Source organism: Pleuronectes platessa, chromosome 2 (genome assembly GCF_947347685.1).
Source record: "Pleuronectes platessa chromosome 2, fPlePla1.1, whole genome shotgun sequence".
Lineage (NCBI taxonomy): Eukaryota > Metazoa > Chordata > Actinopteri > Pleuronectiformes > Pleuronectidae > Pleuronectes > Pleuronectes platessa.
Window position 1 is genome coordinate 13,169,447 of NC_070627.1, and position 142,493 is coordinate 13,311,939.

At 41.8% G+C, this 142,493-nt stretch overlaps 9 protein-coding genes across 15 annotated transcripts; 5 read left to right on the top strand and 4 right to left on the bottom strand.

Annotated features, from left to right (window-relative positions):
* The first annotated feature begins 1,523 nt into the window (after positions 1-1,523).
* si:dkeyp-67f1.2 (uncharacterized protein LOC556106 homolog) lies at positions 1,524-4,798 on the top strand. The gene is made up of 9 exons (XM_053440068.1): positions 1,524-1,677; positions 1,927-2,019; positions 2,094-2,135; positions 2,489-2,612; positions 2,705-2,763; positions 3,161-3,202; positions 3,328-3,409; positions 3,495-3,621; positions 3,716-4,798. Exons 1-9 carry the CDS (start codon positions 1,665-1,667, stop codon positions 3,866-3,868), a joined length of 735 nt encoding a protein of 244 aa, XP_053296043.1. The 5' UTR covers positions 1,524-1,664; the 3' UTR covers positions 3,869-4,798.
* Positions 4,799-11,161: 6,363 nt separating this feature from the next.
* On the bottom strand, positions 11,162-25,558 carry camk1a (calcium/calmodulin-dependent protein kinase Ia). The gene is made up of 12 exons (XM_053439955.1): positions 25,305-25,558; positions 23,668-23,786; positions 15,997-16,128; positions 14,899-14,973; positions 14,213-14,351; positions 14,014-14,140; positions 13,682-13,757; positions 13,475-13,587; positions 13,291-13,369; positions 12,728-12,815; positions 12,445-12,616; positions 11,162-11,265 (listed from the first exon to the last, which is right to left on the bottom strand). The coding sequence occupies exons 2-12, from the start codon at positions 23,751-23,753 to the stop codon at positions 11,162-11,164; spliced, it is 1,191 nt and encodes a 396-aa protein (XP_053295930.1). The 5' UTR covers positions 23,754-23,786; positions 25,305-25,558.
* Positions 25,559-27,358: 1,800 nt separating this feature from the next.
* Positions 27,359-39,409, top strand: pbrm1l (polybromo 1, like). Of its 3 annotated transcripts, none has more exons than XM_053436606.1 (30): positions 27,359-27,491; positions 27,808-27,974; positions 28,097-28,194; positions 28,351-28,498; positions 28,800-28,949; positions 29,220-29,336; positions 29,559-29,627; positions 29,712-29,810; positions 29,896-29,981; positions 30,103-30,194; positions 30,269-30,485; positions 30,616-30,757; positions 30,915-31,000; positions 31,187-31,466; positions 31,564-31,669; positions 32,244-32,883; positions 33,067-33,290; positions 33,377-33,568; positions 33,752-33,909; positions 34,006-34,248; positions 35,224-35,369; positions 35,465-35,622; positions 35,720-35,903; positions 35,987-36,191; positions 36,320-36,518; positions 36,605-36,760; positions 37,498-37,659; positions 38,050-38,114; positions 38,242-38,455; positions 38,977-39,409. In XM_053436606.1, exons 2-30 carry the CDS (start codon positions 27,834-27,836, stop codon positions 39,138-39,140), a joined length of 4,941 nt encoding a protein of 1,646 aa, XP_053292581.1. In that variant the 5' UTR covers positions 27,359-27,491; positions 27,808-27,833; the 3' UTR covers positions 39,141-39,409. The 3 variants fall into 3 exon arrangements, with proteins under 3 accessions (XP_053292581.1, XP_053292598.1, XP_053292590.1); XM_053436623.1 differs by having other exon boundaries at positions 36,605-36,676; XM_053436615.1 differs by having other exon boundaries at positions 30,112-30,194.
* Positions 39,410-41,620: 2,211 nt separating this feature from the next.
* stau1 (staufen double-stranded RNA binding protein 1) lies at positions 41,621-48,219 on the top strand. Of its 3 annotated transcripts, none has more exons than XM_053443857.1 (15): positions 41,621-41,833; positions 43,508-43,827; positions 43,993-44,114; positions 44,236-44,392; positions 44,522-44,678; positions 44,771-44,942; positions 45,056-45,151; positions 45,486-45,698; positions 45,776-45,919; positions 46,035-46,181; positions 46,252-46,327; positions 46,414-46,724; positions 46,809-46,931; positions 47,293-47,372; positions 47,478-48,219. In XM_053443857.1, exons 2-15 carry the CDS (start codon positions 43,635-43,637, stop codon positions 47,563-47,565), a joined length of 2,079 nt encoding a protein of 692 aa, XP_053299832.1. In that variant the 5' UTR covers positions 41,621-41,833; positions 43,508-43,634; the 3' UTR covers positions 47,566-48,219. The 3 variants fall into 3 exon arrangements, with proteins under 3 accessions (XP_053299832.1, XP_053299847.1, XP_053299840.1); XM_053443872.1 differs by having other exon boundaries at positions 44,236-44,380; XM_053443865.1 differs by having other exon boundaries at positions 43,512-43,827.
* Positions 48,220-49,810: 1,591 nt separating this feature from the next.
* rdh20 (retinol dehydrogenase 20) lies at positions 49,811-52,555 on the bottom strand. The gene is made up of 5 exons (XM_053446105.1): positions 52,103-52,555; positions 51,223-51,321; positions 50,940-51,085; positions 50,042-50,173; positions 49,811-49,928 (listed from the first exon to the last, which is right to left on the bottom strand). The coding sequence occupies exons 1-5, from the start codon at positions 52,553-52,555 to the stop codon at positions 49,811-49,813; spliced, it is 948 nt and encodes a 315-aa protein (XP_053302080.1).
* A 2,717-nt stretch (positions 52,556-55,272) lies between these two features.
* si:dkey-7k24.5 (somatomedin-B and thrombospondin type-1 domain-containing protein) lies at positions 55,273-59,418 on the top strand. Its single transcript, XM_053446167.1, has 5 exons — positions 55,273-55,519; positions 56,224-56,415; positions 57,547-57,628; positions 57,753-57,935; positions 59,282-59,418. The coding sequence occupies exons 1-5, from the start codon at positions 55,273-55,275 to the stop codon at positions 59,397-59,399; spliced, it is 822 nt and encodes a 273-aa protein (XP_053302142.1). The 3' UTR covers positions 59,400-59,418.
* A 305-nt stretch (positions 59,419-59,723) lies between these two features.
* Positions 59,724-90,871, bottom strand: kcnb1 (potassium voltage-gated channel, Shab-related subfamily, member 1). Its single transcript, XM_053447469.1, has 3 exons — positions 90,661-90,871; positions 87,543-88,191; positions 59,724-66,364 (listed from the first exon to the last, which is right to left on the bottom strand). Exons 2-3 carry the CDS (start codon positions 88,116-88,118, stop codon positions 64,445-64,447), a joined length of 2,496 nt encoding a protein of 831 aa, XP_053303444.1. The 5' UTR covers positions 88,119-88,191; positions 90,661-90,871; the 3' UTR covers positions 59,724-64,444.
* A 1,455-nt stretch (positions 90,872-92,326) lies between these two features.
* On the bottom strand, positions 92,327-97,503 carry ptgis (prostaglandin I2 (prostacyclin) synthase). The gene is made up of 10 exons (XM_053438326.1): positions 97,329-97,503; positions 96,729-96,852; positions 96,351-96,526; positions 96,107-96,253; positions 95,892-95,989; positions 95,619-95,800; positions 94,155-94,317; positions 93,669-93,850; positions 93,172-93,323; positions 92,327-92,626 (listed from the first exon to the last, which is right to left on the bottom strand). The coding sequence occupies exons 1-10, from the start codon at positions 97,397-97,399 to the stop codon at positions 92,467-92,469; spliced, it is 1,455 nt and encodes a 484-aa protein (XP_053294301.1). The 5' UTR covers positions 97,400-97,503; the 3' UTR covers positions 92,327-92,466.
* A 5,935-nt stretch (positions 97,504-103,438) lies between these two features.
* On the top strand, positions 103,439-132,717 carry LOC128458819 (SLIT-ROBO Rho GTPase-activating protein 3). 3 transcript variants are annotated; one of them, XM_053443818.1, is made up of 22 exons: positions 103,439-103,913; positions 112,472-112,667; positions 116,205-116,367; positions 117,776-117,838; positions 121,093-121,284; positions 121,583-121,711; positions 121,845-122,066; positions 122,147-122,248; positions 123,081-123,278; positions 123,370-123,454; positions 124,793-124,820; positions 125,877-125,979; positions 127,356-127,416; positions 128,344-128,421; positions 128,754-128,888; positions 128,981-129,086; positions 129,158-129,385; positions 129,752-129,825; positions 129,926-130,106; positions 130,893-131,042; positions 131,150-131,465; positions 131,996-132,717. In XM_053443818.1, the coding sequence occupies exons 1-22, from the start codon at positions 103,847-103,849 to the stop codon at positions 132,458-132,460; spliced, it is 3,342 nt and encodes a 1,113-aa protein (XP_053299793.1). In that variant the 5' UTR covers positions 103,439-103,846; the 3' UTR covers positions 132,461-132,717. The 3 variants fall into 3 exon arrangements, 2 of the variants coding, with proteins under 2 accessions (XP_053299793.1, XP_053299802.1); XM_053443827.1 differs by lacking the exon at positions 125,877-125,979 and adding an exon at positions 126,977-127,007; XR_008342060.1 differs by lacking the exons at positions 128,981-129,086; positions 129,158-129,385; positions 129,752-129,825; ... (2 more) ...; positions 131,150-131,465; positions 131,996-132,717 and adding an exon at positions 126,977-127,007 and having other exon boundaries at positions 128,754-128,815.
* Positions 132,718-142,493: the final 9,776 nt, after the last annotated feature.

Sequence of the window (142,493 nt, forward strand, 5' to 3'; positions counted from 1 at the left end):
ATTTTCTATATGATCAGTTTATGGTACATGGACACTCTCTGCTGGTTGTATGTAGTATTACACCAGGTAAGGAATTGAAAGCTGCTAAAATCTACAGTCGAGATGAAAAGCTCCTCATATCTTAAAATCGATCATTATGTGCACTAATGTTACTTTTGCCAGTTTTTTGTGGAAATGCTGTGTTAATTTGCCTGAATTTTTTTTTTTTTTTTAATAATAACCATGATTGCTCAACCCTTGAAATTACCAACTATAAAATACAATTTGTAAAATGTCTAGGACCTTAATTCATGTATTATTAGTTTGTGGTAATAAGATAAGATTAACAACTTTTGAGAAACACATTCGTAAAATAATGAATAACTTTGTGTTTGACAAGTTTAAAATGAAGGATTAAAGAGAAATGAACCAAACGATTAAAAAGACTTTGAAGATTACACAACATTAGTATATAGGAATTAAAATGTTAAAGATAAGAAAAGAGAAAAAACTAAATTAGCAAAGATATAGTTGGATCAAAGGGGGGGGGGGGGATTTATGAATAAATAAGATAGTAATACTTTTAGGCTAATTATAGGTATAAAATGTATATGTAAAACAACAGTTTAAATATCCCTTTATAATATAAGCTGCTTTGTAGCCTGGGTCCTCCCTTTAGTGTGTCCTCTGGAAACACTTCTCCTGTCGTCCATGCTGTCCGGATATGTGGTTTTCTAGCTAGTTTTTCCATATGTTTTCTTAAGCTGCAGTGTTTTGAGCTCACAGGGCCACAATGATACTCAGCTACACGTTGCACTTGTCGCGTCTCCATTGTTTGCGTCATTATAACAACAAGTCGGACCAGCTTTAAAAATAATAATAAACATTTGGCTATAAATAGAAAAGTACATGCCATGGGTTACAACAGACAAAGACCTCAATCAATAGTGTCTCTCATTCATTTGTGTCATTTGAGGTAAACTGTATGCTTTGGAATTCTCATTGTTAGCTCAATACAAAAAAAAAATACTTTTTCATGTATACATTGAGATTTCACAAAATATTTGGTTGTGGAAATTTGGTTTAAAGTTAATGAAAAGTTGTGGAAAAGTCATGAAATCCATTGGTCAAAATGTGTATGAACCCTTTAAATTGTATTTCTTGTTTCTTATCAGATTGTGTCTTTATCATGAATATTATTTAGCTTTTACTGAGGTTATAATGTTATTTTTATCATCTATCTTCTGTTGCAACTTCACAGGTGATATTGGATTTACAAAAGAAACATACACCCATGGAAAACTGAAAAATGACACAGATTCTTTCAAGCTGTTAATTTAATTAACCCACCTTTTTTTTTTTTTTCGGTGACCCTTCTCCCCCAAGTTTTTATTTGCATTTGCCCGTAAGAAAAGATGGTGTTTCTGAATCAGCATTTTCCAATATCTTAAGACAGAGAGAGAGAGAGCAACCGGATCATCTTTTCCATTGTGTGTGCTTGTATGCAGAAGGCTGCACCCAGCAGGAGAATGAGGGCTGCAACATTTTTTGTATATCCCAACACAAATACTTGGGACAGGTTTAAGGCAGGGAGTGTCCTCACAGCTGAGATGTCACCCGGGTCAGTTGCGTTTCACAACGTTTCCTCTCACGTACGGATAGAAGGCGTCTGATTAGTCGCAGATATGAAATACAAAGGTGAGAGTTTTACTGTATTTACAAACAGGTCATTTCCACCGGGGGAGTTGTGTTATCACGGTGTCGATCCGGACCAATGAGCAGATCCAGAATTATTTTTAGAGAAGTGATATATATATATATATACATATGAGTGTTTGAAATGTGGTGCAGCTTGATTGAATTCAAGGTGCCTGCTTGAACTAGGTGGAGGCACATTGTCATTCCTTTATCGATAACCATCGTCTCTCTACTCTTTGTGGTCGACAGGTGTTTTGAACCTTGTGGCTGGACTGATTATCCTCCTAATAATATGGCAACTCACTTCATTTAATTCTGTTGATATAGCAGCAGAAGTTGATGGTGAGCTCTTTTTCTTTTTTCATATGTTCTCTGTTGCATGTCGCAATGCAGTAACACTGTCTCCGTTCTTTCAGGATATGATGACAATTATCACAGCAAACTAAAGGTGAATGAAGGTAAGTCCACTTTTAAATTTGTTCATGAGAAAGGTTGCTTTTCTTCTGGAAGTTGAATTCCCCCTTTGGTAGAGACTCAAAGTGCAAAAGTCCAAAACCACAACACACAGGGAAATAACACCTGGGTAATAATGTGAATAAATAGCCCAAAGCTACTGGGTTGAATTGAAAGGGGGGGGGGGGGGGGTCTGTGTGTCTGTGTGTCTGTGTGTGTGAGGATCCTGGGTAACTGTGGCAGAGGAAAACTGGCTGAACTTGATAGACAGCAGAGTTGGTGAGACGTCCAACACAATACCAAGCGGTGAGGTTTAACTTTCACAATGTCTTTCTCCCTCTCCCATCTGCACTTTCAGGGTTGGATTCTGTGAAGGCAAAGTGCGGCGTCTCCAAACCCTGTCGGCCGGGTCACTTTGCCTTTCGCATCCGGAGCGGAGCCGCTAATACAATCGGGCCAAAGATCTGTTTCGAGGGTAAAACGTACGTGTTTCTGTATTAGTGCCTGAGGGAACCAGAGATGGAGATGATCAGCTCTGGGAAAGGGAAACTAAACCTTATCAGTATCTCCACAGTATCATGAGCACGGCGCACAATAACGTGGGAGGAGGACTGGACATCGTGGTGGTAAATGGTGAGTACAATTCTCTCTGATTACCTCATCAAGACACTGAAGAACAGATCCTATACAGAACTGGAGGTTATGTTTTCATACCGAGACTGTTGTGGAGGTGGTGGTGGGGGTGGGGGTGGGGGGGGATATTATACCCGAGAAAGAACCTCTTTAGATTTCAGTGCGGATCCACTTTCTTAAAATGTAAGATCTTGGACCATTGGGCCTGGGCGGAGTTTAGCTAAGTGTCCTTCTAGTTAAAAGTGTTTATTCGATGGTGTGAACACTGGGGATGAGTGTGCAAAAGATAACAAAATAAAAATGTAACATCCGAAAGAGTTGGTCAAACTCCATCTACTCCTGAAGAGGATGTGGGCAAATGTTCCTTGAGATTTTGAACATGGCTTGTCTACCTCAGGTCAAACTGGAGTTGTGGAGAACGCTCGCATTCTCAACGGAAGTAAGTGTTTGGTATTTGAATCATTCTCACTTCTGTTTTCCATTCGAACGTTTATCGCTGATTTTCAAAGTCATGATCTTTATTAATATTATTATCTTTATTGTGGTGAATTACTCTATCGAAAGGCCCGCAAGAAACCTTGTCATTCCTGAGAGACATTAAACCTGGGATGATTGTTTTGGTGGCCTCTTTCGATAATGCAAACGGGTGAGTCAGAAGCTCAGTGGTTCAAGCTGATAAATCTGTTAATGTCGTGGGACACCATTTGACCAGTTCTCTTCTCCTGCGGCAGAATGACGGATGAAATCAGGAACATATTCTCCGGAATGGGGAGCTCCAAGGCCAGGTCTATCAAGTTTCGGGACAACTGGGTGTTTGCAGTGAGAACGGGGTTGGACAGCACGCTGCACTTTGAGAAGGTCAGTGATCCTGGTCCCTGCAGTTGGATTTGTTCTGTGTGCGTTTTAGTATATACCAAAAAGGTAAATGTCTTCTCCTCTGTTCACCTGTCAGATAACTGTCACTGATGAAAAAAACAACCTTTATGAGGGATGGCCAGAAACGGCGGAGGTGGAAGGCTGCTTCTCAAGTATCGTTGGACAAGCATACTTGGGTGAAGTCCGATCGGATGAACGGCAGGAAAAGACTTTTGTGTTGGACTTTTAAGACCATTGTGACGCCACTCAAATGTGTTACCCTCTTTCTCAGACTTAACATGTTAAACTTGGGGTGGCTGTGGCTGCGGGGTTGAGCGGTCGTCCTCCAACCTGAAGCTCGGCAGTTCAATCCCCAGTCTTACCCATCTGCACGCCGAAGTGTCTTTGGGCAAGATACTGAACCCCTTAATGACCTCAGATGTTAAATACACCAGCCGTAAGTCGCTCTTATCCAAATGAGGTGTAATGTAATTACATGTCTCTTTTATTGTTGTTGTGTACTTTTCCATTGACCCTGAAGATTCTGGAGAACTCTGAATATTTTTATTGAATTACTTATTTATTTAAAAAGTGTCTTCAGCAAAAAAGTGTCCCACATTAAATGGTGGGAAAAGAGGGTTTGTCAGGATTTCAATATTTTAGCTATAGTCTGTGTCTAACTCAACTCTAAATGAATAAAGATAGAAGTAGTTTGAGCCAGATAAGGCCTTCACGCAAATGATTAATAATAACCCTTTCCTTCCAAGTGTTTAATCTTGAAAATTAGAATGTGTCTGCGTCACAATGCTGTTTCGTTGTTTTGGTTAAATTGTTCTGAATGTCTATACAAACAGAACATTGTTTTGATATAGCAAGAACACAATAATCTTCTCTCCAATTTTCAACACCGTTGTCCCACATGCCATCAGCTGTGTCAGGGCTGGTCAAGAGATGAACATTTTGAGACTTGTCACTTCCTTATTCCAAAGCCAAGAAGGAGGGCCTACGCCTGCGCACTTTCGAGGAGGAAGAACCAAGATCTACGGTTATAAAATAGACAGGCGCCGGCTGTTTGATGCGTTCTGATTGGTCTCGTGTTCTGATGCGACTTGTTGGATGCCCATTGCTTTGCTGATTGTTACCTTTCATTGCTTTCTAAATAAATACTTGATTGAACAAACCGAGTTTGGCTCATCTTCTCATATTTAGGATAAACCGACACGCCTGACAACTCTGTGCACTCTTTTTATTCCTGCCACTGTTTTCTCTTTCCTCCTAAAGGCGGAGAATTCTTGAACCAAATGCAAACAAAGTCTTTAAAAAAAGACAGGCCTTGGCAGCACTGTGGAGAGTCTTGTGCCTCTGAGACTGTTTATCCCATCACGTCCTATTAATTCTTCCACGCACAGTCTCCAAAGTGTCAGATTTAGCCAAACAGCAGGACTCTCAGCTCATCGACCAAACAGCAGCAGACTCAGACTTGTCGTCTCAAATGCCTCATGTCGTTCGCATTTCAACAGCCGTTTGCTGTTTTTCTGAGCTCGGGTGAATAGAGATGAAACTTTTATACAATTATCACTTTTTTGCAGCTTTTTTTTGCAACTAATGCAAATGCAACATCGAGACGTTATGGTCCTGCTGAGAGCACAGATTATAGTTTAACACGACATAATCATACAGGTAAAAATAGAAAAAAAAATTATTCAGCGGGGGAATAATTCCTGTTTGACAACTGTTAATGCTTCAGCAAATGCGTCACTCAGTGGGAGTAGAAAGTATGCTGTGATTAATGAGATTTGTTATTTGTCAGCTTTGTGTTTGCCTGAAAATGAATTGTTAGCCCTGCATCACACTACATGACACAAAGCACAATGTGTTATCTCCGTTCAGTGAGACATGCCTGACTGGGACTGATAAGGAACCTAAAAATATTCAACGTGGCATGTGGGTTTCTGTGCCAGTACAGATACCGGTCAAATATGGATATTGTGAGCAAAAGGTGCAACAATAAGAAAAGGGTCATCAGAAGTTCTAATGTTCTACGATACTTTAATTAGTCAGAAATAAAGTGTGCCCTGGTGATTTTCAAATAAAATGTTCCCCTGGAAGCAGCATATGAAAAACGAGTGTGTATTTTTATACAATCCTATTGGGTGATTAATTGTGGTCATTGGTTCACATTAGTGTTAAACTGATTTTGAATTAATTGTTTGCTAAGCAAGACAATAGGAAAAACAAGATAAGTGGTAAAGATGTAGAAAGGTCACAAATTAACATTGTTTACTCTTTTGTATTTGAGTTCCTATTCATATTTAGCGAATCAATATGTGTTCTCTGAGAGCACCCTCCCGCACTAAGATGTTGAACATGTTAAACAGGATGTGGGATCGGCTCCAGCTGCCATTAGGTGTCCTGCTCCCACTCCCTGCTTACTGTCAAAGGTGTGTGTGTGTGTATATATATTTGTGTGTGTGTGTATATATATTTGTGTGTGTGTGTGTGTGTTTGCTTTTAGGTATGACTCAATTAATTGCTCATAAAAATCCTTTCGGTAGCAATGTCTTTATACATTTGCACATGGCCATGTTTTTGTTTTGAGCGTCTGGCCCAAGAAAATGACCAAGAAGACCGTCTGTCCTCTGCAGAGGGAGCAGGAGAGAGGAAACCTCATCAGACACAAACAAGCCTCTCAATCCTTCAACTGTTTCAAAGACAAGGGCTGGGAAAGACCGAGCCCACGATGGGTTGAAGAGACACGCTTTTCATGCCCTTTCATTTTGTTCACATTCTGCAAATCATTCAGCCAGTCGGATTATCTATAAAAGAAAAGCTTGCACTCCAGCGAGTTCTTAAAAAGAGGGAATGGGACCAAAAGAGAAAGGTGAACAGGGAGCAGGAGGAGGTAAAGGACAACAGACCACACCACGACAAACCCAGAACAAGAAGAATCAGATTTCCTTCATCAAGAGTTGTTGAAAAGACATCATAGCGCCAGTCAGACCAAATGTTATAGTGGTCAACTTTGTCAGAATTAGTAAATCAATGACTGTTTTATATGAAAAAATATGCAAAATTGACGCACAGGAGACTGGTATAAATAAAATAAATAAAAATAAAGGTGTCTCACAGGTTGTCCTGCAGCCAGTCAGTCAGCAGAGGGCAGTGTAGTAATGGTTTTGGACACTGAAATTCAAGTTTCACCTCCTGCACCAGATACTTTAAAACATGGGTGAGTTCCATCAGCATTTATACAACTTAAAGTCATCACAGAGATAACTTCAAAGTTTTGGGTTGGACCATTGGCAGTTTTTTTACCAATGGATTGTCTCAGAGGCTTTTTATCTGCAGGAGGAGAACATGTCAGGCACACATATTTACTCTCATCATAGATAGATAGATAGATAGATTACTTTATTCATCCCCGAAGGGAAATTAAGTCGTCATAGCAGCCGGTACATTTGAATACAATAAAATACAATACAATAGAATAAAATAAAAAATATTGAGGTAGAAAGAATAAAAACAGAAACACAAGATAAATAGGTAGATAAGGTGCAGTGGCAAGATGATGGTAATAGTACTGATGATATGCTGGTAATGTTATTGTTAGACAGTATATAAAAATAGTACAGTATATATAGTATATAAATATAACATAATATATATTTATATATAATAGTAATTATACCAATATAATAGCAGTATATAGTAATAATAATAATGGCAGCAACAGTATATATAATAATAATAGTAAATATAATAATAATAATAACATGTACACATGTATAAATATGTGTATATAGACTTATATATACAAATAATATACAAAGAGTATGATATAATATGATATGATATATAGTAGAGGTATAAATATAAGTATTTGACTATACAATAGATAATATAATATACTATGAGTGTGAGAATATGTAGACAGTGTGCAAAAGACAATATTATGTATAAAATGATATATAGTATAAATATGGTTTATTAATATGTTTTGCACTTAAAATATCAATTTGTCAAGGATCCTGTAACCAAAGCAGTCCAAAAAAATCCATACACTATTTATCCCAGCTAACAATGGGTGAGAGAGGGGGCTACAGGGCCGACATGCAGAGACAAACAACCGTTTAGACTCACACCCACAGTCAATTTACACAGTCTAATTAACCTAACCTGTGGGAGGAAGCCAGAGAACCTCTCTCTCTCCACAGCTGGAGAGAGAGAGAGAGAGAGGTGAGAGACCGAGGAGGACAGCAGCATGATGCAGGACAAGAAGAGAAGAGTGACGCTCATTATTCATGACTTCACGACGTGGAGAGAGACAGAAATTATCTTCACTGTCCGAGCTTCAGTTTCCTTTGTTTACAAACCTGCATGGTCAATACATAGAAACAGATCCAGTCAGGAAGAGAGAGATCCCCAGGTGATGATCTGACCAAATGTGCAATAAATACTAACTGATCTGTTGTCAGATATTAAAGCGTGCGTGAATGGAAAAATGAATTAATGATTTCATGCAGCAAGTGCCATATGAAACAGGAATAACCGGAACACCTTTGTGTTTTAATACAATCAATGACTGTGGTCCTTTTTTACTTTTTACTTTACAATAGTGCAGTTTGGGCTCCATTGCTTTAATTATTACTGTTTACATTTTGCGTTGTTTAACTCAGTGTCTCTGTCTCTTAATATGGTTTTAATATTTGTTTTTATTTGTATTTGTATGTTTATATATGATGTATTGTGAGAATGGCACCATGCAATTGAATGGATGTTATCATTATTTACATGTGTTGATTGTATCTATTACATATTTACAGGTTCTTTATATTTATATTTAATATGTATATTTCTTATATATATATTATGTTATTTTGGAGGTAAACTGTAATGTGCATATTTCCATGTTTGATTATTTACAAACCAGTGTGTGTTTTCTGTGTCATTTATTTTCGCATAACGACAGAACACACAATGCATAGACAAGGAAGTTTTATTTCATTTCCTGCAATCATATCTCCGTGGGTACAAATCATTGTATTTTCTTACATCTTGTTCAATAACCCATGATGCATTGCATCCATTCATTTGTAGCTCAAAAACAGCTTTTACAAAAAAGGATATACAATATATACTTATATTTATATATATATAATATACATGTGTTTCTTTATGCATTTAGATGTGTTTGTTATGGTTAAAATAAGCATTAAAAAAACAGCCAGGTGGAAACACATCCCATGTAAGATTCAACACAAGGTCGTTACCAAACAAATGAACCACAGCCAAGTTATCAAAGTCGTATATTGGCTAGCTAACAGTTAACATGAAGCCCTTCACACACAGTTTGCATATTTTCCACCATTACAGTCAGGATTTCCCTCTTTTACTCTCCTATGGACCTACACGTGTCAATGACAGATTCGGGGGAAATTGGTTTTAATGTCGTCAACTAAACATCATGGACTGGTTCTCTAATAATACAGTATTATGTCATGGCATACCAATCAATAATGGTACGATGTAATTTAACAAATTTGAGCTTGTGGTCTCATCCATTTTTTTAACGTTTTTATCTCTTTCAGATTTCTCCATCTGATTTATTTAGAGTCGGACTGAGTCTACAGTAAAACATTCCCACTTCCCTCTATGGCTTTAGTACTGTCGTCCTTTTACTCAGATGGACAGGTGTCATCGCTTCCCGCACCATCATTATAATTATTAATATTTGTCATGTTTTGTTCTGTGGCTGGCACATGTTTTAAATCAGGATATGTGTGATTTGAGAGACACTACAAAAGCAAATGGCAAAAAGTAGAAAGAAATGTCTGAGTTAGAAATGAACATAGTACAGGAGACATGTCACTCAGGTAGAGGCTTGACCGTCACAGTCGATGCAAATGATAAGTCCACTGTGCTGTGTTGTACTTAGTCAACAACATTACTTCTGGTGTTACTCACTTCACATTATATAGCTCAATGTTACAGTATTACATATTTTTTTTCTCAATACAACAATAATAATAATCATGTGTGTTTATACTTATTGATCATCATTCATGTAAACATATTAAACCAGGTCATGCAAACATTAGACCAAAACTTCTTCCACTAGAGGTGCACAGCACAGAGCAGGCGGAGCTCCCAGACTGAGATCCCTCTGACCCAGCGTGAGGCGGGCCCCAGCCAGAACCACAGACCGACGGCCGACTGGGTAGTTCCCCGCCCGTCAGGGTCAGAACAGGGAGGATGAGCGAGACGTGAACACGATCTGTCTTCTCCCCCACGCACAGTGGACTCTCTGCGTCTTCACAGTTCCTCTCCTCTGACCGGAGAGGAAGTTTAGGTTCTCGTCTTTTCACCAACTAACAGGGATCTCAGTTTGAGCCTCTGGTAACGAAACAGCCATAAAACAAAACAAAAGAAGTCTCCTTTTGGAAGTCGTCTCCCCCCCACCCCCCCCCACCCCTCCCCGACAGAAGCATGCACACACTCCAGGTCAGTCTTCACAAACCCAGTCTGAGCCAGAATATAGAGTCCACGCCACTGAGACGCACGTTTACCTCCCCAGCTTTCAAGTATCTCCTTTTCCAAAATAGGGTTTAAAACAAAGGGAGCAAATACTGAAACACTTATTCATGACGATATGAGAAAAAGAAAAAGCGATCAAAAAGAAGTGACGGGCAGGTAGAGGTGGTCGGTGACGACATGCCGTGAGACCTATTTTACTGACCAGCTGGACTGGGTGAGTGGCTGGACTGAGTCACATTGACGGGTAAAGTGAATAAAGACATGCAGGAGTAGCTTTCAGCACTCTTTCCCTTTTTTAAAGTGTTCCCCCTCTTCTTTGAGCCCTGTCTGGCCAGATATTTGGAGAGCTGACAGTAGTGTGACATGTAGTGTGTGTATTTGTGTGTGTGTGTGTGTGTGTGTGTGTGTGTGTGTGTGTGTGTGTGTGTGTTTGGGCCGGATGGATGCAGATGTGCAGTAATTGTGATCAGAGGTAGATGTGACAGATAATGCCAGGACAGAAATAATGGAGATGACTGCCTTTGGGCCTCTGCCTCCTCTTTGATTAGGACTCCAGAGGTTTTGATGCTTCCTGAAGGTAACATCCAGAGCGACTTGTTGTGATGTGCACGTTGTCCGAGTGACCACTGTCTGCTCTGGCTGCACAAAGGACAACTACATGTGAGGTTGCTATGGGAGGGAGGGGGGGGGGGGGGGGGGGTATTTCAGGGTCATGCAGACAGGCCCTTTTAAACAAATCTAACTCTGTCCATTTGCAGCAGCCTTGAGAGCTTTTCAACATCAGTATTTTTAACGTAGGGTGTATCTTGAGTCAGGACGTGTTTGGTTTTTTGGACAAAGACTTACAGTGCGTTTCTCCTCGTCACAACAGCAACCTGCTCGCTGTGGCCGCACTCGGGTGGCACACCGCCTGATAACTACTCTGCATTCCTGGCCAGACTGGGCGGGCGGGCGGGCGGGCTCTGGGCGCTCCGGGGATTACCATGTCAGCGCGGCGATGAGGCTGTGCTCAAACGCGACTGGCTGGCCTGCAGCAGTAGGTGCAGCTCCTCAGGCTGTCCCGGTCTGTGCTGCCCTCGTTGCTTCCACGCCGGCCGTCCTCGTAGTGGGACACTGGGTGTCAGGGAAAAACATAGGACATGTGAATTTAAAGCTTTAGTGTCATATTTACCAGCTAGGGTCTTATTCCTGCACTGGGCCGTAACTTTAATTTTGAAATATTTGTTGTGCTGCCCAGTGGCACCACATATTAAAACTAGACAGGGTGAAATGGTATTTAGCCATTATTAGCCCTTTTTGACAAAAAGGTGAACCTGGTCCATCCCATTCATCCTTCCATCCAATCCACCCATCCATCCATCCATCCATCCATCCATCCATGCATCTATCCATCCATCCATCCATCCATCCATCCATCTACCCATTCAACAACCCACCCACACAACCATCCATCTTATCCATCCTTCCTTCCTTCCATCCATCCATCCATCCATACATCTATCCATTCAACAACCCACCCACCCATCCATCCATCCTTCCATCCATCCATTCATCTATCCATCTATCCAACCATCCATCCATCCATCTATCCATCCTTCCATCCATCCATCCATCCATCTATCCATCCATCTGTCCATTCAACAACCCACCCACACAACCATCCATCTTATCCATCCATCCATCCCTCCCTCCATCCATCCATCCATCCATACATACATCCATACATCCATCCATACATCCATACATCCATACATCTATCCATTCAACAACCCACCCAACCATCCATCCATCCTTCCAATCATCCATTCATCTATCCATCTATCCACCCATCAATCAATCCATCCATCCATCCATCTATCCATTCAACAACCCACCCACACAACCATCCATCTTATCCATCCATCCTTCCATCCATTCATCCATCCATCCATCCATACATCCATACGTCCATACATCCATTCATCCATACATCCATACGTCCATACATCCATACATCCATACATCCATACATCCATACATCTATCCATTCAACAACCCACCCACCCATCCATCCATCCTTCAATCCATCCATCTATCCACCCATCCATCTATCATTTCAACAACCCACCCATACAACCATCCATCTTATCCATCCATCCACCCATCCACCCATCCACCCATCCTATCCATCCATCCATCCATCCATCCATCCATCCATCCATCCATCCATCCATCAATGTTCCCTGTTAGTTACTTGAGTCATATCTGATTCAAAGCGAGTGTCTGTTTATTCACTGTGAACTGCCAACTCACAGCTCTCCTCTTCTCCATTCCCCAAATCCTCCTCCTCCTCCTCCTCCTCTGCCTCTGGGAGCAGATGCCCATGGCAGGGACTGGTGGGAGTAATCTGACTGGGCCCCTCAAGACTTGTCCCCAGCTGCAACTTCCGCATGTGGCGCACCACCGCTGTGGCATTGAACGCTTGCTACATGGACACAGAGAGGGTGTGACAGCCACAAGGAAAACAGCACGGGTGTACAGAATGTGCTGCCAATCTTCAAACTGCTCGTTCAGCAGGTTGTGCTGTGACACTGACCTTCCATTTGCTCTTAGCGAAGTTCTTCTTGATCTGAGCACTGACAGATTCATGGATATTCTTGTCCAGAGCTGTGTCTCCACAGATCCTGCAAAGACAGCAAACACGAGAGAATTTACAGGATTTACATTGTACATATTAATCATTGATCCTCAACAATTTTTTTAATATCTGTTCCATCATTTTTCAAGTAAAAAACAAACAAAGATTAGTTCCAGATTCTTAATTCTAGTTCACACTTTCCTTTGTGTCACCTTTGGCTCATAGAAATTATAATGTTTTTATCTTATAGACAAAAAGATCCATGAGAGACTATTAAACACATATTGGATATTGTAAATAATTGTTAGCCTCAGGATGACTGAAATATGTAATATTAAGCACCTAAAGATGATGCAAAGATGAACAATTAACAATGATATAAAAAACATTTAATGTTTGGTATGGTTGCTTGATAAATGTCGATCAACCTTTTTCTCTTTACTGATGGTTAATTTCATTTTTTTTTTTATCAACATATTTCACCCACAGTTTCAGCGCCACACATCTCCTGACTTTCTCACCATGGATGTTGGAGCGCCTGGTCGCATGTATATCTCTTCAAAGATTCTTTCTCCATCAGGTGACAGATGAAGTCTTTGGCTGCCAACAAAAACAAAGTCACGTTATAAATACCTGACCCCGCTCTGACGTGTGTTTGATTTTCAAGTTGGATCTCTAGAAGGTACTTGAAGTAAGCCACAGTACCTGAATCTGAGATGTCGTCCCAGTACGGAGAATCAAACTCGTACTCTGCTTTCAGAATCTGCTCAAACAGCTTTGCGTCGTTCTCATCGTAAAACGGAGGATATCCACACAATCTGCAGGAGGAGCACAAGGAACTTTTCTAACTTTTTTTTAAAGAAGGTGACTTTTCGGTTTAACCTCTTAGGAATGATTGAGTTCGTAACTTACAGGATATAAGAAATAACTCCGATGGACCAGCAATCCACTGCTTTGCTGTAGGGCTTCTGAGCGAGAACCTCTGGAGCTGTGACACACGCATCCAGCACATTCACAGAGCGAAAAACATATGAGCAGCAGCCGGAGTGATTTCAAGTTATCTTGACCTTTCAGTAATACCGTGAGATCTGCCGGGTCATGTTAAACAGGTATGGAGAGCACTTCTGAAACACTTGCAATTGACTCAGTCACGGATGAGAGAGCCTCTCACACAAGGCGGTGAATAAAGAGAGGATATCAGCTGAACCTACAGCCAGGCGGACCAGGCAAACAAATGCACCTACCCACGTATCCAGGAGTGCCGCAGGCTGTGGACATGACGCTGCCCGCTCCCTCGATCTTTGACAGGCCGAAGTCGCTGATCATAATCTTGGAGTCTTCGTCCATGCTGTAATAGAGCAGGTTCTCCGGCTGCAAACACAAGGAGGGAGGGTTTGAAAACTGGAAAACCCCCAAAATTCGGTCTTTCCTGAACGACGGTACCTTCAAGTCTCTGTGGACGATTCCCATATCGTGGAGATATTTGACGGCGTCTAAGATCTGGTGGATGAGCTGGCTGGCATCTCTCTCCGTGTAGAAACCTTTCTCCACGATCCTGTCGAACAGCTCGCCTCCGGAGACCCTGGCAGGCGGAAGAATCATGGGGGACAAAAAAACGTTAAGAGTTCTGCACCTTTAAAGGTTTTCTCTCTAGCTTTGATTGTGTATTCATATTTGTCTTCCACTGAGGAGGTTATGGTTTAGTCTGTTTGTTTATTTGTGTGTTAGTGGGATTGCACAAAAACTACCCAACCAATTCCCATTAGAATTTGTGGATGGGAGCGATATGACCCAAGGAAGGAGGTATAACATTTAGGTTTAGATCCAGGATTTCTTTAACATTGTGAAATACGGTGTTATTCAACATTTTAATTTGGATTACAAAAAAAGTGCCTTTGGTGCAGATCCAAATGATTTTAGTTTTTTAGGTAAATAAGTTTATGAAAAATATATTTTCTTGTAACGCTCTCTGTGGAAAGAAATGTGCTTGATAAAATTATGCATAACCACATTTTCTGTCATTTAACTAATTCATTAATGACATCAATTGTAATTTACAGTAAACATTTGTATAATGCATTAAATTCAGGCTTTGACTTTGTGTGAGAGAGAGAGCGAGGGGAACTCACAGCTGCATGATAAGATATAGGTGAGATGTACTTTCAAAGATGTCCTCCAGCGTCACGATGTTGGCGTGCTTGATTCTGAGGAAGATGAGTGGACAGAAAATCTGCAGTGCATTTCATTTTTTCTACGTGCCATATTTCTCTAACGCTCACTGTCAAACGGTCACCAGATGGCATTCTTGTTGCATAATTCAGATTTACAGGGTCTGTTCCTTCTTTTCTTTTTTTCTTCTGTAAACTGGGATCAAACCTATGCATCTGCCCTGTTCCCTGAAAACACAAAACGACAAAGCTTCAGATGGATGATTTGTCAGGAACAACAGTGATTGTTGTCGGCAGCTAGAACTGTTAACAAAGACCGGCTTTGGATATTATAGCTGGGGCCTGAAAGGAGGGCCGTGAAAATTGTCATTCAAAGACCAGATCTGGATGATTTCTTTTTAATGGGCAGTCGAGCGTCTCTCTCTTGGCTCTCGAGTTGAGCTGCGAGCACATGAACTCGCCGTCACTTCGGCACGGCAGCAGCTGAGAGGGGCTAATGGGACTTTTATGAGAATGAGCCAGAAACGCTTCTCTCCTGCTTTTTCCCTCAAACTATTTTTTTCAACTTCCTTGACGTCTCTTGTTCTCAGGAACGTCTTATCTGTTTCCAGGAGACTTTAAGCGTTTGGCCTTCCATATCTTTAACCGTCCATCATACCCAACCCCCCTCCTCCTCCTCTCTCTCTCTCTCTCTCTCTCTCTCTCTCTCTCTCTCTCTCTCTCTCTCTCTCTCTCTCTCTCTCTCTCTCCCCTCTCCTCCACCCTCTATGTCTCTTTCTCTTTCTTCAATACACTGCTGCGGGGAATTCCACACCATCTCCGCCTCTGTGTGCTGTTGCCCTGGCAACAGGGACACTAAAAATAGGTCTATCTTCTTTACTCCTGACATTTCCGGTGCACAATCCCACTGTTTCTACTGACACCATGCATTTAGTCACCCATTCAATTGACCCCTTGCATGTATATCTTCTGCATCTGCACGGGCATTGTTTGCCAGAGGCCGCGCTGAGCCTCCTGCCGGACATGAGGCGACAGCTGAGGCGTCTCGGGAGGCTTCACCTGTGTAGTACTGCGATCTCATTCTCGATGTTGTTCTCTTTGCCCTCCAGTGCTTTCTTGGGGATGCACTTGATGGCGACCAGCCGCTGGGTCCTCTTCTCCTCTGCTAGAACCACCTCAGAGAAAGCTCCGCTAGAACACAGGCAGAGGAAACACACACACACACACACACACACAAAGGTACATTAGAGAAGGAATGTGAAATGTGTGGGAGTGTGAGGTGAAATGCACAAGAAAAGATGGGGAGAGAGAGGAGAATGCAGGACAAAATAGTGTCAGACAAAAGCAAGATCTAATGAGAAATCCCCAGTGACAGGTTGTCAGTGCAATGTCATCTTTGGTTGATTGCAGCAATATCTTAAAAATCTCCTAGTGCATTACATGCAACCACCTTTCTGCGTGTCTATGTGTGTGAGTGTGTGTGTGTGTGTGTATAGATGAATAATTGAATATGGTGACATAACTGCGAGGTTTTGGGAACCGAGATAAGGCTCAGGAGGTGAAGCCACAGTCACAGTGAGACATTTAGAGGAAGGAGCATTTGCTTTATAAAAAAAGATAAAACCAAAAACTATTTTTAATCCATTCAATAATAGATGCAGTAAAATGTAGTGTGGCTTTTTCTGGAGACTAGACTGCATTATGGATTATGGTCTGGTGGCAATGACAGCGGGAAAAGTGTGTATTTACACAGTCTCCCCACCGGGGCGTGGGAGGGGGCGAGCGGGAGGAGGCCAGCAACCGCAGGGATCCTTTACATGCATGGGAAGCAGCGCTGTCACACGACGGATGTCCTCTTTCTCATTCGTCTCCCTCACGACCGTGTGAGCAGAAGTCACTGAGGTCTGCAGCCCCAAATGAAGGCATGCAGACTTAACTGTGCTGTTACCAGTAGCAGCCATGTGATAAGAAAGCCAACATCTCTCACTTCTCTCGGTTTATTCTGCTTCTAGTGGTTAGCAAAACCTGACCATCTCCACTTCGTGAACCTTTTCTCCCGTTATTGTGTCACAGTTAATGCCCCGTGTCAATCCTTGAGACGGGGCTGTACCACGGCCATGTTGTGCTCAACGAACCGGAGACATTTGAATACCAGTGAAGCAGATGCACAAGAGGAGGAGTGCGGATTCTCTTACACATCTCTGGTTTCCTACTAGAATAATAATCTCAAAGCAAAATCTCATAAAGCTCCAGTTCCCTTCAACCCATAAAAGCATTTTAATGTGTTTAGGTCCACAGCTCCTGCAGCCAGGGTCTCAGCGCCGGTTCAGGAGCTCTCATCTTCTGTCAGGGATCAGTGGAAATCTGTTTTCGTCTTATTGGCTGTTTAAAATCAGACGCTGAGACCGGGACTGTGATCTATTTATTGTCAGTTGAAACAAACCAAATTATGGGACGAGAAAAATTGTGTCAGGTTCACTTGATCTGAAAGTGTCTCCGAATCTGTGTTGCTTTTGAGTAGTGGTGGCAAAATGGCTCTCGAAAAAAAGATATGTATTCGACAGATCGATACTACAACACTTTTATTACCTGTTCCAAAGAAGTTACGTTTTTATCTTTGTTTGTCTGCAAGAATATGCAAAAACTACACAATGATTATAACAAAACTTGATGGAAGAAGTATGCATCAAGGAAGAACCAATAGAATTGTGGTGGTGCCTTTATTTCAAATTTAATATAAGTGAATTTAGGTTTTTCGTTTGTAGTTCCATAAGGGGGCTGTTGGTCCTTGTTAGAATACTAGGCTACTTCTAAAAGAAAATTAAACACATCAAAAGAAATACATTTTTGAATGACCGTGCGCATGAGCTAGAATGACAGGTGTAAATATGCCTGCATCATCTCACCTGATATTTTTGACTCACAGAATGACTGAGAGCAAATGAAAGAGCCGGCAGATGCACACACATGCACACACACACACACACACACATTCATGCACACACGCTTTAGTACTGTTGCCGTGAGACCCATTGTAATTAACCATCCAGTTGCTCATTTCTCCTTGGAGACTTGGCAGGGGAGGACTCTCAGGGTTTGGGAGCAGAGGAAGGAGAACGAGAGGAAGCTACTGTAGCTGTGGATTTTCCGAAGTGCTAATGTGTGGAAAAACTCTGACGTGGTTATTTGCTTCTGTCCAATTTGACAGACTTCAGTTTCTTCAGTCTAAGATTCAAGCACAGCCTTTCTTTTATTCCCTTATTTAGACCACTGACATCTTGACACATGATTAGATCTATTTAATTCCAGGACATAATTCTGGCAAACACACGTTAACCTGCTGCTGTCGAGTTAAAATGAATAAGTTTCATATGAGTCACTGGTCCCAAGATTCATAACTGACGCATTTGTCAGCTCGGCTGTTTTTATATGATCAAGACTGTCACAGAACATCTGACATATTCTCATAGATAGATAGATAGATAGATAGATAGATAGATAGATAGATAGATAGATAGATAGATAGATAGATAGATAGATAGATAGGTATGTAGATAGATAGATAGATAGATAGATAGATAGATAGATAGATAGATAGATAGATAGGTAGGTAGGTAGGTATGTATGTAGATAGATAGATAGATAGATAGATAGATAGATAGATAGATAGATAGATAGACAGACAGACAGACAGACAGACAGACAGACAGACAGACAGACAGACAGACAGACAGACAGACAGACAGACAGACAGACGGATAGATGGATAGATGGATAGATAGATAGATAGATAGATAGATAGATAGATAGATAGATAGGTAGGTAGGTAGGTATGTATGTAGATAGATAGATAGATAGATAGATAGATAGATAGATAGATAGATAGATAGATAGGTAGGTAGGTAGGTATGTATGTAGATAGATAGATAGATAGATAGATAGATAGATAGATAGATAGATAGATAGATAGATAGATAGATAGATAGATAGATAGATAGATAGATAGATAGATAGATAGATAGGATGGGTGGATGGATGGATATCACACCCACACACACTCACAGAGGGAGAGAGTTGTTGAAATCGCTGTAAACCCATCTGTCCATATGAGCAAATATTTATTCACACATTCTCATGTCGCTATCATCTCCCACTATTTCAGTTACACTATGATCGTTGTGCTCTTATTTCTGTAAACTACCAGGGCTGCTGTTTGTGAATCTATTGATTAAGTTAAAGTTGCACCATTAATCTAGTTTGAATCTTTGAATTGTTTGTCTCTATATGCGACCTGTCCAGGGTGGACCCTGCCTCTCAGGGGCCCACTGTCAGCTGGGATTGGCTCCAGCCCCCTACACGACCCTAAAAGGAGAAGTGATATAGACAATGGACAGTTGCTAGCACTGCAACAGCAATCGACTATACAAACAAATTCACTGCAATTGCCAATCATGTGTAAATGTAGGTGTGACTTTCTGTTATTTATGCGCAGTGTGTATTTTTTAAGCCTATCCGTGCAATTTAAAGCAATCGTGCTAAACTAGCTGATGTTATTGTCATTTAGCAGAAGGTTATTAGCTTAACGCTTCTAAATGCGAATGACGTTATGTTTTTGTTTTTTTAAAGTAATTTTTTAATCTTCCCAATCTGACACTGAAACTAGGCTAAGGTTAATCTTATGAACAGCTGGTGTGACGGTGCAGCTCGTACACCAGTACACGATCCAGAGTGCGATGACCGCTCACACTGATGGATGTTTTGCTGCAATGGAAAATATTATTCATAACATTCAGGTTCTGATTTTATTTTTAGCGAGATGCACTATCAATCAAGCCGCGTCAACCCCATTGGACCTGTTGTGAACAGCTCGGCCCATCCATCAGTCGATCGATCTCACCTGATGGAAGAGCTCGCTTCAACCCAGACGTGCCTCCAAGTCCAAAAAAAGCTCGCTCGTTTTAGCCTAATCCATTTTGTGTGTGTGCTTGTGCTTTATCTGTGTGTTTGACAGAGACACAGAGAGAGAACGGGAAGAGTGCAAACTGTGTAATCCCATTCCAGCCCATCTCCACATCTCGCTATAGGGAAATTAACATATAGAAAAAGCTTGAGACTGGATCGTAATTGTACAAACGGTTACAGCTGAAGTCATGTGGAGGTCAATCCTCTTAACCTCTCGGCTTCTCTCTATAAACAATAAACCAACCTGCACAAGTGCTTTCCATCTGTGATTGGTTCTGCACAGTCACAATCTTTATTACCCTCAACTTCTATGCTTGCACCAAAGATCTACTGCATTCATTAAAACCATCCGTTTAACCATAAAGAAATTTAATATTGAATCCAGTAGCACCGGGGCCACATTCAAGAGCTGCTAATATACTGCTGCTTCTTCAGCAATACGCAAAAGAAGTTATTTTACTGATGAGTCGTGATCTGAAATTATTTGTTAACTGGCCCAATGCTCTGCATCTCTGTAAGACTCACTCGGATATCTCCATCCACAGAACTCATAAACTGAACTAATGTCTATACTCATCAATATAACGACTCCGAACAAACCCCCAAAGAACATGGAAACAACCAACCCTGGACAAAGGAGTGTTATCTCAAAGTCATTTCAATGCATTGTGAATACGTCATGTCGTCTTGTTGCAGAAGCTAGCACTTTGTGTTCTTTCACCAACAACACAGAGCAGCTGCGGTGAAGTGAGCTGCTCTCCTGACTCTTACTTCTGTGTTTCGTCATCAAAAACTCTTCAGATCACATTTAGAGAAAAAACATGTGTTACCCAGAATCTCCTCATATTCGTTAACCAAAATGCTTTCATGACTCAAAAGGGACCATTAAAGGTTCAGTGTGTACGTTTTAGGTGAAATGGATCTATTGGCAGAAATTGAAAATAAAAATATATTTCTTGATTTGTGTGTTTCATCTTAATTGCACAAATGTATGTTTCTTTACCCTCAGCTAACTCCATGTCTTCTGGCAGTGGGTTCATATTTACCTTATGAAAATGGCATCAATCATCTCAGATTGTTTACAAGAGAATGACTTTCCCACTAAATCAAAGAAATGTCAAACTATTCCTGTCACAGCTCAACTATTGAACATCTTTATCTTTAATAGAATCATATTTCTTCAGGTGTCGATCTGAACATGAACGGTTGTTCTTGTATGTTGGCACCATGACGGACTGGCAAAGTGTTGACCTGTTGTGGCTCGCTTCCAGCCCCAAAGTCAGCCGGGATTGGCTACAGCCCCCCCCACCACCACCAAAGCATAAGCAGTGTAAATATTGGCTGAATGGAAGGTCATTTCTGCACTTTCTTCCTTTTAGTTCTTTTCACTTCAATTAAAGTCAGAGCAGATTCGATCACAGTCGCAATACCTGAGGGTTGGGGGTTGTTTAGCTGCAGACTTTAATGTAAGGACAGCTTGTCCTGAAGTGGACTCCAAACAGTGAGAACACTTTCAGTAGCACTTAAATGGCACTTACTCATAGCACTTTGTAGTTTTGTTTTATTTTGAAGAAATTGTACTTTCTTGACTCTTGTTGTTCTGGGTCTGTATCCCTTGGGGTTGAATGCACTTATTGTAAGTCGTTTTGGATAAAAGCCTCAGCTAAATGAAATGTAATGTGATGTAATGTAACAGTGAGGTTGAGGCAGATCTGAATACAATATTTCAACACAAATCAATTAACTTCACACTCTGAGTTCCTGGATAAAGCTCCTCTGTAATCTTCTCTCCGAGCATAAGGAGCTTTCCGTCAACACATTAATTCTGCCCTCAGTCAGGTCCAGCTATACTGATAGAGGGGGGTGGGGAAATATTACAACAGCTTTTTCTCTCTTTTTCTATTTTTTTTTCCTGAAATGAGAACATACTATCCAGGCAATTGTCTCCTTCAATCCTTTGTTATATAATCCTTAATATCATGCCTAGAAAATTACAAATCACTGTTTTGAAGTGCCTGTGAAGTCTCGTCGGAATCACACCAGAAGTTATCAGCCCTCAGCAGCAGTCGTGAGTCCTCGAATATGCAGGCTGCGAGTCAGAGTGCACCGAACGCAGCATGTTCAGCTCTGAGACCAAACCGGAGACGTCCTCACACAGCACTGAGCACACACAGCCTCATCATCTACCCACTGCTCGCTCGCTGTCTTGGATGTGGCCCAGAGTTCTGCCGCCATTTATATCTGATCATGTGCAGCCTCTCTGGGGTAGCAGGTGTGATTCCAAGAATGAGGAAAAACAACCACACTCCGTATGGCACACTGGTGTCATCACAGGTGAACATGTGCTAGGTCACTTGTACTCAGTTTGGGGGTGGTGGAGAGTTGGCCCCTGACCATCTGCACTCGCTCCCTCTTCCCTGGAGCTTGCAGTCATAGGTCTGTGTGCGTCCAGCCGTCGCCATCAGCTGCTTGAAGATTCATTTAGCAGTTTATTTCAAAGCTATGACAACTTTGATTAAAAAATTCATCCATCTATTATCTATACAGCTCATCCTGTGAAGGACGCAGTAAATCCAAATCATGTGAATGTAAATATGATCCATTATTGGTTTCCAGACTATAGTCTTTAATAAAATGTAATCAGGATTAACAGTAAGGGCCACAGGAGATACAAGCTGCCACCAGATTCCTCATGAGCGGTTTGAACTTGAGCTTCCACAACACTGAAACCAGCAGTTGCACATTTTCTATCATCATAAGTCAACAGTTTTCTCTTGATTATCTGTGACCTCCATGTCACTAGTCCATCATCAAATAAAGGGGATTTCCAGATACAGTGAGGGGGGATAGAGAGATGAAGAGATGTTCAACACTAGTGCTAAGAAAATAATTATATTAAGTCTCTCACAAGAAAAGTGGCAAAAATGATCAAGTCTATTGAGATCAGTTCATTTTACTTAATAAAGACTGTTGCTTATCTTCACAAATACTAATGTAATGTCCAAAGAAGAGAGCGAATCTATAGTGCAAGTGACCACACACACACATTCGCAAACACTTTTTTCATCTCCCTGAAACGATGTCTTCTTTAACTCTCGGTCAATGGCAGTCAGGGTAAAATCCAATCGGCGGATAATGTTATGATGCTGCCATTTACTTTAGATTGACTTTGACCAGTCAATCAATAAAACTTAACTGCAATCCCTTTAAAACAGTTTTGTATTTCTTAGAGGAAACTCGAGAAGGGAAAACTGATGAGTGTGGAGGCGGCATCCGACAGAGAACAGTGTCCAGACTGACGCTCTGCAGCCTGGCAGCATGTGGCGATGAGTGATTGGCCCGTTTTGACCCCTTGGGTTTTTATCAGCACTATGTAAATGATGTACTCCTGGCAAGACGACACATGGCAGCTTCACTGTTTGGCCTCAACATTCAGAAACCAACCAGCTCCCAGTTGGTTTGGTTCTGTGGTAATGTAGTTTATACATCATGTAAATTATGAGTATAAGAAAATATAGGATTGATATCTTCTAAAATAGGGCCAACAGTCAAACCCACGCTTAAGGTCCAGTTCAAACCACACAGACCTGTGTCCACAACTTGATGAAACCAATCCATTTGATACAGAGTGACACCTTTGCTGAAATATTGTCCCACTATGCAGTGTACTAGCTGACACACAGTTAAACTGGTCTGGGGGCTAATGGTACCATTGCCTGGTTGATAATCCGGCCTCATCCTGGTGCCACACGTACAGTGTAAACTTACGTTCCCAGTACTTCTTTGAAGTCATAGTGTTCTTTGATGTCTGACGTCTTCTTCTTCCATCCATTTCCATCCTCTCCAAGAGGCATCCTACAACGCTGATCGGATTCGCCACACTACAGCTACAGGGAGAAAAGAAGACAGGAAAATACATTTTATTGACCCACAGTTTGCACAATTAACCTTAAAGCACCGCTCAAATAAATATATTTTGATCTGGACAATGGCTGGATGAACTGAAAGGAGCATTTTTTTTATTGAAAGAAACATTGGCTGAGGAGGTGGGTCGTCCACTAACCGGAGGATTGGTGGTTTGATCCCAGGCTTATGCAATATGACACATGATGACGTCCATGGGAAAGATACTGAACCCAAAACTGCCTAAAATGAGCAGCAGTAGCTCTGTATAAATGTGTGTGTGAATGGGTGAAATTGGCTTGAAGCCCTTTGAATGTAGAGAAGCATTATATGAACACAATACATTCACCGTTTAAAGACAACATTCCCCTCAGGAAAATCTAGCGTCTCATCATAGTGAGTTGTTTAATCACATTCTGACAAACATCAGTCCAGCAACACGATAGAGAAATAACAGACACACAACCTCAGTGGAAATACTAGCACACAATGGCTCCAGCACTGTTATTATTTCATTGAGAGTACTCGGGCTGCGAGAGACAGTGCGCCTCTGCAACAGTTCAATCGATCCGGTACAGTTTGGCAGGCCAATGTGACTGTTGCCTTCAGTCATTAAATAAACCAATGATTTTCCTGATCAAGTGCTGTGTGGGTTGCAGCGCTTGCTCCAAACCAACAGAGTAAAAACCTGAAGCAGTGGAGGGGCCTCGAGCTGCAGGTTCATATTAGGTGGTCTCTCCTGAGAGACATGATGGGTAAATTAGAAGGATAACTTTTAAAAAGGCAGAGCAGAGACAATGAATAAGCCAAAAATAAGATATGCTTGCTCCCTGATATTAGGATATTAAACTACAGTGCATGGGGGACTACTCGCTTCTCTGCTGACATTGTCTTGCACAATAAGTATCAACGCGTAGCAGCTTGAAAGTAGGACAAACAGTGCAGCAGAGACAAGAAGAGGGACCATGCCTACCGTCGCAAAAACAAACGCATGGTCAGTGGAGGCAGATACCAGCCGGGGGGGTGGGGGTGGGACTCGTGCTATATTTAACATCTGAAGCTCTACAGATTCATGGCTTCTCTGAAGAAAGACGAATAATCTGCATATTACAACACTGGCGTAAAACCGCATTCCTCATCTGATGACCTGCTCTGCGTAAAGGCTGCAGGGCGTGAATGACAAATCTGGAGGATGAATGGGAATTTAAATAAAAAAGGTTTTGCTGATACAATATGTCTGCAATACTGAAATGTGTTTGTCCTTCATCGTAGCGGTGATGGTGCATGTGCAAGCGTTGTGGGTGTGCGAGCCGGATCCTGCGCTGCGGCGCTCAGCTCAAGGGTATATGGCAGTCGGATGAAACGAAGGCAGCATCCTTTAGGTTGGATCTGGATGCTGCACACATGCGACACGGGCGCGCACCAAGTTTGATCAGCCTAAAGGAAAACAATACTCGCAAGTAAACGGAGATAAACGTGGAGGGGGGGAAATATCCACCTACCTAAATGGCGATCTGCAGCTGCGATGCGCGTCTCCTTCCCTGTGGGAGCGATGTGGATGCTGAGCTTGTGCGCAGCGCTCAGACTTTCTCCTGACGTCAAGAGAAACCAGTCGTCTGTGGACGTAGTGCAGCATAAAATCACCCTGTGTTCTCTCTGCACAACGTGATCTGAGATTCACCTCATGATGCTCGAGCTGTTACATGTGCACGGCTCCTCTGTACAGCTGTCGGTTTCCCCTCTGTCGGTGGGTGTCAGTGCTCCTGCAGGGAATTTCGGGCCCCTTCCAAACAGGAATGACAGCACCGGCAAGGGACACACATGCAGTGTTTAATATGAAAATTAAAACAGATAGTTGAATTGTACCGATAGTGTAAGTAGTCAACCTTTTAAATCAGTAGGCTTTAATAAATACACTTTCAGGGTGTTACATCTGTGCCCCACACTCCCACATGTCCACCCTCATATATGACAATAGGATAACCTGCTACTGAGGATGGAAGAATACTTTGAACAGCTAATAATATAAATTCATTCACATTACACCAACAATTGACCTAAATATGAACAACAAGCTGGATTCAATATCTCTCTGATACCTTTACCTTGTTAAATAATAATCACAAATAAAAAAATGAATAAATGTGAGCAGAATCATTTGGCTACGAGCAAGTTGTTACCACAGCACTGCCTCTCTATCAAATGGTCCATGTATGTCATGTATGACGCCACGCCATGGTCACACCGTGTGACGAAAAATTTGTATTTGTTTGTATCTTGTGATGACACTCATCTCATTTGGAGTTGATCTGATGTAGTTCCTCAAAGTAAAAATGTGGAATACGGCCAAAATGGCCACTAAATGCAAAATAGCAGGCTTCCTGTGGCGTTTTTCAAATTGTACCCATAGACTTTTGGTTTGCCTGGTCATGATACACATGTGTATACACTTTTGTGAAGATCTCTCAATTTTGGTAAGAATAATTTATAATATATAATAACAATTATAATCCTTACAATTTCAATAGGGCCTCACAGTGCTCGAGCCCTAAACAATAAAAATATAATACAATTAAATACAATTAAATAAAATTAAATAAAATTAAATAAAATTAAAAAAAATCCTGCACAGTCCTCTTCTGCACAGGAGATGTGCAGTCCCCTTCTGCGCAGGATGTAAATATATATTTTTCAAATTAAATTATAATTTAAAAAAATTCATAAAGTTGAGAAAAGGAAAAAAATTAAATATCATAAATTAAATGAAATTAAATTCAAATAAAAAAATGTGAGCATGTTAAAGCCCTCAAAAAGCCAATTCATTTGCCTGGAAAAAAAACAATAATAATCCTTAAAATGTCAGTACACTGTCTGTCAGTGCCCAGTGCTCGGGGCCTAATTATACATTTTAAAACTGGGCTTTTCGCAATGCCGTCATTTCTGATATTGTGTCCATCCTTTATGTGATGGTAGCTCTGGTAAAAGATGAATACCAAGTTGTGATCATATAGAAAAAATGCCACTCCTTGACTTCTGTATAAAGCAAATAAAGTTCACAGCTGTGGTCTTTGTTTTGAAAAACTGTAGAAAGTGTCCAGTAGAGAAGCAAAGGCAGTGAACCCTTTGGTTATGTTTTTGATAAATAATCATCAATCATTTTAATCATGACTAACAAGTTTGTTCTTTCTAAGCTCATCATGACTCAGAAACATTCAATAAAACATTAACAATGATAAATAATAACACCACGATATATAATTATGGCTATTTTAATAAGTATAATCATAATCACAATAATAATAAGGCCTTTTTAAAGCAAATCACTTTAAATTACCATGTTTTTAAAGTGTTATCTAATAAACTACCTTCCGTACAATGTCTCATGGTTTAATAGGCCAGAATTATGCCTCGGTTACAGGCTTACATTGAATGGCAAACTAGGAACTTCTTCTCTCGAATATACATTTTCATTATGTTAAATATAAATAATTGTCTATTTGTAGCAGACGTTTTCAAAGGAAGCGTATTCTCTCTGGTGCAGTCCTTCTCCTGAGCTCTAGAGGGCAGCGCTGTTCCTTGTGGCGCTTGCGCTTCTCTTCCGGGCAGGAGTTTTCAAACAACAGTGGCTAGCCAGCTAGCCGCCACACATTTGAGCTCAGGGATCTAAGACAAACTTTGCTGCGTTTTGGGTAAGATTTGTCATACTCGCATAAATTATCCATTCACCCCAGAGCTTATGTGTTTTATTATGTAACTTTCTAATATTTCCCTTCGCTGTGTTTGTAGGAAAGCGACAGCAGCTACGATAACATGCTAACTTCTGCTCGGCTCTCTGCTTTGTTTCATACATTCATGCTAATGCTAACGCTTCACTTCACACTACTACTCCAGTTGATGATGAACAGATGAGCGGCCGTTGCTCCTTTTTAACCTTTTAAATCAGTCAGGTCTAACCCGGGTCAGAATCCACACCGAGATAAACCCCGTTCTGTTGTATTTTTGTAGCTAGCGGGCTAGCTTGTTGGTTAGCAATGTCGGCGAGCTCGAAGAGGAGACGGGCCACTTCACCCTCCAGCAGTGTCAGCGGAGGGGGAGACCTCGACGACACCTCCTCTACTCCTGGAAGTGGCAGGAAGCGAAGAAGGATCTCCAATGTCCCTCCTGTAGATATGGTGAGTAGACTAATATGTATTGTATTGGTTTTATTTGCAGTCGGTGTTTGATTGCGTTATCGACCGTTAAGCGATAACATTGTGGAGTCTTATCTCTTCCCGTGCATCCTCTGCCCCCTCAGATCGCTGTTTGCCACGAGTTGTTCAATGCTGTCAGGGACCACAAGGATGATCACGGAAGGCAACTTTGTGACGTCTTTCTGAGGGTTCCAAAGAGAAGGTATTATTAAAGCATTAAAAACTGGCCAAGATAAATCCTGCACTCATGAAAACACACTATTGCACACGTAGTACTGTGTTTCAAACGGAGATCTGACTGTGTGTTGTCATGAAATGCAACCTGTGGTGATGCTTACCCTCTCTTGTACCTTTTCAGGAATCTGCCTGATTATTATGAGGTTGTGTCTCAGCCAATTGATATGACAAAAATTCAGTATAAACTCAAGTCAGAAGATTATAACGATGTGGAGCAGCTGACTGCAGATTTCCAGCTCATGTTCAACAATGCCAAATTATTCTACAAGGTATGGTATAGCGAAGAGAGTACTTTGATCATGTATCATTTAGTGATGTATTTTACCCAAAGTACCCTATTTGAAAATATCAATTTCCTGCTATAAATCTTGTTTTCAATGTTTATAATCCCTGTATATTACTATATTAAAGTATAACTAGTCCTGTAATAAATACATTATTTCCGTTAATTAATGAATTAATCAAAATCGTCTAAAAGGGAATTAGAGCATTTTTTCTAATTTGTGTAATGCCCCACAATTGACAGTCTTGATGTATTCATGATTCTTTTCCCCATGTTCAACACCTCAGAGGGACACTGAGGAGTATCAAGCTGCCTGTAAGCTGTGGCAGGTTTATCTCCAAACAAGGAGTGAGTTTGTGCAGCCTGGAGATGGAGAGGAGGATGATGAAGATGGTGACGACATGATGGATAATCCAGGAATGTCAACAGAGGATGAGGCAAGTGATATGACCATTTGAATGAAGTGTTAAGTAACTGTCTGTCTATAAGACCGTCACTAACTGTGGTTGCTAGAACTTAACTGTGTAGCTTATAAATCAATCAAAAATGTCAGTCTCTTTTCAATGAGTGACATGTGTACTACCCATATATTTGTAGATGAAAATGCTTTTAATCTGCATTTTGTGGTGACTTGAGTTTATTGTATAGAAAAACAAGGGCTGCTGTGCTACATGAAACCTAATTCATGCATAATTATCACCTTTCAGACCTCAACTGGTAGTTTGAAGGAGGTGTTGGAGCAACTCCTGGAGGCTATAGTGTCACACGCTGATCCCTCAGGGCGTCTGGTCAGTGAACTGTTCCAGAAACTGCCTTCCAAAGTGGTAAGTCCTTGAAGAGTCTATGCGTTAAGATGATGCTCCAGAAACTGTTGTATGTTTTTAACATTTATTTTGCATCTCTAACAACAATGCATGCAAATTTATGATCGATTAATAAAGCCTAATTCATGAGTTTTATTCTTATCTACGACAATTTAAAAGTAAAAATTTTTTTTCCCCCAGTCATCTTTTTCTCATCAGTTTGTATTCTTCTGTCTTTTCTAGCATTACCCAGACTACTATGCTGTGGTCAAGGAGCCGATAGATTTGAGAGCAATCGCTCAAAGAATACAGGTAGTCCTCTGACTCACAAAATGAAAATTAACTATGGTCAGCACAACATATTTTATTCTAACTAACTCTATTTCGTTCGCCTAGATTGGATACTATAAAGGTGTCAATGCGATGGCCAAGGACATTGACCTGATGGCCAAAAATGCCAAAACGTACAATGAACCAGGATCTCAGGTTTTTAAGGTAAACGCGTCTTTTTGATTATTTTTCACTTTTTGTTAAGATTTAACATGCCCAAAAATATAACAATTGTTCTCTTACTGTACAGGATGCGAACACCATAAAGAAAGTGTTCATCCAGCGGAAGACCGAACTTGAACATGCTGAGCCCACTAAAACGAGTCTTCGCATCAGGTATTTAACAATAATAGTATTTAGTGCACAACATTTATTCTCTCAAATCACTCCCTGATACAAAATGGATTCTTTCAAGATCTACATGATGTTATCCTTGTGTCATAAACGTTATATTCAGAAATCGCAGGTCTGGCCAGGGAGATCGACTGTCTGGTGTCAGCGTCGCTCTTCACTACGGTTCAGAGAGTGAGGACGACCCTGTTCTCTCCGGTAAGTAGTGTTGCTTTAAGATGAATATGTTGAACTTGTGTTTGTGTAACAGCTTACTATATGAATGTTCGCAGGCTCTGTGTGTTACGATGAGGGAGAGTCGGAGGCTGAGAGTCAGAGTTCTAGTATGGAGATGAGTAACCCGATTTTCCAGCTGTATGAAGCTGTGCGGGGCGCCAGGAACAACCAGGGCCAGGTCTTCTCTGAACCCTTCCAGCACTTGCCATCTCGCAGGGAATATCCCGATTATTATCAGCAGATCAAACAGCCCATCGCTCTGCAGCAGATCAGGTAAGGAGCTCTCATTCAATATACACAAGTCAGCAGTGTTGAAACATTTTTGGTTTAAAATCGTTGCTTAAAAGTTCTGAAATTGGTACATTTTCATCTTAATTGAGGTGATCTTCTTTTTGTTTTTAAGGGCAAAGATGAAGAATGGGGAGTATGAAACTGTGGAGCAGATGGACACTGACCTCAATCTAATGTTTGAGAATGCAAAGCGCTACAACATGCCTAACTCGAGCATTTACAAACGGGCCTTCAGGCTTCAGCAGATCATGCAGGTAATGATTTCTCAGTTATTCTCTGTCAGGTTGTGCTGGAAGATATTTTCAATCAACATAATTTGAAACAGACCAGTAAAGATCTTCCCATATGTTGTGTACAAAGATGAGTGTCTGTTGTGATACTATATGCATCTGTCTCTTGCTGTCTGGACAGGCCAAGAGGAGGGAGCTTCTAAGGAGAGATGATGAAGATGGAGACAGCATTTTGTCATCTGATGCTGGGAGTGTCAAGAGGAAAAGGTATAGCAGTTTTTAATTTTCTACAATGATCTACTGCTCTCTCTCAAACCATAGAAGTTTCTCTAGTCTGTGTCTTAAAAAAATAATACAATACATCTCCCTTAATGTTTCATTCTTGTATTCTGTTCCCCTGTATTTTCATTCATGCTTATCTGTATACTACTTTTGATTTTTTTTTTTTTCAAGCCACAAGAAAAATGTCAAAAAGAACCGAATGAAAGCCCTTTACGCTGCAGTTTTCGATGCCAAGGAGTCAGGCACCGGTCGGCGTCTGAGTGACCTTTTTATGGTTAAACCCTCCAAGAAGGACTACCCTGACTATTATAACGTCATCCTCGAACCCATGGACATGAAAACCATCGAACACAACGTCCGCATTGAGCGCTACACCACAGAGGAAGCTCTGATGGATGACATGAGGTTGATGTTCCGTAACGCCAGGCATTACAATGAAGAGGGATCTCAGGTAGACGGTTTGAATCAGTTTTATTGAGTTCTGAAATATTGTATGCACAATTTTACCATAATAAATTCTTTTAACACCCAGTGTTTTGATTTCATAGGTGTATAATGATGCTGATGTTCTGGAGAAGGTCCTGAAAGACAAGCGCAAGGAGTTAGGACCTTCCGCTGAAGAAGAGGAGATGGGTTCTCCAAAACTGAAACTAAGTAAGTTTGATGATATCAAGTGAAATTGCCACTTGTTTTAACTTTACATTGTTGCTGATAACCTTCCAAAATTTGCCAAATTTTCATTATGATATACAATTTACTACAAGAGATTTAAAACTATTAAATTCTCCATGTGGAAGAAGACGTTTTATCTTTTTTGCCATGGATTTCGCTTTCTATCTGGTTTCTCATTAATTACAGAGACAGATGTTGGCCTGTTAGATTCCCAATTTGTCCTCTCACAGTTTCATAATGAACCACATTTTTTGCACTTCTCATAGTAACATAAAAGATCTGCCAACACAGAATCTTCAGTATCTTTACCTGTTAAACACAAAACATTTGCCGGATCACATTCAGGATCACAGCAGCAGAGAAATCCTTTGTTTGGTGATGTGGTGATTTGTTCCCCCCTCACACACACATGTTTTCCCATTCAGCATGTACAATGGCAACTGTCAAAAGTCTAGCTGAGAGATTATTAGTCCTTGCTGGGGTCTGAGCTCTGTTCTTTCTTGTATTGTTAGTAACACTATTTCTGACAATACATAACCTGGCTGTATTTTTTTAGGAAAGATTGGTGTTTCTCCAAAGAAGTCCAAATACCTCACGCCCCTCCAACAGAGGTTGAATGAGCTCTATGATGCTGTGCGGAACTTCACTGACCGCAGAGGTCGGCGTCTGAGCACGATCTTCCTCCGTCTGCCATCTCGTGCCGAGTTGCCCGACTACTATGCAACCATCAAGAGGCCCATCGACATGGAGCGCCTGCGAAGTCATATGGCGGCTGGCCGTTTCCAGGATGTTGATGCCCTGGTTGAGGACTTTGTTCTCATGTTCAACAACGCCTGCATATACAATGAGCCGGAGTCTCTGATCTACCGGGACGCTCTGTTGTTGCACCGGGTGCTGCTGGAGACACGCAAGCACCAGGAGGGAGGCGAGGACTCTGGGCCTCCGGCTGTGGCACTTCTGGTGAGAGAGCTGATCAGGAACCTGTTTGTGTCAGTGCTGGGCCACCAGGATGAAGAGAGCAGATGCTACAGCGACTCGCTGGCTGAGATTCCTGCTGTTGATCCAGCCTCTCCTGAGAAGCCACCACTTAACTTTGATGTCATAAGGATGAACGTGGACCGAGGCCGCTACAGGAGACTGGATGTTTTCCAGGAACACATGTTTGAGGTGCTGGAGAAGGCACGCAGACTTCACAGGTATACACATTTAATTAAAACAGACATGATTTCTATGTTAAGTAGTCTGAGGCGGTCTCAGTAACAATATTGACTCTGCTTTGTTTTCTGGTTCTCTGTAAGCACATTGTGCTTTTTTTAAGGTTACAACAATATTTTGTTCACATCAAAATAGAAAAAAGTTACACCTTTTCACTTTTGCAGGACTGACTCTGAGATATTTGAAGATTCAGTGGAGCTGCAACAGTTTTTCATTAAAATCCGCGATGAGCTATGCAAGAATGGAGAGATTCTCCTGTCCACTGCACTCAACTACACGTCAAAACACCTGCACAGTGACGTGGAGCAGGAAAAGAGGGACAAAATTCCAAAAGAGTTTGAGGAAGACAAGAAGAAGAAAGAAGAAGAGGACGAGGAGGATAATAAAGGTGTGTCAACTGTTTTTATAATGGACAGGTTTAAAAATGTTGATGTTTTATTCATTTCAAATGATTATACATTTCTACCTCAAAAGATGGTAAGAAAGCTGGAGCACTGCAAGGAGAAGCATGGCAGTCGGAGTCAGAGACAGAGCGTGTGTACACTAAGGAATGCACCTTTGAAAACCACACCTACCACGTGGGGGACTTTGTGTATGTGGAGCAGTCGAAACCAAACCTGAAGCCACACATCGTCTGTATTGAACGTCTGTGGGAGAATGAAGCAGGTACCGTACTCTACTGTTTTTGTTTTTTTGTTAAATTATTAAAATAAATGGTTTTAAACAGCTTTTAGGTAGAGGTTTGTTGTGTATTCTAAATAATGATTATTGATGATTGCCATCTATCCATTAAAATGGTAAATTAAAATTTTTCCTGTACTGAATATTTGCATGTATTTGTGTTTGAAGGTGAGAAGTGGCTGTATGGTTGCTGGTTCTACAGGCCCAGTGAAACCTTCCACCTGGCCACACGCAAGTTTCTGGAAAAGGAGACCTTCAAGAGCGACTACTACAACAAAGTGTCATTCAGCAAAGTCTCTGGCATTTGTTTGGTCCTGTGTGTGAAGGTAAGACCCTCTACTAAATCTGAACTGCATAAAGAAAAGTGTTTTTACTTTATAGAATAGACCTAACCTCTTCATTACCTTTTCTGTTGCCTGTAGGATTATTTCAAAATGCAGCCTGAGGGCTACAGGCCTGAGGATGTGTATGTCTGTGAATCCCGCTATTCTGCCAGAAACAAGTCCTTCAAGAAGATCAAGATATGGGCCATGCCTACGAGCTCTGTGAAGTTGGTCTCACGAGAGGTGCCTATGCCCGTGGTCCGTGTAGCCTCCATGTTCGCAAAGCCTAAGCAGGACAAGCTAACAGCCTCATATGCAGGGAGGGACGGATTTGTGGAGAAGGTAAGGAGATGCTATATTGAACATGGCCAATTTATACTATGTTGCCCAAGTTACTATGGATTACTTAATTTCTTTGATGAGAAATTTCAAATTTTTTGGGAGTCTCACTGGGCTGCTCATAATAAAATGTTAAATATTTAAGAGCTGTCAAATTAATAATAATTAAATAACAATTTGTTTGCAAATAGATGGAGACAACAAATGCACATTTTAGGTGCACAATATGGAGGTGCTACTAATGGGAAAGACTGTACTACTAGTGTAAAGGATGAGGCTGCAGTTGAGGTATAAAACAATCCTGAGCGTATTGTGTCGTAGCTGCACAGCGTCAGTTGGATAAGTTAATTGTAGATTAGTTTCTAGATCTTTGTGTAACAGTGGAGTAATGTCTCGCAGGAAGTGTAGAACAGGCTCAAATATTTTCAAACCCCTTTTCAAAGTCTGTTTTATAAAAATAAACACTGAACCACACTGGTAAACCAGGTTGTACCCCTAAGTGGCACACTGTTGCGTGCACCACCCTAACCCTACTGCACTTCATGTGGCCATACTTGTCAGTGCAACTGCACTTAAACATACAAAAAGGCAAAAACTAGGTACGAAAGTTCACATATTTAGACAAAGTAGGAGAGTCTAGTGACTCCAGTCCACTTGGTGGCGGTAATGATCTATGATCTGTTTTATGTGGCTGGTCACCAGTTAGTTAATATGTTTTCCAACAAATATAATATTTTATACCATGTTGTCATATTGCTTACTGCTAATGTAATACAAGATACATTTTGGATTTAGGTTGCTCATGAAGTTCATCGTGACAAATCTCAGTTAAGCCGATTTGCATGGAATTAACTGGTTAAAGCTCCTACATAGACCAGGCAGGCAAAACTGAAAATCCACCCAACTCTAACCTAGTATTTAAGTTTATTTGTCACAATATAAACACCCACCTGGGTCCTCTGTGTGTTTATCAAAAAGGAGAGAGAGGATGTCCCTGCGGAGATGAATCCAGCTGAGCCCGCTGGTCAGCACTATGAACAGCTGCGCTACAACAAAATGTGGTTTAAAGTGGGAGACTGTGTTTACATCAAGTCTCACGGTCTGTCAAACCCACGGGTTGCCAGGTGAGTCAAAAATATTGATATACTAATAAGTCATTGGTGCTATATAATTATTAAGTAGATATCAATTAATGGAAATATGATCCCCTTGACTGCAGGATAGAGAAGCTGTGGGTGCAGAATGGAACTACTTACTTCTTTGGACCGATCTTCATTCATCCAGAGGAAACCGAGCACGAGCCCACAAAGATGTTCTACAAGAGAGAAGTTTTTCTGAGCCAACTGGAGGAGACTTTGCCCATGACCTGTGTCATAGGTACTGCCTTGAAAACTTCCTAAAACAGATTAGAATGTAGATGTTCCTCCTCAGTTTCATTAACAAACCTGTTCTGTCCTTCCTCTCTGCTCTCCAGGCAAATGTATGGTTTCCCCCTTCAAGGACTTCCTGTCATGCAGATCCACCGAGGTTTCAGAGGACGACGTCCTGCTGTGCGAAAGCCGCTACATTGAGACTGAGAAGCAGATGAAAAAGTTCAAGGGTCTCAAACGCTTCTCATATTCTGCCAAGGTGGTGGAGGACGAGATCTACTATTTCAGGTTAGTCAGGGAACCACACGGCTTAGTTTGTTAAATGTTTTCAAATCTCCTCAAAGCCTAAACGTCTTTTCTGTCTTGCACAGAAAACTGATGGTGCCTCAGAAGGAAGCATCTCCCTTTTTGAGTAAGAAGATAGAAGAGCTTGAGCTCAAACTGGCCGACATTGAGGACGGAGATGATGATATTGAAGATATGGATGATGAGGAGGCTCCAGTAACACCTTCTATGCCTCAGATACCAACGCCACATGCAAGCGATATGGAGACACAGCCATACACTCCTTCTCAGGTACCCTGACACCTCAAAAAATGTCCAAAGGCTTAAACCCCTTGCTACTAATGTGGAAAAATACACAAACACACACACACAACCAGTTAGATTTTTTAACTTGCATGTTTGTTTGTTTTCTCATGAAGTCCACTCCCAAAGTAAAGGGCTTATCCAAAAAGGAAGGGGCCAAGAGAAAGATCAACATGAGTGGCTATATCCTGTTCAGCAGTGAAATGCGAGCGGTCATCAAAGCTCGACACCCTGACTTCTCCTTTGGGGAGCTGAGTCGACTCGTGGGCACCGAGTGGAGGAACCTCGAAACTACCAAGAAAGCAGAGTATGAAGGTGAGAGGAAGAGCTGATGTTTTTGTGAGAGACCTTTTTAAGGTGAGCATTCATCCAAACTTCAAATCTTTTTATCTATTTTGCAGAACGTGCGGCGAAAATAGTGGAGAACCAAGAGCGCGACAGACCGCCCCAGAAGCAAGCTTCCCCTAGAGCAGGTACCCCAGTAGGGGCACTGATGGGGGTGGTGCCTTCGCCCAGCACTATGGGAATGATAAACCAGACCATGACACCTGTGTCAGGTAACCCCTCTCAGAGACAGCACGAGTGTTCTGCAACAAGGCAGCAGAGGAATAAGGCTGGACTATTTAATCCTCTAATTTCCCAAACCATTTAAGTGGATGAAAAATATTGATCTGAAAAATACTTTCACAAAGCAACATTATTTCTTCTTTTGCTGCTGTTTCATATTGTTTTACATTTCACAGTTCTATTTTACCAGCTTCATATGTGAGACTGCATGACATTAACTGCATGATTGTTATTTAACCATGAATTTTTTGGAAAACCAAACAAACTCAACTTTCATGCTCATTTTACTCGCTAACATTTCTCAGACCCATTTGTATTCGTTTGCCCCTTTCACACACTGAACCTCTGACATCACTGGCTATGTACAATCCGGTGGTTTTTATCATGCACAAATTCAATTATACTGCAGATTTCAGTGTCAGGAAGCTTCAAGTAAAGCTATACAACCTGGGGTCACTCTTAAGTTCTCAGTTTACCTAACATAACATTTACAGTGATTAGTACTTATTAATTTTTTTGTTTTACGCTGGGATATTGCTGCTTCTGCTCCCCCCAGAGTTGTAGTTACACATTTTGAGAAAGTAAAATAAGTGAGCATGAATGGCTCAAGGTGCATGTGTGAAAGGGAACACAGTGTGCAGTAGTAGTGCATGTAATGTTAGAGTCAGCTGCATGTCACTTATGCATGGATATGTTGTCGTCCTCTCCTCCGCCCTCTTCCCCCAAGGCATGATGGGAGCTTACGGCCCACCTTACATGCCCATGCAGGGCCCCCATGAGGGCTTGTTGAGTGTGGCAACAATGTCACCTCACCCTGCAGGGGGGCCCCACCTGCCTCTTCACCATCTCCAGCAAGGTATGCCTGGGTACCCTGGCATGCCTCATCCGGGTAAGGGCCACTGTCCTAGCCACACCTGCTCAGTCAGTCACATCCAGTCGTGTCTCTCCTGCTGGAGGGGTTTACCTGGTGCAGAGGCTGCACAGCCGAATTCACCCAGCGAGCAGAGGCAAAGCTCTCTGGTCTTCGACATCCTCTCTCCAAGTGCACACGTCCCACCACAATAATATACAGGATACATACACACATTCACAGATACAATGTAATGCATGTTAAAACTGAGACCAAACAACTAACATACAACTGATATTCAAACTAGCATTCAATCGGTATTCAGAAACATTTGTACTGTACAAATAATTGTTTTAGATCTTAAGAGAAACCAGTGCGAATTTTCTTCAGGTGTTGAATGCAGAGAGAATAAATATTGTCATTAAACAGGTATGATGGGAGCTGGTATGAATGGCATGGCAGGAAGTCCGGGATCAGGAACCTTTATGCAACAGGTGAGGCCCCATCCTGAAATAATAGACCAAATAGATTTTTGTTGAATTCAGGTGAAAATGTGTTCCCTACATATTTCACTTTGTTGTTCCACATCCGTATAAGTATATTTTCATTGTTTGATTTTAGCCTGGGATGTTCAGCCCAGGAACACTCGCTCCTCCTCCATATCCAGGACAGGGCCAGTTAGGCCAGCCCTCACACCTGCAGCCCACCACCCCCATGTTTGTGGCTCCACCACCAAAGACCCAGAGGGTGCTCCACTCGGAGGCCTACCTGAAGTACATCGAGGGCCTGAACTCAGAGTCTGCCACTGTCAGCAAGTGGGACCAAACACTGAAAGGTGGGGTTCCTTAAGTGGTCTTGGGTTTTCACTCGCTGCCTCCTGGGTGTTGATTTGAAACATGTGGGCACATTAGATTGTATGTTTTATTTTGATGTTTTTTCGTCATAAATAAAGATTCCACGTAAAGATGATGCTTCTGCATAAGGATTTGAATGCATTTCTTTTAAAAATGTTAAATTCATACAATGTGATTATTGTTCGAATATAAATGAAGAACAATGGGTGATAGAAATGGGTCTGTAAATACATAAGTATAATTAAGAAAAGTATTTTAATATTATCCCCAACATAAGGTAAATGGGGGATGGATGTGTCTGTCTGTCTGTAATCTTATAATTTCTGGAGAAGATCTTAAAATCATTTGGACTTTTTACATGGAACTTCACAACTATGTTAATCAGGTAGTGAAATCAACTATTGCTAATTGGCATCTTGTTTTCTTAATAAGTATTTAACTTTTGCAGAAACCTACTGTTTATTTGTGTATTATAATGCAGTACCCTTTGTGTCCACAACAGCTCAAAGGCGAGATACTCACCTGACCAAAGAGCAGGAGAGCAGGCTGCCAGCTCACTGGTTGAAGAGCAAGGGAGCCCACACCACCATGGCGGATGCTCTGTGGCGCCTGCGTGACTTGATGCTGAGAGACTCTCTGAACATCTGTCAGGCATACAACCTGTAATCTGTAGGACACGCTCAAACCACTATAACCAGCTCTCCCACTGCTCTTATCCTCAAGCTACAGCAGAGTGTAGGAAGGATTATAGAACACAGAAGCAATATTTTATAGTGAATCGTGATCAGTTTTTATATTTATTAGTTAACATAATGAGCTTGATAGTGATTTGTGTGTCATTATTTTTTTTTTACACCATTTAGATGAATTGTGTTGTAAAACCAGGTTTTTTTGGCTCACTGATACTTCTAAAATAAAATTATGATTACCCTGTGGATGCTGTTTTTTTGCGTCATATACATTTGTTGGTTCGTAAGCAAGATATACAAAAACAACTAAACAGATTTCTACAAAACCTGGAAGGATGAGGAATTGGTCAGTGAAGAATCCATCAAACTTAGATTTTTTGACTTACTTACTCTCTTATTTTGGGAGATCGGGCATTCTTCCACAGGAATAATTCATGGACCAAATGTCTATTATTGTGTGACATGTGCTGCAGCTTGATTCAATTTAATGGGACTGTTTGTGTTCTACTGCTGAGCAGTGTTGTGCAAGTTCACTACTCTCATGAACTAGTTCAAAGTTCAGTTCATACAAGTAAACATGAATAGTTCACGTTCATAGTTCACCATTTAAATTCTGAACTAGTTCATATTTCAGTTCATTTCATAGTTTTAAGGTGGAAAGTGAGAATGAAAGACTTAACTTGTTAAAGAAAACCTTATCCATCACTACCCCTTGCCTTTACTGTCGGAATGTTTATCAGACAGTGTGTAAAAATCCCTCAGATAATAATAAGGTGCATCGGATCTCGGATGTAGTTGCTGAGTCTGCGTCTCTGCTTTCTCTTGCCATCTGTATATGAGACCGAGAGCTGTTGTGTTGCAGGTATGGCCTGCCCCTTTAAGGAAAGTTTGTAGTGTGTGACGTAGTGCACCAGGGTATTGTGGGAAAATACGCTAAAAGTGTGTTTATAAGGAGAAGTGACGGAGCACCTAGAGGTGATGCGAGTGTTGCTCCTGCTGTATATTCCAGAAATAAAGTGGCCGCATTCCAAGTAAAGAAACATCCTTATTCACGGAGCGGTCCGGACGGCTGGTTACCGGCCAGACAGCGAGCCAAGATAACCAGTGACAGGGGCGGCTCCTGGTACAGGCGACATAGGAGACTGATTTATCATGACGTGACACATGCAATGTAAAACAATACATTAACGTCACACCATCATCCTCTAACCCCGGGGACGCACCGGAGGTAGAAGCGCTGTGAAAAGCGCTCCGCCTCCTTTCCTCGCCCATGTTAGATACTTTGGCTGCTCGCACCGGCAGCGTAGTGCCGGGAAGAACCAGGAAGCGCCGCAGACACACACACAAGCACATAATCTCCTGTGGCGGCTACAGGCTTGCCTAGGTCAGTCACCTGTGAAGACCAGCATCATTTACCCCTGAACCAGCGCAGAGAAATGATGATGAAATGTAATAAAAATAATAATAATAATATAAAATTAAATATAAAAAAATCAAAATAAATCAAATATAAATATTTTTTAATTAAATTAAATGGGGGGGGGGGGGGGGAACTGCGCGCGCACAAGCCCACTGTGCACATCCTGCGCAGAAGCCCATTGCGCACATCCTGCGCAGAAGGCCACTGCGCACATTCTGCGCAGAAGCCTACTGCACCTCCTGGCAGAAGGCCACTGCGCACATCCTGCGCAGAAGCCTACTGCGCACATTCTGCGCAGAAGCCCATTGCGCACATCCTGCGCAGAAGCCCAATGCGCAGGAATTGCACGCGCAGCTCTCTTTTTTTTATTTTTAATTAAATTTTTTCCTGTTTTATATTTAATTAATTTAAATTAACATAGTGTTAGATATTTTGCAATTAATAGGAGAAGTCCTGCCAATTTTAAGTGTAACATATTGCCAGCTTGAAAATGGGAAAGAGTGGGATTCGAACCCGGGTCGCTCGTGTTAGAGGGGCATGTCGGGGCAAAATTCTCACAAGAACTCAAATAAATGCCCTGTCTGATTATCAAAACATATTTGGGGGGAATTGATGACAGAGAGAGTAATTTTTATTCTTAAATATAGATGAATGAAGAAAAAATTGGGCTCCAGCAGAAGGGCACTTTTCTCATCCAGGGCAAAAGGGCCAGTGCTTGAGCACCACTAGGGGTCTATATGTGCACGTGCCTGCATATAAGTATTGGATTTGGCTGCAACACTGTTTAACCATGAACTCCAAAAGTGCTCACTTCACGCACCCCTCTATGTGCATGGTGGTGAGTAGATAAGTGCTTTTTCATTTTTCGTTGAAACATCCTTTTAAGTGCTTGAATATGCTTGTATCACCCATAGACTGTATGGTATTACCATATACTTTATTTAAAACGGTATTACCCGGTCTGTCTTCAGACAATAAAAACCTGAAGCTCCTCTTGACGTGTCGTCCACCCTGCTTTATTTTGAAAGCACGTCCGTTCTGCGGATGTCACTTCCTGCAGACAGAATCGAGACAGGGCCATTCTCTTTAGTGTTTGCCGTGTCTCCCCAATGTCCATCTCCTCTCCGCCCGCATTTTGATACCCAAACAGCACAGCCCGAGCCGGGAAACAGCCTCTCACGAAGGCACACGTTAGTAAACCAACGTGCCCCATGGAGAAACTTAAAAAACTGAAGTAAAGGAGCGACGAGGTGAGCTTTACTTTGTGCTCTGACTTGTCCGAGGTTAGCTAGCTAGCTACTTTCACCGGCTGGGTCCACACTCATGGGGGTTTTGTAACGATACGTGGACTTGATTCAGTGAATAAAAACTCGTGTCAGGTGCTAGAGTCGACGAGTTGACAGTCCAGCTTCATGCAGACCGATTTTGTGCAGTGACTTACATGTCAGGCTTGGCTTTTTCCCTGCAGAGCTCGTTCCATCATTGTCATCCATCCCCTCCTCTGTAGCTAGCAAACCGGGTAGCTAGTGTTTTTCCTCAGGGGAAAGCACCCGGTGGCCTGATACCATCACTGAACAGTTACTGTCTCTCAGTGGGAGTAATGTCTGCTTTATAGACCTCTGCACAAACATGGTGGAATCACTAGAAATTAAACGAAGAGAAAGTTTTGTTAATAATTGCAGTGATCAATGCTTCACATTTGCAAAAGCTAACTAGCTAGCACGCCGGTCCACCCCTTTATGAAGCTATCCAACTTCAAAGTAAATACTGTTACAACGTAGCCAGTGTGTGTAGCTAACATTGAGCTACAAAATGTACGTTTTAAAGTAAATGCAGATGAGTTGTTTTTGTTGAATCACAGTAGTCAGAGGCTCCCAGGGCCCTCAACAGCCAGACTGGGGTCCACACCTCTCAAACAGCATCTTAAATGAGAATAAAACCATCTGTAGGTTTCTGGATCTGCCGCATCCTCACTGACAACCAGAGCCAGGAGGGAGAGATGAGAACATGCAGAGCGAGCTAACAGTGGGGTGTTGTCTCACAGTTTCAGCAGCGAGTCAGTGTCGCCTCACAAATCACATCCAGTATTGTTCATGATCATTTTGGCCTTGTTCCCATTTGCTGTGACTAATAAAGTTGACTTTTTAATGCTGACATGCCGGTTGAGCTCTGTTTGGATCCTTTACAAATCACTGCCAGCTATCTATGCATGTATGTATTATATTGAGACCCTCATTGATGATTTCAAAGCTGAGCAAATAAACCGTTTTAAGATGCTCAACGTGATGCTCTGCTGTTCAGCTAATGGCTTGTAAAGAAATGTGACACTCGAGATAATCTATTGCCTCAGATGGAATATTTTCTTAAAAATGTCCTGTGCAGATTCTAAAGGTAAGACAGGTTCTGTAATCGTGATCAGGGCAGACGCCAGAGCTAAACTGAAATATGTTTCCATGTTGGTCATTGATGTTATATTCTGCCATAAAGTTAGAAAGGGATCATTGTTGTTATACTAGAATCAAACAAAGTACCAGATGACATACTTTGCATGGAAATGTGGATGGAAATGTACCAGCTCAAGGGTTAGAAGTTGAAGTTGTTAAAGCTCAGTAGGATCATTGTTGCCTCACAGCAAGAGGCTGCTGGTGTCAAACCTGATCCAGGCAGCTGAGGCCTTTCCGGGGAGAGTTTTGCTTGCTCTCCCCATCTCTGCATTAGTTTATCCTACTATCCAAATACATTCCAGCTGAGTGAATTGGAAACTAAATCATTCACACGGGTTGTCCTTGTCCCAGGCCTGTGGTTGGCAACCCAGTCCACGGTCTATTATAACCTTTTCCTATGCATTTTCTTAGAAACTTTCGTTAACCTCCATTGGTAGAAAAGAATATAACCATATTTTTCTTTTTTCTTTCTTTTTCCAGGCAGAGCTTACATTCAAACCTCCTCAATCAACAGTTCCTCCCACAGTTCCTCCCACTTTGGCATTCACCATTGCTGAACTGGTAAATTCTAATCTTGACCTCAGCCCACTAAGCTCCACCAACAAGGATGTCCCAGCTCCAGTTTCAGTGTCCATCTAGCCCCATGCCGGCTGCTCCTGCCCCACTGCAGCTGGGGCAGCCACAGCCTGGTTACAGCATCCCCTGTGCCTCAGGCACCTTGCCCTCAGAGAGCGCGAGCCAGCCCATCAGGAGCTCCGCCCTCCCTGCAGGCTCTGCCACCCCCTACAATACCACCACAGGTTTGTTAAGAATATTTATTTATCCTTTTTACATTAAATCTATAGTTTGTAATGTGTCACCTCTTGTTTAGCCCCTAGTATTTGTGGTAAATATGCACATGTTTTAGTTTTCATAATTTTCTGCTTTTGTTGACACTTATTTTTGATCTTCGTATGTTGTTACAGTATCTAACATGGCAAACCCTAAAGAGAAGACCCCCATGTGTTTGGTGAATGAGTTAGCCCGTTTCAACAAGATCCAACCTGAGTATAAGCTGCTTTGTGAGCAAGGACCAGCTCACTCCAAGGTATGTTGAGAGTCGCGTTAACCAACTAGCCTATGACGTGATTGCATCAATGATGTTAATTTGCAGAAGGTTTATGCGCGCGAGTCACATTTGATTTGCCTCTGTCTCCTGCTTTGGTCAGATTTTCTCAGTGAGACTCACACTGGGAGATCAACACTGGGAGGCGGAGGGGACCAGCATCAAGAAAGCCCAGCATTCCGCTGCCGCTTCTGCCCTCGCCGAGACAACGCTTCCCAAGCCCACCATGAGGACACCCCGCAACACAGGCAAGAACCCAGGTGGGCGGTTCCCACTGTCTCTGTCGCAGTCTCTCTCTTTTTCTCATTGCATTGTTTCATAAGAAAAGGGTTTGCTCATGTGTATTCTTTGTCTTTGGTGTGTTGGTTTTGTTTGTGCTGGGCTTGTAGTAGATGGCATGACACACACGATGGAGTTGAACGCACTATGTATGAAGCTTGGTAAAAAGCCTATGTACAAACCCATCGACCCATACCCGGGGATGAGACCACCAAACTTCAACTACAACGTCCGAGCTCCAGGGCCGTACCAGCGCTCTATGCAACAGTGAGTTTCCTTCACTTGGGAATAAGATGAGGGCATTTGGCTATTTCAGTGTCTCTTTTTGAGATGGAAAAAAATGACTCTTGTGTGTCCAGGTACTATTACCCATTTCCTCCAGTGGGTCCAATGTTATATCACATGGAGCTTTCCATTGGAGGTCAGCAGTTTGTTGGAAAGGGACGCACACGGCAGTTAGCCAAACACGAGGCTGCTGCCAAGGCCATGAAAGTGCTGCAGAAGGAGCCAATATTGCAACAGTTGCCAGAGGTGAGAAAAGAAGCACAAGCACACTCTGCACAAGATAGTGTGAGAAACCCTCTGTGCTATTCTATGCAGACACACTGCTTCTCTCTCTTTAATGTGCATTCTGCTGTTGACAGATGAACGGAGAGCCGGAGGAGGAGAATCTCAACAAATCCGAAATCAGTCAAGTTTTTGAAATTGCACTTAAACGCAACTTACCTGTCAACTTTGAGGTGATTCCTACATTTATCTTGATAAATTTGAACGGGGAGACATCAATTAAGCAATACAGTAGAGCTATGATGGTGGAACTATGTGTGAACTTTTTGTGTATGAACCAATACTGAAACAACGCATTTGCAGAGGAAACAAGAAGTCATTTAAGACATCTTCTTAGTAGTATCTATGATTTTATTTAATTACCGGAAGTACAAAAAATGTATATTAGTTAATTGTCCAGACTGTATATATACAACATTACAACACATCTTTTCCAGTTCTGTTTTAGAAGATCTGTGTTTTTCTGCACTCTTTTCTGAGAGTAATTGGAAACCCCTGTGTTTAAAGGTTTTAAAGGAAGAAGGCCCTCCACACATGAAGAGCTTCTCAGTGTGTGTTACAGTCGGGGAGTTCAGTGGCCAGGGTGAGGGAAAGAGTAAAAAGATCGCCAAGAAGCTGGCGGCAGCAGCAGTGCTGAGGGAGTTGAAGAGGCTACCCCACATACCCAGCGTGGAAAAGACGCTTCCACGCATCAAAAAGAAAACCAAATCAATTATCAAGGTAATGAATCTACTGGGTTGGAAAAAGGATAATCAGTATTAACTTAAAGACGCTAAATTGACTTGTCATCCCAACAGCTACAGACCAGCCCGGAGTATGGTCAGGGCATGAATCCCATCAGCCGCCTGGCTCAGATCCAGCAGGCCAAGAAGGAGAAGGAGCCGGAGTACAGCATGGTGACCGAGAGAGGTCTACCTCGGCGCAGAGAGTTTGTCATGCAGGTGAGTCCGCAGTAAATGTAACTGTAGCACGCCTTTTGGCTCGGTTTTCCTTTGCCTGTTCACTCGTCTCCCATTCAGTTTTTGATCTGTGTATGCCATGTGTTCTGTGGCCCAGGTGGCCGTCTGTGGCCAGTCTGCCGAGGGACTGGGGCCGAGCAAAAAGGTGGCAAAGAGGAACGCAGCAGAGAAAATGCTGGACCTCTTGGGATACAAAGTGCCTCAGCCTCAGCCCCCAAAGCCGGCCCTAAAAACTGACGAGAAGGTACAGCCAGACCTCTCACAAGCAAGTCATGGTAAACCTTCATGTACTTACAATGTTTTGTAATATTTAGACCCCATTGAAAAAACCTGGTGATGGGCGTAAAGTGACCTTCTTTGAACCTGGCTCCGTAGAGGAGGCGGCACTGAGTGAGTTTCATTTTCTGGTGAAGGACATGTCCTCTCATAGTGATGGCTTGGTTTTATTGAATTCTGTTATTATTTCCCCTTTGAAGGTTCTAAAGAGGAGGACTTCCGACTGCCTTACATGAGCCACCAGCAGCTGCCTGCAGGTATCCTGCCCATGGTGCCCGAGGTGGCTCAAGCAGTCGGGGCCTGCCAAGGACCCCAGGTCAATCGACCTTTGCCCAACCCAGGCAAAGCCACAATCACTGCCATGATTGCCAATGAGCTGCTTTACGCAGGGGCATCCCTGACTGCTGAGACTATCCTAAAGAACAAAAATAACCTGAACCAACTGCCCCACGGACCCCTCACCAGGCCTTCAGAACAGCTCGGCTTTCTTGCCTCTGTGCAGACCCTGCAGGTAAACAACAGCTTTAAACACAGTAAGGCCACTGAACTTCATGCATTTGATTTAAAGACTCTAACATATTATGTCCTATTACAGGTGGAATACAAAGATTTCCCCAAAAACAATAAGAATGAGTTTGTGTCACTGATTAACTGCTCATCCCAGCCACCGCTCATCAGTCATGGGATTGGGAAAGATGTAGAATCCTGTCATGATATGGTGAGTCTGAAATGCACAAGTTATGTTCAAGCTTTAGGGTGCTTCAAGAAGGGTGGCAGTATTCGTGAGAGAAGAACATTCCACCGAAAAGAATAGAACACATCCTCAGTGTGGGCGGGGGTGCTTTCGATCACTCACAAATGACATGAAAGTATTGTAAAATGATTGTTTGGGTTTGGCCCAAAATATATGTGGTAATAAGAAATTGGTACAGATTGACTGCTTCCTGTCCCCCAACTCTTTTTTAAAGAAGAGCATCTGCTACACAGACATTATACCTTTTTCTTTGCAGGTAGCTACTCTAGTGAGCAGCAGCTGAGTCGCTCACTACAGTCACTTAACTGATTCTTCACCTCCACAGGCTGCACTGAATATACTGAAGTTGCTTGCAGAGTTGGACCAGCAGTCAAATGAAAGAACAGGAAACGGACCCGTCTCTGGGTAAGCTCTGATGTGCTCACTCTGAGCCTTTTGTTGCACTGATACCTGAATTAAATACAAGCTCAGTCCGACCTCGAAAGGCACTGACTCTAAATGTTTCCGCAGGTGCGGCAAGCAAGAAATGGAAGGTGACTTGCACCTCAAACAGGCTAACTCAAGCACATTGGCACTGACCCTGGATGGCACTGTTTAAATGATCAGGTTTGGTTGTCTGTAAAAGCACTAGAGAAAACTCCGACACTGTGTTCTTTGTCAGTTTTAGAAGGCCACAGAAAGCTCCGTAGGCTCTGAGCCGTCATATTCACAGTTAAACAAGACTGATAGAAAGCATATAGTTTCCTCTCCTTGACATTTTTTAGTTGGACATATTATTTATTTCCTTGCTTTGTAGTTTAAGTAGCTGCATCCCAGTCAACTTTACTTGGTGGGGAGTAAAGGAAGCGACTAACTGTGAACTCTTTATTTTGCCTAGAATCTGTTTCCTCTCTGTGAGACCTGCTAACTCTGGTTTTTAAGTGTTTTATGTTTTAACCCCCACTGAAGTGGTTCATCTTCTTTTGTCTCGGATGCAGCTCGCGAACCTCTGTTGAATTTCCTAGAGTGCTTTATATCAACAACCACAAGTGAAGTGTTATTGACATTACCATGTAGGGCTGGGAAGAAATTGTGACTAAATGTAGCGCGTGATGTAATGTGATGTTGTCTCTGATTTGATGGCGGGGGGAGTGGGGGTGTTCCCTGTTGCACCAGTTCCCCTCATTCTCCTGTTTCCTCCCTTATGTCATCCTCCCATCTCTCTCCGCTCCCCATGGTAATTAAACCTACGTGCTTACGTGCACAAAACAAACACTTTAGTTATCTTGTCTTTTTCTTTAGTTACCAACGTCTGGATGAGGGTAACATCTCTAGCTGGGTGATTATTAAATATTATAAAAGTGGTATCATATAGATATGATAAAAACTCATTATAATAGAGCAGATTAATCCGCTCCATTATAATGATAATTATAATTATCATTATAATGCCGGGGCCAGCAAGGCACTGCATTGGCCAACCAACATTACACACATGTGAATACTTAACCAATGAAATATGATTGCTTGCATTAAGTATCAATTTAATCGTTTAACATTTCATTAAAAGTGAACCATTGATATTGTAGAAAGTCTTAGTTGAACTATTGCAGGCTCTCCCACTGCTTACATATGATCTTAAACCCTGGTTCTGATTTTCTATATACTAAAAGTGATTTACACTTCTTTTCATCTGCGTTTGTTTGTAAATTATAGTTATGGACTTGTACAAAAAAACTGCTGGACGGATTACCATGAAAACGTGGTGGAGGAATGTGTTGTGGGTCAGGTAAGAACCGATTAAATGGATTCTGATCAGGAGGCGGATCCAGGATTTTTTTTGTTTAAGTATTGTATGAAAATCGATCGCACATTTTCCCAGGGGAATAATTCATGGCTCTTGAGAAAAACAAATCAGGCATGTTGAGAGGACTCCTATCTATTGCGTGTGTGACATTCGGTGCAGCCTAATTGCATTAAAGGGGAGTGTTGCATGGGCCTTGGTGGAGGTATGCACTATACTGAGTACTCCAGTTTTCATAATGAAGTTTTCAGTGATTTGCTTTTGGTATGAAGTTAAAATCAAGAGAAATGCAAACAATAAATCTTGTTCCCAGAAATGTTTTTTCATTTTGATTTAAGAGTCTCAAAAAGCTCATTTGTGACATTAGTACCTTGACCGGAGAAATTGCAAACACCAGCAGATTTAAACATGATGCTGCAGGGGATGACTCATCAGTCCTACCTCCTTCCTTTTGCATGAGAGCCTTTCTAGGCAGTGATTCTGTTTTGCCGGATCGCTGCTGTCTTTGGAGATTAACCACGTTGTGTGAGCACAGGCTCGTAAACATACTGCCCATGTGCACTGACACAGGAGTAATCCACAAGCAGGCCCAGGATGTTTTCTTTTTCCGGTTCACTTCCAGTGCCCTGCGTTTGGCTCATCTGCGTATCTTGTGCAGTTTGAAAAGTACACAGTGCAACACACAAATGCCTGGCTCCGGTCTGATTGTGTGTTTGTAACAGTTGTTTTTATTCATTTTATTGAATTGTAAACGTAACACAGACCAATAATCATTTAATATCAGATATTCAAGGCAGTTTCCATTTGGATCAGTCCAGGATTTAATCACCGTTTTGTAGGGACTTTAAACTTTGTCTTTACAGAAATTGTTTCGTACTGATGACAACTTGGCAGAGTTGTCGTCTAGTACAAAATCTAAAGCCACTTCAGTCAGAGAGTCATTTTTACTAGGCTCAAATTGTGATTGAATCCTGGCTGTAACGTTTTTCACTTATATATAATAAACCCTCTATAAACCCGTTCAAATAATAGTTCATATTGATTTTAAGGCTTAAGGTTACTAGACAACATTAATGCAGCCATTAGACGCCTGTTTCTTGAAATCGATGAAGGGGTACATGCACTTGTCGGAGCCGATGAAGCGATACACAACAACATTGGATTCCCACGGCAACAACCTGAAAGAGAACATGTGCAATGGGATGATTAGAAGTGAAACGCACACATTGAGCCATTCTCCAGAAGAAGAAGAAGACAACGTATTTCTGTGAAGCTGTGGCTTTGCACTTACGCTCTGGAGAGGAAGGGGAGGTAGGTGAGGCGGGGGATGCAAACCAGTGGTTGATCTATCAAGATGGCGTTCATGGCCTGCTCTACGCAGTACTGGGGATCCAGTGGGGGGAGCACCAGTTCCACTTCCTCCCTGACAGCGGCACCAGAGGACTTTGATTAGTCAGCATGGGATTTTGTGACAGCAAATGCATCCTAACATAGTTTGCCAGTGTGATGGACGGCCACTTCATTCAGCTATCAACTACTGTACTGATTCTGCACATGGAGGCAAGTTCATTTCCATATTGAACTAATTTAGCTTCAAATATCAGCAGAATGATTGACAGAAAAATCACTATTATATGTATTTGTATTATAATAACTAATGTCATCTTTTCAGACAAAAATCCATGATAGATTCCATGCATGTACTAAGATTAAGATGCATTTATTTGTCCCAAACACATGCAGGTAGGGAAATTTATCCTCTGCTTTTGACCCATCTGGTGAAGGACACACAGAGCAGTGAGCAGCCATATGCGGCGCACAGAGCAGATGTTGGGGGAGTAAGGTGCCTTGCTCAGGGGCACTAGACAGGGTAGGGAGAATCCTCTTGGATTTTTGGACAGATCAATCCAGGTTCGTCTTTTTGTTGTTTCTCCGTGGAGTCGAACCAGAGACCTTTTCTGCCCATAGACCAAGTTTCTGCCACTAGTCCACCGCCTCTTTCAGTTAAACATGTTGCAAATAGAAAAATGTTACAATACTTATCAATAGGAAATGTAGTAAAATGGATATTGGTTGTGTGTTGTTTGTATGTCAGTCCATTCAAAACATTTGTTAGCCGTGAAAAATGAGAAGAAATGGTAGGTGGGAGTAAAGGAGAAAGGCCAAACATGATAATGTCATGGCTGTACCGTATCTTGCAGCCTTCAAACATGCCTGTGTCCACAATATAGGGACACACGAGTGTGGTCTTCACTCCTTCAACATCCTCTGCCAGAAGCTCATGGGCTAGAGACTCGTGGAAACCCACCGCGGCAAACTTACTGGCACAGTAATCCTGTCCAAAATCAAAACATAACAGGTTATTGTTCTGTTTGCATGATGTGCGTTTGACTTAGTTACATGTGAGTGTCCCAGTTAATCTGTCATATCACAGTGGTGCAGTGATTTGTTTCTCCCACCACACCGGTTCACCTCGACACAAGATGTGCTGAAGAGGCCGAGGACGCTGGCGATGGTGACGATGTGACCGTGATTCTGGGCCTTCATCTGGGGGAGGAAGGCCTTCACTGTCTGAGACACACACACACACACACACACACACACACACACACACACACACACACACACACACACACACACACACACACATACAGTACAGTACAGTATGAGGCAACAGAGTTAATATGCCTTGCAGAGACTTAAATATTGCTCAATGTGACGGAAGATTATGTTACATGAGCAGCTTCATATTAAGAGGATTTCTATGGGAATCCTATAGTATGTATAGGGTGAAGGGGGTAAAGCTGCGCACAATATCCTGCTCTGTTGGGCTGATGATGGAAACCACTTAACTTAAATCAGTGAATGCTGAATCATTGTCCAAGCTGGACTTAGAAAATGAGCCCATATCAGCTCTGGTTATAATGGTTTTTACTGGGTGGCTGTGGCTCAGGAGGTAGAGCAGGGCGGGGTCCGGCTCCTCGTGTCTGTATTACAAGCTGTCCTTGGGCAAGATGCTGAACTCTGAAGCGCCCCTGATGGCTGTGCTCACAGTGTATGTGTGACACAAAAAGTGTTGTGTGAATGTGTGTGAATGTGAATGTGTGTGAATGTGACTTGTGCTCTTAAGCACGTGAATGGTCGATAACTGTCAGTTCTGATCTTATTTTCCCAGATTTAAACAGAATTAGTTTTCCTTTCCAGATAAAATGTTCAAGACACTGCAGATAATTCACCGTTTATGAACAAAAATGATATAGTCATTTGACGGTAATTAGTGTGAGCTACATTCAAATCAGTTGTCAAGTCTTCTGTTCATCATGCATCACCACCCTGACATGAGACTTCTCACCCAGAAGAGGGCGTGGCAGTTGACTTTCATGGTCTTCTCAATCAGTTCGTCGGGACAGTCCAACATGCGCTCCCCGGCCACCACTCCAGCGTTGTTCACCAGTATCGTGACATCTCGGCCCAGGTCCTTCCTCACGAGCTCTGCTTTGCAGTACACATCCTCCCGCTTGGTCACGTCCACCGTGTAGGTGTGCGCCGTGCCCCCCATCTCGCGCACGAGCTTGGCTGTCTGCTCGTTGGAGCTGCTGTTGATGTCCCACAGCACCACCTCTGCCCCATGCTTGGTGAACTCCTGGGCGAACAGACGACCCAGGCCGCCTCCTGCTCCGGTGATCAGCACCAGCTCCCCATCAACCGGCTTGGTGCGCGGGCGCAGCACCGCCCGCACAGAGTTACGCAGGATGAAGTAAATCACATCCAGCAGCATCATCTGGAGGTCCATTAGAAAAATCATTTTGATCTAATCTACCGCAGACGCTCCCGAGTGCAAGATGTCTGTGCGTAAAATGGATGAGGCTTCACACCTGTGTGTTGGGTTGCGTGGTGCAGACAGCCGAGATGGTGCTGCTCTCCTCCTGTGACCCTCAGCCTCCAACCGCGGTTTATATAAACACTCTCCTGCCCGGATTAGAGGAAAGAACCTTAAAGCTTCAAATAAAACCACTTTTGTTGTAAGCTGAGAATGTATGTGTGTTCACCCTACACGGGGAAATAACGTGCCAGACGGCATTACAGTGAGTCGCAGATTCTTGAAGTTCGTGCGTCTTTGTTAGGAACTTTTCCAAGTGCACACCTCGAATTTACTGGACACGTGGACGTGTCGTGTGTACCAGTTCGAATCACTCCCCCTAATCAGGCTTCATACCTCTATGTACCTAGTTTGCGTAAAACCAGAAAGGAATGGTGGCTAATGAATATAAGTGGATTTCATCTGATCATGAATTATTGTCTGATCAGAATCTTTTTTTAAATCAGCTACAACTCGTATTTTTGCCACCAAATTAGAAAAGTAAGAGTAAATTTGGTGTTGAAACGTCACCAGTAAAGTTAAAATACAACCCTGTAAACTCATCCTGGACAAAGGGACATTACTGTGACCCATGGTTCTATCTGTTCAGCGAGCTCAAGCTAAATTAAATTGGGTGCTCAGTGAAGTGACACCGTTCAGGGACAAGGTTCGGTCCCGCTCGAGTTCCCTGCTGCAGTGAGAATCATTTAAAATGAGAACATAAGGAGATTATGCATATGAACTGTAAACCTCTGTATTGTTCAGTCCCAAGAAGGGACCGCTTGTTGTGTATCACGTTCTTGTTTTCTAAGTGAACACAGACGGCCTTGTTTACTCCCAGTGTGCACATATGACCCGTGTTCAGCAGAGCAACAAGGTTTTAACCCATTTATTGTGTATTCTGTATATATTTGTTTAGTAGTTCAGCGGTTGTTCCAGTTTTTCACAGTAGGCCTCAGGAGACATGTATCATGAGTTTCAGTTCTGTCACTGATGCAGCTTTGTTGTGAGTGCAACAATAATGTGTATTTCATTTAGATAAGACATCTAGTTCCCAAAATCCGTCAAGGCTGTAAGAATGAGGCAGGTTTAAATACTTCAACGACAGCCGCAGAGAGATTGCATCCAAGCAAAGGCCTGAAACCCAGTTTGACATGTGAACAGTGAGTAGAGATCACATGGTGCAGATCCAGAGTGGAGCTGTGTCTGACTGTTTGCTCTAAAGACAGTTTCTCCTTAAGAAAGACCATTAATAAAATGCTTTAGTTAAATGGGAAGCCTTTCCACTCTGAGCAATTTGTCTACTGGGTTTATTAAATCAGTTTAACTTGTGAGACATGATAAATAACATATATCTATAAACCTTTATAGGATTAAAAAAACAACCGGTTTAAATGTGTTTAAATTGCATTAGAACCACTGACACCTCTGATAGTGAGAATAGTGTTGCGAGAGCTGCATTAGAAATACATGCTATTAGTATTTTATTAAGTTTTTTAGCTCTAAAGATTTTGCAGGATGAGGAATTTATGATAAGTGGCGTCTACATGGACCCTTGTTTGTCCTGACTGTTTACTGGAGCTGTGAATGGGAACCACTGCTGCTGGGTTTATATCTTTGCTGTGTCTAGATGTGCACGTAAACTGGGACTAGTCGTGTTTTGAGCTGTAAAATGAATCACTCAGCTCCACCCGTCCGCTCACTAACTTCTCTCTATACACACACACAGAAGCAAGCTACTGGGAAACTGAGCGTGAGTGGAGGCCGACACTGTCCACTCTGTTTTTCTTTTTGCATGAATAAGCTCAGCCTTAGGAGTTTCATTAATCCAGCCCTTTCACATGTTGGGGCCAGGGAGGAGAGACTGTGGAAGGAGGCGACCTGAGTAAACACAACCACTCGTTTCCTAACACAACTTCGCAAGGAACTTTAGACCTTTCCATTTGAACTTTCATTTCTTTTCTACTCACCCCCCTTGAAAGTCTCCTAAACGAAAAGCCCTCCCCCAAAAATACAACTCACTGGGGATCTATGTCCATCTTTCTGGACATAGATCAAAATATATAAACATAAACTGTGGGTAGATATTTTCTTATCAGTTTTATTTCATGATTCTTGAGCAAAGCTTCACTGCAGAAGTTACAAATATACTATAAACTCCTAGAGAAAGAGTTTGAGATAAGAATAAGACGAGAGGAGACAAGATAATCCTTTCACATTATGGGGACATTTCCTCACGTTACAGAAACAAAGGGTGAAGGTAAACCTGAGTGACTTTGTGGTGCAGTCCCATGTTATAGGTGCATGTGATTGACTGGGAATCATTGATGTTATGATGTATGTATTGATTTCTTCTCGTGTTGATCATAACTAATAATGACCTGTGCTGGTCTCACACGGTCCCACTGACTTCAGCTCGATGGACCACCTGTTTGAGTCCTCGCTCTGGGGAGCTGTTCCTTTAAGAGATGCAGAGTTGACACATGCATAACTTCCATCTGACTGATCAGTGTTCGAGTCCCCTGCATGTTTCTGTGCTGCTGACCACAGATCCCCATTCCACAGAATCAGGGGTCATCTCTGCAGTGGGTGGGTGGGGGGGGGGGGGGGGACCTCAGACTGAGAGGCTCAGTAGGGCTGTGGCTGCAGCAGGTGCGGTCATGATGCCGGGTTCATGTTGTTGGAGGAGGAGCAGGGGCTCCTTCGCGTTGCTTTGTCTCGGTGTGCTTGTGTTCCGTGCCGCTCCGGGCCGGGCGGACTGCCGGGCCGCGGGCCTGTGCTGCTCCGGCCGGGACCCGTCCTGCACCAGTGAGGGCTGGAGGGCTGACCGCTCCTACGGCCCCTGCTACTGCGACCAGGCCTGCGTCTCCACCCGGGACTGCTGCCACGACTATGAGGCCGCCTGTCCCGGTAAGTACCTCAGGGACTTTTAGATAGTGGACAATAACATGGACAGATACAAACCAATCACTGGAGCAACCCACTGGTTTGAAATAGTTGGGGAAACACGTGGGGGAAGTTCACGTGACCCACTGAACCCAAATCCCATCAGACATTATCTTTTATTGGTTACACATTTCAGTGTCTTTGATCTTATATATGAATATGGATATTATTATTTTTTAATCTTACCCTTCTTCATAGCTTCCATGTCGTGTGATCGAATGGCTGCGGACCCCAACACATTTATTTTTATGGGATTTGAGTTCTTCTAATATTTATAAATATGTATTTAATGTTTTTACATATCCTGCTTTTCAATAGACACACCTGTTCTAATTAGATTTTAGGGCTATTATAATCCATGTCACGTGACCCACTGACTTCAAACCACTGATGATCTTATATCAATATTCTAAATACACAGGACACTCCTGTTCTTATTGGATTTTTGTGCTTCACGTATTTAAAAAAAATCGTATTTGTCTCAATATCATCCATGAAACCATTTGTTTAGAGTCAGTTCCGAGGTGTGTCCTGTTTGTCTCTGGCAGAGGTAACAACTGATATGGTTTGGAGTCAGTGAGTCACGTGAGATGGAAGCTGTTAAAACAATGCCGTTATACCGTTATAGTACCGTCACATACCATGAGCAGAGATCTCTGTCCCCTCAGCGGTGTCCTGCGTGGTGAGCGAGTGGACGCAGTGGTCCGGCTGCGCTGAGCCGTGCAGGGCCACAGTTCGCCGGCGGAGCAGGGTCATTGTGCAGGAGCCGCTCAATGCTGGGAAACCCTGTCCCCATCTGGAGGAGCACGCTGGCTGTGCAGAGTACTGGTCGAACCAAGGGAACTGTCACAGCTCACTGGGTGAGATTCTTTCACTAATGTACCATTTCCTCATGCATGGCCATCGTAGGATTATCTGATATTGTCATGAGACTTTATTTAGTTATTATCCTATAAAGGGGAGATGTCCCTCTGAATCACATGTGTAATTGGAATGTGTAATGTTTTAAGATATTTTATGTGAATGTCTTTAAACACAGTGTTGTGCCACATGGTCATTATTTGGAGTGGTTATACCAGGTATCAATTCATTGCTCTGACTATTATAATAACTTAAACTCCAACAATGTCAATAAAAGCAGTTATTAACGTGACACCTGTAAAAAACACCTTCTGGAAAACGTAATATGCCAAACAACACAATACATTAGAGTCCTACTAATATGGATTTGTTTGGGGCGGATGCGATTACCAACACCAACTTATAACTTAATGTATATATATTTAAAAACGTTCTGGCAATGATTTATAAGATGTCATTATCAAATCCTTTTGACGAAGAAATTCAGCTGAAGCTTGATATTTTTACACTTTAAACTTATCAAGTACTTAAACTTATGACTTGTTTATCATAAATAACTATAAATATAAAGAAAGCAATTACTGCCACATATATTTTCTGCACTGTTTATTCTGTAAAGTGTTAGTGTTGGTGCGTATCGAGAAAAATGAACGCAGAACTGATAAATCTGTCCGGCTCGACATTAGATCATCCTTTCACTATTCGTATATAAATATTTGATTAGAAGAAAGATTGTGACACATATGACTCATTTAAGTCATGCAACACTGTTTTGGTCTTTTCAAGGAAAATATTCAGTTATAGAATCACAGCAAAGCTTTTCTATTTCTGCTTTGTTGTCACATGGTGTTAGATAGAAGACATTTGGACTTAATGAATGTTAAATTATGATAATCCCACGTCTGCCATTACTTATCATTTAATGAAAATGGATCGTAATACTCAATAAGATGCTAAATCCCAAGTGAAGATTTCCAGCGTCTGTCGTGCATACATGACACATTCCATTATCGTAATTTTTATGAGCACTTACCCAACACATGAACATTTCATTTTAAATGTATGAATGAAACCCTTCTTGCGACACATGGTTTCCTGTAACGGCCTCATGATGGATGTTCCCTGTGCAGTTCCAGCTCTTATAACCACAGGTGGCTATGGCAACACCAGGAAGAAAAGAGACCTCCTCCTCGACAGTGGCGACATTATCGGGTAAAGCGTTCTGACAGATCAGTGAAATGGGAAATTACGGTCTATTTCTTTTTGATATGCTCTCTCATATGTATTCGGCTTTGTGTGTTTTATGTGTGTGTGTGTGTCTATGTGTTTACAATAGGTACTGTGTCCAGTTTCAGTTGACCTCTCTGACTAAAGGGTGCCAGGAGAGTCTGGGCCCACACACCCGCTGGATGCAGTACCTCCAGCAGGGCCACCATGTGTGTGTGAAGTGCCAGCCGCCTGCTCTGGCTAACGGACAGCAACACTGTGCTGGAGACGGTGAGGAAAGCCTCGACGACAGGTAAGAATGGAAAGAACGGAGAACATGACTCATAATGGAGTGGGATCCAAATAAAATTGAATGGAATATTGCACCATTGTGACATCACGGCTCACAGCGAGAAGGTTCTGGGTTCAGGTCCGCTGGCTTGTTGCTGTGGTGGTGTGTGGACTTTGCATTGTCCCGGCAGTGTCTGCTTACTCCAGCTTCCTCCCACAGTTCATGTGATACACTGGCGACCTGTCCAGGGTGTGAACCCCGCCTCCTCGCTCAACGTCAGCGGATTGGCTGCAGCCCCCCCGCCCCAGTTCAGATAATGGATGGATGGATGAACAAGTCACTGCTTGTTTTAAAATCAGCCTCGCAATGTAAACTTGTGTTGTTCAGGAAACATTAATGAGCACAACAGATAACGTATTTGTTTTTATGCTCAGCCGAGAGTTTATTCATGCATGAAATTAGCTTGAAGTTCATTTGGCTTACGGGACCACTGTCCTACTCACTGCATGTGAAGAGACTTTCAGTTTCACCTGCTATGGAGCAGTGGCATCAAGTATTCTTCAGTTACCAGCTGAAAGCTAGATAGAGAAATATATAATTCAGGTACACTTGTTATTACTGGTATGTGGAAACACACTAAAGCTTATTAAAGGATCATGAAACCAACAGAAACAAGAACAGCAGTGTGAATGCTTACTTTAATAAAAAAGCGAACTCGCCAGTGTTTGAAGTGAACTCAACACGATGGCTCTACTCAGCCAAAGAGATTTATAATTTATACCTTGAAGCCCGGCTCGCTGTGCTCCCGGTGTTTTTGCTAAACTTAGCGGCTGCTGTTTGTAGCTCTATACGCAGACTTATCACTCTGCTCTTGGCACAAACAAAAAATGAAGCAAAAATGAATATAACTTCTTTTTAGGGAAATTCCTAATTATAAATATTAATTAGGATTAGAATAATCCTACCAGACACATTTTCCAAGCAAAGCAAATACAAAAAGGCACAAGATAACACTTATATTATTGTGTGTAATTTAATTGTAGGGGTAAAAAACATGGTTGTATCTTACTGAATGGTTGCACTGTATCTATAATTTTATTTTAAGGAAGTTATGCTCTGACCGTTAAGTCCCTGTCATAAAAAGTGGGGCACATTGAACACTAACACTATACCAACCTGTGTGTATTCTCAGATTCTGTGCCGTGGTGTATGCAGTATGTTTTTTTCATCCCATGACTGATCTATTCAGCACCATATCCCACAGATCAGATGGCTTATAGTTAGAACTACCACTAGAGGGCAACCTTGTTTATCGCTGGAATTTAAAGGGGCCTTCTGACTTCCTCCACCCTCTCCTCTCCCTGCAGGAGACAGTCTCTCCAGTGGCAGGCGGTGGGAAACCCTCGATGCAAGGGAGTGTGGAGACGTGTGGGGAGGCTGGAGGCCTGCTCCTGCCCAACAGCCCACAGCTTCCTCTTCATCTGACCTCCTCTTTCCTTCTTGTCCCCCCCCCCCCCCCACCCCTCTGTAGATATCCACTTAGACACAGTCTGCCAGTATGATTACAAAACTCTCCTTAGCTTTACAAACACTGGTCTGTGAATCTATTCCAGTAAAGCTTGCTTCCTCTTCAGTGAGGATGATCAAACACAACCTGTGATTCCCATTTTCCCATTTCTTGGTTGAGAACACAACAAATCTTTTTCACTCGACTCCACAGAAGCTTTAATGATACACGTTCCTGTCTACGTTGGCTTGCAGTTTCCAAAACAGTGAATAAACAGTGAAATGAAAGTCAACAACTCCTAATCAAAATGTAAAGTGATCTGATTTATTTAGTCTTGAGTCATCAAAGGGAAACGTTGCGTCGTTCTTAAGAAATAGAAATATCTTGGGACATTGAGACATGTTTTTTTTCTTTTACAAGACAAGGCTCTGGCTCTGAGTGAATCACAACCAGTCACAACGCCAAAGTTACAACATGCACTGAACAATAGAACATTTATACAGAAACAACAGCATAGAAAGTCAACAGGTAAAAATGTTCTATTTTTTTTTGTTTTACAAAACAGACAGCCTCGGGACCTACAAACAACATTGTATAAGAGCTGACTAAGGTCATTCAAATATCTTTTTTCAATTCCCTGGAAACAGTGTACTTTACAAAGACTGATGGCTTAGGCAAGGTTGGGGTCAATTCCACTGAGAGCTTAAAATGTAGAAAAAATATAGTTTATGTTTTTGACTTGTACCAGGTTTAATGTGTCTCATGCTGTAATACTGGTTCCTGTAATAGCGTCATGTGTAATATTTGTTTTTTACATAATCAAGGCATCTTGAATCGACCCCAACCCTGTAATACAGTGTTCGATTCAGAGTGTGTGGACTTAGGCTACTTGCTAAAGCAGTGGTTCTCACTGGGTTTTGGAAATGACCACGTGTCCCTGAAAAGGGCCCTATGGGGTTCTAACAAAAATGAAACTCTTCACATTTAAAGCAGCTAGCGCGACAACCAAATTCTATTTTAGAATTCTGCTAAATGCATTTTACTATACAGTCGGGAGTCTTGTAATGGAAATCTGTGCTCTTCATCTTCGTTAGTATCGACAAACAAGAAATGAGACCAGTGACTTGATTGTGTTTCTTCATACAACATGATGGTTTAGTCCTTTGATTCGTTTCAGAATTCCTCTGCGGGGATCGCAGTGAAATTAAAAGCTCTTTTACACTACTAGATATTGTAAATTGGAATGGCTCCCTTGGACATGGAGGAGAGTAAAGTGCCCAAATAAAAAGAAAAACAAACGATGACTTGTAAAAAAGAATTGCTTTGCTTTGTATAATGGTGGTATCATGTCACAGTATCACAGTCTGGTATCAAATTACAACGTCATGCGCAATGATTTTTCATACTAAAAGCTTACGAGTATCAATACTAGTGTCGGGATTTCAATACTTTGTGTGTATGTATGCACACAGATGCACATTTGCCCGTAATTAATCTCAGGTCTTTAAGGTAGTGCATGCTGCCTCTTCATGAACTATTGATTGTCATAATTTTTTGAGAGATACTTGGTCCCTGACTACCGTAATATAGAAAACCCCAAAATATGGGACAGAAGCTCACATGTTCCCTCAGGACGGGAACTGTGATCTGAATGTTGTCTCCATTAGAGTTGATGACATGTCTGACTGAAATTTGTTTGCGACATCTAAATCCCCTAAATTGTTTCCATGTAACAGATTTGAAATGTTTTGCATACATTGGCCTTGACTTTTCACGAGCTAAAACATTAATGTGCAATAAAATGTTCATCAGAAACTAACCTATGAACCAAATGTTTCTCTGCTTGAGACTGATGTTGTCTGAAAGGAAAAACCATGCCACTCCAACCTCACAATACAATATGAAGAATTATTCATATTTATTGAGGACAGTACCTTTTTAAATACAAGTAACCAAAATCTTTTTGAGGGAGACTTGAATATCATCCAATTTGAATGTCCTCATCTGGAAAATGTAAATTGGTCATTTGTTATAAAATATATATTTGATCACTTTTAAAAAACTCACATAATTGAATTTTGGTAAACGTCTTTAGAGATGTTACTGAACTCTATGTTTTTAAAAATCCTTTTTTTTTGTGAACTTGGCTTCTAACTGCCGACTTTATTGTGTGTACAATACTTTGTAATTTCACCAGAATACAAAGGAAAGCTGGCAATATGATGCTGCATAAAATAGATTTTTCAAACCATCCACCCTTAGTTATTCATTATTCAAGTATGTGATTGGTTGCTAAGTAAGATTCATGTGACGCACCTCCCATCCCCCTGCTCACAGCTGTAAATTAATAAATTAACGTGTCAAATGAATCCTAATTTCTCACATGATTACAATTCTCTTGGTATTAAAATTGGTTACAGTCGAAACTGCACATATGAAGAAAAAACAAAAGCAGGATTCCCTGAACATGCATGCATGCATTCATATCAGAAACACATTCGTCTTATTCTTTTCCATTAAGTGGCAGCCACACGGGTCTAGTTACAACACACACACACACACACACACACACACACACACACACACACACACAAACGCACACACCTTTACCTCTCGCAGTCATTGCTATTCCTTTCACACAACCCAGCTCCTCTCACTATGGAGAGCAATATGAAATGGTTCAACTGTGATTAAAACAGGGAATGAAATCAGGGTTTGTGATTAGACTTTTAACCACAACACAAAAAGAACATGTCAACCACTTCCCGATGACTCAAATATCACCTGACATCTCCGTGTTTGAAAGTGCTATGGCTTCTTCAGTGCTATCCCTTGCTGTCCTGTATTTGTGTCAGGAAGTGGCGGAGAGAGATTTGACTGTTTGCTCAGGTTTGTTTGAGGAGCTGTTCAGTTGGCAGTGAGGTTCTTCTCCGTTCAGCTCGTCAACATCAGAGAAACTGTGATTAACTGTGCTCATGTTAGCATGATATTATTAGATGAGAAAACAAATAGAAGCTATTATAGAATTTGACTTCTCAAGATAGTATCAGCACATTAAATGTCTGGAATGGTCTTTTTGTGTTTTTATTACTATATTTGTATTTCATGTTCCTATTTCCCGCCCTTCTGGAAAAAATAACATCTTCATTTCTGTGATAATATATGCTCTTCATTTGGAGATTAAACACTTCCATCCATTGATCATTCTTAATTTAAACTGCAGCGAGTGACAGTCACATGTTTTACAGAAGACTGTTTCTCTTTGCTATGTGACAATATAAAATATATAAAAGAGAAATGCATTGTGGGTTTCTAACCGTCAAGAATCTAAAACTCATTTATATTGCGTGGAATTATAATAATTTATGGGATGCTACGAAGATTCAAGACAAGCGTTACAATGTACAAGGTCCTCACATCATATTGTTGCATTTACACTCATGAATGTGTACAGTGAGTAGTGGCTCTGCTCACATGTTACTACATGTTCAGGTTAAGCATGTCTGTGTGTTCTTGTAGGCTATATATGTATGTGTGAATATACGTTACATGCAATAAATCCATTTCCTGTCCAATAAACAAACTGCTGCCAGCCTTTGAGGGCTGCGCGGTCGCCATGGAAACTAAGTGTATCTATGTATTCTGAAAATCGTCTTTTCCGTAACTGCGTTGATCCGCTGTGGGTGTGAGTTTGTGCTCATGCATGAGTTTCCTCAGTTCAGGCATTACAGCTGATATATATATATATATTCAAGTTAACCTGCTTGTGTATATTCAGTGAGTGTATTTTGACCCCTGCTCTCAAGAATCTGTGTGATCTCTTTGGCTGCTTTCATATCGGTCAAAGGAAGGCCAGCGCATGCTGAACATCTGTTACAGAAACCTAAACATGTCAATAAGCTTGAAACAAAAAACATTAGAGGACTTTCTTGTAAATAATTCTCCCCACGTATTATGTTTTTGGACGTTGACTGATTGACTGCATGCATGCTCCATAAATGTGCGCTTTATGCTGCAGTCAAGATTATAACCTCTGGGTCTTGTTTTTATGTCAAAAAATCATGGTCCACCACCATCGCCCTTAAAAATGATAATAGGGTGCAAAGAAAAATATTCACCGATGGAGATTCGCAAGTATCATCCAATCTGACTATGACATGATAACATTGGGGACAGAAAAATACTGTTCAAGACCGAGAGCTTGTGATAACGGACGGGCTGAAGCCTCTGACAACTGCAGACATTCAACCTTTTAGAGGTTAACTCCTCACATTTGATTTTGACACAGCAGACTAGCAAATCACATATTTCTATAAGGACCTTTCTCTTATCTACTGTATATAAAAATAAATCAGATAAGACAATCTCAAGAGTGTGGACACATGAATTTGCAATACATCCCCCATTGGCCTTCACACTCACACACATGCACACACAGACATACAAGCCCAAGACGTACACGCCCCTACAAATGTAAATGACTAAGGCCAGGTTTGGGAATGGAGGGCACAAGTAAGTAGCTTATAGGCTTCTAGGTCCTCTTTTGTATCTTCAAGACCACAGAATGAACGTGGACTCTGTAATGGGACAGTGGGCAGCTGGGATTGTTTTTTTCCTAGAGAATATATAGAGATTTACCCCTGCAGCTAAAACCACATCATTCAATTGGGTTACAACAGTATCAACCACAAAACTAGATTTCACTGACTACCCTTGATTCCACAGGGATCTCTGACCAGGCCTGTTGGCTACCCAGGAGTGCTCCTTTGTATTGTGGGTGTGGAATACCGCTAAGAGGAATGAGCTGAAGGAGGGGCAGTGACATTCTCCAATTTAGAAATGTTTATTCTCCCAGAGTATTCACCACACATGTTCACTTGGAGCTCATAGCCCAGCAGCATGCTCAGGTAATTTGTGAAATGTTCAAGAGAGATAATTTTTCCTTCTCATTCCGTTGTCTACCGTGTTTATCACAAACACTCACTGGCCCGAGCTTCCCATTTGTTTCTGTTCCACTTGTACCTCAGAGGCTTTTATCCAAAGTATTTTGACGCCCTCTCTCAACCTTTGGTCTATGTGCCATTTCATGTCCTACGTGATTCTCATGAGCCACCCCACGAATCCCGTCAAGGGGAAACAAGCAATTTTGGCCCAGCATTTTCTGGGCTACCTCTAAATGGTTGGTGCCCCTCTGGTAATTGATGTTGATGCTGCGTTTTGGGCTCGTTCCTGCCAACAGACAATCTGAGGGACTTGCGTCAGAGATGTCGCGCAGGTGCTCATCATCGTCAGTGTCGGCGTCAATGTACTTGCTGATGGAGGAGTCGTGGAAGGTGAAGACAGTTGGAGCCAGGGTAGTGCTCTCTGGGGACTTCGGTGGGGTCCTGCTGCTGGCAGTGGTGTAGATTGACACTTCAGGACTTAACAGAGAGTGGTCTGACAGGACTGAGCTGTCTGAGAGCGGGGACACGCCGGACTCTCCGTCACTGCGGCAGCCTCCTTTAGGGATAAGACTTTTCGAGTTTCCAGAAAAGAAGAATTTCCTTGCATTATCTGAGTATGAGGGCTTTGTGACAGACACAGGAGTAAGCATGGGCTGACACTCCCTAGAGGTCTGCTGACCTGTTTTTGCACTAGAACGGTGGGACAGCGCTGTCGCCGGACTGTGGGAGAGTCGGTTACCTTCCTGAAGACCAAGGTCCATTGCTGGACTATGGAGAAAACGTGGATTCTCTTGGAAGTCTGTTGCACAACTGATGTAACTGTCAAAGCTAGACAAGCTTTTCATGTCCCCTACTCCCTCTCTGGGTCCTAACACTGGTGGCCTGTGATCTTCTATGGCCCCCAGCTCTATCTCATCTCTCTGTTTGTTCACTCTATTGCCTCTGTCTTTGGCATTGAGGTTGGGTTGTGACTGTGTCTTTGCCATCTGGTTGTACATCTCCTCTAGTTTCTGCACATTTAGCCTCTGGGGACTGTCATCTCCCTTGTCTTGAGAACCTAACTCCTGGGCGTTAAAGGAACGGTTTGAGCTTGTCTCTGATGTAGCCCCCTTAGCCGTCCATTTCCAGCGACTTGGAGAGAGATTGTTGTCATGAGGCCTCTCACCTTTCTCTACAACGACATCCATCAGTTCAGCACTACGAGCAAATGCCTCTTTTAAGTTCATGGAGACAATGCTGCCGTTTCTCTTTGCCCTATCAAGGGCTTCTCTCCGTTTAACTGCCTTTTCCTGCCTCTTTTGCTCCTTATAGAATTCAGAGAAATTATTCACAATAATGGGAATCGGCAGGGCAATCACCAGTACTCCAGCTATGCAGCACAACCCCCCCACAATCTTTCCCAGGAGAGTTTTGGGGTATATATCTCCATAGCCTACTGTGGTCATAGTAATAGTAGCCCACCAGAATGAAGCTGGAATGCTTTTAAACTTTGTATCCTCTTCGTCCTTTTCAGCGAAAAACACCAAACTGGAGAAGATCATGATACCCATTGCCAGGAAGAGGATAAGGAGGCCCAGCTCATTGTAACTCCTCTTCAGGGTAAAGCCCAGAGACTGAAGGCCTGTGGAATGACGCGCCAACTTCAGAATACGAAGGATACGCATGATCCGAAAAATCTGGACCACGCGGCGGACGTTCTGAAATTGCAGCACACTCTTGTTGGATTCTGTTAGGAAAATGGTGACATAGTATGGCAGGATGGCCAAAAGGTCAATGACATTTAGGGGACCTTTAAAGAACTTCCACTTGTTGGGGGAGGAGAGGAAGCGAAGAAGGTACTCCATGGTAAACCAGGCAATACACACAGCTTCCACATGGGCCAGTTGTGGGTTGTCGGTGGACTGGCCAAACTCGTCGGTGTCCTGCAGCTCTGGAAGGGTGTTCAGAGACAAGGCAATGGTGGACAGCACAATGAAGAGGATGGAGATGATGGCCAGGATCTGAAAGACAAGTACACCCAGTATATCAGTTTAATATCAGACATCAGATATGAACTTCAACATTTCTAGTCTAAATCAGACAATCAACACTATAGAGAATAAAACAAATACAGTGTATTTATAAGGGTTGTGATTACAGCATGAAAGTGCAGAGAGTAAGTGAATTCAAATAACCTTACAGTCAAAACAAAACTTTGATAAATGCCTGACGAAGTGTGTGATTGGCTGAGAGCTAATGGATTGGATTGACTTTGACCTCTTATTTATTCATGACTCACTTTAACGGGCTTATCCTCATGACTGAGCATTCTTCAGTGCAGAATAATGTTTAGCAACCAATAAACAAAAACAAAAGCTCACAAAATCCAATCTATTTAATAGAAAAAAAGAAAACCTAATCACACTTATAAGAAATCTTTACCCGTGCTTATCCTGCTCCCAATGACTATACTTACATGCTGATTATCTGTAGTTATAATGTTTGCTATGACGGTATGTTAACATTTGCTTGTGATGAACAAAGGGCACAACTGAGGATGAGAAGTCATAAGTTCTACACCTATCGTCATAGTGTTGATGGGATGAAATTCTGACCCTATGAGGGCGCTAGATGAAAAAGCACATGATCACCAAACTTATTACAATTTATCCTGAGGGGGCCACAAACCATAACTATGGTTGTGCTAAAGGAAAAGCCGGGCGATCACCAAAAGTCATTGAGAAATCGATGGCACTTCTATAGTTTAACAGCTAAAAAATCGAGCCTCATGGCGGCACTACAGTAGCTATGATCACAGAAAGAACCCTCAAATTTGCTTCTCAATTATTCCACTGAAATTAGTATGAAGCTGCTCAGATAATTAGCCAGCCCTCTATTTTCACACAGCGCCGACCTTGCTCAGGACCAACCAATCAATGCTTTCCACTAATGGGAAAAGGCCTCAGGGCTGCTATCATGAAGAAGGCTTAAAAAACGTAATCTTTACAATATTAATCACAATATTTTTCAAAGATTCCGCCCTTTAGATTTAGGGGGTGGGGTGGGCATTATCTCATGTCCCTTGCATCCCTCTAAAGTGACAGTGTGTGACATAAAAATGAACATGCACCAGTCACATGATTTAGGGACAGAATCCACTAGATGACGCTTGATTTACATTACACAGTACAGAGAACAGGAAAGTCTGTAAGAAAGCACACATACAAACACACACATACACACACACACACACACACACACACACACACACACACACACACACACACACATCCCCACCCACACTCCACCAATCTTGCCAAGGCAGACTACATCTCTTTTAGCATTTTATGACAGCTATCCTTCAGAACCATTGTGTATACTATCAACAAAAAATCCCTGCATATATTCTTTATGAGCTTGTTTGATCAGAATAAGTATCTGTAAACCACAATGAAAGAGACCTGAGGAAATGTTGCACTGCTCTCTGCTCTGTACCCATGTTCAATTCAGATGAAAGAAACAGAATGATTGATTTAATGTTTATAGGGTTTAGTTTGTGATGAACTGACAGCTCGACTGTTGTCCTGTTAAAGGTGAGACGCTGTAGCCTGGATGCCAGACGAACTTAGCCCCGCCCACAACAGATTTGGTCGGGCAGTTCGGTCTGGAGTCGCACCATTGGGAAAAAATTATGGCCCGACCGGGCCAATCAGATTGTCAAGGCGGGCTTTATACGATGATTGACAGATGATCAACGGTAACGTAATCAGCCACGTCATCACAGTGCCCTCGGGTTGAATTCGTTTTCAACAAACATGCCTGCCGCTGGCGAGCTGAGATGTGTAGATGCTGCCATTGAGTCTGTTTTAGAAGACATCGACAGCGCATTCAGTTTGAAAGAGGAACACAGAACGTGGAGGCGACGCCAAAGCACCGCGCTAATCCCTATCGCCCCGGCGCTTGGCTGTTCATAACGGACACTGAAGCGACGCTGAACCGCCGGGCAGCGCTAATAATATCACCCGTTGATCCAGTAGATCGCTGCACGGCTTTGTGCCAGTCACACCAGAGGCTGAAGCAACACGCTGCGCCAAGGCTGCCTCGCGGTGCTTCAGCCTCCGGTGTGACCGGCACAAAGTTTTAACATGGGAGTGGATGGGAGCTAGCTGTTATTTAAGGCTTGGCGCTGCGCTGAAGCGTCCGGTGTGAACCCGGCGTTAGTAAATAACTCACAAGGCGTTGCTTAGCATACGTCACATACTACGTTGCTCTGATTGGTTGTAGGTCTATCCAATTGAGCGAAGAGGAATTTTACTTACTGGTCAGTTGAAACACGCCCCATAATTTTTTCCCAATGGAGCGACTCCAGACCGAACTGCCCGACCAAAAATGTTGTGGGCGGGGCTAAGTTCGTCTGGCATCCAGGCTAGAGACGCTGGGCCCTTTTTTGGGCATCCAACATCTACACGTTATCTAAATAGCAAATGCATTTGTGCCCATCTGAGCATCCAGGGAATAGTTGGTTCTAAATGAGGTGTGGTAAGGCACATTGTTGGTGCATTGCTATCTTGAAGCAGTGAAAACGGATTGAGCTTTCCCAACAATAACCTAAAAGAATTAAGCTGTTTGTTTTATTTACACATGTAAATGCAGAATGGCAGCCTAGGTGAAAAATATTTGATTCTGCCATCGTAGCTGATGTTGGGTGAAATATTATTGGTTTTGAAATCTGAAGTATGCTGGGATATTTAAAGTCTCAATTGTATGTGAATGTATTGGAAATAGCTCTGCTTTATCTGTTGGCCTCAATCAGACATACGCTGTACCATGAAGCTGGAAGGGTGAATAAAATATGTTTAATGACCAGTCCTGACTTTTGTGTACAGATATAGAGGTCCTCCGTGTAATGTAAATGTAAAATGTCACGGTTTCTGTGCATATCTGAAAGCAGCATTTGACTGCAGCAGCATCCCTCTGGGCTGCTCTGCCTCTCATGAAACATATATATTTGGTTAGTGACTGTAAGAATACGACAGAAGGGGTCAAAATAAGCTTGGTCTGTAGGGAACTAGGCTTAGCCTTAGACATCCAGTGGGAACTATGAGTATAGCTGCTGCTCTTTCATGTCCAAAGAAGCCAGTGGAGTCGTTTTGGACATCTGATTATGATGCCTCCTGGGCACCCTCCATTGGAGGTTTTCTAGGCACACCAAACTATGGGGAGCCCTGGGGTAGACCCAACACTCTCTGAAGGGATCATATGTCCCATCTGGCCTGGGGACACGCCTTGGGATCCCCCAAGAAGAGTTGGAAATCATTGCTGGGGAAAGGAGCACCCTGCTTAGTCTGCTGCAACAGCAAACCGACTTGAAGAAGTGAAAGAAAATGGATAGAAGGAAGGATGGATGGGTTAAATATGGATGATTGGATTTGAAGAAATACTGAAATCTGAATGGGACTGTAGGGACATACATTACAGTAGAGTATTGTTTACTTAACAAACTAATAGTAAGCAATTGGACAAAGGACCAAACAGCACAATTTAGAGGTTGAGTAGGAGGCTATAGCTGGAACACAGCATGTTTGGGAACAGCCCACACAAATGAGGTTTGGATGTTATATGAGGGAAGAAATACTAGAACGGTTTAAATAAATACTTGCTTCCAAAACTAAGTGCAGCTGAGCCTTAAACATCACCTTAGTGAAGACAGGAAAATTTCATAACGCGCCCATTTGATACCAAAAATAACGAGAATGAAATGAATTATATCGGTGTTAGTTAATTTGATCATGGATCTACTGGTTAAAACACATAGTCATTTGTTTAAACAAACAGAGAACATGATGCAGGGTTTCCCTACAAATTGCCCAGAGGAAATTAAGGAACCGAGGGAGAAATAGGGCAATAGGAGGTGTCTGACAGCGTGGGCCTTGGCAACGGCCTAATAAGTTGGAGTCCACTCCCAGGAGTAAAAGTGATGGCTAAAGAGGCAACCTTATCTATGACCAATCAGAGGAGGAGGACACTGTTTCCATAGCGTCACGGCAGACATGAATAATGACCCTATGTGTTTTTCTCCCCTCCGTGCTCCTCTCCTCCTGCTCTGGTGGAAATCTATTTGAACCAAACACTTCAAGAGCAGAGTGCTGGAACCGGAGAGGGAGGGGGGGGGGGGGGGGGGGGGGGGGAGCGGGGGGAGATGACAAGGGCATCACAAGACACAAGAGAGCAGCCCTGTCAAGAATGGAAAAATATGACATTGAAGGAAAATATTTACACAGAGTAAAAAGTACTCTGCGTTGGCAAAAACAACCTATTAAGGTTGATTTCTTGTTAAAGTACATGCTGCTAACATATTCCAAACTTGAAGCCATGGTGACTGTAGCCATGGAGGAGCAGTGGGGTAATAGGATTGAGATGCTATAAAAAGATCGCTAATGAAGGCGGCTCCTGTATGACTATGGTTATGAGGTCAAGTTCCACCGGGAAACCCTGCAATTCTCTCACTGGCCTATTTGCTCTGGCTGATACCTGTCTTTGCACATGAGGCTCTCTCTAAAAACCCTCTTGCTTGTCCTTGCCTTTGGATTGTTAAATGTCAAGAAACGCTAATTTCCTCAAACCACTGAAAATGTGAGATAAAGTAGGCTGCAAATAAACAAATGTCTCAGAAAAAGGCTCAGTTGGGCTCCAGACATGGCCATAATGACATCAACACAATTACAGACTCATTCATAGACCCACAGGGGATTGGGTCGCACAAATAGCCAGATGTTAATAGCAGCCATGTGCAAGATTATGGCCCTGTCTTGCAAGTGTGATAAATATTTTTGTAGTATATTGACACACCAAAAACTGAGAGTGACCAGCAGCATAATTTTGTTATGTCTAGGAACGGATGAGGACCCAAATTCAGATTAAACACACAGCGACTAAATACACAAAGTTAACAAGATACAGGTTCAACAAATGAAGGCGGGGCAGGTAATCAGCGAAAGATGGAAACCAGAATAGGGACACACAAGGAGAGAAGTTTCAAAATGAGACAATAACTTTGATTGCTTTTTTTTTAGGTATTATTTCAATCAAGCACAGTCAATCCAACTGATTAACTCCAAATTCACAAGGTTCTAACAGGGTATTTTATATTGCTTGCTTTCCTTTAATTTGGCTCGATAACTAGCCACATATATTAACAGTAGCCTATTCCTGATCTTCCTGTGATGGATTCATTCAGATGGACGATTGTTGCTGAACAACAAAACCTGGGAACGCCCTGGTGCAGTTCACCTACGTCTGTGTGTGATGGCTGCTTTGCAAACTGCTATGAGTCACAAGCATGTGATACTGTCGGCCCCATCTATCTACACTGAGTTTATCTTTGATAATGGCTATCAGTAATAGCATGTTTGTTTTCATTTTCCAATCACATAGTTTTTGTTTACCCTTGTTCGCCGAAAGCAAGCAAGAGAAGAGAGAAGAGAGAGAGAGTGCATTAAAACTGCCTGGGTTTACTGCCCTGTGATGTTCTGTTAACTTATTAACATAATATAATCATATCCGACATGAGGTCATATAATTGCTTCAGCTCCCCCACAACCCTCAGAAGGATTAACAGTACAGATAATGAACGGAGGGGTGGATGGATGAGGTCACGGGGCTGACCCCTTTTATTATGGTGTCAATGTCTATGTCTGCAGAATATGTCACAGGTGTGGTTTATGTCACCTTTATTATTTTTTTTACCATTTTAGCATGTTATTAAAAAGAAAGAGAGTAATGGCTAAATGTGTTCTATAGTCAGTGGGGTATTATAGATATATGTTATTTTGTTGACAGAGCAGCAGTGGTTTCGCTCAGTTATGAAGGTTCATTTAATGAAGGAGACATAAATGAAATTGTGATTAAATAGGGTCGTGTTTTGTTCTGCCTCGGGTGTTTGAACAACTTTTGAAATCAAAATATTGCCCCTGGGAGGGACTGACTACTGGCCAACTCTGGTTGGTGGCCTACAAAAGGATGAAAAGATGAAACAATGAAGGGAAGGAGATATTTTTATCCAGAGGAGAGGAAAGACAACATATATGTGTCAGAGATGGACTGGGAGACAGAGATAACATCCACGTCCCCATCTTTTCTAGGCCAAGGTGAAACCAGTCCTCATGAGGCTGACGATATTCAGGAGAGAATTCTTGTGGAGAAAACAACATCAGATTTACACGACCCTTTGTCATTGACTGTAACGTTCTCCTCTGAGTTACATATGGAAGATCATTTATTTCCCATGTAGAGGAGAGAATACGCCTTCAGACATGAGTCTTTCCACAGGGACAGTTTTCTCATTCACTACACATACACCAAAACTAATTCAGTTCTCCAGAGGCTCCTATACTTGGGGACCTATAAAGAGGGGAAACTCCTTCCTGGGCATGTTACTGCAGTTGTGCCACCGGCTCTTGTTTATTTACGATGTCCCTGGTTTTATGTTGGCTGTGTCCCAGCTGCTATGATTAATTCCCTCTGCTCTACATTGGCTTTTCTTAGGACCAGGTTCATTCATCTGTCTCCCCAGCGCTGGTCCGACAAACATGAAACCTTGAACTTTGACCAATTTATACAGACTTTGTCTTTTACATGACAATATGTACCTAACGTTAGCATCAGCTAATGTCAGCCACGATGAGCTACTCGTCTTTTGAAAAGTATGAGGGCCTGGCAGGGGAAATAAAATGTCAGTCCATTCCCTAATGTCCTTCCTCCAGGATAAAGTCAAAAGTCCAACTACATCAGAGGAGGTTTTTTATTTCGTGAATAAAGTTGGAATATTTTTAGACTTTACTCTTGATATGCAAAATAATTAAAAAAAAATATCCTCAGAATTATTTAGACTTTTCACAACATGTTACCTTTATCCTCAAAAAGAAAAATGAGGAAAATAAATCCTCCTTTTTTTTCTCAAAACTGTTCCGTTGTCACTTTAAAGGTTTACGCACAGTTGATGGTGGGTTGGATTGAGGCTGTAAAGGATTGAGTCGCTTACTCCACCTGGTTAGGAGCGGCTATAGACTTAGTGTTCTCAAACTGTATTAGGTCTGGTGCCATCCCATGTGACAGCTGAGGAACTCCCGGACTCCCAGTGCTCCGCCTGGCACCTTTCTCATTAGCAGCAACAGGAGCACCAGACACGCTGCAGTGGTTTAGCAGAGGAAGCTCCTGTTCCTGTGACTCCTTACACCCTTGTCTGTCAACTCTCCCAGCTCCCACCCAGGGAAACATAAGAACTACCTCCTAATGAGAGGCAGTATACCCCCAATTAACGCTTTAATAGGCACGGTCTGACCAGGTTTTGGCAAAAAGGTTAGTGGGGAGGAAATCCAGGTTTTGCTTGATTGCTAAGATCCTTCAACCAGCGGGCTAGGCTTCCCATCAACGTGTTAGCCACATCGGAGGCCACAGGGATAACCATGCAACACTCTCCCAGCCTCGACTGCCAGCCACTGTCACCATGACAACCCCCTTGAAGCTCGACAGGAGGCGGCTACGTGGACCTGCTCGTGAAAAGCAAGTCTGACAGTCTCCTTCTCGCTGTCTTTCCCTCCCCCTCCTCTCTCTTTCCTTCTATCGCTGATTTGTACCGTGGTCAAAGCTCATCCAGCGTCGAACCATCTGCAGTGCTCCCGTCCTTCACGTAGGTTTCTCTCTTCATTGCGTCCGACGGTTTGCATTTCAGTTGCATCTCGTCAATAAGTTCCTAGAACCGCCAGACAGCATCGCCTCGTGCAGGAGTTTGCAACGTGAGCCGCGCTCCTGCAGTAGTATCACTTGATTTGATGAATTTGATGTCATCACACAAACACAGAACCGCACTTCATCTTCATCAAGATTTCATCGTCAGCGGTCGTTTGTGTGCGAGTAACGTTGTGAGCGTTAACTAACGTGGAATAATTCACACCCCGGATTCTGAATGTGGAAGATGCTCTGCCTCTCCCTGCCAGTGAGGGAGATGGGGTTTCCATGGAGACGGGAGGAGACTGTGTCTTCCACATTTCCCCCAGCATGATAGCTTGGAACACACAGGCGCATTTGCAGTGGCTCAGCTGTAGTCTCCACACCCTCCATCACTTCTCCTTCTAACTTTGAACAGATCTTTGTATTTCTTAACCCCCCACATCTTTACCAAATGAACCTGTAGTGCCCTGTGACTCTTAAAGGGAGAAAGAGCCAGTTTAACCTGTAGATCCAAACTGGTGTCCCATCACCATGACCTTGTTTCTTTTACGTGAAGGAGGCTGCATTTCAGACCTGGTATGTGTCTTCGTCAGGCTCCTCCTGAAGAAGGCCCGATTCTATAAATATAATATGATGGTTTAGAGTGGTTTCATTATATAATCTGCACATTAAATGCAAAAAAACAATGTGAAAATCACACTACTGTGATACATTTATGTTTTTCAGATAAATAAATTGTATAATTCTACAAATTTAATCTGGTTAGTTTTGGTTTCTCTTTGCAATTTAGGGAGCCCATTAATTGATCACATACGTATATCCTGTTGTCATCAGCTTTGTGGGCTGTAACAAACTATACTTGACATTGATTGGTTTGTCGACTGACATATGTCTGATGTCATGTTATTAATTCAACTTCTGTAGAAGCTAAATTTTTAGTCATTCTGTTTTTTAATGGAGAAAATTAATGAACCAGCTCAATTTCTCCACAATTTGTGGCCACTGTAATATCATTATAGACAATCCTGTGAGTCGCTTCTGCTTCTTTTCCTCTTCTATTGTTTAAAGATTCAATTGTTAAATGACCTCCTGCAATTAGTTAGGTGTGAAAGCCTCTTCAGCTACATTTCAAGTCCTTTGACACATTTGCAATATTCTGTCGGTAACGTGATTTTCATTGTATTGGAAGACGTAGATATGGGGGTGTAGGTAGCAGTATTCAAACCATCATCAACATTTAATACTATGGGCATCCCTCTGTGTAACTAACTGTTTCCAAAATGTTACGCCCTTAAACAAACTATATTCTGAGGTCATAGAAAAGTCTGAAAGAAGCCATTTTGGGGGCATTCAACAAACTTTAGTCTAACTCGTAGCGCTTGCATGCACAAAGTGCACCACAACTCGATTCAGCAAACCACTAATGTTAATCTACTGTATGCCCGGACCATCCATCTCTTGAATGAATCCCACCTCATCTCCTCTCCCTCTCAATTATTCATGCATTTCAGATGAAGAAGAGAATCCAGACTCAGCATCTATATTTAAACTCTGGCTGGTCCATGGTGGCTGTATAAATAGAAACAGTATAGGGTCCGGTCTGGTGCACCAAAGGACGCAGTTTTCATCAGGAATTTCAACTCAGAGGATACAGCATTTATGAGGACTGGAGAGACGTGAAAATACCTAAGTCGGTGTTGTGTCGAGGCATTTCAGGAATGAGGAAATATCATATCCAGCAATAATAGAGGTGAGGCAATATGTGGACAAGCTTCATCTATTTCCTCTGTTTCTAGAAATCCCATCAAAATCTCATCTTATCTCCACGGTATAAATTTCCCACTGCACAAAAACAGTGTTGGCACAAATATAGCAGCATGTCTGGCATATTGTTCAGGGATATTGCTTCCATAATGTTTAGTAATAAATGTATGATGCAGTTCATGCAGTCCTGCAGTCTGTATGATGTTGTCTTTATCATGGAAATCAGAGATCGTCATGGTATATGGCTCCTCTGGTCTGTATGTCAAATCGTGCCGGGTACGCTGCTGAACCTCAAATTGGCCCTGTGGCCTGTGGCATCCGTGTGTGAATGTGATAAACGAGTGAAAGAGATCCTGACAGACAAGCTGTATGAATGGGTGAATGGGATTTGCAGTGTAAATAGCTTTGAGTCGCTGTAAGACTAGAAATACAGGGTATAAATGCAGTCCATTGATCCTCTACAGACATTAAGAGAAGCAACAGTTTGAAATACAAAGAAAGACGGAGAGAGAGAAAGACGCACCCATCATGATAACGTTTCTCCCTCACGTTCGTGGATACTGTTTCTGTCTCTGGCCTTCGTACTTTCCACAAAGTCATTCAAGAACTTGCGGTAAGTGGAGAGAACTACACCGACGAGGACAGCTCTTATAGCTGCCACTAAAAGAACAGCGTCTGGAACTGTGAGTTCTGATTTATAAGAGGGTGTTGTTCTCTGTTCACATAAATGTCGAAGATTGGTTGTGTTGCGGAGGGGGTTACATATCACAGTAATGGTGACACGGCCTCTCTGAAAGGGCAATGGCCACCCTGTCTCGGGGCCACGCTGCGTTTGCATCGTCTGGGAGAAATGGTAAAGAAGAGAAATCAAAGAATGGTATGTCAAGGTATTGTGCTCATACTGGTTGGCGGAATATACTGTTTGCATATCAAATGTACTGTTCTTAATGGAGCCAAGCCTGCAAACTACTTCAGTAGGACGAGTTGACTTCCATGGTGAGGTGTATTTGATGTAACGTAGAGTATAGCCCCCCCCCCCCCCCCCCCCCAAAAAAAGCCCCGTCCACTGTTCTCCACTGCTGTGCTCGTGCTTCACGGCTCATTTGCCGATCTGTGCTGTACCGGTGATGCAAACACTCGGTAATGCTGTCGCTGCTGCCGCTCATCAGCTTGTTTTGTAAAAAGCCCGCTCGCCATCCATAGGGTCTTGAGTTACTCTGCAGGGAAGTGTATTACTGACACTCCTCAGAATCAGTTATGCTCAGCCTGGTGGAAACTTGATGCAAATGAAGAGAATAGACCATACTGAAAAAATGCAATAAATCCATTCGTACATCAATGGACTGATTGAAATGGCAAGTGCTTTTCTAGTCTTGCTAAACACCGCTGACCTTCTGGTGAGAGGACGACCCCGCTCTGCCCCCTGAGCCGCAGTCGCCCCATGTTGATCATGTTGATGCAGCTGAAGAAAGTGACAAATCCCACATCTGATCCATGTGAATCCTCACCTTTACCAACTGAGCCATGATGGTGGTTCAATTCTGGATGCATTGTTTACTGAACAGAGGATTTATAGCATGTTTTTTTTTTTTTATAGCCTGTGTTGAGAATGAGTCACCACCTGCTCTCCTGGCATTGATTAAAACCTGTAAGACTCATCTCTGTTCCTCAAAATGACTTCGAAATCTTTTCTATGAAAAATAAGCCCTTTATAATCGCTTGTATGTAGCTCAACATCTTTCCCTCATTTAGTATTTGTGGATCTATGAATATATCAATGAACCCTGCCTCTATCTCCACCCTCCTTTCTACCGGGTCAATAGTCATTGTATCAGAATGGTAGGCTTGAATCACTCCCTAGAACATTAGCATTAAGATAATGCTTAATTTCATCTGTTTCGTCCATATCCGTACACTTTTTAATACATAGTGCGTCCTTTTCTGTATTTAATGTTGAGCATAAATTAGCTAGTGTAGTTACAGTAGCTTGAAAAATACCTATAATTTAAGACACTCCTCTGAAACCCCTCTTAATGATAAAACATATAAGAATTGAAAGAAATTACCTCTTTATTATAGGGGGGACTTTTCATCCAATTAAAGATGACAGGGGATCTTAGATTTTAGTTTATAAATCTTATAGAACATTTAAGATGCACAGCATTTCAAGGCGCTTTTTGGTTCTTCTGTCTCTCGTCTGAATTAAACCCTTATGGTCTAAAGCAAAGCAAAGAGAAGCAGCCCCCTTATTCATTAAAATGCAATCTTTCCTTCTGCATCGGGCTTCTGCACATTACAATACCACAATCTTTAGGAAAGAGGAAACAACTTTGGCGGAGTTTCTTCAATTGTGAAATCGACAAAACTTTTTTTCCAGTTTGTCTGTTTTTCTCAGGCTCCCTGCTGACTGTCAGAGAGGGAAACATTGTTTCTCAGGCTCCGAGCTCTCAACGTTTTACAGCAGACCCCGTCATGTGGTCGTGTATGATTCAGCAGTTGTGACAGTTGATGATGAGGACTCCTCCTCAGGGTAAGCACTGACTCGGGGAAACTTACACAGAGTTTCAATATGAATCACTCACTCACAGACTTAGAGAGTAAAGTTGTGACTCTTTAAGTGCAAATTTCTCTGACGATACAGTATCACCACTACGTCGTGCCTACAGTGAGATCAACACTAGAGGGAAGTATACACAACACATGACGTATATTCTTTCATTCCTACACAGGTTAGTCACTTGTTTTTCTCACGGTACGTTTTGCAGAACAGAAAACGGAGACAATCACTGAACCAGCCTCCTGCATTAGTCTTTTCTTTTCCAAGCTGCTAAATATTTTACAGTTGTTTTAACTATACAGTGCATGTGTCCTCTCCTGTGAACAGCAGGGAATCTGTGTCCCAGAATATCTTCTGTTTCAAAGCATGTGTCTATTGAGACGCCTCTTGATGAGGATTCATTTCAAAGATTTGTGTTTTCAATGCTGCACTCCTGTTTCCTCCTCTCACGGCAGAAACAAAATACCGACCAGATGCTTTTGTTATTCAGCCTCTGGGAATGTGGATGATTGTCCCGCATATGAGCCTTTTCTTTAGAATTTAATCTGGTCCGAAGGCAAAACTCTCATTTCTGACACTCCCCATGAAAGTGATTATCAGAGGTCATGCCACAAAGTTTTCAGGTTATTCAGGTTCAACTGATTCTCTCTTGTCATGAGTTATACAAGTTAGTCGGGAGACCATGTAGCTCTGTGAACATGTCCAATTCTGTGCATTTTCAATCTTGCTGCTCATTCACATTGAATGGGGTGTCATCATGCGTCACCTAATTGTGCTTCCACTGTGTCACGTTGCAGCTGTGATCAACTTTAAGAGCTTTTCAGGCACCAGCCAATCAAATCGTGTTTCAGCAAACACTGAAGTGCGTTAATGGAGAGGGAGGCAGCTGTTTAGCCTGGTGTGTGTTCGTCTGATTGTGGATTTCATTCCCACGTTCTTCTCTTTAGCATTAGCATGGTACGTTAGCAGGAAAGCTGGCTATGTTGTGTGTCGAAAGCATGAAGCTGTGATTGTCGTCGTTATGATGATCCCGCTGACACCATGTGTCAGACATGCCCACCTGGCATTGACACAATGAATAGAGGTGACTCGAGCGTTACATTTCACATACCATCAAATTATTATTATAGACAATTTAGTATTTCTTTTTTAAATTGAAGGAAGGAAAAAGCTCCTGTTTGATAGCTGAATAAAAGCCCTGGATATTTCTTAAATCAAATTGGCTAAAGAGCTCTATGAAAGCAGGTTAACATATCATAATTCATTTATGTCTGAAAAGTTTTTTATAAATACAAGAATAACTGTATGAAATGTGAAGGTCTTAACACAATTAACCAAAATTGGACCGGAACAATTATCTGAGGAGGGAGGAAAAATTTGAAATAGTCAAGCAATAGTCAAATATACAGTATAAAAAGATTATTGTTACATCGCTTTACAAACTCAATAAGAAATGGAAATTAGTCATACGCTGAAAAACCCAAAAGTTGAACATTCAACGATCGTCATCTGCTCGATTCTATGTCTCGCTTAGTCACAAACCCCCTTTGTTCGTTTTCTTTTTCTCCGGCTCAGATTCAGCTTGCGTGTCTCACGGTAATTAGTTTACAATTTCAAACTCTCAAGATCTCTTCATTTATCTCTGTGTTTTTTTTTCCCTACAGTCTTTGCTCCTCAGGCATCCCTCCTCACTGGGACAGTTATGCGTTAGTGTCTTTTGCTCGGTGCTCACGTAACCACTCGCCTCCAAGTTGAATGAACAAAGGAGCTGTCTAGCTTTGCAGATGTGAAATACATGTTTTATTTCTCTTGAACCTCTCCTTCCACAACAGAACTGTGCAAACACCTCGCTGCGTGAACTCCACGATCATTGCTCTGGTGACCACACTTTTTAACAATTTCACAATTTCACCCCATCAAGCAGTCAGAACATGTCCACTGAAATAAATTCTGCCACAGTAAATAGAGCAAAAACGAACAGTCTGTCTTCAGTGAACCTTTTCTGCAGCAGTGACGCATGCTCCGCTACGAGTCTGAAAGGCTGAGATGACTCCACAAATACTGAGCGCTCCACTACAAAATGCATGACATGACTTGTAAAATGCTCACAGACAAGACTCAAACACTAGATAATCAGACTTCTCCACATTATTCTTGAATGAGCTCTAAATTATGCAGCACAATGATGAAAGAACTACTGAATAGACTTTACAAAAACCTCAGTCCAAGGGGAACCAATATTAAATCAAAATGAGAAGAAGAAGTGAAATGATGGTAAAAGCAATAATTATAATCTTAATAATCATCACTTTGCCTTGATCAAGACGCTTATGTCTCACTGGTAATATAGACCTAATGCATCAAATGATTATTCCCACTACAAAGTTACCTATATTGCAGTGGCGGATATAAAGGCTTGGGGGGCACACGCCCTAGCGGAAATCTGATTGGCTCCTGAAATACCCTTTTCCAGTCAGTATACATCTTACCAACAATACTAACAATTACCATGACTATGATATATGAGCTATCGGTAAACAATGTATGACTTAAATGTGCACCTTACTGAATCAGGAATTTTTCCGTGAACGTTTGACATATAATTGACCCTCTGTGCAAATCGGGGCCCTTTTTGGCCCCCGCTTTAGAAAAATCAGAGATCTGCCACTGCAAATATGTATCAACCCCCATCCTGGGGGTCAGCTGTGACTCAGGAGGTTGAGAGGGTCTAGTACTAGAGGGTCAGTTGTTTGGAGACCCGATTGACCTACAAATATTTTTCCATATTTCCATATTTTTACCATCATCCCAAACATTTAACTCCCCTAGTGAGTGTGTCTCCTGACCGAAGCCAAATGTTACTCATGCGGAAAAAAGAAAGAAACCCAATGATGTTACCATTAGGACAACATTCTCCTCATATTGAATAATCTACCCACCATCCATCTGGCCAAAAGTTGGGTCACTCTCTGACTCACACCGTTATTGGACACATTGGAAGGATCAAAATGTCCAAATGTTTTTTTTTCTGTAACGAAATTAAAACCTTAGTTTGGGATCGGAGACATTAATCCTTTTTGGACTTTGAATGTGCATGTTTTTAGGCTCTATGGGTATTTTACAGTCATGGTTCTTATTTCAGTACCATTAATTAAAAGACTTAAAGAATGTTTTATACTAAATGTCTAAATCTCCCCAGGCTTTCAGTCTGTCTGCATATAGGCAAGCCGTTTATGAACGACTGTGTAAAAGGGAAATTATAGAAAGAGAACTCAGAGACAGTCAGTTATATTTACACATTTAGCATTGTCATGAGAATCTATAATAACTCCTCGGATCATGTGTCACTGAAACAGAAACTGGGCACTATGCAAATATAGATGTGTGTGGGTGTGTATGTTTACTTGTGGACTCTTGATAGTAATAACTGGTCATAGGTCAGAGCTGTTAATCAGTTCCCTTCCTCATCTGTCTGTCAATCTTTTCTTAACTGTAACAGATACATGGACTGAGGTTCGGGTTTATTTAGTCTTTAACCTTCAGAGGTTACAGGAGAGTTTTTATAGCTGCTTTCGAATCTGACTTCAGGGCAAGTTAGACGAGACACAGCCACTCACAGGCACTGCTGTTGAAGAGGAGACAGTGTGACAGACAGAGAGAGAAACCGACATGAAAGCAATCGGCGTGGCACTCGCTCGCTGAGTGCACATGATCCCGGCTTATATCTCTACACCACACCACAGACATGGACAAACAACCTGAGAAACCTCTGATATGTTATGTCCCATCTTAATCCTCTTATCAAGCTCAAGTTTCTGACTTCAGTATTGCATGGTCACACTGCAGCTTTCTGCCAGAGCCACTCAAATCTCCCCAGGTCTACCGCTTTCTCTCCGGTGTATTTGCTACATACAGGACTAAAAGGTCGGGAACCTCAGGCCTCCGGGTTGTACACCACATACGAGAAAATTTGATGCAGCCGCAAGACAATTCATCAATACAAGAAAGTGATTCAGAAAGACATATAAAACTCACCTCAGGACAGCATATATATTATATGTTCAAGCGTTAAAAGAGAATGGTAGACAACATGTCCTTCAGAGTGGCCCCATCTGGTTGTCTGCCTGTCAGGTCATGGTCAGGGTGACGAGTGTTCCCAGAGAAAAGGACAAAAGACTCTGGTTTTGTCAAAGTAAAAGCCTAGTTTGGAGGGATGCGCTCGCAATGATGTAAAAGGTCAATCCTGACTCAACTGCTTGAGTTGAAAGGACAAAGGTACTTTAACAGGTTTAGAGTCCGGTTGCCCAACGAGCATCTTTCACAAAACCTCACTCCGATAGAGAAAACATCACGTGGACATGCTTTGTAGTGAGGGAGCTATTATCTAAGAAAATAAAACATCAGTCAAAGGCAGAACTCAATCAGACCATCTGTCAAGGATGTTGTAAAATGAGATGACCCTTGATAGGAAAAAGGTTCCTTATAACTGCTATAGATACTTCACTGACACATACTGCAGTAATCAAGCATCCTCCCAAACATTTTCTCCACCTACTTAAATGTTTGATGAGAACAACAAGTTCGACAAAGTGGGTGAATTATTCATCAGTGTGCTCTGCAACTGTTCTGGGGACTTTGTTTAGAGATTAGAAATATACTTTCACTCTGTTCATCGATATGCAGTTTGTGTTTGTTGTCTTACATAATCAGCCCCGATCATACACGTATATATATTTATATTTTTGGTGTGGTAGATTGAGTATGATAGCTCATATATGTGTTATATGTTATTTATATCACTTACATTTGATTCTATCCACAACCATTCCACAACTTGATGTGTTTGTTTATTATGGTAAACACGACAGCAGTTCTCTGAGATTAACCAGAACTACAATGGTTAAGTCATTTTAACCAAATCGTTGTTGTGCTTAAATTGAACCAAACCGTGATCATTCCACAAACAAGTCAATCATTTGATGTGATCAAGGAGAATCAGTTTACTTTGTAAGACCTGTTTGACATTCATAAATTTTAGATATTAAGTCTACAATGGATCATACTGACTTTGTGTCACCCGACTACATGGTAGCATTTAAAATGAAAATATGTGAACCAAGAATAGATCCTTGGGGTGCACCCCAACTAATAGATTTAAACCTGGACCTTTTAAGATCTGTCCCAGCTTTTAGATGATGAGGTCCAGATGATTGGTGGCCTTGACAGAACAGGACTCAGTCTACATGAAGATATGAGGGCTTTATTGAGTATGTGCATCCGCCCCCGATGAGGGTATCCTGCCTTGTTGATGATTGCCTGAATACTCCAGCCTCTAAATAATAGCCCCAACTGGGACACAGCCTTCTTGTCTTGTTTCTATATGACTCCCTGTACATTATCGTCCTTGTTTTGACTTTTCAGCTTTCAGAAATTGGGATAGATTCTAGTCTGGCAGCTTAATGCCTTGGATTCGGCTGCGGACTGATTTATAAGCAGGAATACAGCCAAAACGCATTTATACGTCATCTACAGTGTGACATGAGAGGAGCGTAATTGGAATTTGTTGCCTGCCATCTGATGCACAATACCTCCTGACAGAGTAAGAAGTGGTATTTCCTCATTTTTTGGATGCTTGCAGGCCAAAAATGACAGAAACAGTCATGCTCAGCTTGGGTTTCCCCAGTCAAAGTGTTTGAAGTCAAACTCATGTAGTCCTTTTCACTTCCATATAAATTTTACTTAAAATTGTAAATCTTAGACTGTAATTGCCTAATGATATATATTTACATTACCACTTTTTAAATTCCTGCTTTTCTAAATGTGAGACTGTAAATAAAGATTATTTGCTTCCTAGGTTCCCCCCCCCCCCCCCCCCCCGCCTCCTGTGTATCTGTTCCTCTATTAGTAATGACAGGAACCGTTCAATCTCGGCTGTTGTGACATAAATGCTACTTCAGGTGAAAAGACGTTTCTTGGCAGCGATCTTACGGTGAGGAAGCCTCCTGCTCTGCCAGCTAGGGGTCAGACAATCTCATTTTCTTGGGACTCAAATCTGATTTGAGCAGGAGACAGACAATGCTGTGGTTTAGAACGAGGAGGTAAACAGAGGGAAGCTTCAAATTGGGCCCGGAGTCTCCAGGAGAATAATTAATGTGACATTTCCCTGACATTTAGTGTGTGGTATAGTGGAGGAGCCCGAAGACGGGGAGGAAGGATGTGGAGCACAGATATGAACCAGTGAGGGAAAGAGAGAGACGGGAAGGACGACACGGCAGAAAGAACACAGGCAGCAACGATGACTCTTTGCACCTGAAAACCTTGACAAATATTGCAGCTACAGTACAAACATTTAAATACAGGAAGGAAGCCGCAGTGTGATATTTTACACACACACACACACAAACAGAGATAAACACAAATAGACCTACTTCAATACCCACTCCTTCAATGAGGATAAAATTGTACTTTAGTTGCTTAGTAACAATTTGTTTTGTGCTCAACTCCAGCGTCCACCATCTGATTATGGTCTGTTACTCATACGTTTCCATCTCTGAGTCGATTCGGACAACACAGCTGGGACATTCTGTGGTCGAGGAGGGGCCGTCCCCTTTAAAGTAGATTGGTGTGCTTATTTTTTAAGGCTAATTAGTTACTGATAAACTCTGCTTCTCACAGAGTCAAGGTTTCTCGGCATCCTTTGCTAGAGTCTTATGAGAGAGAAAAGATGACGAACACTTTAATCGTAAAAACTGCACCCGCACTCATCAATAAGTAGCTATTGGAAGCTATGGATCGGCACAAGCACTTTGCTGTGTCATCATTCACAGTCACGCGGGCCCATCTTGGTGAAGCACTTCAAAACTGTTCTCCAGTGATATTCTGATATATTGCAGATATCAAGGCGCGATAATGGACAGAGCAACGTATGGTTGAATCAGAGTGGTCATCTCCTTTTTGTAGGCTACAGCACTTTCTTAGCTCTAACACAATAAACATTGATTTTTGCATCTATTTGATTCCCATGAAGAAGACATTTCACTGACAGACTGGCAGCACTCATCCCAGTCCGTTTGCGGCGTGTGAGCGCTGACGTTTCTCCCAGTACCTGCACCGTGACGGCTGCAGCCGGCTCCAACTGGAAAGTTTAATTTCCATTTTTACGATCCGGATTGCTGCGAGCCAAACAAGGCATGGTGCTCCTTACAAAAAATGCAGAGGAAAGAAGACAGACTTCCCCTTTGATCCCTACAATCCCACCAAGAGCAGTGCGATCAAAGGCCGCTCATGTTTAACACTGCTGCGGTTTCCCGGGTTGCAGTTGCAGGTGTAGCTCCCTGAAAGGCCCGCTGAGGGAAAACTGTCTCTGTGCGCCAATAAACGTTTGAACAGCTGATCGAAGGCGACAAAGAATCGGCCTTCAGATTAAGAAAGGATGTGCAGCACAGTGAGGATCTCAACCATCGGATTATGACCAGGGCAGAGGGACATGGCTCTTAAAAACTAAATGCAGGCTTACGTGATCATTCAAGCAAATAGTGCGATAGTCTTGACAATCAGGATTTCAATCCAGCTGTTCTATTTCCTGATTTATTCTCTAATTTGCTCAATTTGTCAAGCTCGTCTGACAATATCTATATATATATTATAACTGACTTAATCTTGACCTCAACTCCACATTTATTCACTTATCCTTCTCTGGGCTTCATATATTATTCTCTTGCTCTACTCTATCGTTAAAATATGTACATTAATTGCAGGACACACCCACCTTCTATTCCTGCACAATCTTCCAACAATCCTAAATGACGTGTAGGCGTGTGTTATGTATGTCTAATGATGTTAATGCTATTTAAGTGAGCAAACATGTAATTCAATATCCCGGCCTCCAGGATGCTCAGGATGACGCAGGAAGGGGTTGTCATAAACGAACAATTGACAAAATGCAGGGAATATTTTTTCAAGAGTCAGATGTGTACAGTTCATATTGTAAGAGAGGGCGGCTAGGAGACATTGGAATGACTTAATGGTGCATGACCAATACATAAGGGTAAGAATAAAATATGTGAGCTGGAAGGTGTTTTTGTTTGTATTGTGGTTCTGCAGTGGAGAACAGACGGATATATTTTCAAATGTGAGCTAACAATACAGCAATGGTCCTGATAACAAGTTGGATAACATGAGCTTTACAAGGGAATGGGCCCTGTGTCGGGTTTTGAAGATGCTTCATTGTGATGCTCGCACCGCGCCATTCTCCCTGTTACAAAACTCATCTGACTGTGATGACTCTTTCTAGTTTTGGAATAACAATAAAGGCAGATAATAGCAAAGATATCCCACACTGACATATTCCATCCACTGGCTTTTCCTATAATTTCCACTGGTCACTCTGTGCTCCAACCGTCAAGGAAAAAAAACACAAGAAAAACACATGGATTTGTCCTACACAAAATCTTCACCTGTCAAAAACTCCTATTAGTGAAGGAATTTTAATTAGCCCTATTCAGTTCTCCATATTACTCCATTGTGTTAGCCTTATTGATAAAGATTAAATATGATGAAATCTTGAATACAACAACACAACATCACAAGCTCAAGACCCTGAAATGATAAGAGGTATGATAATGGATGGATGGATTGGCAAACACACAAGTCTCTGTAAAGTGCTGCTGAATGCTACTATGCTCACAATGTTTTCACGTTTTCCATGCCGGCCATCTTAGTCCAAGTACAGTTGATGCTGATGGAAACTCATTAAGTTTGCATGTATTAGATTATAAACTTGTGTAATGGACAGAGTGATATTTTGGCCTGAGGGTGGTGATTTTTCAAAAAAGCAGTTTCCATAGCAATCCTCACTAAAAATTACACCTCGAGGTGGCGCCGAATAAAAAATGTCAGGGCATCTACAAAGTCAGATGGTTTAGAAATCTTTGCAGCATGAATATCGATCTCACATTTCTTGGCAATCCAGCCAGTAACTCATGGCAATCCATAAAGACTGACAGCCACATAATGCAACAAATCCACGATGCTAAAAACAACATGTCACTGTATGTGCAGGCCTGTGTAGACCATCCTCACACAAGTGCAAAGATTTCCCCAACCAATCACACACTCATCTCTTTCACATAACCACCCACGGAAATTACCTTGGCTGCAACGGACGAGCCGGGCTTTTCCAAGAGGTCCCAAAGTTTTTTCCGTTTTTCAGCACAGCAGGTGTTGTCAAATTCGTCCCCATCTCTGTCCTTTAAGTTGTCTGCCTCTCTCTTCAGCTCCTCGTTCATTTGCTCCTTTTTCTGGTGGTACCTCGCCTGGCAACACGACTCCAGGTAGATCTCGTCGATTCCCCAGTAGTCGAGCTCTTGGCTGAACGACAGGGCGCACATCTCTTCCATCATGTGCAGCTTCCCCGTGCGATAGAAGTTCAGGATCGACGTGAACGCCCCCGGATGTCGGTCAAAGAAGTACTCGTTCTCCTCGAGGCTGTAGTCGTCGCACACTTCCATCAGAGATTCATGGGTGTTGCAGTCTCTTAACTTCCCCAAACGTGTTCGGGGGAGCCGGTCTAACGTTCGCCACAGGACCTCATGAGGGAGACCCCCTACATTCAGCCTGACTCGGCGGAAACATGTCTTGCTGTGCATTATGTCCACTGGTTCAGGTTGCAGCGAGGACATTGAGCGGGAGCCAGCTTTATTTAACTCGGCCAAGGATTTCTCCATGATGACTTAATGGCGTGGGAGTAGGCAAACATCCAGTGTTATGGACTACAGTTGGTCCTGTCTTCTTCCAATACTAAAGGAATAAAAAAAGGACATAATTAGTTTCCGGGATCAATCCATCAGTTTAAAAATGAATATGCCGATATTTCTGTAGCCTGTGACCTTAGCACCCCCACCTGGAGGTCAAGACCCCACAAGGGCCCTACGATACATCTACTGGTTTACAAGATGATTGAAGAAAGAAACAAAAAAATGTCTTTGTTAAACTCATTTTCATATTTTCTTATTCTTGTGCTAAAATTGTATTATTAAGGGCCTATTAACATCTAAATGAACTATTACTAGAAGCCAAAATCACTGTGTCTGTATGTTGTGTGGACAATCATCTTCATTTAAGGGGTCACAAGCAAAAAGGGTTTGAAACTATTGGATTGGAGCACTGACTGCCGACCTGGTTACTCATGTTAACGACCATGCAGCAATTAATTGAAAACCAGTGAATAAATGAGGTTTCTGCATCCAGCATTTAAAGCCAATAGTTTAAAAAGGTCCACAGCAGCAAAACGATGAACAGTTTTTTGTTTTACAGCAAATTATTATTTCAGGGTGTTTACTCTCATTGGATCATATCCTGTGTTATCATCCTGAATCAACAATAAACCCTCCCCCAGATTGATGATGTTGAAATGACTCTCACACGTTGGGACCTAACGAGGGAAAGATTAAGCCTGAAATAATATTGTTTTGTTTTCAGCTGATCGGGAACTGAGACAAACATCATACAATATAAAATCCAGTGACTGTTCCCAAAACTACATTGAACCCTGTTCAGATTAAGAGAAATCAGGTTCAAATGTCCTGAAGGTCTGAAAAAAGATTCATTAAATTATTATGTCTGTTATCACATCAGATATCATCCTCTGAATTCTTTCAAAAGTCTGAGCTAATAAACATTCCCTCAGATAGAGCTGCCTGAGATGACTCACACCCACAAGCAGGCTGCAGCATCAGAATCTCAAGGCTTTCCTTTTCATAGGGTTAGCAAGAAAGATATTTGGAAAGCATAACTAATACATTGGAATTTGATCTTGTTTTAATCATCATCCTGCAGCTAAACCAAGCATTCAAATTGAAATTGAATATCTATATGTTCTCGTCAAAAACCCCTCTTCTGTACATGGCATTTTAATTGTTTCCCTAGACACCTGGAAACTGGTCATGACCAAGGCTGAATCAATGCGATGATTAATGAATTAGTCATTTGAGGGAAAATCATTCAGGGACAGTTTTGATTTTCGTTTTTTATGCAAAAACGTGCAAAGGTCAATAAGTATTTATTGTCAGCGTTCTTCACTATTTTCGGACATTTTAAACACTGGACAACAAACCGAATGCAACCCGTTGAAATACAATCACTTGGTGCAGCCTCAGTTCACCGAAGGATGGAATAATATTACCATAGGCCACACAACGTACTTCTTGACACACAGGGACAAACTGCAGTGGTTTGATGAATGACAAATACTACGAATGCACATGAAATACAAACTAAACAATCAGGCATCGAGTCCCTCGCCCGGGCCACAAGTTGGAGGACCCACTGTAGTACACATATTTTCCATCAAATTGTGGAGGAATGTTATGAAGTACATCTTGGGCTTTTTGGACTCCTGCAGATCCCGGGGGGGGGGGCATGGGGTTGAACACTTTGACTGGTTTTGACTCCACCATTGTTGATATTAAATTATCTTAACTATGAAGACTACCCTGACAGAGAGTGGGTGATCTCCCGGTGTGATTGTTTGTGTGTTTGTGTGTTTGTTTTGGGTGCCTCCAGCCGCGTGCTCTACCTGTGCTCATTTGTCGCCCGTGCAGTGCAGGGGGTGGAGAGGCAGGACACCACAGTGATGAGTGTGGTACCAAGTGAGCGCTGTCCGGTCTAATGGTGCTGAAACACCAGTAACACTGCTGCTCACTCCCTGAATCCTGACCAGCTCCCATGGGGATGCTGTAGGGAGGAAATCTAAACGATCACATCCCCTCCTCACAGAAGGGGGAAATAACATTCATTTTCACGTCAGGTATGAAGAGGCAGATGTGATCACTGTCACACAAAGTTTCCAACTCTTCCCAAACAACATTAAGCCAGAGTGTAATTTCAGCTTACATTAAGAAAAAGCACATACAGCACACACATAAACAAGGGGCGTGTATGTGAGGATGATGTTGGATTTCAGGTGTGAACAAGCAGGCAGAGGAAAGCAAATATCGATTTGAAGCAGCTTCCATCTTCCTGCTTCATTGAAATCAAGGTTTCTGTAAACGATGCACAATTACACAATATGCATTTCCCCCCCACACTGCAGCTCTCACTGGGGATGGCAACAAGCTCACTGGGATGTTGGATCATCTAAAACTGCGATGTTGTCAATGCGAATCCCCCATCGCTGCTCGAAGGCTCCATATTGGTGCAGCGTCTGATCAATCTATTACAAATCACAGGTGACATGTGAAGAAAGCTTTTGAGAAAATAATAAAATACCGTGGTGAGTTGTTGTTGTTGTCATCCTGCACCGAATCGAACCGGCACGTTCTGCTCTGTGGAACAATCAATCCGCTGGAAAACACACACAAGAAGCAGCAGCGTTTACACAAAAAAAAAAAGGAGGTGCCGTTATTGGTTTACTATGGCAACGGGTCTGAGCCGATGCTTCACCCCCTCCTCTGCCTCCGACATGGCAGCGAGATCCTCAGCACGATCCACCGTCCAGCCGCCGGCTCGTCGCTCCGCACATCGCCCCGCCGATCCGCCCGATGATCAACAAGTACGCACCGGGAGGGAGGGAACCAATCCGGACACACTACCTGTGTTCCCGGTCAGCTGTGCTAGGAGGCGCCGCATCTGTGTGTGTGCGCGCGTGTGTGTGCGGGTGTGTATGTGTGTGTGTGTGTGTGTGTGTGTGTGTGTGTGTGTGTGTGTGTGTGTGTGTGTGTGTGCGCGTGTGCGTGTGCGTGTGTGTGTGTGCGTGTAGATCCATGTCAGCTCTTCCACATCCTATTAACTCCTTCAGCGCCGCTACAACACGCCTCACTATTGTGCAATGCAGACTTTACGGTGTTGGTGTTAAGGATCAGGCACATTCATGATATCTTGTGCACATGGAGGCTCTGATGAGATGCATGTATGATCCCTGAAGGCACAGAGGCAACAACATGAGTGAAAAGTAAACCAATCAGTAACCTCGATATATGCTCAGGGATCTAAAAACAAACCCAAAAGTGGAAATTAGGTCAATTCAGTGCCAATTCATTTGACTTGGTTCCTCCACTCTGTCTCCACATGCAAGGATTTGTGGAATAATTTGAAAGTATTCAATTCAAAACCTTTACATAAAAATACTGCATTAAAGGTGAAAGTCTACATTGAATATCCTGCTCAAGTGGAGCATTAGCACCAAAGTGTACTTTGGTTTCCTGCAGAAAATGCATGATCATTATGAAACTATTACTAATATGGTTTTATAGCTGGACGAGGGTAAGCAAGTGACTGCAGGTGTCCTCTCTGATTTCTGAGATCAGCACTAAAATGATAGAGGGGGTTAGAAAGAAAAACAGCTCTACAACATCAAATTCATCATTTTGGACGTCTGTGGAATAGTAGTTTAATCTATTTTGGCTTCACACTGAGAGGTGGGGAAATCCCTCTAAGTCATTTTATGTAACTTTACAATGGGTCCAATGTTCCTATATTTTGTAATTGGCCATAAAGGCTAGGAACCTCTGGTTTAATTATAAACAAGGCACTCCATTGTATAAGCACACTTATTTTTCATTTAAATTGGAAACAATATATGTAGCTGCTGGAATGTAGTAGAGTGAATAATACAATATTTATTTTAAAAGATGAAGCGTTATAAAGATGCATGCTGGATATACTTAAGTTAAAGCACAACTACTTTACTATTGTACTGAAGTACAATTATTGAGAAAATTTACGTATTCAGACAATAAATAAATAACTTTTTCTAAATATCAAATTAACTTTATTGTTTTTTGTGACTTCTGTTTCTTCTTGTCTCTTATGAAGATAATTGGCAAGAGGAACCTCATCCTGCAGAAAACAATGTGTTTATTTCACACGCCAAAAAAAAGATTCCCTCAGTGAAGCTTAAAGTAACGAGGCCATTTGTGGTAAAAAATGAGACGTGTCAAGTTAAATTATTTTATTAAACACAGCAAAGTTAAATATGATATCTACAGTAGGAGCATAGCATAGAATAAATAGTGCTACAGTGATGACAAAGAGGTTTACTAGTCAACAATTTGTACACGTAATCAAGTGATCAAGTCATAATTCATACAGCGTCTCCTTCAGTCGGTATCGAACCTGCAGATCTCCGTCCGGCTGCAGCATCCCATAGCCATAGCGACTGGGATTTACAGGTGGCAGTGTTTCCCCCGGGTCACACATCTCCAAATCCAGACGGGTCAAGAGCAAAAACACAAATCTGAAAGACACAAGTGGTTTAGAAGAAGATACAAAGCACGGATAGATAAACTTGACTTGTAAAGATTCGTTTGCAGAATTCCGACGTCTAGAAACTATGTGACAGAGTAAAAAGACTTATCTAAAAAAAAAGCATAACAAAGACTTATTCACAAACTCTCCTGATCAGCACTGAATAACCAGGTCCTCCTACTTGTGTTTTATGGATTAAAAGGATTGACCTTTAACCTTTGTAACTGAATATGATGTCCGACAAAGACATGCTCTCCAAAATGCCCGTCCCCTATTACCCTTCGCCTCTTTCATACATTTCATTACTGAGTGTACGCCATTACTACATTACAGCTAATGACGATAGAGGACATGAAAGCAGGACTGAAAAGATAATAGGGGGGAATATTATATAACGATGGATTTTTGCTGGTCTGATCTGGTAATCGGGTTGAAATTGCAGGAACTATTTTGATCGTGAATGCATCATTTAAAATCTAAAAGATACAACATGGAAAGATATATGGATTTATTTTTTAATTTTTTTACACTCACTGTTTGATGGTCTTAACAGCAAACTCCTTCCCACTGCAGATGTTTTTCCCTGCCCCCCAAGGCAAGGTGTAGTATTTCAATCTTTTCCCCTCCTTGTAGAAAGTATCCTTCACTGTTTTATCTTCATTTAAGAAGCGATCGTACTTGAACATCTATTGAGAGGAGACGGGTGGGAAAAAATACATGGCTTACATGGCTGCGTTGAGATTTTCATCATATGTGCCCAGCTCCATATCTTCTGTTAAAAATAATATGCAGTTATCACATCTGACCATTGATGAATATATCTTGCTCTCTTTCAAATCAACTGTTTCATTTGTGGATATTTAGCAGCCTATCCCAATGGATCAATTAATCCTGCCTCTGCAAGATGGTCTTGTGCACTACAATAGGGCTTAAAGTATCCCAATGGAGGTTCACAACTATATATACATCGTAATGGTAACGCATTTCTTTGTGGGTGAATGGTGTACACTCCTCCTCGACAAACAAAGTACCTGTGGGTCTTGGTGTATCTCTGGGTCCATCTGAGGGCTGAGGAAGGGGAACAGACACACTTTGTCCCCCTGTCTGAGAAGGTACTCCTGTCCGTTGGCCATGCGCAGCCTCTTAACCTGCATCACATCTCTTCTGATCATTACCGCAGCGGTGAGCCGGAGGGTCTCTCTCAGGACGCTGTCTGCAGAACGAAGAGGACAGCAGAGAGGATGATCTCAGAGGGGTGTCAGTGGGAGTTAAATCAGCGGTGCCCCCGGGGGTCACTTGGAGATGTACAAACATTTTCACAAATATATGAGAAAGGCAATCATCGTTTTATTGAATCAAAGGTCAGACTTTAATTGTCACTGACACCTTTTCAGTGTGCCTCATTATTCCCAACAAGTCAAATGACTCACTCTTTCCATCTGGTTGGAGTGACTAAACCCTGAGGTGGAGGAGTTGAAATGAACGGGTAAAGAGGCAGCCTGTAGCTTTTTACATACCAAGCACAGGTGTGCTGTGTGCTTCCAGTGGGTTGATGGGAGGACGCCACGGGTACGATTCCTGGGAAGTAATACGTCTGACCTCTGATTTCACAGCCTCCATGGCCGTAGGGTGAGTGAGCAGGAAGCCAAGGAGCCAAAAGGCAGCAGGTCCAGCATTACACTGACAAGAGAAATGCCCAACTTAGCTCACTCTCAGACCACATTTTATATACGTGGCCAAGTAGTGATAATAATATCGAAGCTTATTCTTTACTGTCGTTAGCTTTAGAAAAAGGTAAAAGAATTGTATTTTCCTCTGTAGTACCCCAGTCTTCCTGTAACACACACTGTTAGCCATATCCACTCTGGCACCTCTCTCGCTAGCCTCACATCTAATCCCTCTATTCTCTGCAGTGGTGCCCCACTTTCCATCCGAGACTGAGACTGCGTGTTCCAATATCCCAGCAGACGTGATAATGCATTAACAAACATGCAGGAGGACCACCAGCATTTCCCCACATCAGGAGAGTGGCTGTAGAGGCCTCTGGTGGGGTGGCCTGGCCAGGGTTTCCTCTTGGTTAGATACTGTGTGCTGGCATTCATGGGGGAACAATTGTAGTTCCTCTGAGACTGGCAGGTTAACACAAGACTGAAGCTATTACTACTCAAATGTAGCCATTGATGAACAGAGGACAGAGACAATAAATAGCTTGCTGTCTCCCCCACGTGGCAGCATGGAGCGATCACACCTTGTTGCACCTTGCGGACTTGTCTGGGCTGGTGAGCAACAGTTCTGTATTGAAGCTCACGCATGAGTCACAATTACTTATTCAGTACACTAAGTAAATACATACTTGTTTAAGAAGAGGCCTCGTTCGTGGGCGAGTAGAGAGTTATGGAACTCTTAGATAACGCATTCATTCAGTAGAGTTTTTTTTAAAATATATTACTTCAGAAACTTCTAACTCCTTTTTCCCAGGTTATAAAACACATCCTCAGTGGAGCTGCTTGGCAAGCGGCAGGAGGAAAACCTGACTGACAGTTTCAGTTTCCCAGTGAATGAAACTGAGTGACGTGGGGAAAAAAGAGGAAGCAACTGACTGCTGACTAATACCATCCATTATTATGCATTACATAATTTCCTTACTGAGCGATGGAAATGATAAGGTGTCACAGAAACTCGCTCAAATGATAACAACAGGCAAAACTGTGCTGTGAGTTACAGGTCGGGACAGGCAGGTGTGTGAGACTGGAAGAGAAGAATCCACCGTGTGTCACTTGTGCATTGTTGGCAGTCTGAGCAGCGTGGAGTGGAATTCAGGCATGCAGTCTGGGTGTGGAGGGTTTGTAGGTTTTGGGATCATTGAGTTGGCCTTGTGTGTGTGTGTGTGTGTGTGAGCGTGTGTGTGTGTGTGTGTGCGTGTGTGTGCGTGTGTGTGTTCTTTACATACATTTGCATGAAAAAGGAAATGGAGCGCTCACCTGTGTGGTCCACAGCTGCAACAGTAAGGCTCTCCTTTGCATTTCTGTATCTACTCCTTGTCCCTGCAGGAAGTTTTGGTAGCTCTGCTGCCAGGAGCCCGTGTCTGACTCGCCGCTCAGCCAGCTTGGAGACAGCAGCTCCCACAGTCGCTCCCGGGATGTGTTGGCTGTTTTAGTTTCCCCTAAATGAGACCCAACAGAAGTTGATAAACAACCAACTTTGCTGCAAGTCAACGATTAAACAATTTCTATTTTCATTGTCTGCTACCTTACCTCGGCTGAGTGTGGGGAGGAGACGGTCAAACGTGCAGAACTCTTCATAGACTGCAGTAGCATTGTCCCTCCTCCCAAACAATGTGAGATATCCAGCCCTGAGGGAAAAAAATAATCAATGAAGTTAAAATAAAAAAATTAAAACTCCCAGACTTTCACTCCTGGTGGTGTAAACACTGATGTCAGGTGGTGTACTGCATCTGGCTGGCTGTTACCTGAAGAGCAGGCTGTGACATAAGCTATAGAGCCCGTCCTGTCGCCACTCCAAGGGGCCACAGTCGCTCTGATCACTCAGCAGCTGACGTTGAAGGTGAATGTTCATGGAACTGCTGAGCTCAGACAGGCCGAGACCTTGAAAATGCCTGAGGAAACCACAAAGATAAAGATGAGGCTGAGATTTAAAACAGATGTTTCTCATGTCGATTGGAGATCCTAGTTTAGAAAAGAAACTTAAATTACAGTTTCATCCATTCCCTCTCTGCTGCAGGCTTGATGTTTGGCAGCTGAAGACTGAAGATCTTTTTCAGAATCTGGCTTCTGCTGCAGGTGAAGTCCAGAAACTCTGTGTCGTTAACCACCTCATCAAAAGAGTTTGGGTCCAGCAGCACTGTCACATACTTACCAAGTACACAGACCTGTGGGGACAGGACTTATTTTAACTGTTCAAATATAAAAATTGTGATTAGCTGACTGAAATCTTCTTCCTCTATCCTGATTTTGATCTTTTCCCTTTCAAACTAATACATGTGTTGCTGTCCTCTAAGTCAAAATAGCTTTTCAATTACTGTCATGTTGTAATTTGTGTTTGAAACAAAGGTTATTAACAACCGAACTCACTGTGAAGATATCCCCGTGCTTCTCTTTCATCCGGGCCAAAAACTTTGCAGCATCTTTTCCAAACTCGAGTGCGTGCCCCAGCCATGGTATGAGGCCTTTGTCCAGGGGTGGCTCATCTTTCTGTCTGCCAGGGATTAAAAAAAAGACACACTCATTAAAACAAATATGTGATACAGTTGGTTTATCTGCATTTCATTCATTTGGGAATCTTAACCAACAGGTTAGGAGTTTACCTGAACTTGTGCCAAATGAACTTCCTTTATGTAATTGAAAAGTCATAGAGTACAAAAACATACAAACAAACACAAGTCAAGCATAATTTGGAGTTTTATTGTAGGTTGTTGTTTTAATACAGAAAGCTTAATTTACACAAAGTTCTCCATGTTTCTCCGTGAGACACATTTAAATCAAGCAGTATCATATTACAGTCAGCATAACACTACAGTAATGGGACACTTCCGTCACGCTTTTCTAAATCATAACATTTGTAAAATATGCTTTTGAAGTAGTTTGCAAACTCAGACTCAAACAACCTCTTCAATGAGCCTTCGCTGACAATGGAACATGTGCAAAGATCAATGTATAAATAAAAGTCTTTACCTTGTGCGAGTGGAGTAGAGGAGAATTAGTATAAGCAGTCCATTAAGCAGCAGGAAGATTGTCCATAACATGTTTTCCGTGAAGTCTGATGTCCCTGTTGTGCCAAATGTAATTCATTCCATCGCTGCTGGCAACTTCCTTATATCTGAGCCTGGCCCAGTTTTTAACTACTGCCTGTTAGAGGAGACGGGGGGGAAGGTGTGGCTTTAGTGAAACAAGGTGTTGCACCACACTCAGTTTGCAGCTAAGTAAGCAACAACACAGTTACTGTAAATGACTGTTAATTATGTCTGTGAGTTCACCCAAGATCAGACATTTCACAATAATGTTAAAACCCCCTTGCAAAACATTTCAACTGACTACATTTCATAGTGTGTGGAAAAAACACCTGCCAGTACGTTTCACAGCAGTGACATCATCAGGGTAAACGGACTCATGTTTCATTAAGCGAAATGTGACATCAGGGCTCAAATATTTTATAGGAGGTCCCAGCATTGAGCTTTTAAGCTTCGCCGATTTCAAAACTGTATATGACAACATTTAACTTCCCTTGAATATTGTGAAATGTATACCTCCTTCAATACGATGACTTACCCACAGTCAGAAGCTCATAACTGATCACTAGACCTGTCGGGCCACTGCCATTTAAACCAATGACACATTTGATTTCAGTAGAGATAAGATCTGTCACCGATTGAGTTTTGTTTATGGCCATATATGGTTGGCTGATTCACACAGTTTTAGTAGGGTTAATGCCCAATGGTCTTACTTTCCTCAACTAAAAACAATCCCAGGCTTAAGTTATTAAATCGAACCAAGCAAATAAGTAAATCAGTAAGTATTTAACTAACTAAGTAAGTAAGTATTTAACTAACTAATTAAGTAGGTAAGTAAGTATATAACTTTGTACAGATTAGTCAAGGGAGCTGGTTTTTCAGAGCAAAGTCCCAAAGTGCTTCACGTAGCCTAAATGACAATAACACCATTAAAGTGATGATAAACAATAAACATGAGCAGAAGACAGTGGAAACACAACCAAACTAATAGCCTCTAAATTCTAACCAGTGATATCCTTTCCAGCAGAAAGTGTGGCGCTATCATACTGAGCTGTTGTTGTTGCTGTAGATGTGGACAGTGACCAGCAGGGGGCAGGCCTGACACCTCCGTCCCCTTCCATCAGCTGCAGGAAACGTCAGCAGTGACACTGAGGTGAGTTCAGTTTGTCAAATAAGAGCTGGACACGTGTCAAGGTCAGAGGAAATTTACAGACAGATATTTGATTTACCTGAAAAATGACAAGAAACCTCACCAGTGACAACAGCAGAAATGGATATTCAAGGAATTCTGACAGTGTTTGGATCAAAGTGACAACAACCACAGTGACATCAGGCTAATATGAAACATAATATTTTTCAACTATCTACATCAACAATGTTTTGTTTGTTTATGAGACAAAAAGCATCACTGAGCGAGGAAGAGCAGAGTGAACACAATTTAATACTATTTTACACCTGAAGCATTAAACATTTTAAGTTTTAGAGATGTTTACCAAAGTTATAGCCGTTAGCCTCAAGCTAGCGCTCATACTTTGCGTGCCCTGCGTTGACTGGCCTGTGTAGCTACAACAACCTGCAGCATTAGTTCCCAAGGCAAACATTCACTCTGTAGTGAAGTTCAATCCACCATCAGTCAAACTTTATTCATCTAGCACCTTTCAAACAAACAAAAAAGACATTCAGAGGGCTGAACATAGGATGTTCCAAATTAATTAAAATCAGATAAAAAAACAATCACATTTACAGATAATGCACATGAAAACAATCAATAATAGAAAAGACAAGAATATAAGAAAGTTAAGATGATACAATATATGTAATCAACTCTAGCAATTTGGTAAACGAAATAGAATGAGATAAATAACAATAAGACAATAAAACATAAGGATTCAAGATTCTTAATGTAATTTATTATAATTTTTACTTCACTGTATTTCCATACACATAAAGGAAAACCAAATTGGGTCAACAAAAAGATAAAGAAAAAGTATTATAAGCCAGAATATATAGGTGTTTTTATTTGTTTAAACACATCAACAGTGTCAGCTTGGATCCTGTGGAGGGCTGATGCAGTGACCTGGCTGAATCTCTTAATGTTTTGGTTATGCTTTGTGGAACAGCAAAGAGAGAGGAGTCAGAGGGACTGAAGTGTGTTGATTTGTTTGTTCCATGTGTAGCAGGGAAAAGCTAATGTAGCATAAAGAGATAGATAAGAAACTGTAAACACAGACAAGCCTGTCACCTAACAGTGCACAAGATATAACTGGAATTCTCACAAACATGTGACAGTATCCCACCACTTCTCAAATTTTCCACGGAAATAAACTGATAATCATTCATATTCTATATAAGTCAATGATATGTCAAATTCAATAATATGAAGTGATGCAAATGTGAAGTAGCTGATATTAAGACAAAGATTGCAATTTCCCAAAAGTGTTGTTGTATAAAATAGTTAAAGGGTGATTCAATGAATCTCTTTTAAGGTCACCCAGGTATAACTGGGATGTTTTTATTGGTTTCATCAATTTAGCACCATTTGAACAAACTGTTTTCTGTCCCTCTTTGCGTTGCTGCATTTAAAAAAAGAAAGACAGATAGAAGGTATTTACTGTCAGACGATTTCCATTTAAATCTCTGTCAGGCTTATACAGACTTATCTCCCAAGGGAAGGGAAGGGACGAGCAGCAGTATCAGTCAACAGGAGCAGTGTCCCGGGAATAATGCTGTTATTATGTTAATGGCCCTAAAGAACCTGTTTCTTATAAGGTGGGTGTGGTGCACTGGAAACCACATGATTTAACACAAACTGCCTGGGGGTTACACACACATCACATCCAACTAAGTGTTTTCTATGCCTCACTTTGTTACACACACGTATTTGATGTCTAGTGATTTGAGCCCTGTTACATAGAAAACCAAATATAACAACAGCATATCACTGCTATTACTGTTCATATTTTCATTGTCGTTCTTATTTCAAGGACTTATTTTAACTTAAAACACAGAGTGAAACTTTCTGTTTTGCCCTCAGACGTCTTAGGGGTCATATAACAGCCAAACAATGAAAAACAATAAATGTAAGTTTATACATTTCAAATTAACTATTTTTAAATCTTAGAGATTCATTTGCTAGAATCTGAGGCAAGCTAGTAAAACATAAATATCCTCCTATGTAAACAGGATTAGATGAAATATTTGCCTTGATTAAATTTCCATATCATTTTGGTTCGTGATTAAATAACAGAGTAAAATCAACAATGGTTATTATTATAAATTGGTGCAGTGAACAGTATGCATAATCCAGTGTAATTTCACCATAATTATTGCATTAACTTACCAAGAGGTCTTTATTAGCCTCCAGAAGGAAACTAATCCTTTCATGGAGGACCATGTGATGCACATTCCTCCAGTACATAACCCCTGAGTGGATGGTGTTACAGGTTACAGGGCCCAGTTACACACAGCGTTTTCACATCGGTTGCACTACCACCCCAACTATTATCGGGCCCACTTGGATCGGTGTCCAACATTTGCACAGGAAATTAGAAGCTGGAGTGAGGATTACACGGTGAGAACTGAGCGGTCCTCCTTCAGATTCTGTGCTGGGCTCTCTCCCGGCTTCAACTGTTGTGACAGTAGCCCGCTGATTTCCTGAGAAAGGCGCAGAGGCCAACCAGCGGATCAAAATGCAATCTGTTCCCAGATTGACTCATGAAGAAAGGGCCTGATTGTCCCTGTCACATACATCAGAACATTTCTCTGAGACAAAAACATAGATGTAGTTGCGCTCGAGATGTCACAGAAAGTTTTTTGACATTACCTGTCGGGAAACTGCTGAAGTGAAGTGCACTCAGGATGGAAATACACAGCAAAGTGACACATTAAGCCATTCTGATTGTCTATTGAGAAATTCTCCACGATCTATCATACTGTTGCAACAGCAACCGCGTAGAACAGCTGTAACACAAGTCATTTTGTAGCACCTCACTTTTGTACCAATTAGAAGCAAAGTTGGAAGTTCGTCTCATTCACACAGAAATTTCGATTTTCTCTAGCATCCTTACTTCTTTCAAAGACAAATGTGTTGCATGTTTCCTAATTAGGGTTGCAAAGGGTTCGAAACTTTCTGGTAAATTTCTGGAAACTTTCCAGAAACTATCCATGGAAATATTGAGCTTGGGAATTTTGGAAATTTGGAAAAAAAATATATACGCAAACTAAACGCTGAGCAATAAAAACATCATTCAAAACTCTATTTTAAAGATGTATGGAATGCAGCACACGCTGCATGTTGAATTTCAACCCTGGACTACAGCAGGGCTATTGAGGCCTGCTTTAGTGTGCAGGACTAGTCAGGTAAGTTTCAATGATATCACTGGGGAAAATATATTAACATGCTTATTGAGGATTGTTCATCTGTTCATCTAGCCTATTTCTATTCATTTATCCATCAATTTCAAAATATTTTTAAAGAGAATCCAATTGTTTGGCCAACTATTTATATCTCTGGCATTGCTTTAGTGTTTTTTTACAAGATTTTTTCTCATCTTATTCTACAGAACAATGCCACGTGCACTATCTCATGTGTGGAGACATTTCACCCCTGCCAATGTAGAAGGAAAGGCTGTGTACATTTGCAAATACTGTGCAAAGACCTATGTTACGAATGACACAAAGAACCAGAAGCACATAGTCAAGTGCCCAAAGTTTCCTCAGGGCTCTAATCCCCCTATGACAAAACAAAATGTTTATATATATGTCTGTATATGACGAGGTAAATACAGTTAGTATAAATTACCCACAAAATTTCCAGTTAATTCCTGTTAATTCCCGGTAATTCCTGTAAATTCCCATATATTCCCGTATTTTCCCGTTAATTCCCATGGAAAGTTTCCAACTTTGAATATTCCCGGAATTTTGCAACCCTAGTCCTGATACTTTCAACAAGAACGATTCTGGCTTCACAATACTGTCAAAAATACTGCGAGGACCCATGGCTGACACCTGGGTAAGTCGTTACACATTGAAAGCTCTTCAGCGATGCTATGTCCAAACAATTAAAAGGGAATCTCTGGTTTTCCCCCCATGGTTAATTCTACACAGGTTGTCCAAACAGCAGCACGATCTCTCATGTCGCTTTGGATGGACCTATCTACAGTTTATGATGTCATTAGTTGACAGGAACATATTTTACAGAGAATCTACATTACAAACTGAGCAGGAGTTCATCATGTAGAAATAGGTGAGTAATAACAAGGCTGGACCAGGCTGTAATGGCAAATACAGAATGATGTAAAGAGTAGGCTTTTACGGGAGAATGAGCCCAGGCACTGATTTTGACCTTAACTTAATCAAACATGTCTATTGTGCAAACCCGAGTACATTATTAACTCTAACCCTGTTGCTGCTGTGCCCCTCTAATATTGGTAATTAAGAATCATATCATATGGAAGCTATAGAGTACTGTGGATGGAGATTTAGTAAATAGTTTGGGTGACAGCTTCTCACCAATGATCGCCAACATATGCTATGTCACAAAACGGATTTATTCATCACTAAATCTGTGATTAACACACACACACACACGCACACACGCACACACACACACACACACACACACACACACACACACACACACACACACACACACACACACACACACACACACACACACACACACACACACACACACACACACACACACACATCTGTTTGATGGCAGACAGATTGTTGGATTAATTAAATAATCTCGAGAACCACCCGCCCGGCCATCCCTGTGTTCTGCAGCCTTCCCCAGTCTCGTGTTACCACCATAGCACACTCATGTCCACACAGATCCGTGATTGGAAAGGGCTGGTTGACCATCGCACTCACGTGAACCTCAAATCATCCATGAGAAGAAAAGTGGTGGAGGAAGGAGGGGGCTGGGGGGGAGGAGTCTCACATTGACTTTCACATCCATTCAGCCTTTTTTTTCTCTCCTGCAGCAGCAGCAGCAGCAGCATTGAACTTGCAGGGGCTGCAGGGAGGGAGGGAGGGAGAGATAGAGAGAGAGAGAGAGAGAGAGAAGGGGGGAGCAGACAGTAACGCAGAAGCGGCCGTGGCTCACTCCAGTCCAGGCTTTGTGAAATGAGCATCAGACGTGAGCCCTTTTCGGATTCACAGGGGAAGAGTGCTGCTACCTCTGCTGCTGAAGGAGGAGAAGAGGAGGAGGAGGAGGAGGAGGAGTGGTCAGGGATCATTAGAATGCACTTCTGAGAAAGATCGACTGCGCCCTGAACGCAGCGCAGCGCGGACACAACGCAGCAGAGCCTGGAAAGTGCGCACAAATCGGCCAAGTTGTGTCGATGATCCGCGTCTGATCCGAGGACTGCGGACCGGGCCGAGGCAGCGCTGCACCGGGGCCAACTGAGGCAACGATCCCCTCCCCGAGGATTGCACGACCCACTCTCCCCCAAAATGTCATCTCAGGCGAAAGTCAAGAAGGACAAAGAGATTATTGGCGAATATGAGACCCAAGTGAAAGGTGGGTAACGCGCCCGGAGGCCCGATCGTATTGTTATCCAGCGTGTCAAGGCAGTGTTGCGTAACTTTACCACAACCTCTCTATGGTTGTGCTGCGGGGCGGGACTCGGTGTGTAGTTGTGGATGACATGCCATTTATATTTCGAGCACGTCCCCTCTGGCCCCTGAATTCAACTCGCTCTGATGTTATTGTTTGAATGCAAGTAGATGAAGATGTAACTTGGCTGAACCGGTTTCCCTCCACTCGAGATGATGACATCCCAGAGCGGTAACATGCCTAGCCCTGTACGTGTGGCCGTGTAGACCAGTGGCGCTTCATCATGTGTTTCACTGGAGCTGTATGTGCACCCACCAGGGGAATGTACCATATTACCTTGGACCCCCCCGACCCCCCCCCCCCCCCCCCCAACAGACTGGAGGTCATGCACATCATGCATCTCCTGCAAGATAATTGGAGGCAGCAGCTACTGCTCCTTGAAAGACAGAGTGTTTAAATTTGATATTGTGATCATTTGTGTTAGTCGTGCAGACAGCGTGTGTGTGTGTGTATTTGTCTGACCCTCCTGCACGGAGTGTGTCATCAGGAGGATGAGGGGAATGCTTTGAGAAGGTCACGCAGCAAACAGTTCAGAGAGTGTGTGAATAATGTATACTGTACGTATGAATTATGAACCATGAAAGGATTCTACTGTCTGCCGCTAAATATGTGGCTGGAAGAAGCAGCCAGGGAGAGGAGAGGCAGGGACACACCGGCGCTGTAGCAGGATGTGTATATGGGTGGATTGTCTCCTAAGCCTTTTAGAGACACTTCAGGCAGAAGCAGCTCTGACTCCCTGTGCATCACCTCGTCACAGCTGGATGTCCTCTCTGTAAATCCACCAGGCTTCATACAGATAGAGTTTAGGCCTTCTTTCTACAGGTCGGGCCGATACAATTACACAATTCATGCATTTGTCTATTGAAAAGGAAATCAATCAGGAATTACAGCAACTGGATTGTTTAAGTTCCTTGCTGCAACAGTGCCAATTTGCTGCTTTGTGATAATGAAATTGAAATAGTTAGATTTTGAACTACATATCATCTATCAATCAATCAAATGTTATTTGTATAGCCCATATTCAAAAATCACAATTCGTCTCATAGGGCTTTAACATAGTGTGACATCCTCTGTCCTTAACCCTCAGCAAGAGTAAGGAAAAACTACTAAAAAACCCTTTAACAGGGTAAAAATACGTAGAAACCTCAGAGAGAGCCACATGTGAGGGATCCCTCTCCCAGGACGGACAGAAGTGTAATAGATGCCACGTGTAGGAAAACATCATCAAGATTAAAGTTTTTAGCAGCATTGATGAGGGTAAACATTTTGAAGGATAACTTGAATACTATATGTCAAGCAGTCCTGCTGCAATCATAGTCTATGGTCAGCAGCCAGCAAGATCATGATCCGCCATCCAGATCGGATCCACTATAGTCCACAGTCATTGTCCACTATGCCGCTTATTTTCCTGGAGAAACTCACACAGCTGATTGACTACAATTTTTTCTAAGATTTTAGACATGAAGGGGAGATTAGATATTGGCCTGTAATTGGCTAAAACCTCTGGGTCTAGGGTGTTTTTTTTGAGAAGGGGTTTGACTACAGCTATTTTAAAAGACTGTGTTACATAACCTGATGATAATGACAGATTGATTGTATTAAGTAGCGAACTATCAATTGGGGCAGAATTTCTTTAAGTAATTTTGTCGGAATCGGATCTAAGATACAGGTTGTTGGTTTAGAACCTGAGATTATTTTGGTAAACTGATCACGGGTGATCAGAGAGAACCTGTCTAAATAATGGGTAGGATTCTCAGCCGTTTCTGAGATTTCTGTTGTTGGTAGGGTATAAGTGCCAATTGAGGGCAGGAGATGGTTGATTTTATTTCTAATAGTTAGAATTTATCATTGAAAAAGGTCATAAAGATATTGCTATTTAGGGATCGAGGAATACTGGGTACATATGCGATTTGAAGATGGCGGTTTGGAAGTTTTTCACAATTTTCTGACATTTTATTTGCTAATCAGTTTGGACCATGATTGAGTAGGGTTGAATTATCAGTGATACAAAAAAGCTGTAGCTGTAAAAGCAGGATGACTCAAGGCTATGGACTCAAAGAATCAACACAAGGTTGGGTCTGAGTTTTCTATTGAAGATTGAATGAATGAAATTTTGGCACAATAAGTTAAATCTGTAATTGTTAACGTCATTGACTTGCTCAGACTCGACACGTTTATGGATACCAGACAATGGACTGAAGAAGTCAGTGGCATCTAAACAGCATTCTCTGAATACATTAACCTGAATAAGGGCATACTCGGAATAATCAATAATGGAATTAAGCCACAAGTATTCTGACCGAGTTACATTATGTAAACAAATAAACGTCTCAATTGCATAACGACATCCTGTATCGGAGTTTTCCCATTATTTTGCGACATTGACATGCAGCAGTTAGCAACTACTTGACGACTCATGGCATGGGTTCGAGTGTAATCATGTATTAGGAGGTAACATTGTCATAAGTTATAATGAGACTATCTTAGCATGTTAACAGGAAGATGAATTAGATGATTTATCAGCAACTCATACAAACATCATTATCCAAATAATGTATTTTTCAAAATAAGGTCAATAGTCAGAATATTGTTGTCCATGTGAACATAGTCATTGGTGAAACACTACATCTCTAACGCTCAGTTCTCAACCTGGTGTTATTTTACTTGTTGGCTGTTAAACATCAAACAGTTTTGGGACTGGTATATGGTGTTGGCTGTAATGGGTCCAGCAGGAAACAGAATTAGAAAAACCTAGTTACTTTATATAGTCACAGGATCCAATAATAGTGTCTGTAGTTCAGTTGTCCATGAAAAAAGGGTAAACTGTGTACGGGACAAACATGTGGTCACGGCATATACTACGAATGCTACAAGTGAAATGCAAACCGCTTAGAATCAAATGAGCAAGAACAATATTTATTGTTTTTATCTCAGTTGTTCCACAAGATGTTTTTTTTTAATGCTTATTTGTTAAATGAGAAGATAACTCCACTAACTCTCATTTTTGGCCACTATAACTAAATTTCGCGGCCAGTTAGCTTAGCTTAGCTTCAAGACTGGAAACTGCAGGAAACAGCAAGTACATTTCAGGACCAGGTGCAGTCACTTCCTGGAGTTAATGTTTTTTTAACCAGGACTTGGTGTAGGAGGTTAACCAGGACTTATTTGTATGTTTTCTAAAATCTCATGTAGCATGTTTATCATTAGGGTTTAGAGGTGGTGCATGTAAGCTAATTTGAGTTTTTACTGCTAAACCACGCTAATTGACTGCTGCTACATAGTTAGAGTACAAATATGAAAGTGCTATTGATCTGTGATATTTCAAACCCGTCCAGATCAAAACCATGAAGTAACAGAATATATCTGATTTTAAAGCCCCTTATTATTTTATATCATGGCTCCACACTCTAGTAAAAGCTAATTACTGTTTTCACATACTGTTTCCTCTCAAACCACCACAGTGATGTCAGTGAAGGTAACTTAAGTATTTAAAGTCTTTAGGGAATCCGTGCAAAAATGTTTTGAATCTTCCTTTCACAGACTTAATTTAGGCCTCACTGTTATTGTACAAACGTGGAGCGGAAATCACCAAATTCTGTCAGCATGTTTCTGGAATGAAGGGTATGATTAGCATTTTGCAGACAGAGGTGTGGTTTACTCGCTTGCCCGCTCCTCTCTTTGTCTCTCTGTTTATTTGTTTGACTTTCTCTCTCTCTCTCTCTCTTTCTTCCCCTCCCTTTTTCCCTCACCCTCTCTGTCTGGTCTCCACACCAGCTCTGTGGCCACGAGAGAGCCATCACAGCTCCGTCTCTCATCTCAGTTTCAGGAAAAGCTCTTAAGCTGACATCTTAAGCTCATTTGCTAACTGGGCTCAGATCAGTTCGGAGCTGCGGGGGCTTTTCTCTGACACTGACACTGCCGTTCAATAATGCTGCCGAGTTGCTGACTGCACAGAAGTTCAAACACAATCCTAATGCGCTTTGCAGTGTTTTCGGTCACTTGAAAACTGAGTGTGAGGTGTGTGGTTTGAGCTTCACAGATTTACATGTCTAGGCCTTTATTTGCCTTTACTGTCACGTGGCAATTCTGATTCATTGATGAGTGAACAATTAGTCATGAGCAGATGATGATCGAACCTTTAACTCATCATTTAGTCCTAATTTCTGTTTGATTGTAACCAAAACAAAATCCTGGATAGACTTGTTTTTCACAGTATTTTAGTTTAAATGAATTATTACATCTAAAGTGTCTAGCTGACCATTCTGAGGTATTTCTAAACTTCCTGCTCATCCCAGAAACAGAAGTAAATCCGGGCATGTTGCTCTATCAGGATGTATTACGAAACATTTATTGCTCGATTCATGTTGCCAAATTATATCATGTAACATACACAGGACATTAAAAAGAAAACCTGTCTGTAGAACCTACAAAAATGACAAAAATACAAAAGTGAAACATTTAGTAACGTAATATTTAGTTGTAGAATTTATTTGACCTTGTACTGGCTTACTGACAATGTAGCTGTAACTAAGTAGCAGTAGTTTCACTACAGGTTCTCCTACTGCCACCTTACTCATCACAAAAATGCGTTGCATGAAGAGCATGTAGACACACCCCTTTGTCTGTATTCATCATAATGAAAGAATGCCGAGACTGATACTGCTCTGAAATGTCCTGGTTACGTGAACATTGAAACCATATCTTTGTTGCCCGTGTCCTGGCAACATGCAGCCTATGAGACATAATGTGTTGCTGGGCTGACAGATTCATACTAACAGTTCAGCATCATAGAAAATAAAAAAAAACGTTTGGAATCCTGCCCACTAAATCCTGGATCTTCCTGTCCTGTGGCAGCACAAACAGCGATGCCTTGCCTTGCTGCAAATCTTTCTGCAGAGATGTGAACTCAAGCAAATAGACTGTACAGACATACCATGTTAATTAATGCATTCAGGAGACAAGTGTTCACAGAACACAGCCTCGATTTGTGCCAAATTATGTCAACGTGTCAGTCTGGGTTAGGCCACATGTGACCAGCCACGCATGGCTAACTGCAGACACAGCCCCAGAGACCGCTGCTGGCCACTGTGAGCGCAATGCTAGGCGGGTTTGAACAGGATGTCGTGGTGACAATGACTCCTCACTACGTGATAGTTGGTGCTCTCTGCTGCAGTGATCAGCAAACCCTGCAAGGCAACCCAATATGTTAACCACCACCCCCCCACACACATTTCATTGTTGTCCTTGTCAGTCGTGCTGCGTTTGAACTTGGCGGGTGGACATGTTTGTCTTTTTTATATCTGCAGGGGGAAACGCGAGGTCAATGGGCTTAGACAGGTACTTCCTCTCTGTCAGGGATAAACCATGACAAAAGGATTTGGGTGTAGATGTTTGGTTCAGTTGAGGGACATTCAATCGATGTGTAGGTTGATTTGTTTTAGCCTTATATTTAAACATCGAATAACCTTTAAATGTTTCTATCTCCAACTTAACATTTAACATCTTAAGCATACACATCTCCACCGTACTATTGTGCAACAATAGGCCGTTACTCAATCACAACACGGACGATGGCAGCTACAGACTTGACTGTTCTTGTCCTCATCCTACTCTGTTGCCTTCAGGTCTCCTGAAGCCATTCATTTATGCCCCAAATGCTTGTTGAAGTCACATGAACAGACCGGGCTGTTAACCACATGGGTTAAGAGAAAAATAAAAATGACAAATGGTTAAAGCCCCATCAGTGTGATTTCCACAAGCCTTTAGGTGTGGAACATTTTTATTAATTCGGGCTGCACGCTGTTCCGAGGCAGGGGACCTGGTGTGACCCTTATGTGATCGATACAAATATAGACAATAGACTGCATCCAGCTCATGCCACTCACCTTTTGGTGTACATTATACATTTGAACACCTTTACAGCTCCCTTGTATTTATGCATTACCCTGCAACGGCTTGAATCATTCATTGAATGTAGTGCAGTATTGCACACTCGCTAGTAACAGTTTAAGTTCTAAAAATAACATGCTCACAGGAGAGTGAATGCAAATATCACGAGCCTATTTGATGTCTCACTGATAAAATTATGCAGTTAAATCAATTTAGATTTGCTTATTATATTGTCTGCTCGTTCTGTTATACTGTCACCCTGGGATTAGAACTGATTAAAGTCACACAGGCCGACAAATTGCATCGTTCTGGTCTATTCTAGCACGGACGGACGTCGGAGTGGCATTTCTTCCTATTTTGAACTTGATTGCAGCCTCGCTCATCAGCACAGGCTGTTTACTGAGTATTACCAAGCCAAGAAAGTTGCCGTTGTCCTTGGCCATTATGCTTAACAGACTAACTGCTGTCAGAACAGGGAACTGGCCTACTCCCATTGAGATGCCTCCAGAGGCATGTTACCAGGCAACTGGGCAACTATGGGGACCATGAGGGGTACGTCTCAGAACAGCAAGGGACTATGTATTTACTCTCTCTCCTTCTCCTTCTCACTCTTTCATTCATATTTTGCTCGCTCACAGACGACGGGGGAGGCGTTTTTGGAATCCTTTATTCTAGATACAGAAACAGCATTTAGAAGTGGACAAAAGGGCCTTTTCTTCCACCGGGCCATCTTTTCCATTGATAAATGTCTACTGGGCTCCTTTCAGTGCACAGCAATCGTATGCATGGTTGAAACAGTCTGTCATAATGGAGTCCTCAGCCATCTCAATGTTTCCAAAATGCTTCTTATTGTCTTGTAGAGAGAGGGAAGCTTTGTTTAACCCCCGGTTTGAGTATATAAAATCCACATTGCATAAATTTATATACAGAATGCAATGGAATTTATTAATATCATGAAACTTAATTCAACCATATCACTCACTCAGCTTTGGTTCTGATTTACACTTGATCTGCAGCCACACATTCAGCAGCCACTTAGCCACTGGATTTATGACCACCTTGTAATAAACAATATATAGATGAAATAAAATGTGATCTGTATTTCTTTTTAGTGTTAATGTAAAGCCATAAAAGGGATGTTATTACTTCCCTGGACGTGTTTATCACCTGGAATCCCAAAGGTTTTCAATAACAGCCAACTAAGGTAATAATGCAGGCTGTCCAGGAGAGAGGTGATTATTTATACGTGGTCATTGTGAAGAAGGAAAAAAAAAAAGGCGCTAAAGTGGCTCTCAGTGGAATATCCCCGCCAAGGTCGAACAATCTAGAAATATAAGAGAGAAAAGCACGTGGTCTGATAACTTAAGTAATTTATTTGTCATAAAAACATAGTTCAAGGAAGTGAAAACATCCTGGATCTGCCCCTTTAAAGGTAGGGTTGGTAATCCAGGGAATGCTAGCAAGAGCAGGCTAAGCTAAGAAAATATGCAATACATGAAAGTGCATCGCAGCGGTGTATGTTTCTCCGACTTGGAAAACTCCTCATGCACAATGAGAACACTGTCAGGGTGCGCATATAGACAGGCATGTCAGCTATTGACAAACAGGTATGCCAGCCAATCATCATCAGTCATTTCTTTTGGTCCGAATGAAATAATTGGTCATATTTATTATGACATGAATCACAGTTCTTCAAGGGCCACAGGCAGCAGCTTTTAGTTTTATATGAAGAGCATTTCAACAAGTAAGATAAAAAAAGTGTGCGCCAGAAACAAGCTAGCAACCCCACCTTTACATTTGTGCCCACTCCTAAACTCAATGGGTTCTTCGCAGGCCCAGGTCCCATCCCTCAACCAGGTTTAGTGGTAATGGAATATATAAAAAAAAATATTTGCGTATTATGACAAATTATATTATAACGATTATGTATTTTTATTATTTTAATTATTTTGTGTAAATGCTCTATTTCCATATTTTATAAAATGTCTCTACAAATAACATATTTTCTAAATGTTGAGCAAACCTTACATTTTCCTCAGTCTCAGACGCTCAGTAAGTTTCCGAACCTCATAATCACAAAACCATAGCAATCTTTTAATCGAAAGAATGTCGGCAATTTGTTTTCTTTTTTTTTTATTTCAAGACAAACTTCTCTGAAGGCTCGCTCAGCACAATGCCTTTTGAGAAGCTGACCTATTTTTTATTTTCCGTGCTGTCTGCTGCAATCATCAGACATGCATCTCATATACACGTGTGCCACCCCAGCATTTAGACACCCCCCATTCTCCCTCCCTCCAAAACACACGCGGCAGACAAATTCACTTTGACAAACAGTTTTATCCAACTATGATGACTTTGTTCTTTTATTACTGCTTGTGTTGGCTTGACCGTGTCCTCACATATTTGTATGTTCTACATAATTTGCTTTGCTTGATGTCATGGCTGAAGGAGTGTGGGTTAAAAGCTGACCCGCTGCACTGTTTGGCAGCCAGAAGTGAGGCCCAGCGTGTCAGCTCACTCCCCCACAGAGGCTCTGTTTATTCTGAAGGTGGTCTCCCTTCTTTGATATGCAGAGATCCGTAACCAGCTGGTGGAGCAGTTCCGCTGTCTGGAGCAGCAGTCCGAGTCCCGGCTGCAGCTGCTGCAGGACCTGCAGGAGTTCTTCCGTCGGAAAGCAGAGCTCCAGCTCGAGTACTCCAGGGGCCTGGACAAGCTAGCCGAGCGCTACTCCGCCAAGATCCGCACCTCCAGAGAGCACCAGCACTTCAAGTGAGTCTTGTCACTGTCTGTCTGCTAAGCACCAGGTGCCTGCAATAAAATGTGTTGGACAGATAAACAACTGTCAAGTATTTCAAACCTCACGCTGATCACTTATTCAACACTGAGATGGGGGGGGAAAAAGGCAAGGAGGAAGAGATAGGGATAAGCAGCCAAAAGGGGAAGAGGAATAAAGGCAGGAGAATTGACCTGAAATGAAGCCAGGGCTAAGGAAGCTTGTGGCCTCAGGCTGCTGTGTGTCTCCCATCTAGGTCAGACTCTTTACCCCCCCCTCCCCGTCTTTTCTCTGTGGCTGTCATTTCCATTCTCAAACAACTTAACACGAGACTGCTGCCCAACAACTCTTATTTTTTCAATGGACGCTGAAAATAAATCCGAGCTTGTTTAGAGTCTGAAAAGAGGAACTACGCAGGCTTCTCATACTGACGTTGATTATTTGAACTGTTGGTGTAAGGGGAGATGTGTGGTTCTGAAACAAACACACCCTGCAGCATATTGAGGAATTGCTTCTTACTTGCTCTGAGCTGCCTGGAGCTCACTGTGACTTTTGGATCATGTGATGATTGTAAATGCCGCACATGTGGATGTGGAATGAATCAGAATCTGAAATCATAAATAATAGAAATGAGACAGAATATGTCCAGTTAACATCATAGATGGAGTAGGATCCATATTGGTATCAAACTTAACCTATTCATAGATATTAACACTCTACAATTGTCTGTTTTTTTCACAAGGATCATGGCATTGGTATCATACTAATTCTAGAAAGATGGATTTCCATGACTCTTTGTGTGGGGAGGGAAGAATTCATTAATTATGGGATCCAGATCAGGGAACGGATCGAGGATGTTTTGTAACATCGGACATTTCTATACATTTTCATTAATTTATCAGGGAATAATTCATGGGTCTTAATGGGAAAGAAGCAGACATGGTTATGGGACTGATATTTATGAGTGTGTGCCTTATCGAAAGGCTGCCCATCTCACAATGTTGAAGAAAGTCAAGACACAATTCCTGGATCCACCCTCTTTGAAACCGTTAGTTGGTTCTAACAATGAAAAAAATAGCGTAGACCTTAAATGAAGATTGATTGTCAAATTAAATTGTATTTGAATAATTTAATCTTGAGATACTCTCCATAATATTATTGGATTAGCAGCGTTGGAAATTAAACTTATCATACAAAGTACGACACTAGACTACAGACAATATTGATATGTATTCAGTTGGCCACTCTTTCATATGACCTGACTGCCTCAGTCATGCGTAACAAACCCCATTGGTTTCTTCAGTGGTCTTCCCATCTCTCTTTCAGTCTCTCCGGCCAATTGGACATAAATGGTAATCATGGCGGAGAGCTCCCGTCACGGGGACATTGATAAGTGGAGCATTCCCTCAAAGGGAGACCCCTGTAAGAGACTCACATTGCATGACTTCTCCCCTCACCCCAGTGTCCCAGATTCTCCCCCCCCCACCACGTCACATTAAATGGTCGTCATTTCAACTGTCTGTCGGTGACTGGGTTCGTACTCACTGACTCCAATGGACCAACTAAATCTGTATCATTAATAATCCCATGCAGCGTTCTCTCCTTGAGTTTCTTTCTCTCTCAGACACATTTAATTTGTGTTTTCTTTAACAGCTAAAACCTCCGTGCCCTTCTTTCTTAACCGTGATCCTTTCACATTTTCATTTCTGGTGTCAGATTTAATAAAAGTGTTGGCAGGAGATTGTCAGGGAACATTTTCTTTTCAACACGTCCAATAGATAGAGAGGCTGCAGCAGAAATGTGATTATAGACAATGTGGTCCTTGGAACATTTTGAAAAGCCAATTTGAATCCAACTTATTGTACTCTAGTTAATAGATGCAGTCGTTCATCGACATCTCAGTTTTTATATTTGCAGATGTGCGTCAATATAATTGTTTTTGTTTTACAGAATGAACAAGGTTTGACTTTTATTTAGTTTATACATATCAAACTGTTATATTGTTATTATTATTAATATTATTATTATTATTATCATTCAGATGTCTATAATAAAGATTTGAAAAAGTACTAAAAACGATGTGCATTAACTTAACTTTTATACTTTTGGTTATAGCTGTGTTTAATTTTTATTTACTTAAAACAATGTTAATGGTCACATTTGTCCAAATATCAAACCTCAATTACAGTTTGTATAATATAAGGGTTTAATAATGGCATCTTATTCTTAATACATATTTCAGAATCAGAAATGTTAACTTCTTTATATCAGTATCTGCCTTGGACCCCAAAATCCTATTGGTCTGGTTCTAATCATCAGTTCAGAGTGTTGCAGCAAGGCGGTGACCTTGTCATTGAATGGGTATTGTACTTGTTACAGGCTGACAGGTAGGAAACCTTGTTCTGTCACCTTCTGTGAACTGTTCTACAACAACTCCTCTGTATCCTGAACACGTCTGACTCATTCTCATTCAAAAGCTGCCGTCAGCCTAACATTAACAGGTTCCTGGCATCCAGCCGCCTGGATCAAACACCTGCTCTGCTGGAAATGAGGGCCTATAGGAAATGCTTGTCCGTGTTTTTCTTTTTCTTTCAAAGTGTTCAAAGATGAGACAAGAAACAGATAGAAATGCGGATGCCCACAAATTAAAATTATTATTTTAATGAAAAAATTATAATATTAAATAATACTTTTTTTGAATGTCCACTTCATGACAAATGTGCGAATGTTAAAATCCTTCACCGTAGCTTCACTCGTCTGCGTTCAGCAGTGATTAAAGGAGAAATAGTCAGACTTTGATCACAGCACGATACAGCAGCTTTTAAGCCGACTGTGTATAAAAATAATATGATACAGCATTTTTTATTTTTCTGTCACAATTGTTGGAAAAACAACTGAATATCTTTCAAAGACCAAACAAGATGAAAGGAAGAAGACAAACAAACTCTTTGGTGTGAGAATAATTGAACTCACATGCTCCCCTGAGCAAGGAAGCAAGTGCAGCCAGAATGCCTTCTGTGCGTGTCAGTGTGGGTGTGTGTGTGTACGTGCGTCTGTGTGTTTGTATGTGTGTGTGTGTGTGTGCATGTGTGTGTGTGTGCGCGTACAGCTGCCTCATTTTTTCTCCTGCTTCCTTGCCACATGTGCAGTGACCTCTTGACCTCTAACATGAAATAAAGCCCCAGAGCTGGTACCGTTCATAGAATTTATCTTGCTTCATGATCAAGTTCAGACATTTTACCAACCAATGCTTAAGGACCAAGGCTGCCATGTTTAGGACTTAAGAGGCTCTTTACCTTTTTATTGGGAGACAGTAATTACATTTTTCCTGTTCCGGTTGGAGAATCATCTCATATCTGCTACCTCTTTGTGGAACTTGTATTGTATGGTCTAAATATCGCAGATACATGCAGATTTATTGAAATTGATTATCGGATTGATCAGTGTTTATATATTTGATCCTGATACCCTGAAGAGTTTAAAGCAGCAACGATAATCTGGTGCTAACAATATCTTTCCTTGGCTGTTTTCAGAAAGGACCAGAATCTGCTGTCCACCGTGAATTGCTGGTATTTGGTCTTGGACCAGACCAGGCGGGAGAGCAGAGACCACGCCATGCTCAGCGACATCTACAACAACAACGTCATTGTCCGCCTGGCACACGTGGGCGAGGATGTCATCAGACTTTTCAAAAAGGTCAGAATTGGAATTAAATGGACGAGGGCACGTAACCCTGAGCGTCACTAATGCGCACAGTCACAGAAATCGTCTGCTCAAAAATCTCATGGCTGAAGGCCCCGATGTGCTGCGTGGTTCTCATACAGCATATTTATTCTGAGAGTTAATCTGAGACAATGTTTGACACTGACACTGGGAGATTTGTGTTTTTTTTACCTGCGACACTTCAGCCTCACTGTTCTGAGACGATCATGTGTCACTTGAACCTACCTCATCATGTCTTATGTCATTCTCAATATCAAGCTCCGTTTGCTCCCTATTTAGATCACCCACCTTTATCTGATAGTCTTTACAACTCATCATTGTGTCACCCAACCTCTTCCCCCGATCTTTAATAAGCTCGTTTGGCTCAAATTTTCAACAAGACTGTGTCTCGGTTGTACTCTCATATTTCGTAAGGCATATGGTTAATGCATCGTAAATATTAGAGTAGCACAGTGCCCGTGATTCAGGGGATGCGATGAAGAATCTGCCCTAGGGATCTTAGATCAGTATCATTTGACTGCAGCAGGAGTCGGTAATGTATGCCCTCTAGGGGGCTCTGCGCTGTCACGATGGGATCCTCCATGAGAACAGGATGGCTTGCAGCCAGTGCGGAGAGCAGGACTAATAACCGCCTGCAGAAAAAAACTGTCTCCCTCTGCAAGGAGTTAGCTCAAATCGTGACAACGTTCTCCAAAACAATAATCCTGTTACGCTGCAGCATCCTGCTTCAGCTGCAGAGCAGTCTCGTTGTTATTCATCTAAACATGTGGGAAAAGGAATGAATCAGTCGAACTGTTTGTTAAGTCAAAGTTTAAATGTTCAGAGAGTGCTCAAGCTTAATTCTTGTCACATGTGGAAACACACAGTTGCTGTTTTGACAAGAGGTCTCTAAGAGGTGGCAGAACACAGGGCTGATTGGCCCATCGCTCCATATCCCCTCAACAGCATTTCCTGGGTCAGTCTCCGCTGGCCCCGGATCTTGCCCTTGGGCTACAGGCCCTATCACGGGACAAGTTCAATTCATCACAGGCTCTTAGTCCATGTAGCTGAGCTCAGGCTCCCAGTCAGTGGAAAATGTTCTGCAGTTACTGTGCGGTTCTATTTCTGTCTGCTCGTGCACTTTGGTCATTGTGTTAGATCTTTTCTGCTGCAGTATAACAATGACAGCATTTCAATTCCTGCTGATATCCCTTCCATGCAAAAAATATCTGGCATAACCTTAAAGCTTTTCATTTGTGAGTTATACTAAATAACCCAGTTTTTTAGTAGAACTGGGTTAGAACACCCAGTTCTAACCCAGTGTTAGAACTGGGTGTTTGAACACCTGCCTTTATCCTTCAGTGTCCCTTTTGAAACTGTCACCTGTTTTCTCCTTTTACAGAGCAAAGACATCGGGGTGCAAATGCACGAGGAGTTGGTGAAGGTCACCAACGAGCTCTACACGGTGAGTTGAACAGGTCTCCTCCAGCTCGTCTTTACCAGGCTGTCTGTTTCCTTTCCCCCGGTCTGCTGCCTGAGGCTCATCAATCCTAAAACTGAACTTCTTTATGCCTCCCCTGTGACTGGAGGCATTTGTTTTAGCGCCTTCCTTCCTAGACCCATCTTTTTAAATTATAACCAAACATTCATTTGGCGTCGAGGGTGAACTGATAAAATGTTTATGCTCAGAGGTCAAATATTAACGACAGTGTAACCTCAAAATACATATTTTTTTGCCTCTAATCTTGAAACTGTAATTCCAGCTCAGAGCTGAACCTGTAACCTGTGAAGCAGCTGGCCTGACACTGCAGTCGGCAGATATGCCTTATCAGCAGCGCAGCCTCTAACAGGTCATTTCTTCTCCCGAGGTCGTGAAAGGAGGAAATTTGCATTCTTCCCCCTGCTGTGAATTTCTTCATCAGCTGAAGGGGAGAGCGCTCTTGCCTCCTGGCTGTGCTTTAAGCAGGACTCAGCAGTCTGTGGTGCAGGGGTGCAAAGAGCTCACAGCAAACAGGATGTGTTATCCGACACATCTGTGCATTGTTATATACTGCACCCTCGTACAGAACATTCAATCTGCACTTACATTAAACAAGCACAAGTGGCCTGTGTGGTAGAACAGACAGCTGTGCAGAGCTGATGCCTCTTCTTAATGTGGCTGAAGAGACTCAACTGATGCAGTGATAACATCTGGTCTGTGTGCAACACAACAGCACAAACACAACAGAGTGCTTCCTTCAGGCTGTTCAGTGATATCATGATCTGTAGCTATGTTTCATAAATTAATCTGTGCAAAGAATGAGCTGATATGCCTTAAATCCGACGGGCTTCTTTAATCCAGCACAGCAGGTTTGCAGGTGCATCGAATGGGCGTTACCGCAGTTTAACAGAGCTTATTAAATTTTATGTTATGTCTCAAAGATCTTAAAGATATTTTGTGGCACGCCCGGGTGAGATATTTCATACTGAGATGCCTGAGATGAGTTCCCTGCAGCGGCCGCAGGTTTGGTTCTGGCCCTCTGCTGCACGTCTCTCCACCTTTCACGTTCAGATTAGGTCCTGTAAATAAGGGCCAAAAGAAAACTTTCTTTTTAAGCTGGACACACTTACATACTCGGATGGCCTTGTGTTACTTTTATAATCACCGCAAGGAGGTTATGATTTAATCTCGGTTTTTCTTTGTAAGATAACACAATCTGGTATAGGTCAGGGAAGAACCTATTTTTAACATTGCAAGATAGGGTGTTTCTTCACCATTTTCACCATTTTCCTAGAGAATAGTTCATGGATAGTTATGATTGTTTGCAATTTTGGAGCAGAACCAAATACAAATCTAGTCAAGTGAATTTAAATGTGGTTTCATAAGGGGGCTGTTGGGCCTTGGCCTTGAGTGCATTTCTAGTTTTGTAATTGCAAAACTGATTGTACGGTCATTCTGACTGGAACCAACATATAAAATCTACCGGCCTACCACATGAAAAGAAAAGGAACACTAACGTCTTTACCTCAAGTTATTTTCTACATCCTCAGTGTGCACTCCCTTCATCCACCTTTAGCTACTGGCTGCCCAACTTATCATTTGCCTCATGCTATTGACTGTTATTTAAGACACATTTATCATTGTGCTATGAAATTGACTGTGAACCCAAACTATTATCGCTCCCAAATTTGTCAAGCATCGATCTTTTAAATGGAATATTTGAAGTAGTGAAAATGTAGTGAAGTCACACCTAGAGCGGCTCATTGCTGGTATGATGTGTGAATTTTGTAAACATAAGATTTAAATCCTTGTTTGTGTCTGTTAATGTAAAAAAGCTTATAAAAGAGATAAGGCAGCGACTCCCAAAAACGTAATGTGATGGTGAATAAACGGTTTAGCTGCAGTACAATGCCCGTGGATGTTGGCCACTCGCACTCTTTAAAATCATGTTTGAGATGAGTGGATGTGCAGCGAATCCACAAATAGATTTGAAGTAGAAATACTCACATGGTTTAAACCACATGAGGAATATTGTAACATTATACAGCACTTTACTGCTCTCCTGATATTGATTTTTCCCCTCTCTGCTTCATCCATTATTAAAAGCCTGTCTGCGTCTCCCTTACACACACAGTATAAGGAATAGCTGTAGTCTGGACAAATTTGGGTTTAATACATGTATAATGCTTTAATTTGACTTGTATAATTTGTTTGACAATCATGAAATGCTACATTAGGTACAGACCGGTCCAGAGAAGGTTGCTCATTGTCTCTGTGTAGCCTTGTTCCTCCTCCTGATCCGTCTCACTGTCCTCTGCACGTCCATTTCAGTCCCTGTTGCCAGGAAACCAGAACAATGCTGTGGATGTTAATGGAAAAAATATTAAGGTTTTACCTGAGCTGAATTTGTTTAATCTCAACGTGATTGTGTGGTTTTAAAATCAACCATTAACCTGCAAATGACGTGTTTTATTACCAATGATTTAAACATTGGCAGGATCATGTCCTATTATAGATTGAAAACATTGTATCTTTCAATACACAACGCTTAGCTCTAAAATGACAGAAGGAGAGATTCAAAGATATCATATATGTATATGATTATCAAAGAAATGGACACCTTCTATAACTAATTCAAGCTAATGCCCGTAGGCTTGTGTATTATATTGGCTGTGTGTAAAACAAACTGTTTTATTTCAGAAGACAATAGATGGTCAGCTTACTTCGTGTAAATCGATGCACTAACACTGGGACACTTAGTGGACACAGGTGTTTAGCCATGAAATACTTTCAGTTCTAATCCAGTTGTATTTATTTATGTTTTATGTCTGTAAAATACTATAAGTGAACTGAGTTATGACAAAATAAGCAGGATTTTTGTATGTTATATTACCCATATGAGTTTTTTTTTTAACTTAATATTACCATACAGCTGAATGCAACAGATTTGATTGTGATGTTTCGGGCTATGTTTTTGCACATAGAAGCTGTCAAATGAAAAACATTGGCACTGGGAAGCAGTTTAAAAAACATTGAGAATTGGTATCAACCCTTCATCAGGTGGGCCACATGATGAAGTGCAGGACTATACTGTGTTTGTAGAGCATGGAATAACTCAACTTAACTGGTTATTCAGATGAGATATTTATCACTTTATCCCCTTCAGAGTCACCTTCCTCTCTGCTAGTTTGACTATGATGCCCTTGATACTGAGCGGAGTGTGATGTATGTTCTCGCAGGTGATGAAGACGTACCACATGTACCACACCGAAAGTCTCAGTGCTGAGAGCAAGCTGAAGGAGGCCGAAAAACAGGAGGAGAAACACATCGGCAAGTCCAACGACATAAGCTCCAGCCTCCTGCGTTACGGTCACGATGAGCGACCGCAGCGCCGGAGCTCTGTGAAGAAGATGGAGAAAATGAAGGAGAAGGTCTGTTCTGATTGACATTCTGTCACATGACAAAGGCCTTTTATCCACATTGAAGTACATATAATCAGAAAATACATTTGTTATAGAACTTCTTGTATTCAGGCACTTGCTATATTCACAAACGGATCATGTAGTTAAAGCTACAATAAACCCATTTCTACATTGTGCAGTGTCATGTATAGAGATTGATTATTTGAGATAAAATGTGTTTAATGTTGTAATGCATTCTTTGAGTAGATTAGGAATCCATTTTGACATCCAGCACTGATGGGACCCTCTCTCTCTTTTCCCACCCTAGAGACAAGCCAAGTACTCTGAAAACAAGCTGAAATGCACAAAGGCCCGCAACGACTTTCTTCTCAATCTGGCGGCCACCAACGCCCTGGTGGCCAAATACTACATCCACGATGTCTCAGATATGATAGATGTAAGTTCATATAGTCACAGCCGAAATTCAAATATCGCTAAAGACCTTCCTCAATCCAATGCTTATTTACAGTTTCAGTTGGAGGTGTTTTATAGATTTATAACTACCGCATGTTTTTACTTTTTGCCCTCAGTGTTGTGACTTAGGTTACCATGCAAGCCTGGCGCGCTCCATGAGAACCTACCTGTCCGCAGAGTACAGTCTGGAGACTTCTCGCCATGAGGGTTTGGATTTACTGGAGGGAGCGGTAGATGCGATGGACCTCAGAGGAGACAAGCTGAAGTTCATGGACACACACAGTCAGATTTTCTGTCCTCCCGCTCGCTTCGACTATCAGCCGCACATGGGCGATGAGGTGAGTCACGGAGGAAGGATGGGATTAGAAGTCTCAGTCTTAGTTCATGATTCAAAGTTAATGTTTCTCTTTTATCCCAGGTGTGTCAGGTGAGCGCACAGCAGCCGGTCCAGACTGAGCTGTTGATGCGCCACCACCAGCTGCAGTCTCGCCTGGCCACGCTGAAGATAGAAAATGAAGAGGTGAGTGAGAGTTTCCAAGCCCCGAAAGGTTTGGAGGTTGCTGGCGTCAGCCTTTCCTTTCATTCGGAAGCAAGCTCCCTGCAAGTGTGCTATTCAGAGTCATGTCCTCCAGTCTGTACGAGCAAGATAGTGAACCGCACATTGTCCCTACCGGCTGTATGAATGGTGCGGATAGAAAAAAGAGCTGCGTACAGCAGCGCTGAATGACCATGTGTATCTGAATAGGTGAATGTGACTTGTTGATAAGACTGAAAAAGTGCTGTATGAATCCATTTATCATTCACTTCTATCAAACATGTGACAGCAAGTAGCTGTACTTAAAGAATCGCTTCCTCCAGTTTGAATGTGACTCAGACCTGTGGGGTGTCCTGTCTCCCCGGGGGCCCGCCCAGCCTGCTTCCTGGCCTGCATGCTCGGAGTCACTGTGACTCACGCTTACCTGTTCAGGTTAACAAGATGTGTCAGGACCTGAGTGTCATAAATATGGAAAGGCACATACCATTTCCTGTGTGCCTCACACGGATGAATAAAGTTAATCTTTCATGTCCCGATGCGTCATGCAAGGAAGCTAATTACTCTGTTTACAGTGTGTCAGTCAAACTGCTGTGCAAATGGCCTGCAGTGGTATAATTACAGACTGTGCAGGTTTGTTTACACCATACTGCTTGTTGGTACCACTGCAAAGATAATGCATTTGGAAAACATAGGTATAATTACAGTATTCTCAGTTTTGATATATACGAGTCACCTAACTCATTCCATATCTATTTCATTTACATTAAAGTCACGTTTCACATGTGTTCCTGCTGCTGTGTGTGTGTGTGTGTGTCAGGTGAGGAAGACGCTTGATGCCACGATGCAGACGCTTCAGGACATGCTCACCGTGGAGGACTTCGACGTGTCAGAAGCCTTCCAGCACAGCCAGTCCACAGAGTCGGTCAAATCGGCCTCGTCTGACTCCTACATGAGCAAGGCCAACATCGCCAAGAGACGAGCCAATCACCAAGAGACCGAGGGCTTCTACTTCACTGTGAGTTCTCAGACGAACACAAAGCCACTGCAGCAGAGAGAATGCATGGTGACACGAGTTAACCCTGCTCACTATATGTCTTTATCTGCAGAAATACAAGGAGTACTTGAATGGCAGCAATCTCATAGTCAAGCTGCAGGCTAAGCATGACCTTCTGAAGCAGACACTCGGAGAAGGCAAGACTTTTTGTGTTATACACTAGTGGAGTGGAAAGTGATGGTGATTGTTTGTATTATACAGTTAAAGTGTCAATAATAGAAAAAAATTCTCCAGTAGTAGAGGAACCATAAAAAGACAAATTGGATAAGCAAAAAGTAGCTTTAGCTTATATATATATATATATATATATATATATACAGAAATATCACAAAGATTTTAAATGCTTTACAGAATACATTCAGTTCCATCTATCTGGAGTTCCCTTTATGTTTTTTAGAAATAGACTACACATTTATGTTACAGTGAATCTTTCATTTACTTTACTTTCAAATTTGGGTCAATGGCCTCAAAAGACCAAAATTTCATGATGGGCATATCTGTGCTTAAAAGCTGTGTCATGCCATAATTCATTTATATGTTTTTGTGTATATATATATTTAATGCACATTAAAGTGACCTAAAAGGGGAGAATAAGGATGAACTGAACACGATGTCCTCAAAATCTTGCTGGCATCTGCTTTTGGTTGAAAATTTGTCATTACGTCTTTACATTGGCTTTCACATTAACTGATAGTGCACAAAGTCGATGGTGAAATCTTTATGTATTATAAAGAAGTTTATACTGTGAAATTTGATCAATCTTTTCAATCTTTAAATTATTTTATTTTTGTGTATGCTACATCTGTTCTTCTGAAGTGCTACAGTTTATCTGACAGCTTGACAGTTTTTGAACTAAAAAGTTAAACTGTAGAAACAACCCTGGACTGGTGGTTCCATCCTTTGCTCTTTAAATATGAATGTACCTCATCCAAATGAACGTACATGTAAAAATGTATATTTGATCTTTCATCACTTTGTGTTGTCTGCTTTAAGATTGGAATCAATGTGTTTGACATAAAGGAGGATTGTGCTGGAAGCTGCTTTGCTTGAGCAAACATTTACTAGTGGAGGCCTTAATTTGCTTGTGTACAGTGAGACGTGTGTGCGAATGCAGTGCAGATATCCTGAACTCATCACAGTTGACAAAGCAGCTCCCACAGCCTCTTTCTGCTGTTGCCCCTGGATACATTTTCCCTCTGCGGAGCGGGGGGGACAGGCCATACCCTTCTGGGGGCTCTTGTGCTGTTTCTAGGGTGACCGCTAAATGACCGCTGCCTGGCAGTGAGTCAAATGCAGCCATGGCGCTCACCCCAGTGAGCCTGTCTGAATAGAGGCCGCTTTCTCATAATGCCCCTTTCCTCCTCCCTCTGCCAGCCTTGTATAGTCGGCCAGCACTCAACCGTACTGCTAACTCCTGTGATTGCAAAAATGGCGTATACTAATTAATGCTCTTTCTCTGCTGTTTTTCCTTTTAGGGGAGAGGGCAGAATATGGAACAACAAGGTAAGATGTCCAGGGACATGAGAGTGAACGCAGTAGGAGCTCATGTGTAAAATCTTTCCCGTGCTGCTGATTGTGTTAGAAATGAGACCACAGTGTAGGAGGAGGAGTTTAGTCTCAACTTTGCTCTTATTTGTTGAACAATGATTTGGATCCTAATTTGAGAAAGTGGCGCTCAGAGGTGTTCTTCCCACTTTAAGTCGATAAAAAAGATATTAAGAGTAATACATAAAATGCCAGTGAGATGGATAATGTCCTGATGTTTTTCTGTTAAGACGATACTGATAAATTAGCTAGACACCAAATATTGACAAGGCAAGCTCAAAACTAATTAAATACAAGGGTTTGTCTTTTTCTTTTTTCGATCATTAGAAAATGTCATTAAATGCAGAAAAATCCTTATTGAATTTTCTGGGTGATAATTTATTGTAGTCATTATCACTGACTTTGATAAAGTTTGCTGCAGCCGCTTCTTCTAAAGATCGACATTTTGGGAAAGATGATTATTTGCCCTCTTGCTCAGAGACAATGGAAACAGGGATAAACCCTAGACTGAATGTAAAGAAATAAAGACAAAATTATCCCTGATACACGGAATGCTTCCAATCTTTGGAGTCAGATTCTGTGCAGCAGATCAGGTTGATAGAGCTGCGGCAGCGAGGTCCCTCCAATACACTTCATTCACTTTTGGGAAGCAGTCGTCTCCTCCATCTTCATATACAGTCTACGAGATAAACAACTAGCCTAAAGCGGCTAGTAAAGCTACAATGTGGCATTTGCAAACTGTGGTATCCAGTCTTTATGCTAAGCTAAGCTAATTAATCATTGACTATGACATTATATGTACTTTAAAGACTGTGTGGTCAATATCACAGCAAATCAACGTTGCCAAACTGTTTTTTTTGTGATTGTTTTGTTGTAAAATACATGTGGTAAAGACATTTTAAGAATAACGTTTTTAGTCAAATGAATGTCAGTATTTTGATGTCTAGTTAGACCAACTGCATTATTATTCATATTTACCATGTACCAACCGTACATCCCCCACCATCTCCCCAGGCCCCCCACTCTTCCCCCTAAACCCCAGAGAATGCGGAAGTCTAGACCTCGCTCCCATGTTAACCATAAGCTGTTTAACGGCAATATGGAGGCCTTCATTCAGGTATCAGCCCATCTGTGCTCTTTGTCTCTCCATGAGCTCAGCTGTCTCGCTATAGCAGTCCTTCGGGGGGGTTCTCTTGCCTTTGACCACTCTTTTTATTCAAACGTGGGCTCACTCATGCACTGACTTTCCTCTTTGCTCATTGCCTTGTCCTCACTTTGTCTTTCAAGTCAGGAAAGACAGGGTCAGATAAAAACAAAACAAATCCAACATGTTTTGAAGATGTTTTCTTCTAAAAGCACCACAGCAGTGGAAGATTTTTCCTTTTCATTATTCTTTTTCCGGTGAGCCCTGCAGCCTTCAGAATGAATTTGGCTTCATATTTGTCAGTTGGCCATGCACCAGGCAGGTTAGGCTATGCAAATGCACACATGGCCTCATCCACTCTAATGCTCAATCAAGCAGGGGCAGGCAGATAGTGTGTGCATTAATGGCAGCGGAGATAAACATCAGAAGTCAGTAGATTAAACGATCTACTTAAATTATTTGTCAACAGAACAAATGCGACTAATTCAATAATTGATTAATTATTGAAATAACTTTTTTAAGGCAGAAATACCCAATGTGCCCTAGTGTCAGGTTTGTAGCTCGTTACGATTTTCTCCTTTTCATTTTTTATATGTATTTCACTTTTGCAGCGTTAAAAAATAATGGCGCTTCAGGCAGTAGGCAAATGATATTAATCAATTAATTGAGAAAATAATGGGCTGATGAATTGAAAATAGTTGTATCCCTTGAATTCAGATTGCAAATTAAAGTGTTAGTTTCAAACAGTCCTCTCCCCACCCCTGTTGTCTCGAGTAGTAGCCTCCCTCCCACACACTCCCCCCTGAGCCGTGTCCACAAGGCACTGATGCTTTGGCTCCTCTCTCAAGCCAGGCCTCCTCTTACTCTCTATCTCACTCTCTAGCTGTACAAATCTGTCTCTCCCACTAACCTGTTGTGGTTGTTGTTGCTTCTCTTCCTCTGTCTACGTGCCTTACTGCTCTGTGCCCAGGGGAAGACGGAATGTCCGTGCCAGGAGTCAGGTACTCTGTCTTGTAGCGGGGCGGGATCATCCCACTGTGTTCAGTTATGCTAACCAACATTTCTGTGCCTCTGTCCTGTTGGGATTCCTGATGTGTAGACATAACAATATACACGGTGCTGCAACACGTACACACTTTGATCCTGTGTTTGTTTTGTGCACATAATATTGATTATTTAACGAAAGCAAATAATGATTAACAATATTCGCCTAACTCTGTGAATTTAATTTATTTAGCAACTAACTCTATAAGCTTCTGACGATAACAACCTGCAGGAATTACAATTTTTTTTCTCTTTTATTTTGCTAATCTACGTGAGTTAATTCAAATTTTTCTCTGGCACCATAGGACTCAGGACAGACTATTCCAGTGGTGGTTGAGAGCTGCGTTCGATACATCAATCTGTACGGTATGTTCCTGTCGTGCTCAAAAAGTATGTCGTCTATCCAGAAAAGTACAGCGTGCTCATCATTACATGCACCTGCATTTTTTCATATCGTGTCATACCTTCTTATCCTCCTTCTCTGTGCACGTGTTTATGTTATGTTGCTTTGTCAGTGGCATTTGCTCACAGGCATTTTGCGTGGGCTTATGTAGATTAATGAGGGGAAATCGTTATCGTTTATTGTTGATTTAATTGTCAAAACACTGTAGCATTCATGATGCTCAGTGTCACTAGAATATAAGAAATGATGAGGTGGTGTGTTGATGTTTCAAACACTATGAACATATTTCATGAAGAACTAGAACAAAGCTGGAACCTAATGTGAATGATGTTAGCTATAGAAACAGGTTATTAGTAAAGGTTTAATAGACCCTCTGAGATAAAAAAGGTTTGTAATGTGATTTAGGTGAGACTGAAGTTTAATTTCATTACATGTACTATTATTCATTATATGATTATTAAATAGCAACATTTTAAAGTAAAATGTCCTTTATTTCTTATGATGTTTTGTCTTTTTGAATCCATGTTAGCTGGACACTTTAAATTTAACTCCCTTAAAACTATAACAATGAAAAAACAAATCACCAAAAATGTTGAACGACCTGAAAGACCAATTAGTCAAGAAATCCCCAAGTAATGGGCTCGCTTAATTTCTTTGTGTTTAGACTTTATATCTCACATACTGTCAAACACATTAATTCACACATACAATTTTTTTAATTTCCATATGTCTATTAATGCTTTTGGTGTTAGTGTGGTGTTTAGAATTTATGACAATTTCTTTTAAATTAAGTATATTCACTATTTCTAATGTAAGAAAGTCAATAATATGAATCAGATGATACGTTGTGTGTGTGTATTAATGTGTGTGTGGGATCTGCCTCTCCTCAGGTCTTCAGCAGCAAGGTATATTTCGTGTTCCCGGCTCCCAGATCGAAGTCAACGACATTAAAAATGCATTTGAAAGAGGTTAGTTCCCAGGGTTCTTGGCCATCTTCCCTTTGATTGATTTGAAATTGCATTTTACTCACCTAAGAAGCCACAGTTTCTCCCACCGGGCTCCAGAGTGCAAATAAAGAGCCTGCGTGTCACTAGCATCCCTGTAATGGACATGCAACCCAATTCAGATGCATAATACATATGATTTGCGTCTTGCAGTAATAATAAATGAGGAAACGTAACCGCTCAACTGTTTATATTAACCTCCCGAATGGAAATAGACATTTAAAAGATGCATCAGTGCTAAGTTACACAAACACTAAATGATTAATGAGTGTTTTACATTTATGTTGTCTCTATAGGAGAGGATCCATTGGAGGATGATCAGAGTGATCATGACATCAACTCTGTGGCAGGCGTTCTGAAGCTCTACTTCAGGGGGCTGGAAAACTCACTGTTCCCCCAAGAGCGTTTCCTCGATCTTATATCTACAACCAGTGAGTCACACCTCAGGGGGGAAATGGATATTTGTATTTACATTTGCTGTAGCTAAACAGTTGTTGTTTACTGTTTCTTTCATGTTTTTTAGAGCTCGACCCGGGTGCAGAGAGAGCTCATCACCTTCAGCAGATAGTTGTGACTCTTCAGCGGCCTGTGATCATCGTCATGAGATACCTGTTTGCATTTCTAAACCAGTGAGTCCCCTCGTAACAAACTTTAGACATCAGGCTTTTATTTAGATACTTACTGCCTCTGTCGTTTCCAGTGTTTCCCAGTACAGTGACGAGAACATGATGGACCCCTACAACCTGGCTATCTGCTTTGGCCCCACGTTGATGCCCATCCCAGACGACCAGGACCCAGTGTCCTGCCAAGCGCATGTCAACGAGGTCATTAAGACGGTTATCATCCACCATGAGGTCATTTACCCAAGCCTACGTGAACTGGAGGGACCTGTGTATGAGAAGTGCATGGCTGAAGGGGAAGAGTACTGGTAATTACAAGACAAGTTGTTGACTAAGTGTTTGCTAAAAAAGATGAGATTAGATAAGCCTTAGTCTCACTATGGGGAAATTTGCCATGTTACAGCAGCATAGGGGATAGTATAATTTAAGGGTAAATCTATTCAAACGTAATTGAATATATAGAATAGCAACAATGTATATGATGTAAACAGAATGATTTCATTGTTTAATATAATTACATTTCACAGTTAAATTAAGTTAGTGTATGTGTACTGATACTGTGAAGGAGAGAATATGTCTTAAGGAAAAAAAACTTGAAACCTTTTGCAAATCTCCGATGAAAATAGAAGAAATGTTGTGTCACTCTGTTTGACTTAATCTGTTTCATGTTGTAGTGAAAGCCCCCACAGTGAGCCCGGAGCTCTTGACGAGGTAGACAATGGTACTGGTCCAAACACTAGTGATGAAGGTGCATCACCAATGACACTCCGCACACACACAGCCATAAGAGCTGAAACAGGAAACACTTATATTTCTTGAACCGGGTTGTGTCACATTGTACATTGCAGAGGCGGAGCAGATCGAGGCCATAGCAAAGTTCGACTACGTGGGCCGGACTCCTCGAGAGCTTTCTTTCAAGAAGGGAGCGTCTCTGCTGCTCTACCTGCGAGCCTCTGAGGACTGGTGGGAGGGCCGTCATAACGGTGTGGATGGGCTGATCCCACATCAGTACATCGTGGTGCAAGACATGTAAGTGCAGTGGCTTTAATCTGGGAAGTACACAAAAAGTTAATCATGATGAAAATGATTTAAAAAAAATGTTGGGGCATCCCCACTGCCAGGTGAGCTTGTAGGAACCCCCAACTTCAAATTGCATGCACAGGCTTGAGTTCTCCTACTGTTGGCTCCGACCCAGCTCTCTGCATCATTTCACACTCACAGGCCACAAATAGATCCTCACATTATTTCAGTGTCAAAAGTGATCCAGTCACAGAGGTTCTTGTTTCTTGGTCCTGCCACAGGACAGGACTGAGCCACTCATTACTTATGTTTATGTTCTGACTGTCCCTGTGGGTTCTGTGTGTGCTTGGCCTTAAGAGACCTGTACCTGCATAAAGATCACTGTAAAAAGACGCATCGCCTTTCCCTGCATGTTTTTAACATTGTCTTACCACAGTTAGATGTGATGAAAACAAAACAAACGACCCCAATTAGCTGGAGAGCTGTCGGGATGAGTGTTTGACCACAGGGTAGGTAAGAAGATCAAAGCTAAACAAAGAGGAAGAGTGATGTATGTTCTGCCAGGTGGTGCTGTTCATTTTATGGTGGGGGTGATTAGTTTTGTCTGAATGAGTAATGTGCAAAGAAAAAATTGGCAACAGTGTGATTGTCGAGGAATCATCAGTTTGCTTTGAGAGATCGACCACTCAGGAAGTTCAGGTCTCTCACAGTAAAAGCCGATGAGAGCTTGTCCCGAAGACCGAGACAGAGATCATTAATCAAGACCAATCGTCTGCTGCTGTCTGTCCACATTAGGGATGATGCATTCTCAGACAGCCTTCAGAGGGCCGACAGCGAGGCCAGCAGCGGATCCCAGCGTGACGGTGACAGAGCCTCGACCCGAAGCGATCGGCAGTCTCCCTGTGAACACACACCGGAGCACCGCTTCGGAGCAGCTTTGGGAAGGTAACTGGTTTTGTTCCACCAGTGTGCGAGTCCTCAGAGTCAAGCAAAGCAGGACGAAGTGTGAATCTCTGTTGTCGCTTTTTTTTCTTTCTCCGTGACTTTGTCAGAGTGAGAGTGCGATCAGATGGAGCTGCAGTTCCACGCCACAGGAGCACTGCCGACAGTCACAGCCCCCCCAGAGCTGCCGACCAGCCCCCCCGGGTGATGCCTCGGCCCTGCAGCCCACGCAAAATGGCTGTCAGCAGGGGCCTGACGGACAGCCCCGAGAAACGGCGCCTCGCCACGTTTGGCAGTGCGGGATGCACCAACCACCCAGACAGGAAGGCCTTCATCGACAGCCACTCTCAACGCTCCTCGCCCAGCACCACTCGCCATGCGAGTTTGGGAGACCACAAAGCTCTCGAAGCTGAAGCGCTCGCTGAGGTCAGCAAAATATCCAGCTTTCTAAATTTACTGTAGTTCGAAGAAATAATGTTGATGCTGCTTTTTAATACTTAAAATCATAGTTTGTTTTGGTTACTAACCACTTTATTGGTAGCATAATTTAAAAGTCAATATGTATCTTAACTATTAGGAACAGTCTTTCATATTAAGCATTTTATTGATATTAAATATCAAAAGGATAATACCTATACGTAATTAGAATAGCACTGAGTAGAGCACTCTGCCGAGGCCCAACAGTCTCCTTAAATTGAATCTGGCTGCAACCAATTTCACACATTCATAGAAATGATTTCTCTAATTGTGGATGATTTCTTTTAAAGAAAAACCTTCTTAAGTGGAGTAAAAATATAGAGGACATTTCTTTTGTATACCAGAAAGCATATAGTCGTGGTTAAATACATTTTGAAAAGAGACTGAAATGTGTTCTCCATCACTTTCACACCTGGGGTTTTGTCTTTATCTGATTGTTTGAAATCAGTTCAAATCTTATTCTTCCTCATGTTTTTCAGGACATAGAGAAAACGATGAATACGGCTCTCCACGAGTTGCGGGAGCTGGAGAGACAGAATGTAGCCAAACAGGCCCCGGATGTCGTTCTGGACACTCTGGAACCTCTCAAACACTCCAGCGGGGTCCAGGATCCGCCATGCAGCCCCTTGCACACCATGGTGATCCGGGACCCAGATGCCGTCCAGCGACGTAGCAGCAGCAGCTCCTCCTCCGAGACCATGACCACTTTTAAACCGGCTCTGTCGGTGCGCAGGCCGAGCGCACCTCTACGGCCCCCGCCTGTCAGACCTGTCCGACCTGCTCCAGTGATCGGACAGGGGCAGGGACCACACCGCTCCAGCAGCTCTAGCTCCTCTGGTCTGGGCAGCCCAGGCATCACCCCCACTGACAGGGTCTTCCCCAAAGCTCCCTCCCCATCGCCATCCACCTCCTCCTCCTCCTCAGACAAACAAGGTAACATGTAGCTCTGGCACAAGTCAAGTGGATGAAGAACACTGTGACTACTGAGTGCTTGTGATTACCACCACACCCCTGCACCTCTATTTGAGAGCAAAACGAACTTTGACACCCAGTGTGTATCATGAATATTACCACTAACCTTGTATATCGTAGGACGACCGCTGCTGGTTTCTGCCCACACATCTACCAGCTGGTGGACAAGACGATGTACTCTTGACAAAAATATATTCCACAGAAACAGGATTTAAATATACTAGAATTACTTCATAGAATGGTACCGTGCTGAATAGCCATTCTGGATTAAAAAAAAAAAAAAAAAAGGGATGCACTGGAAAATACGTTTATTGAATTCTGACAATGGAACATCTCATTGAAATGTTATTAAATTACAACGTTATTATGAGCCCGGACTTTGTGTCTGGTTTTCTGTTCCATTATGAGGGAACACTTAAGGGAATATTTCACCACATCCTGTAGACGTCCACTCTGCGCTGGTGGTTCGTGTATTCTGTGAGACTCAGACCAGAGCTGAACGGTGGACTCAACAATAAGCAAATGCAGTTCTTGTAATGGCCACTAGATGCTGACTCTTCATGCTGGTGTGCTTTTGTGGTAATTTACGGTATATGTTTACATGCATATAGAAGAAACTGTGTCACACAGGAACTGAGACTGAAAAGCTGAAGGCAACACGCGAATGGTATCCGTTTTATCTTCATGGGGAGGAATTATGTTTCTAAAACATAAACATATGCCGTTAGAACAATTTAATATCGTAAATATAATTTCAGAAAAATGGAGATATCCTATCTAGATATCCTTTTTATATAACAGGTTAGAAGGTCTCTATCTCGGAGCCTGGAAGCTAAGAGGAATGAGGCTACGAGGAATAAGCCTCCGGGTGCAATCGCTAATATTTTGAAGTATCTGGTGTAGACTCTGTCTTTTGTTCTTCAGATACTGTTTCCAGTCTGAAGAAGCCACTAGAGTCAAATGTTTCTCCACACAAAACCTAAACAGCGATTATTTTTGTGGTGGTTTTAGGTCCAAACGCCATTTTGGCTAATCTCTATTAACAGGTACGAATGCAGTTAAATCAAAAAGCTGATAGCAGATGTATTTGAGTGAATGTTTTGTTATGCCCTTAACACAGACTATTGACCTGCGGGCAAACGAAGCCTGCTCTAAAGTGATTGGTCAAACTTTACAGATTCTGTATATTCATATGAAGAATGTGTTTATAGAAGCTAGAAGGTACAAGGATGGGGCTAAGGAACAAAAAAATAAAAAGAAGGTCCACTTAACCCTAGTACAGCTGCTTCAGTCTGGTCAGTTTGCAGCTTATAGCCTGGACTGTGCTAGATTAGCTGACACTCAACATGCCGCCTCTTCGGCTCTATTGGAACTCACTCAGACTCACACATGAATTCATCGTGGTTAATACATGTCAGCAGTGGCCACCAATTCACAATCATACCTCTTAAGTCTGATAACAGGAGACAAGAATAGGAAACTTATCTCAGCCAAAGTTTTATCTTCCTCCTTTCATTCATCTTAGAATATGTGAGCTAACCCAGACTTCGGTTTCACAGGGAACATTGACAATTATTATGGAAACACCATAACGATGAAAATTATCTAAATGTTCTTATTATATTTACGTGTCTCGTTATTATTAAAAAGATAATCACATCAGAAAAACTTTCTCTTACAATTCAAGTGACTATTGCACATAAACACACGACAGGGAACGGTGCTGCATCTGTGGGTTCTGTGTTTTCAATTTGATGAAGCCTTGCTGGAGACGCGACGAAGCACATGAGAATCGCTGAAGCTTTCGTGATGTCTAGATCGCACGGGGCCGCTTCAGGCCGTGTGGGTGTTTTAAGATGAACATGTTTTTTTTTGTTGTCTGTCTCATGAGAATGATCAATATATCTTTAATGTGTAACAGGTACATTTGGATGAATATATACGGTACATACTGCTAAAGGATACTTGTATAAATAACATTGTATGATAGAAACAGGATATATTATCATATCTAGTGTGTAGATTCTTTTGTAATTCTTATCCTTGCACAAACATTAACAAACAATAAAGAAATGAAGCCTCACAGAATGTTTCCTTTTTGTTAAATTTGAAGTGCATTAAATAGATATAACATATATAAAACATCGATTCTATGCAAATAATATTGACTCTGCAAAACTATTATTCTCAAAACTAGCTAGAGACTCCTGGTTACACACATCGACTTGTCTGACTTCAACAGAGCAGATTCATGAACTGAGCACAGTGGTTTTACAGTGCCACCTAGTGGTCAGCATATTCTTTTTGCCATATCCTGTGGGAAAAAATAACAAAAAAAACTTTTCTGAAGGAAGTTTTAGGGGTTAGACCCAAATTTTTCAAAAATAGGTGAATTTTTTTTCTTGTTTTCTTCTTCATCTTATTTTATTTGTTAATATTAATCATTGCCATTGCAGCCTTTGAACTCTTTTTTCTAGTACGGCTGAACTATTCCTGGTTGGTAGTTTTTAAAAAAACTCAACAGAAGAACATACAGTATAGTTGGCGGAGTCACGGCAATCCCATCAGTGTATAAAATAGCATTAAACAATGAGCAGCTCATTGTTAGCTGATGTGTTCAATAAATTTCATACACTCTGACAATTCAGTGTTTAATCAATCATTCCCTTAAAATAAACTAACACCTTAGCAATATGTTATGCATATGCAGTTGTCTGCACTTTTATAAAAAGTAACTAAAATTGAATCCCAATAACAAAAAACTACCAACCAGGAGAAAAACAGATAGATACGTAAGTCTGACTGAGTTCAGCAAGTGCTTTGTAAAAGAGCCGCAGCACAGATTAGCTAGATCATAGATTAATATCTAGTGTTTGGATTGACATTTCAGGATCAGTGCTCAAGTACTCTCATAATTAGTTGTTTTGATGATGCCGTTGACTTCCTGCTCTGACAACAACCCGTCACTGGATTATGATCTGGCAGATGGGACACATGGTTCACATGTATTTCATGCTGATCAAGACATTCAGTTACCACTCGTGCCCTGTGGATGGAGGCATTGCCTACCTGGAGCACCGTGAACAAGACGAGAGACAGAAATGTTTTGTCGACACAAAGGAATTTGCCTGGTGAGAATATGTCCCCCTATGTACTTTATATATACCACTAAAGATTCGACTGAACAGTGGACGGTATTAACCACACCTTTTTCCTCTTTTGGGCTTCAAAAGCACAACCTGTATCTCAGAGATCTTGTTTTCAACACCCTGATCAGGATAATTCTGCTTGACTGTTTTCCTTCTTCTTCCGTGACCAGCACCCACAATCAGGTTACATTCATTTAGGTGTGTTTATCGAGATTCAAGTGAGAATATAATCAGATTAGGACCTCGCCCGAGGCGTGAACGGCTGGCGAGAGGGAACGGACCACCCGTGGACTAACACCCAGCTTTCCGGTTGTGGCTTTCTAGTTCAAAAGGCCTTTTCATTAAATGCTGTGATATGATTAGAAAGGCCACCAGAGCTGGAGCTGTAACACAAAGCTTGGGATTGAGGCATTAAAGCTCTTTGTGTTTCCAAACAACACATCACTCCGTTCCCATGATATTAGCTCATGAATGTTTTGAGACATGTTTGAGCCGATAAAGATAATGGATTAATTCATTATGGCAGCTTTTGACACGATAGATCATATTTTATGATTTAAGAAGATGTGATTTAGAAAAAATACACTCTTGCTTTGTTGTTTGCAGCTTGTTGCAGGCTGGGATATTAAAGGGATAGTTCACGGAAAAATTTAAATGCACTCATTATCATTAGTGGGTGAGGTGTTTGAGTCCAAAAAACACTTCTGGAGTTTCAGGGGAAGTTGCAGCCAAAGACCTCTCATGGATTTTTTTTATATAATATTTAATATGTGCAGGCTATTAGTGCCATTATGAAAAAGTAGCCAACCCTGCCTTTAATTTTCTTAATATTTCGAAAGTTACATTTTCTGAAATTTGACAGACACAGTTGGGGTCGCCATGAACAAGATTGAGGGGAAATATCTGTGTCACCTCTCAAGGATTTTTAAAATAGTTATATTTAATATGAGAAAGTTATGAGTGCCTTAATGAAAAAGGAGCCAACTTTGCCTTTAACTTTCATTAAAGAAAACATATATATAATATTTGTTTCCTCTATTCATGTCAATGTCTTGTTAGGATATCAAATCAAACGTCCATAATAAGTGTCATTAAACTTTCAACGTCTCCAGGCTTTGAAAGGTCTGCCGCCTATTTTCTGTTATATTGCTGGTCAAGTTATCAGGCCACTGGGAAATGTCCCAGTGCCCCTAATGTGCAGTCAACCACTAAACTGAAATACAGTGACATAAGGGGAATATAAATATAATGATAATAGTCACTTTAATAGAATTGTAATGCCTATAGCTGGTTTACAGTTTGATCAAAGAGTAATGTTTCCTCATCAGGTTCAAGTTTATTTTGAATCTGGAGAAGATAAACTAACTCAGCTCATATAGTCCCACATTATAATGGGTTACCATACACTTTAAAATAAATGTGTCTGAAAGAAAAGATGCGTGAGATTTCCTTAACTTTGGGATTTCAACCTAAACACTTTATTGTTCATTGTGTTCAGCACCATGAAAACACATTGTAACTGACATCAAAGTCGTATATTCCGTGCACATTGTTTCTTTCCACTATGTGGCAGACATATCACTGAACAACTCGTGCAAAAGAAAACGAAAGAAAGAAAAGTAACTTACTGAAATAGACTTTTGTATGGAGACTATATCATCACATAGCTTTGATTAACCTGAAACTGTCTGCACATTCACATGGATCCAGAAAATGAACCTCTGCTTCTCTGTCCAGTGTTTATTGCTTCCTACATTCCAAGTTGCTTCAATCACTGGTGCAAATACCACTGACTTATCTCAGGGTCATACATGTGATTAAGTCCATGCTTCCCTTTGATCAATGCCTTTTCAACCAAGCTCAATCTGACAGGGAAAAGTGGTTCTTATCCCCACAAACACACCCACTCACACAAACACACACACACGGTTAAATGTAATTGAAATTATCTTGAGTCTTGTTCAGTGTTTAATGTTTTAGTATCTGCCGCGTTGTGACGTGTTTCCCTGAAGCCGAACTTCCCACAACTTGGGCCGTGGAAACAGAACATTCTTAGGTCATTTTACGTGTTTTTTCTTATCGACATGCTTCCACAAATTGTTAGATTTACCGAGACAATCCTGCTCTCTGACTCCGCACGCCCGGCAGGTCCCGACCTCCCATCTTCCACACCATTAGGCCCTCCTTTGAGCGTGTAGCTTCAACTGACCTGAACTAATTGTTGACCACAGACCGACCATGTAGTGTGACTCAATCCTTCAGACGTTCAAAGCTTTGGCATCAGTCATTTCCTCTCGGCTCCTTGTTACACTTCACCTAGCTCACAGTCGAACATCAAACTGACTCAATCCACCTGATGGCAGTGGGAATGTTGTGTCTGCTGCACATCGGCAGGTATTTGGCGACACTCCTGTGAACACTCCCTTCTCTCTATTTCCTGTTTTGTTCTCAACACTGGTGGGTTGAAACATTTTTGGGATTCGGCTGATTTTGTCCACACTTTGTTAAATAGCTGATGTTCTTGAAATTTGTTACGTTAATGACCCCTTTCATTCGTAACATATTTGTTGGTTATGCAATATGGTAATTTCCCCTTCTTTCTACACTCCGTGAGTATTAAAACCTATGTTTTTCTCAGAAAGTAGCGAAAATACTGGGTATAAACTCTAATAACCTAAACATGGAATACAGCCTTTGTATAGAGTATGTAGTTTCATTATACATCCCCTTGTCAAGGCTGTAATTCACACTGTATGGGAGCATCCTTTTTGGTCATGGTCAGAAACAGCTGCCAACCTTTGTTTTGTTATCTTATTTTCCTGCAGTAATGTCCCTGAATACAGTGTGTTCACTTCCATCTCCTCCACTTTCCTCCTCAAACAAAAGCTGCTGTCAGTCCTCAAAGTCTTCATCTGTTGGTTGTCTTTTTATTTTACTTCAATTACTTCAAATTGCAGCATTTAATAAAAGGAAACAGCTTTGACATTTCAGCCAGATCGAGACAAGATTTAAAGGAGGATCAAGAGTTTGGAGACACACCAAAGTCTCATCCTGAATTATTTTTAGCAGGTACCAACAAATGATACGGTCTAATGTAAGTGAATACAATCATTACGTTTCAGATGTGTGAAAGATAAACTCGTTCACATTTTTTCAAGAAGTTCGGAATACTCACCTATGCCGTTGACACAGCATTGACTACTTATTTGACCTATGATATATTAGCACTGTCGCCTCACAGCAGGAGGTTCTCTGGTTCAAATCTCATCTCAGCTGTGGTCTTGCTGTATGAAGTTTGCAAATCTGTGTTGGTTTTCTCCTGCAGTCCTTAAAACAATCAGATTGGGGGTTAGGTTGATTGGCAACTCTAAACTGACTCTAGCGGAAAATAGGTAGGTGTGAATATGTCTCTGTATATATCCTCAACAGATAAGCAGTAAAGATAATGGATTGGATGGAATACAAAATCCACTTTCTGACATTTGATCAAGGTTCAACTAGATTTTCTTGAAAGAACAACTCCAATTCTTCCAGTGACATATTAGAAGTTGACTGAAGTGGGCGCCACCATGCAGCCTTTTTAAGACACAAACATCCAGGTGTCTGTTTCCAATCAGAGGGACATTGGGGGGTGACATACTCTCATCTGCTCCCCGGCTCTGATACATTTCACCACAAAAACAACTGGAAGGTGCGGAGGGAACTGTCAGGAGAAGCCGGGGTCTGATCAACTACATTTTCTCTGAAGATGTGAACTTTGGCAGAGCAGGGAGAGACAATAACTGACGAGGGCAGGAGGACTTCAAAGTTGCGATGATTCATATCTCATTCAGTGAATCGGAGGTTCCATTACGGCTACAACTTATGGAAGAAATGCAGGTTGTCTCTGTCCTGGAGGTGAGAGGGATGAGCTGCCTGGAAAGAGAAAATCCTTCGCTCAGAGTTAAATTAAAATTTACAGGTGGAGACATTTTTCCACTGAAGATTAGTGTTGTGCAATAGTAGGAGTAGAATTGACGTTGGCTAATTATTAATAATCATGAAATATGATTATTAAAATAACAATTATTTCTTAAAAATAATTAAAAATGATAAAGCTATTAATTAAGAAATGTAACACATTTAATTAGAAATGATACGGTTATCCATTAATAATAGTTAAAATAATTAATGAAAACAATAAAATTATCAATTAAGAATAATACAAATCTGTAATCATTGCTTATTGTTGCGGGGCACCACCCTGGTTACAGGGACCAACGATACAATCTATAAATATCAGTCTCATAATGATAAATGTCAAATCAATAATCTCAATATTTAATATTAATAATTATTTAATTAACAGTGAAGGCTACTAAGTTCGAGCACAGGCAATCATAATCCAGCTGCAATCACATACATATGCACAAATAATCACAGACTACAGATACTTTAATTACAAAAGCATTTATTAAAAAGGGGAAATAAAGTTAATGTTATTCAATGATTCATCATTTTAACAAACTCCCATATTTCAAAGATAACAACAGCAGCAGCACTTATCACAATTCAGAAAATACATGTAAAACCGGCGGTCTACCTATGTATGTCTGTCTATGTGTATGTGTGTGTGTCTGTGTCAAAGTGTCTCTCTGTGTGTGTGTGTATGTCTATGTGTATGCATGTGAAATAAAGTTAGTGTTATTTAATGATTCATCATTTTAACAAACTCCCATATTTCAAAGATAACAACAGCAGCCGCTTATCACAATTTAGAAAAACACATGTATTCATCTATGTGTATCTGTGTGTGTATCTGTCTGTGTCTATCAATGTGTGTCTGTGTGGGTGTGTCTGTGTGTGTGTGGGTGTGTGAGAGAGCGAGAGAGAGAGAGAAAAAAAAGGGGGCGTGGCGATGACGCAGTCACATGGTGACGTCACATCTAAGATGGCGGCCGATCATGATTCGTGGAATCAAGGCCTAAAAACTCTCAAAATGGCGGATTGACTACAAAACAAGATGGCGGAGCCGTTATGAATTTAGAGCCAGAATGGGAGGAGAGGGAGAGAGGAGGTGTGGCAATAATAGATTCAAAATGGTGGTTAACTTGCGTTATCCAAAATGGAGTCTATGTTAATGACACCATGTGGCCGGAGCTCACACTGGTGGTCGTCACATGAATTACACAAAGGGATTTTCAGACAAAGAGAATTCTTTGTCTCTGCTTTGGCGTTCGGCCGCATGGCTTCCAGATGTGTCCGGCCTCTCTGAATATAGATTTAACTATGTTACATGAACTGTATTCTAAATACAGATCGGATGTATGTATAGGTCGGTTTAGAAGGAGAGAGAGAGAGAGAGAGAGAGAGAGAGCATACAAGGAGAGAGCAAAGCTCTTAAAAGCACCGTCAGAGACAAGTTACATTTACTTTAACACTCAGCACCCAAGTGGCGTTGTGTGCTGAGGTTTGACCGGTAAAGTCTCTTTAAAGTTGTTCAAACGGTCACAATGAGCTGGAGACGCTGCTCACGGCGCTTAAAAACTGTGGCACAAGGCCGTAACCGGAAACCGGAAGTGGCGAGTCGCCGCTAAACATTAGAGACTCGGCGGTCTCATACAAAACAAATACGTTCAATTATTAAAACAATACGCTACGTATTATATTAACATCTGCCCAGACAATAAAGCCTCTTACTGTACCACCCTCGCGGTGTGCGTGCGCGTCGGGCCAGTGAATCACGTGGTCTCTCAAGCGGTCTTCGGCCGCTGGACCGGACAAACAGCGGATTTGCTCGTGCTGCTTCGATGGGATGAGCGTCGTCCTTCTTCTTCAGGGATGTGGAGCTCGTGCTCCTCAGCGGAATGAATCTCGCGCTTCTGCAGGGGACGGCTGTGGATTTGGAAAGAAAGTCTGTGATGCTCGACCGGCGAGCGAGTTCCTGTGCGCGGCCTCTTCAAGTTAAAATAACAAAAGTCCTTTTGAAAATAAAAACGTCGACTGAATAAAGAAATAAAAGAAATGAAATAAAATAACTCTGGTTGATAAACTAAAAGTTAAGGTTGCCCCCGTTAGCAACTGAATCAGCTGAGAGGCCCCGAAGGGGGCCTGGTGTTGTCTTCAGAGCAGGGTAAAAATGGCAGCGATGTTTGGGGTCTCAGTGGTTTTGTTCTACCTGAGAGGTCCTCCTCCTTGAGGAGTTGGTCATAGGATGATGCTGGCTTTAAGCCAATTGAGTGTCAGAAATGGATCTGAGTGGGCGGGGCTTGGAACTGAGCGGGGGTTTCTGGGAAAACCCCAGGACATTTCTCCACCACCAGGGGGAGATTCTTGAGCCTGCAGGAGGATGTTTCCCGCCCAAAGTTTAACAACCCTTTGTTCCTCTCGGCTTCAGTGTCTGGTGGCCCCCCGCTGGGCTCTGGCCCAACAGTCCCCCTTTTGGTCTGGAGAGTGGGCTGTGACCCCGGTCTCCAGGGCAAACTATGGTCGAGAGTCCAGTGATAATCCATGAGAGGTAATCCTTGAGTGGAGTTGAAGCAGTGAAAGTTAGTTCATTATGAGGCAGAGAGGCATAAATGTCTTCGAGGCATGAGTCTAAACAGAGAGAGGTAATTGTCTGGGCAGACAGGCTAAATAACATATATTCTAAAACACGGCACACACTTTCAATTTCACATAATGCGTATCGGCAGTTATTGTTAAAATACCAATGAATTTCGGTGAAGAGTGAAATGAAAGAAAAGTGGAAACACGAACAGAAGAAAATGTTTGAGTAGGTGCTGGTGTTTTGAGGTAAACATGTGTGTTATCCTGTCAAACCAAAACATTTAGAACGGCGAGTCACGTTCTGTTGTTCGCTAATCTGTGAATTTAT

Excerpts from the sequence above, each read along its gene's own strand:
- si:dkeyp-67f1.2 (XM_053440068.1), top strand. Across the intron at positions 2,020-2,093 it reads TATAGCAGCAGAAGTTGATG|GATATGATGACAATTATCAC; the intron begins GTGAGCTCTTTT and ends CCGTTCTTTCAG. Across the intron at positions 2,136-2,488 it reads CAAACTAAAGGTGAATGAAG|GGTTGGATTCTGTGAAGGCA; the intron begins GTAAGTCCACTT and ends CTGCACTTTCAG.
- camk1a (XM_053439955.1), bottom strand. The coding sequence starts at position 23,753 with ATGCCTCTTGGAGAGGATGGAAATGGATGGAAGAAGAAGACGTCAGAC. Across the intron at positions 14,352-14,898 it reads CTATATCTTATCATGCAGCT|GGTCTCCGGAGGCGAGCTGT; the intron begins GTGAGTTCCCCT and ends TCCGCCTGCCAG. Across the intron at positions 12,816-13,290 it reads CAGGCGCTCCAACATCCATG|GATCTGTGGAGACACAGCTC; the intron begins GTGAGAAAGTCA and ends CTGTCTTTGCAG.
- pbrm1l (XM_053436606.1), top strand. The coding sequence starts at position 27,834 with ATGTCGGCGAGCTCGAAGAGGAGACGGGCCACTTCACCCTCCAGCAGT. Across the intron at positions 30,486-30,615 it reads ATCGCTCTGCAGCAGATCAG|GGCAAAGATGAAGAATGGGG; the intron begins GTAAGGAGCTCT and ends TTTGTTTTTAAG. Across the intron at positions 33,569-33,751 it reads TCTGTGGGAGAATGAAGCAG|GTGAGAAGTGGCTGTATGGT; the intron begins GTACCGTACTCT and ends TTGTGTTTGAAG.
- stau1 (XM_053443857.1), top strand. The coding sequence starts at position 43,635 with ATGTCCCAGCTCCAGTTTCAGTGTCCATCTAGCCCCATGCCGGCTGCT. Across the intron at positions 46,725-46,808 it reads CCTCTGTGCAGACCCTGCAG|GTGGAATACAAAGATTTCCC; the intron begins GTAAACAACAGC and ends GTCCTATTACAG. Across the intron at positions 47,373-47,477 it reads GGAAACGGACCCGTCTCTGG|GTGCGGCAAGCAAGAAATGG; the intron begins GTAAGCTCTGAT and ends ATGTTTCCGCAG.
- rdh20 (XM_053446105.1), bottom strand. The coding sequence starts at position 52,555 with ATGATTTTTCTAATGGACCTCCAGATGATGCTGCTGGATGTGATTTAC. Across the intron at positions 51,322-52,102 it reads ACTGCCACGCCCTCTTCTGG|ACAGTGAAGGCCTTCCTCCC; the intron begins GTGAGAAGTCTC and ends TGTGTGTCTCAG. Across the intron at positions 51,086-51,222 it reads TCAGCACATCTTGTGTCGAG|GATTACTGTGCCAGTAAGTT; the intron begins GTGAACCGGTGT and ends GATTTTGGACAG.
- si:dkey-7k24.5 (XM_053446167.1), top strand. The coding sequence starts at position 55,273 with ATGCCGGGTTCATGTTGTTGGAGGAGGAGCAGGGGCTCCTTCGCGTTG. Across the intron at positions 56,416-57,546 it reads GAACTGTCACAGCTCACTGG|TTCCAGCTCTTATAACCACA; the intron begins GTGAGATTCTTT and ends TTCCCTGTGCAG. Across the intron at positions 57,629-57,752 it reads GACAGTGGCGACATTATCGG|GTACTGTGTCCAGTTTCAGT; the intron begins GTAAAGCGTTCT and ends TGTTTACAATAG.
- kcnb1 (XM_053447469.1), bottom strand. The coding sequence starts at position 88,118 with ATGGAGAAATCCTTGGCCGAGTTAAATAAAGCTGGCTCCCGCTCAATG. Across the intron at positions 66,365-87,542 it reads GCTCGTCCGTTGCAGCCAAG|ATCCTGGCCATCATCTCCAT; the intron begins GTAATTTCCGTG and ends CTTGTCTTTCAG.
- ptgis (XM_053438326.1), bottom strand. The coding sequence starts at position 97,399 with ATGTTATGGACAATCTTCCTGCTGCTTAATGGACTGCTTATACTAATT. Across the intron at positions 95,801-95,891 it reads CCTCCCCACACTCAGCCGAG|GGGAAACTAAAACAGCCAAC; the intron begins GTAAGGTAGCAG and ends GGTCTCATTTAG. Across the intron at positions 94,318-95,618 it reads TGCAGCTGTGGACCACACAG|TGTAATGCTGGACCTGCTGC; the intron begins GTGAGCGCTCCA and ends TTCTCTTGTCAG.
- LOC128458819 (XM_053443818.1), top strand. The coding sequence starts at position 103,847 with ATGTCATCTCAGGCGAAAGTCAAGAAGGACAAAGAGATTATTGGCGAA. Across the intron at positions 128,889-128,980 it reads CGATCTTATATCTACAACCA|AGCTCGACCCGGGTGCAGAG; the intron begins GTGAGTCACACC and ends CATGTTTTTTAG. Across the intron at positions 129,386-129,751 it reads GCTGAAGGGGAAGAGTACTG|TGAAAGCCCCCACAGTGAGC; the intron begins GTAATTACAAGA and ends TTCATGTTGTAG.